General features: G+C 47.6%; 1 protein-coding gene across 3 annotated transcripts; it reads right to left on the bottom strand.

Moving 5' to 3' along the window:
* Positions 1-50,848: 50,848 nt before the first annotated feature.
* ZBTB40 (zinc finger and BTB domain containing 40) lies at positions 50,849-129,714 on the bottom strand. Of its 3 annotated transcripts, XM_084651953.1 has the most exons (18): positions 129,605-129,714; positions 118,353-119,159; positions 117,556-117,689; positions 96,700-96,895; positions 95,960-96,102; positions 84,340-84,532; positions 79,643-79,779; positions 78,948-79,146; positions 77,343-77,476; positions 73,570-73,738; positions 69,357-69,773; positions 68,489-68,695; positions 66,201-66,365; positions 65,358-65,572; positions 64,413-64,575; positions 63,685-63,771; positions 60,280-60,506; positions 50,849-52,850 (listed from the first exon to the last, which is right to left on the bottom strand). In XM_084651953.1, exons 2-18 carry the CDS (start codon positions 119,095-119,097, stop codon positions 52,656-52,658), a joined length of 3,726 nt encoding a protein of 1,241 aa, XP_084508079.1. In that variant the 5' UTR covers positions 119,098-119,159; positions 129,605-129,714; the 3' UTR covers positions 50,849-52,655. The 3 variants fall into 3 exon arrangements, with proteins under 3 accessions (XP_084508079.1, XP_084508080.1, XP_084508081.1); XM_084651954.1 differs by lacking the exon at positions 63,685-63,771; XM_084651955.1 differs by lacking the exons at positions 60,280-60,506; positions 63,685-63,771 and having other exon boundaries at positions 52,676-52,850.
* Between the last annotated feature and the right edge of the window lie 14,465 nt (positions 129,715-144,179).

Genomic DNA, 144,179 nt, shown 5'->3' with positions numbered 1-144,179 from the left:
ACTTTTCACAAAGTGATCACTTCATATCTGACCTCTCAGTCCTTGTCCTCAAAGGAAACCTGCACAACACCTTCAAAAGACGAATCTGAGAGCTTAAATACATAACTTTGCTAGATACTAAAAATCACGGCCTGAATAGAGACACTGGATTTATGGCTTATTACAACAATCTATAATCCACTAAACTCCACCCCCAAGCTTTTTTCCCCCCCACCTATGGCTGGAGAGGTGTCAACGGGCCACTTCACCTTAAATGGTCCCTTGAAATATGTATTATCTATTCCACCTTGTATTTAGCTATGACACTGAATACATTTCCCAGACCTGAAGAAGAGCTCTGTGTAAGCTCGAAAGCTTGTCTCTCTTACCAATAGAAGTTGGTCCAATAATATATATTGCCTCATCCACCTTGTCTCTCTAAAGCCCAGAGATACTCAGCTACAGGGAAGAGTCTGGAATAAACATAATTAAAAACCACAAAAAGAAGCTGACAATGTCTCTAAGGTGATCTATCCCTACACATAGCCTTCTATATATCTATCAGAGATGGTCAAAGAACATAAGAATGGCCATACTGCATCAGACCAATGGTCCACCTAGCCCATTATCCTGTCTTCTGACAGTGGCCAATGCCAGGTGCTTCACAGGGAATGAACAGAACAGGTAATCATCAAGTGATCCAGACAGAGGCTAGGGACACTCAGAGCATGGGGTTGCATCCCTACTCATCCTGGCTAATAGCCATTGATGGACCTATCCTCCATGAACTTATCTAGTTCTTTTTTCGAACACTGTTATAGTTTTGGCCTTCACAACATCCCCTGCCAAAGAGTTCCACAGGTTGACTCTTGGAACTCCATGGAACTCTTGGACTCCATGGGAAAATGTGTTTTTGTTAAAATCAAAACGTTTTGTGGGAATGTGTTGATTTTGAAATTTTTTTGACCAGTCTAAACAAAGTGTTTCAACTTTCCCATTTGGATTCTTTCTGTTTAAACTTTTGTATTACATTAAATGTTAATTTTAATATTACATATATAGGTAAGGTCTTATACTAGCAGTGGAAAAGTTAATAAGCTCATGGCAGAAGGAGGACATGCTCATTTGGGGCAGCACTTGGGCCTAAAGTTGCCAGCTCAGCTGTTAGATTTGCATTACATACTTGTTGTGTCCCAGGGTTAGGGTGAGACATCATTACAGTGCCTCACCATGAGACCATGTCATCAAGAAACATCATCATGCTGCGACATAGGTGATAACTTCACAACACAATGCTCAGATCAAAGTAACCTTCAGGAAACCTCCAGCAGTGGCTAATAAGGGAAGCTAAAATCAGGATCATCTCACTGAATTCAGGCTGAGGTGATCTGAGAGGCCTTGCTGGTGACTAACTCTGGTGCCCTCTTCCGAGAACGTCAAAAGGGCTTTCTCTAGATCTGTGCCAATGCTCAGCTACAAGTGAAAGATACTGTGCCAGTGGATTCTGAGGGCACCATGCAAGGTAGGCTGGGAGATGTAGAAGGAGACATCAGTCAACACTGAATTCACTGAAAGAATAGAAACAAGGGATTGCAGAGAATTTTCAAAGCTTAGCTACGTCTGGGCCTGCTCCCCAAGGCATGACTGTTGTGCCCCTTGGAGCCAGGGGTCTCACCCTGACTATGCAGAACCCTGTTGCTACCACATAATTGGCACTTTTTCACAGTGTTGTTGCCGGCACCCAGTGCCGAGAGGCTAGACAACAGCTGGAGTTGGTTCGCTACCCGGTGTGCTACACCCAATAATCACAACGGGGTGGAGAAGCAGAAAAGTTTATTTGCAGCTGCAAAAAGGTACAGGGAGAACAGAATCTCAAATCCTGCACCCAGAGCAGGAAGTTACACAGGCTTTTATACATCTTTTTCCCAGCATACTTGTCCAATAGCAAGCTGCCCCAAGTATCCATATAGCCAGCCAATCCAGTTCCCAGCTAGTTCCCTTGTTCTCTGTATCATTTGTTAAACCATACATAAAGCTGCTTTATTCAGCATTGTTCTTCCATATCTCCCCTGTTTGGCCTTGCTTAGTTTCAGGCAGTCTGACTCTGCAACATATTGTTGCAGATCCTCAGCATAACTGCTGCGAGTGCCTCCAGGCGGGGGGGGCCAAGGACACTTGGGCCTAGTACGCAGAGCTTCTGCGAATGCCTCCAGGCCGGAGGGGGGGGGGCAAGGACACCTGGGCCTAGTGCGAGGGGGCTTCATTGACACTCATGGTCTTCCATCCCCTCGAGTTACCTAGTGGCCATGCCCCAGTGTCCCCAACAGTGTTAACAGCTGGCATCTGAGAGTCCCAGCTGCCCCCACATCAGGGAAGCAAGATAAGAGAGGAGACTGTCTCTTCCCTCTGGAAGATAAATGCCTCCAGATTGTAGCCACTTGAGAGGTCCAGTGAAATTCATCAGTTTTGACTTGAAATGAAAGCTGTAATAAATCTTCACATTGAATAGAAGATCAAAGGCAGATCATTAGAGCTCCTGGATTCCCCTCTGAGATTGCATCCCAACACTGCCTTACTGCCAGCCTTTCTGGTGTCCAGAACCACCCTCCTCGAAAGCAGCGCTGATACGCAAGACAAAAGGACAATTTCCTCTGAACAGGCCCAGCCTAAGTCAACCCCCTGGCCACTCCCCCTTCTCCCTCTCCCCTTCCACAGGCAGCCTGCTTGCTGTAAACCACTTACTTTAAATGGCTCCCCCAGGAAGTCCTCACTACAAACTGCAGCTTCACCTGGTCTTGAGATTGGAGAGCTAATAAGGGCTGGAATGGCATAGTCCTTCTGCAGACTGGGTTCACATTGCAACAGACCTTTCCTTCCCTGTCCTGCAAGGACGCACACTGCTGCACTCTGGCCATTTCCCCCCACATGAGAAACGTCCCTTTCCTGAGGATTCAAGTCCCACAGCCTCATGGAATGGGTAATGTGCAACACAGTGGCGAGCCCCTGCCCCTCTAGCACACTCTGGGGAGTGACGTAACTTAGCATTGCCTTCCCAGCTCAGGGCTTTGGTCCTTCGTGACCGAGTCTTGCCACCAGCAGGCACCACCAGCTAGTGATTCAGCAGAAGGAGAAAATTACTCATAATGCAACTGCAGTTCTTCACATGGAAGAAATTCCTCCCCTGACTCTATTGGGAACAGCCGATGCCCAGTTGATTATCCTTCTTCCATTACTGGGGAGTGAGGCTGCGAGTGACTGGTGCTCGCCACTATATTATTACAGTGATGCCAGCCCCGGAGGCCAAAAAATCATGAGACTGGCCCCAAAACAATGGGATTTTTTAAAGAAATATCTTGGGTATTCATCTGTCTTCTGATGTTTGAATCCCCCTGCCCGGCGTAGCGCAAGAGGCTAGTGGCACTTCCCAAGCTCCCAAATATACTAAGGTGATCTTGGGCCCTGCTGCAAAAGCTGTCACCCTACATCTGCCCAGTCCTTCAATTAATTCTGCACCCAGCCCCCCTGCAAGCTCTGCCCCCTGTCTCCCATCAGTTCTGCCCCAGCCCCCGCAGTGAGACCATCCTGTTCACATTGCTCACAGAAGGGAAGGGAGAAGGGGGGGGAAGAGCCGTCCTAACATGCTGGATTCCTTAGCTCCCTCCTCCCATCCTGGGAGGACAGCCCATCCTAGGATGGAGCCCTGCCTGCTCTCCGCCACTGCTCTGATTGGCTGCTCTTCCCGAGGAGGTCGGGGGGGCAGGCAGCCAATCAGAGGGGTTTTCCTCAAGCCAGGTTAAATTGAGAAGGTGATAGAGTGTCCCCATCTGGCCAGAGAGCCCAGAGGGCATGACGAGCTGGCAGCTGTGCTGTCATCAGCCTAGAGGGTGGCACTGTGGGGCTGATCCTAATCAGAGATGGCCCTCAGCCATGGTGCTCGGAGGTGAGTTTCTCCAGGTCGCGTCGGTGTTTGAGCCAATCTCGGCTGGGCCTGTGTTATCACGAAACGCGCGGGGAGCTTCTCTCACTGGGGATGAGTCCCCTGTGAGATCAAGTTCCCTCAAGGCAGCTACACGGTACAAGTGCTGTTGAGCTGGCAGCTGCAGGGTGACTCTGGTATAGGAGCAGCTCTTCTTGTGCAGCTGGTCCAGAAATGTGGGACTCAGACTGATCAGCATGTTCATGGCATTCAGTGCATCAAGAGAGGGACGTGAAGGGCAGCTCTTCCTCCCTCCACACCAGGAATAGCCCTCTGCCACTGGCAACGCAGAGACACAGAGACCTGGGAGTGCATCTGCACCGTGCTCAGCCCACATCGGGATCTCAATACCTGGAGAGAAAGATACCGAAAATAAAGCACAGCAGCAGACTTAGCAAAAACAAAAAGTAGCACGTGTGTGTGTCTGTGTGAGTGTGTGCATGTGTACACGCTCGTGTGTGCACACGTGTAGGTGTGGTGTGCATGTTAATATATATGTGTAGAATTGAGTTACAAATCAAGTGAAAGGAAGAAAAAAACTATTTCAATTGCTGTGGGTGAAAAGTCAAAGCTACATTGTTAAAAACGCAGGAAATGTTCGATTCCTCCTCCCCTCCCCCCACCCCCCGCCCCAGTTTAAGGCATGCTGATCTTTTCCAATGCCCAGAGTTAGCTCCCATTGTTTGTTACTGGAACAAGCTGACAGGCATCATCAAATTCTCCCTCAGTCAGCGCCTGTCTGTCCAGCTGCTTCCCTCTGGGCTCCGACATGACAGAGCCGGGGCAGGTTCATTCCACCTCTGGCCAGAGGGGCTAGAACAGGCAGCCACATATAGGGGAAGGGCTTCTGTGTGCTGATCAGGATTCAGAATGAGGATGGAAAGGTGGTTTAACTCTGTAGCAAATGAGCTCCTTTGAGGGACACTGGAGTAATTAGCATTATTGGTGAGAGGTTTCCTTTGCAGGAGGAACCGACGTCAGCTGTTACTGAGCTTAACCTTAGAAACACAGGGTGAAATTTAACCCTTGTGTAATAGGTCCATTAACCTCAGTGGAGTTACCCCAAGCATAGGACTTGACCCACTGATCCCATTTTTATTGAGGACCAAATTCAGAGGGGATTCAAAGGGTGTAAAGCAGTAAGTGGGCATAACTGTCGCAGAAAAGGACAGATGAGCAGGTTGTAACAGGAAAAACAAGCACTAGGAGGGTGTGAGACGGTGTAAATCAAAGTGTCCGTGGGACTGTGGGATCAGTTGCCCTATCTGACATCCTGCTGCTGGTGACTGTTCCTGCTACAAAGCTACCGTTCCCTACGTGAAGTATGTGATGCTTCTCTTAAAGCCCCAGCTCCTAGAGTCAGGGGACTACAGGAGAATCTCAGTTTGCATACTTTTAAAAGTGAGTTTCTAGCCCTCCTGGTTCCAGAGACAAGCTTGACAAATGTTACACCTAAAGGCTCAAGAGCCAGAAGGCAGAGAAAAAAAGTCATAGGACTTGGAAGGGAACTCGAGAGGTCATAGTCCAGTCCCCTGCAGGACTAAGTATTATCTAGACCATCCCTGACAGGTGTTTGTTTAACCTGCTCTTAAAAATCCCCAATGATGGAGATCCCACAACCTCCCTAGGCAATTTCTTCCATTGCTTAACCACCCCGACAGTTAGAAAGTTTTTCCTAATGTCCAACCTAAACCCCCCTTGTTGCAATTTAAGCCCATTGCTTCTTGTCCTATCCTCAGAGGTTAACAAGAACAATTTTTCTCCCTCCTCCTTATAACAACTTTTTATGTACTTGAAAACTGTTATCCTGTCCCCCTTAGTCTTCTCTTCTCCAGACTAAACAAACCCAATTTTTACAATCTTCTCTCATAGGTCTAGAAAACATGACCTATAATCATTTCTGTTGCTCTTCTCTGGACTTTCTCCAATTTGTCCCCATCTTTCCTGAAATGTGGCACCCAGAGCTGGACACAATACTCCAGTTGAGGCCTAATCAGTGTGGAGTAGAGCGGAAGAATCACTTCTCGTGTTTTGCTTACAACACTCCTGCTAATACATCCCAGAATGATGTTCCATTTTTTTGTAACAGTGTTACACTGTTGACTTGTATTTAGCTTGTGATCTACTCTAAGCTCCAGGTACCTTTCTGCAGTACTCCTTCCTAGGCAGTCATTTCCCATTGTGCATGTATGCAGTGATTGTTCCTTCCTGTCCTCATTGAATTTCACCTTATTTACTTCAGCCCATTTCTCCCAACATTGGTTTTAAAACCATGAGATTTAAAAAAAAAAATATATCAATCTCTTGAATTTGGGGGCCTGTCTCGTGGTTTTTGAATGCCTGGGTTGACCATGCAGTGTGTGGGACACACTGCAGAGAAAGGGCTGTGTAAGTTTCCGTCACCTCTGATGTTCGCCCAGAAGGTCTCCTAGTAGCATCAGCGGATCTTTAAGCAAAGCCGATGCCTGGTGTGTGCATGCCCTTGAAACTGCTCAGTCAGATCAAACCTGAGCCATTCGCGGGTCCCCTCCCTTCTTTCCCCAGCTGCCTGGCAAATCCTTCAGAGTGAAAGGGGAGCTGAATCCCTGAGTGGTTTTATGAAACAGGAAACTGAGATGAGCCCCCTTGGCATGTGGATAATCACAACATCCCAGCCGCCTGGCCCAAGGCCCTGGCACATGCACGCCGGGGAGATGAGCTCAGGAACTGTCACCACTTCAGTGCTTGGATCCAGCAAAAACCAAACTTTTTGTTTCAGGTGGTGGTAGTTAAAACATGTGGCTTTGATCTCAAGTAAAGCTTTTATCACAGAGACTTCAGCCCTGGTGAGCGGAGAGGATAATCTTCCTTGCACACAAAAGGTCACATCTCTGCATGGGTCACGGGAGGGAGGATTTCACTCGAGTGAAAATGGTTTTCTCAGGGGCTCTCACCCAGAGTCCAGCTGGCAGCAGCTCCCAGCAAAAGCCTTTTATGAGCTCACTTACTGCCTCAGACTCTCCACGCCACTTCCTTTCATGTGCAAAGGGGGGGAAAATCTACAAAAAGTTCAAGTAGTGCAGGCTCAGAGGCTTTGCACGTTGGTATCACCGGGAGCCACCCTTAATAACAGGCAGGGCGAGAGCCCCTGGCCAGTCGCTCCCATTCCTCCTCTCTGCTCAGAAGACAGGCTGCTCTGCTTAGCTCTTGTAATGCTCGGTGGACTCCAGGGACAGTCAGCACCAGAGGCCTTGGACCATTGCTCTGGGATACGCCGGCCTGACCGGGCAGAGTAACCCTGACGAAGCCAGCGCAGTTGCTGTGGCTTTAGCCCTGTGTGGCTGTGATCTGGAGCCGGCCGTGATAACAGAGGCTCCTGGCCCAGCCGATGAGAATAGCGACGCTTCACCAGCAAAACAGCTCAGCCCTTCCCTCTCGGTGCTGACCGCAGCACAGGGGCAAGGGAGTGCGAGGGAGACAGGGTTTGAGCACCCCACAGTTCATCACCTTGGTGAGCTGGTAGCCAGCAGTGTCTAGAACAAAGCCTCCCCCACTGCGGTGTCTGCATTAGCCATGGCTCCCGGGACCTGCAGGCAGAATCCAGCTAAGAGGGGAAATGAGGGAAGCTAGGGGGCCTCACGGCATCACAGCATAGGAGGGAGGTCCAGGAAGGGACATACTCAGCACGAGGATCCACAGGTAGGGCCAGCCAGGTGAAGCTAAGGTATCTCTGTGGCTAGAGAAGGGGTTCAGATTTCTCACTCCTTTGGGGCAGGAGGCCCCATCCTGAGAGGGCAGGTTTATGGAGAAGTCACTATTATCACAACAGGCTCCAATTTCCTCACCCAGGAGCCGGGCTGCTGGCAGCTAGACATGGGGTTGAGGGGGGAGGTGGGGGTGTCAGCCCTCAGAGCTGGAAGGAGCCACAAGGGTCACTCAGGTTGGACACAAACATTGCACATACCTGCGGGGGGCAGGAGAAGAGACCGGCCGGTGTCCAAGAGGAGAGCAGCTAATGAGACAGGGCTGGCGGATAATGAGGTTTGACCCCTAGGGAGGAGCTTGTGGGCGTGTGGGACAAGGTACCATGCGGGGATTCTTCGTGATGGGAGTCCTGGGCAGGAGAGGTCATGGGGTGGGAAAGGGAGCCTGCCTGTTTTATAAAAGAGCCTCCAAAAGCGGGGCATGGAAGAGACAGCTGGGTGGGGCAGGGGGGATCTATTGAGTTAGAAATACTAACAGAACTGTAGCTCCCAGCTCCGAGCCAGGCTAAAGGTCAGGGTATGTTAACAGAGATTCAAGAGGCTGAGTTTTGCACTTAAAGCAGAGAGTCCATCTCTGTTATGTGTGAAAAACAGAGTCTCCCCCTCAAACATACAGCACTTACGCCATGGGCCCCAAACATACTGGCACATCAGTCATTTAAAAAGCAGTATTTAAGAGTTTGGGAGGGGGAGTCGGGGTGAATCGAACCTGTTTCCATATCCCTTTCACCAAATCGTTACTGAATTGTGAGATTTAACAATTGCCTCCCTTCCAGATTTCAGCCAATGCTAAAGCACAGGGCTATTTTTAAAGTTTATTACTGTGTTGAATCTAAAATTACTACTAGACGTTATTCATGTATTTCATTGCCGCAATGATGGGCGAATGTTTTAACCCTTGAATAGATCTCAGATGAAATGGAGGTTCCAGCATCTCAGCTTTTGTTAAAACAATCTGTGTTTTTGTGCCCTATGACTGAGAAGATAATCATAGAATATTAGGGTTGGACGGGACCTCAGGAGGTCATCTAGTCCAACCTCCTGCTCAAAGCAGGACCAATCCCCAACTAAATCATCCCAGCCAGGGCTTTGTCAAGCCTGACCTTTAAAATTTCTAAGGAAGGAGATTCCACCACCTCCCTAGGTAAAGCATTCCAGTGTTTCACCACCCTCCTAGTGAAAGTTTTTCCTAATGTCCAACCTAAACCTCCCCCACTGCAACTTGAGACCATTACTCCTTGTTCTGTCATCTGCTACCACTGAGAACAGTCTAGAGCCATCCTCTTTGGAACCCCCTTTCAGGTAGTTGAAAGCAGCTATCAAATCCCCCCTCATTCTTCTCTTCCGTAGACTAAACATCCCCAGTTTCCTCAGCCTCTCCTCATAACTCATGTGTTCCAGTCCCCTAATCATTTTTGTTGCCCTCTGCTGGACATTTTCCAATTTTTCCACATCCTTCTTGTCGTGTGGGGCCCAAAACTGGACACAGTACTCCAGATGAGGCTTCACCAATGTCAAATAGAGGGAAACGATCACATCCCTCAATCTGCTTATACAGCCCAAAATGCCATTGGCCTTCTTGGTAACAAGGGCACACTGCTGGCTCATATCCAGCTTCTCATCCACTGTAACCCCTAGGTCCTTTTCCGCAGAACTGCTGCCTAGCCATTCGGTCCCTAGTCTGTAGCGGTGCATGGGATTCTTCCGTCCTAAGTGCAGCACTCTGCACTTGTCCTTGTTGAACCTCATCAGATTTCTTTTGGCCCAATCCTCTAATTTGTCTAGGTCCCTCTGTATCCTATCCCTGCCCTCCAGCGTATCTACCACTCCTCCCAATTTAGTGTCATCTGCAAATTTGCTGAGGGTGCAATCCACACCATCCTCCAGATCATTTAGGAAGATATTGAACAAAACCGGCCCCAGGACCAACCTTTGGGGCACTCCACTTGATACCGGCTGCCAACTAGACATGGAGCCATTGATCACTACCCATTGAGCCCGACAATCTAGCCAGCTTTCTATCCACCTTATAGTCCATTCATCCAGCCCATACTTCTTTAACTTGCTGGCAAGAATACTGTGGGAGACCGTGTCAAAAGCTTTGCTAAAGTCAAGGAACAACATGTCCACTGCTTTCCCCTCATCCACAGAGCCAGTTATCTCGTTATAGAAGGCAATTAGATTAGTCAGGCATGACTTGCCCTTGGTGAATCCATGTGGACTGTTCCTGATCACTTTCCTCTCCTCTAAGTGCTTCAGAATTGATTCCTTGAGGACCTGCTCCATGATTTTTCCAGGGACTGAGGTGAGGCTGACTGGCCTGTAGTTTCCAGGATCCTCCTTCTCCCCTTTTTTAAAGATGGGCACTACATTAGCCTTTTTCCAGTCGTCCGGGACCTCCCCGATCGCCATGAGTTCTCAAAGATAATGGTCAGTGGCTCTGCAATCACATCCGCCAACTCCTTTAGCACGCTCGGATGCAGCGCATCTGGCCCATGGACTTGTGCTCATCCAGCTTTTCTAAATAGTCCCAAACCACTTCTTTCTTCACAGAGGGCTGGTCACCTGCTCCCCATGCTGTGCTGCCCAGTGCAGTAGTCTGGGAGCTGACCTTGTTCGTGAAGACAGAGGCAAAAAAAGCATTGAGTACATTAGCATTTTCCACATCCTCGGTCACTAGGTTGCCTCCCTCATTCAGTAAGGGGACCACACTTTACTTGACTTTCTTCTTGTTGCTAACATACCCGAAGAAACCCTGCATGTTACTCTTAACATCTCTTGCTAGCTGCAACTCCAGGTGTGATTTGGTCTTCCTGATTTCACTCCTGCATGCCCGAGCAATATTTTTATATTCTTCCCTGGTCCTTTGTCCAATCTTCCACTTCTTGTAAGGTTCTTTTTTGTGTTTAAGATCAGCAAGGATTTCACTGTTAAGCCAAGCTGGTCACCTGCCATATTTACTGTTCTTTCTACACATCGGGATGGTTTGTCCCTGTAACCTCAATAAGGATTCTTTAAAATACAGCCAGCTCTCCTGGACTCCTTTCTCCATCATGTTATTCTCCCAGGGGATCCTGAGATAATCCTGAGTCCATAACACATTTGTGCACAAACATCTTTCTGGCACCGTAGGGAGAATGCTGGGAGGGCATTAGTGTGGTGGAAGGTGGGGATAGCAGTAAGCAAATGCTTGGAGAGTGGTTTCGAATTGAGTCTGAATGCTGTCTTCAGAGATGATTGCTGGGCTTTGCAGTGTTTGTGGCTTTATAAGGAAATACATTCCAGCCACGCGACGCCCAATGAATTCAAGACTTATTTTGTGCAGGAATAACCACAGCGGGGTGATGACCCATCACCATCATCTGGACGAGCAACATATTGTCAAGCTGGACCTGCTTTTCAGAGCAGCTTCGCTTGGTGCCGCCAAGAGAGAAGGCGAGTGGGACTCTGGCTAGGCAACTCCAGTGTGGGGCTGATAGCAGCCCCAAGCTCCGCTGGCCGTGTGGTTGTCTCTGCACCGTTAGGCCAGATACCAACAAGTGCACGGAGATGCCCTGAGAGAACACGAGGAGGAGGAGCTCTGAGTGGGCAGATTTGGAAGCTGGTGAACAGATGGCAGAAGGGCTAAGTTAAAACAACTTGTCAAAGCGTGGAATGAGCCTGCAGGCAAAGAGAGACTCCATGTTCCAGGCACAGATGGAGCATGTGCCTACAAGCAGCAGCTATTGCACTATGGGGAGGGAAGTCAGAGAAGGGCACTCATTTGGGGGAAAGTGCATCCCACTTGGGAGGGAAGAACTGGACGGGAGCCTAAACAGTCCTGGCTAGGGTGCAAGCCTGGCATACAGGAGAGAGACACAGACCCATGAATGACCCCAGCACCATTCCCTCGCCAAGGAGAAGTAGGGAGGCTGCACAGGTCCGTGTGGGGCCCCAGCCCAGACAGGGTCATCACAGAGGATGGGAAACAGCAGGGCATTTTTTGGCTTCAGCCTGCCCTGTAGAAAAGAGAGGGACAGGCCTGGTCCCAAATGCACAGTCCCCAGGAAATAGGCGTGCCTGGAGCAGAGCTGGCTCTGAAGAGGAAGCCAAGGAACTAGGCCCCTCGAGAGGCCTGAGGCCAGCTTGTCCCCAGGGGTGAAATAGCAGAGATGTGGATGAGGAAAGCAACAGCCTCAGCAACAGCAGCTCCTCTGGGGCCACTAACATGGAGCCAAAGGAGAGTCTCAGCATCCCTGAGCTGGCAGCCTCCCTCCAGGGCTGGGGACACACCTGCTGAGAGAAGAGGGTGAAATTGCATCCTCCACCCCACAGTGGTGAGAGCTGCATATGCCCCTCCCTCTGGGGGGGTGGGAGATGGCTCCTTCCCACAGTGTTACCCCATCAGACCCTGCAGGGATTTCCCACATACATCACCACGGACCCTACTTGAGTGACCCCCTCTGCACGCTGCCCCTGCCCCAGACCGGGGCTTGTATCAGCACTGCTGCTGCGGGAGCTGGGCTCTCCAAGTGGCTGGGCAGTTCTGGGGAGCAGCCCTCCTCCCCTGCCCCTCCCCACAGCTGTGCACATTTGTGTTCACCACCCCAAGTTCACTGCACTCCTGTGATGCTATTGGAAGCCTCAGAAAGCCACCCCCCTAGCAAGGAGCCCCACCTCCCCAAGAAGATCAGCACTCAGAAAGTCCCTCTGCAGGCCGTCCCCCATAGGAGGATGGGTTAGGGCAGCAGTTCGCAAACTTTTGTACTGGTGACCCCTTTCACATAGGAAGCCTCTGAGTGCGACCCCCCTTATAAATTAAAAACATGTTTTTATATATTTCACACCCTTATAAATGCTGAAGGCAAAGTGGGTTTGGGGTAGAGGCTGACAGTTCGCGATCCCCCATGTAATAGCCTTGTGACCCCCTGAGGAGTCCCGACTCCCAGTCTGAGATCCCGTGCGTTAGGGATAGGCCAGTGAGGGGCCCACCTGGCCTCCCATTGACAAAGGTGCAGGCCAGCTCCTCCGTCGTGATGGGATGATGCACTGCAATGGCCTCCCTGGAAAAGCATTTGGTGTCTTTACAGTGTCTACAGTGGGGGATTGTCAGGGGACCAGGTCGTAAGCGGTCTGGCATAGTGGTCAGAGCAGGAGTCAGGCCTACTGGTTGGAGCAGGAGGTGTAGCCATGTAGTAATCATAGCAGTTGTCAGAAGATAAAGGGGGTAAGGAATTGATAGCAGGAATGCAAGAGACCCATAGATGTAGACCTGTCAGAACAGCTTAAGCAGTTAGTATGAGTATATGGCCTTCTAGCCTGAGTAGGAGTAGATGCTCAATAACTCAGCATAAGTAAGTAAACTAACAGTGACCTAAAGCCTCAAGATGGCATAAGACTTTGTTTATGGTTTTGTAATAATCACAAGTGTTGCAAACTGCTGGTCGGTAAATGCAAGAAGGCAGGTTGTAGTACAGTAGAGTACTTTTGGTGAGGAATATCAGCAGATTCTCCACCGCAGATAACCACAGTAATCCAGTTGATGTATATATTAATACACTTAATTTCATTAATATACTAAGCTATAGAGTAAGGACACCCCAATGTAATGAGGTTGAGAAAGTTAAGATATGGTCAAGGAAGGAAGAGCTATGCATACATATGCATGAGGACCATCAAGGTCTATAAAATGCCTGGTCTTAGGTACAGCTGTTGGAGTTCTTCATCACCATGCCAGAGCATCTGTCTCAACCTCTAGAGCTCTCCCCAAGGACAGAGCAAGTATATACCTGTAAAGGTGCTGGTCACTGACAGTGTTATATTACATCATCATAGTTGTGTAACCCTTCTGCCAGGTGGAGTCGGCAGCAACAAGGGCTGGGTTCAATAGTCAGGGATCCATCTTAACAATACAACACAGAACCGGCTCAAGCCCCCTCAAGCCCCCTCAGGTTTCTCAGTAACCTGAGAAAATGAAACACCACCCCTTGGCACCTCCACAAGGCAATACTTCCCTCTCACAAGCACAGAGCATGTGTATAGCAAAGAAAAGTTTAATAAAAAGGAGGGAAGTTACCCGGAATTAATTTGGGAAAATACCGCAAGCAGGATTCATAAACATAAAACCATGAGCCAACCTCCCTCCCCTCCAGAATATGTTGGCCAGTGTCTTTTGCCTCCAACAACCAAAAGTTCCTTTAACGTGTCCCTCCCTCATCCCTCCACCACACCCCACTCACAGTTGTTGTCCTTAGTCAGTGAAGACCCAGAGTTCAGAGGTGCTGCTGTGTGAATTCACCTCCCATCCCGGCTGAAGCGGGAGGCACCTTGCTCGCTCCATTGTCTGGGTGCTTGCTCTGGTGTCAGCTGCCCTGCTGGGTGACTGGCGACTTGCCGCTCTGCTCACCACCCGCCACTCCACCATCGACCGCTCTGCTCCGCCAACTGCCCTGTGGTCATCAGCGATGCACACTGTCACCTTCTGCTGCCACCTGCCTCTCTACTATAACCTCTGCAGGTTGGTTTCTTGAGGTTCCACCCGACTCTCAGTCATTGTCAGCTCTTAGTGGGGGAACCTCATTGCTGAAGCAGGCTGGACACAAATGCTGTCCCACAACTGATGATTTCAGCTCTAGTAATCACTTAATAAAACAAAAAAACTCCGAATAGAACCTTAATTATCTGTATCTTTGACCAGTGGGGAGGGGCACGTTAAACCATGCCTAGGACTCAGGCAGAGCCCACACCTCCCAGCAGGAACACCTGTCCCCACCCCCTCGAACCCTTCCCAGGCCTCTGGCATCTGAGCCCCCTGCTTAGCGAATTCAGTTCAGTTGAGGGTGACCCCCTCAATCAGGACAGGCCAAGCACAATTCTGCTGCCCTTTACTCCTACAACATTTCATTACCCCTGCACTCAGTACTACAGTGATTTGTAACCCAGCACCAGCCAAAGTTGATCACTTTGCCAACACAGATCTGTCTGGCTCACACCTAAGCGGAGTGGGTGTGTCATGTAAATAAAGTCTGGCCCTGAAGCCTTTCCCCCCCCGCAGCTCATCACTAGCTGTCAGGGGAGAGCTCGTTCAAATCTTGCTTAGACTTATTTGGATTGTTTTATTTATTGGACTAATGATTGTAATAATAAAACTGTTACAGTTACAGAAGATCTTCCCTGAGTGTCAGTGTGTTTGTCACTGCTGTGCCCTGCATGGCTCCCAAAGCAGCAATTCTGACAATACTGGGTCTGCTCTTGGGACAAGAACCTACCAAATTACAGTGTCCTAACTGGGAAAACTAAAATCAATCATGACAGGTTTCAGAGTAACAGCCGTGTTAGTCTGTATTCGCAAAAAGAAAAGGCGTACTTGTGGCACCTTAGAGACTAACCAATTTATTTGAGCATAAGCTTTCGTGAGCTACAGCTCACTTCATCAGATGCATACTGTGGAAAGTTTAGAAGATCTTATTATATACACACAAAGCATCCGATGCATCCGATGAAGTGAGCTGTAGCTCACAAAAGCTTATGCTCAAATAAATTGGTTAGTCTCTAAGGTGCCACAAGTACTCCTTTTCTTTTTTAAAATCAATCATCTAATCAACAAACAATCCATAGATCCTGCAACAGAGATCAGAGTCCAAATGCCAGAGCCAAAAGAGACAGAATCAGAACCATACATCTCCCTCTTGCATGCGCACCAGGTTATAGGCTCCGCACAGGTCTACTTTTGAGCAGAACGCAGTCAATCTAAAAGTTTGTGGATGAAAGGGAGCAGAGAGTTGTTCCAAACGGTCCTACTGGTTAGGAGTAGGAGTAGGAGAGATGTTCCAAACGGTCATCTTGTTGGTTAACCAGGAGATCTTGTGATTTTGTGGGGCCACAGATGGGGAGTGTATAGATAAAAAGGTGAGGGGAGAAATGAAGCCAAAAGCGCAATAGAATATTTGTGAGGAGCCGGAAAAGGGGCTGCAATCTGGCACACTCTAGATATACGTGCGCCAGGGTTTCCCTCACATTACAAAAAGGGCAAGTATCCGGGATGGGGGTAAACCGTGTCAGAAAGACGCCCGTGCTCACAGCTCCGTGAAGGAGCCACCAACTGATGTCCCCGATGGGCCTCGGGACCAAGGTGGAATACAGGCTGGCCCACTGAGGTTGCTCACCCCCCAAAGATGGCAGGAGGTCCCGGGTATCCCTTTGTATCAGGGCGGGACACCAGGGTGTGGGCGTGAAGGGTGTGAAGCGTGAGTGTGTATAAATATTGAGTGAGTGAGTGTGTATAAATATTTCCGTGGTGCGATTTGAAAACTGACCGGCTGCAGTTCATGCAGCCGGCTTGCAGTGAAAGGGTGAGGGGTTTGTTGGGATCGGCAGGGTAGGTGCCCAATGGAAAGGTCCGGCGGGCCTGGGGTAGAGGATGGCCAGGGTGCGCTCTCGCGCAAGGCTCGGTTGACATAAGCCCGAGCAGCGGGGGTCAAGGCGGCCTTCACCTCCTGAAGTACACGCCGGGGGGGTACAAGGGCTGGAGAGCCCCATGTGCCGAGTAAGCATCAGGGGATCCAGCCAGTCTCTCCGGTCGTAATCCAGGAGGTCTCCGACCCTCGTGACTTCCGCCAGGACCAACCTCTGGCGCACCGAGCGGGACTCCACCACCTGCACACGGAGTTGGGGATTGTGTAGCAGGGGCTCCGTGAGGAGATCTGCTCCCACGGTGGCCGCCACGGACCTGGTCGTTAGAAACAGTTTCCAGGTCCGGAGGAGGTCCTGGTAGAAGACCGGCAGCCCAGAGAGGTCTCGCGGAAAACCTCTTGGACAAAGATAAAAGAGCTGCCGGTCGTATCGGAGCCCTTGGAAGCGTCGCAGGAAGGTGTGCGCCAATATGCTCCACGTTGAACTACCTGCACTATAAAGGAGCCTCTGCAGGGCCTGGAGGCGGAAAACGCGGACCTGAGTGTACAGACACTTCAGGCCCTGCCCTCCTTCCTTCAGGGATAAATGAAGAACCCCAACAGGGGCCCAGTGCATTCCTGACCAAAAGAACTCTAGAATCAATCTCCGGAGGTGGGTCAGGAAACCCGGGGCCGGGGCCAGGGTGTTGAGCCGGTACCAGAGAGTGGACAGGACTAGTTGGTTAAGCACCAGTGCTCTCCCACGGAGGGAGAGACATCGAAGTAGCCTCATCCATTTCCGAATCCGCTCTATCACCCCGCCCTCTAAATTTTGCCAGTTCTCTGGCGGGGAAGGGTGCATGGCGGAAAGGTAAATGCCAAGATAGAGCAGTGGACCCGCACTCCACCGGATGGTCTGAAGCGCGGGTGGGAGGGAGCTTACCTGACGCCAGTCCCCCACCGCCAAGCCAGAACTCTTGACCCAGTTGACTCGGGCGGAGGAGGCTGCCGAATAGATGGCCTGGCATGCCTCCACTCGCGCCAAGTCGCCCAGGTCCTGGATCACGAGGAGCACGTCAGCGGCGTACGCCGACAGGACCAGCCGCAGCTCCGGCTCCCGCAGCACCAACCCTGTCATCCTCCTGCGGAGGAGACAGAGGAAAGGCTCAATCACCAGAGCATACAGCTGGCCCGAGAGGGGGCACCCCTGCCGCACCTCTCACCCAAAGCTGATCGGTTTGGTCAGGGTCCAGTTGAGCCTAACCAAACACTCTGCAGAGGCATACAGCACCCGGAGAAAACTCACAAACTGAGGTCTGAATCCAAACGCCTGCAGAGTGCTCAGGAGGTACCCATGGTCTACTCTATTGAACGCCTTCTCCTGATCAAGAAGGGAGGAACGACAGACCATCTCTCCGCCCGAGTTCCAAAAGGTCTCGGACTAGAAATAGGTTGTCAAAAATGCTGCGACCCGGGACAGTATAGGTCTGGTCTGGGTGGATCACGTCCACCATCACAGACCCTAGCCGCAGTGAGATTGCTTTTGCTACGATTTTGTAATCCATGCTAAGGAGTGAGACGGGACGCCAGTTTTGTAAATCGCGGCGGTCCCCCTTCTTCGGCAACAAGGCGAGCACCGCTCGCTTGCATGACAGAGGGAGGACCCCGCTCTGCAAGGACTCAGCCCAGACAGTGACTAAGTCTGGGCCGAGGATGTCCCAGAACGCGAGGTAAAACTCCATGGTCAGCCCGTCCATGCCTGGAGATTTATTGGTGGGCATGTAATGGAGGGCTTCCAAGAACTCGGCCAGGGTGAGAGGCAGCTCTAGCCGGTCTCAGTCGCCCACGCTGACTGTGGGGAGTTCCTCCCAGAGCACCCTGCAAGCGCCAGGATTGGTCGGATCCGGGGAGAAAAGGCTTGTGTAGAAGTCACGGGCCCTCCCACACATCTCCTCCGGATCCGTGAGGAGGGTGCCGTCTTCCGCTAGAAGGCAGGTGACGTATTTCTTGGCCCCCGTCATTTTCTCCAGGGCATAGAAGAAGCGGGAGCCGCGGTCCATCTCCCGAAGGAGGCGGATGCGGGACCGAACGAAGGCACCTCGGGCCCAGTGAGCTCCTCCCGCTTCTCCCGGCACGCTCCGCAGAGGGACGGGTCCTCGGGGCTGGCGGCCAGGCACCTCTCCATCTCTGAGACCTCCCGTTCCAACTGCTCTATCGCCGCATTTCACCGTCGGCTGGTGCCCCGGGTGTAGTCACGGCAGAAGAGCCGGGCGCGCACCTTCCCTAGATCCCACATCGCCGCACCGAGGGAAAGGCACGCCGCTGCTCTCGCCAGGCCAGCCAAAACTCCCGGAAGGACGTCACGAAGCTCTCATCCTCCAACAGGCTGTTGTTAAAGTGCCAATAGGCCGGCCCCAGTCTCTCTGCATGGAGGGAGACCGTTATGGTGGCTAAATGATGGTTGGAGAATGGGGCCGGCCGAATGGCGGAGGAGTGGGCCTGTGAAAAATGGAAACGGGATAAGTAAATACGGTCCAACCGAGAGTGGTGTGACCGATGGGCCTCCACCCGGACAAAAGTGAACGTGGAAGTGTCATCTGGGTGATGGTCACGCCAGACGTCCACTAGGGAGTGATGTTCGACTATTCCTCGGAGAATTTTCGCGGCGGCTGGGCTCGGCTCGGCCCCTGAGCGGTCCTGTTCCTCGAGGATGGTGTTAAAGTCCCCTCCCAGGACCAGGCACTCGTGCGAATCTAGGGTGCCGAGAAAGTCGGACACCCGCTGATAGAATTGTGGCCGCTTTGGGCTCGTTTGTGGGGCATAGATTTTAACAAGGTTGACCACGAGCCCCTCCATACGGACTCGAAGGTGCAGCAGGTGGCCTGGCACGGCCTCAGTGACTCCTAGCACCTCGGGCCGTAGGGTGGGGGAGAACATGGTCGCCACTCCAGCTTGCCAAGTCGTGAAGTGGCTAAAGTATACCCCGTCCCCCCACTCCAGCCGCCACCTGTCCTCGACGGTCGGGTCCGTATGGGTCTCCTGCAGGAAAGCTACAGAGTACCCCCCTTCCCGAAGGTAAGAGAGCACCTGGGACCTGCGGAGAGCCGTCCTACAGCCCCTGGTGTTCAAGGTTGCAATAATGAGAGGCGTCATGCGGAGGGCTGCGGGGGTGGGGGTTCCTTATTGGTGGGGGTGTTCGTGGCCCCCGGCGGGTTGCGCAGCAACTCGTGACCCATCCCGTGGACGAGTAAATCTTTTCGGAAGCTGCGGGCCCGCTTGTAGGCCGCAGCACCGCACTTTCTTTGCCCCCTGCCCTCCTTTATAAGGGCCCTTGTGGCCTGAAGAATTTGATCAAAGTCCCCCCATAGCTGAAGAGCCAGCTGTACCCTGTTGCGGGCGCCATGGGTGTGTTCTAGGAACTTCCGTAGTGCATGCCGCAGCTCATGGGGGGGTGGGGTTACGACTTCCGGGGTGTTCCCTGGTGGGGCTCTTAATGCAGCCTCGTGGTCCGCTAAGGCGGGTAGGCAGGGTGCAGACCACCGGCGGGGCGTCTGACAGGCTGGAGTTATTAAATCCATTTCACGCCTTGGGGTGGAAGGGGATGGCGGGGGAAAAATTGCAACTCCTAATGGGTCGCAGCTAGAAAGTGCAAAGGCTGCTCCCTGTGGGGGATCTGCGGAAGGCGGGAAAGAAATAACCTCAGGGGCAGCAATAGCATTGCAGGAGGAGGGGAATTGGGCAGGGACGGGGTGGGGGCAGGGGCAGAGGTAAGGCTCTGGGCTTCAGGAGGCGAGCAGCTAAAAGAAGGTGCCTCCTGAGCAGAGTCGAGGGTTAAAGGGTAAGGGAGGGGGCTCTCAGTGACGCTAGGCACTTAGTGATGCTAGTAACTTAGAAACCAATTTCTGGACCAGGCAACAGAGCTGAAACGTGGCTCAGCAAACTTGTTGGTTGGCCAGGGCCGAGAAGAGCGGAGATGGAGGGAGTGCCAGGGACAGGTGCAGATCACCCAGTCTGCCAAGGGCACTGGTAACTACAGGGCTGGGGTGCGGGGAGGCCAGGGGACACTGCGGTTTGTCAGTGGTGTGGCGGAGTGAAGTCAAGGTCTATGTTTAACTTGGTGGCATTTCTCTGACTGTAACCCACCCACCTGAGCAATTCCAGACAGTCAGGAATGGTCTCGGCAGCACGGGCCAGAATGGGCCACAGGCCCAAATCCACGGGCCAGTGGATTTGGGTGAAAATTGGAAAAACCAAAAGGGGGAAGTGGGAGACACACATGGAGTCCCTGGCAGCTGGCCAGCAACTTTAACCAGCTCTGTAATGGCCCATCTGTCATTGACCCCGTCCAGCATCCTTCCCAGCTCCACCCTGTCATCCCAAAGGAGTCTGCCTGGGGACACCCGGAAATACGTCTCTCCCAGACGGAAAGAAAATACATGAGAATGGAGCGGGGGAAAGAATGTGGAGAAGGAGTTGCACACTGCAGCCCTGTGGGAGGAGGAATAAGGGACCCTGATGGGGGAGGAATGGGGAAGAAATGGGGGGACACAGAGTCCCTGGCACTGTGGAGAAGGGGGACACAGGGGAAAAGGAGGAATGAGGAACCACACTGGCAATTCCTGTCTCCTGCCACCAGCTGTATGCACACAGAACCCCTGGTGGATGAGGGAGGGGGATGGGTAGCACACAGAGCCCCTGGAACGAGGGAGGGTGCAGGGAGTCCCTCAATAGAGGGGGATTGGAGGGAGGCGTGGGGGAATAGAAGGAGGGATACAAGGGGCCCCTGCAGGGTGCAATACACTCAGCCTACACAAGCTAGGAAGCGTCCATGCTTTTCTGTCAGGACCTTTTCATGTTGCTGTCACACTTTATTTTATTCCCATCCAAATCTCCTGGGAGTTTTCCTCTCCCTGCCCAATTTCATTGTTACAACTCTTCTGGCTTCAGCTCTCCCAGCTAGGATCCTTCCCCCAGACACCTTCTCCAGTGGTCCCTAAACCTGGAAAAGCATTTGCACTTAAAAAGCTGAGGAACACATAGCATGGGCCCACATGAGCAACAAAGCACGTGCCCCTCTAGTCTCTAATAGGAGCTGTTAGCCTGCAGAACTGCTCAGTTCTGTGAGTGTAACTCATCTGAAACCAGTGGAGTGACATGGGATTTGCACAGGAGAAAATGGGAACAGGATTGGGCCCGAGACAAGGGTAACTTAAGCTCGTACTTAAAAGCAGGAGCTGGTCACATGCAGAGCCCAGAAAGGATTTTATCCATCTAGATTATAGCGTAAGTGCCTGGGTAAACGGGGGGTGTTTCCCTTTCCTGAGACATGTATACTATTGGTCCTGGCCAGAGGCAGGACACTGGAGGAGCAGGCCCAGTGGTCTGATCAGGTTTGGCAAATCCCATTTCCTCATTGATTTTCTCGAAGGGATGCTCGCTGGAGGACGCCGGATATATGTATTTGTGTGAGTGGGGCATATTAGAGCATCAGGGAGTGAGATTATAGCCTGTACTGAAGGTCATTCTCTTCTAAACCCCTCTTTGCAGTCACTAACAACTTTGAGAACGAATTCTTTGTGCTGAAATGTCTTATGCTTCGTCCTGGAGCAAAAGGTTGGGGGGAACTGGGAAGGAGATCTCTGGACATGCTCTGTTTTACCAGAGTTTAAAACCAGGGGGCATAAATACATACGTCACTCCCTGGTAATTCCATTCGTTGTAACCCTCCTCCTCCTCCTCCAGCGACAGCCGTGCGGCCCCACTAGCGGATGCAGGGACGCAGAGGAGCCAGTACATGAGCATCCGTTGGCCCACTTCCTTTCCCGTTAGCAATGTCCAGAGCAACGTCATAGCTGGAAAGATCAAGGAAGAAGGGAAGAGACGCTCCAACCAAACACCCTCCCACACATGCCCAATGGAGAAGAGGGGACTCTGTTTACCAGAATAGCCAGTGTGTCGGGTGTTCCTCTCCTCCCAGCTGACCCAGCAGCTGCAATTGCAGAGTGCCCCAGGCTGTGAGCCAACGCAAGTGGGATTGCATTTCAAGGATGCTTGGAACCCCCACCAGCCACTCCGTGCCAAGAGACCCCCATGGGTAATGCCAGGCCCAGGCATGAGATGACATAGAATCATAGACTATCAGGGTTGGAAGGGACCTCAGAAGGTCGTCTAGTCCAACCCTCTGCTCAAAGCAAGACTAATCCCCAATTTTGCCCCAGATCCCTAAATGGCCCCCTCAGGGATTGAACTCACAACCCACAGTTTAGCAGGTTAATGCAGAAACAACTGAGCTATCCCTCCCCCCATGACGAGGTGCCTGCCTCTTATTGGAGAGGCAACTGCTGCTTCCCTCTGAGCCCAGGGGGCTGCCCTACCTCTTACCAAGAGCCACTCAATAATACCAACCTGGTCCTATACCAGTGGGGCACAGTCCACAGAGCCACTGTGGAGGGAGGCTTCTCATTCTTGTTTCACTCTTTAAAATGAATAAGCTGCTACGTTCCCTGCAGCTGCTGTGGAAAGGCAGAACAAGGAGCCAATGGCTGGAGGTTAAAGCCGGACAAATTAAAATGAGGAATTAGGCACACACTTTTCCCAGTGAAGGTGATTGTGCCAGTGGTTAAACTGCCAGGGGAAGTGGTGGATTCTCCATCTCTTGATGTCTTCATAACCAGACTGGTTGCTTTTCTGGCAGAGGCGTTAGCCAGACCCAAGTTACTAGGCTCAATGCGCTCGTTGCAGGGTGAAATTCCCTGGCCTGTGTTACACACGAGGTCTAATGGTCCCCGCTGGCCTCAAACTCTATGAATCTCTGAATACAGGAAAGGTAAACCTGCAAGTAGAACTCATCTGACTCAGGGAGAGGGACAACAAGGAGAGATCAGCAGCGAGGTAAAGCAATTGGTTCATTAACACACAACTCCTCATTCAGAACAAACTCAGTGGGTGTAATGCTTTCGCTCTGCAGGCTAATGCCACTGGCACAGAACATGCTGCTTTCAGAGAAAGTGGTTTCCACCTACCTGAGGGGATACAGTCTCAGGCTACATCCCCTAAAGGTTTGAAGAGGATTCCAGGAGCACCTGGGACACCAGAGATAAGGTTTCCCCAGAGGCCCATTGGTCAATGCTTAGATCTCTGCATGTCGGGATAAGAGCCAAGTTCTCCACCTTTGTTGGGAGTGCAAGTCACTGAGATGGCTGGGGAGGGCCTGGGGCCAGGTTTCTCTGTCAGCCATCTTGAAACCAGCCAGAAGAAAAGCAAGGGACATACTAGAGGCAGCAGGAATGCACGTCACAGCGAGCAGCTTTCCTAACTGGTGGCATCCTGCTATGAGGAGCAGCCCCCTCCCCACCATCTAGCTATGTGGAGCAGCCCCCTCCCCGCCACCTAGCTATGTACCTGTACCTTCAGTTTCCACCTTGTCATTGCAAGGGTTGCGGCAGGAGGGCAGCTTGGACCTAAGAGTGGCCCCGCAACTCTAGGGGCGAATCCAGGGATGCGGCACAGTTAGGCTCATGTTCAATGTGGGTCTCATAAAGACAGGGAAAGGTTGTGCTACAAGAGCACTTAGCTAAAGGCCCCGTTTGAATTGGTAGGGAAGGGGGGGATCTTGGACATGTGCAAATAGGGTTCGGTGGAGGCAGAGAAGGCAGCTGCGCCATCTGCATCCATTTCTATTGATCCACATCCTGAGGCTAATCTGGAAAAGCAATTCACTGGGGAATAAAGAGATCTTGTCAGCCTCCCTTGGGGACAAGGGACCTGAAGGCTGACTGGCCATTAAGCTATCCCCTAATTCCCAGGTGCTTCCCTGCGCGTCGCTGGAGACTCACTAATGAGGGAAACCTCCCCTACTGGCCAGTGTAGGTTCAGAATAAAGTCCTCAGGCAGCCTGGATCCAATAGCACTGCTGCCCTAACAAAGAGGCTAGAGCATGTACCTGTGACGAGGCTGGATGGGCCAAATCCCCAGAGCTGGGATGGACACTCTAGGATCTTCATGGGAATTCCAGGTAGGCACCAGGGAGCAGAAGGTACCAATCCGCCCTGAGATGGGGGGGGCCCTGCAGAGTTCACACGCTTGGGGTAGGTGGAGGCCCCAGGTAGAAGCAGTCTCTGCTATGGAGAGGGGTAGGGGCCAGGCTCTCCCCCTGCAGTGCTCAATGACCCATTGGTGAAGCGCCTATGGGGTAAAGTTGTGATAGAAAGCTGTTGTTTTCCTGTGTATGACAAGCCCACCCCACTGCAGCCCTGCCAACCTGCTCCCTCTACCCACTCCTCCCCTCCCCTCCCTAGAAACAAGCCCAGAAACATCCCGCCATCAGCCCTAGCCCATGTGACAAGCCTGCTATTTCCTCCCTGCCAGCTGGCAAATCCAGCAGCAGAACTTTGCATTGGCCCTGGTGTGACCAATGCTGGAATACTGTGCCATGTTCTGGTGCCCGCAGTTCAAGGATGTTGATGAATTGTAGCGGGTTCAAAGAGCCATGAGAACAATTAAAGGATTAGAAAACTTGCCTTATAGTGATAGACTCAAGGAGATCCATCTATTTTGCTTAACAAAGAGAAGGTGAAGGGGTGACTTGACCATAGTCTGTAAATACCAATATGGAGAATAAATATCTAATAACAGGCTCTTCAGTCTAGCAGAGACAGGTCTAACATGATCCACTGGCTGGAAGTGGAGGCTAGACAAATTCAGACTGGAAATAACAGGTACGTTTTTGACAGTAAGGGTAATTAATCACTGGAACAATGTACCCAGGGTCATGGTGGAATCTCCATCGTTGACAATTTTAAAATCAAGACTGGATGTTTTTGTAAAAGTGCTGCTCTAGGCATTATGGGGAATTTCCCAGGCCTGGCTTACACAGGAGGCCGGACTAGGTGATCACAATGGCCCCTTCTGGCCTGCAATTCTATGAATTAGTTGGGGATTGGTCCTGCTTTGAGCAGGGGGTTGGACTAGATGACCTCCTGAGGTCCCTTCCAACCCTGATATTCTATGAATCCCTGAACCCACCATCCTCTCCATCTTCCCCAGGCCAAGCGCAGCCATTCACATGTGGGATCTGTTGCTAAAGCACCCAGGCATGATGCTCATTCCCCTGAGAACTCACCAGCACACTGGGGTGACCTCTGTGACTCGACAGCGGGATCTGGTCTCTGGGCAGGGGGCTTTGCTGCTGGTAGAACCTTTGTGCTCTCCAGAGCGCAAACAAGTCAGGCTGCTTTTACGGACACTGGTTAGCCCAGGGGTGGGCAACCCATGACCCGCGTGCCAAAGGCGGCATGCGAGCTGATTTTCAGTGGCACTCACACTGCCTGGATCCTGGCCACCGCTCCGGGGGGCTCTGCAATTTAATTTAATTTAATTTTAAATGAAGCTTCTTAAACATTTTAAAAACCTTATTTACTTTACATACAACAATAGTTTAGTTATATATTATAGACTTATAGAAAGAGACCTTCTAAAAACGTTAAAATGTATGACTGGCACGCAAAACCTTAAATTAGAGTGATTAAATGAAGACTCGGCACACCACTTCTGAAAGGCTGACGACCCCTAGGTTAGCCCCTCATTACGTATCTGTGTACACCTCCCCTGAAGGGAAATGACTGCTCCTTGGTATACAATTGTCCCGATGCGTCTAATCAAACTCTCAGCCAGCACCTGCCAGCCCTGGTTCTGTTCTCTCCAGCTGCTAACAGGCTTGTTACATGGGAAAGGAAATTGGGTTCGATCGGTGCAGTGAGGTGAGTGCCCAGCACCGTGTGGGTCACGGAGGAAGCACGGCAGCTCTGCCCAGAGCCTTCTGGCTAAACCCTTCACGCTCACAGCCAAGGTGTAATAGGGGAAGAGACAAGCAGCTGACACACCAGGTAAAGAAAGCAATTTGTCGTGCCAGGTTGTCTGACAGATGAGTCTGAAGTTGCCAAGGGAAGCGGCAGGGCTCCAGCCTGTATTCGTTGTGGCACATGGCAGTCTGGAGGAAAGGTGCTGACAGCACTGACACTGTCAAGGGACCCTTCTCTGCTGCTTCTGCACCGAGTTGCTCCGACAAGTTCAGAATGATCACTCAGCAACGCCTGATTCCCTGTCAAATGCAAGGCCATCTTTCTGCAATGTCTAGCATTAGGTATGCGAGAGCAGTAGAGCCTTTTGCAGCCAGAAGAACCGGAGTAGAGGAAAACAACAGGTAACAATATGAGGGGAACAAGACAGATACTAGCAATGAGGCTCCAGCTGCATTCTCTATTATGCCATCATTTCTGCTAATTCCAGTGTGTACGAGGGGCTGGGAGCTTGCTGCCAGCCCGGGCTAAGTTCCCAAGTCAAATCCCATAAGCAACACAAAGCTGGGACTGGCTAATACTTGGATGAGAGGTCTCTATTCCAGGGTTTCTCAACCCATGGGTTGGGACCCAAAATTGGGTCGTCAGAATGTTTCAAAGGGTTGCATGGTGGCTTCTGCTCCATGGGGCTGGCTGGGCTCGCCTCCCTGCTCCAGACACGGCAACTTCTGGGGTCTCTGCGCCACTCAGATTTGGGCCAGCCGTCATGACAATGGGAGTCCGAGTAGGCCAAATTTGAGTGAGTGGCACTGCAACCCCACAAGCCAGGTCACAATTCCACTCACACAAATTTGGTCCACTTAGGAGGATGGGGCCAAATCTGAGCGGCACTGCTACCTTGAAGCCTGCAGCACCGGGAGCAGAGAGCCTCACCCAGCCAGCCCCACAGCACAGAGCTGAAGGAGCCATCACTGTGGGGTGACTTCTGGGCAGGACCCAACCCTCCGGGGAGCGGGATGCAACCGAAACCACCCCAGGGCCTCCGTCCCCAGGTTATTTACTGGGTCACGACAGGCCATTCATTTTTACAAATAGGTCCTGAGCCCAAAAAGGTTGAGAACCACTGCTCCAGAGAAAGCCTAGGTGCCAGTGAAAGTGGTTTTGACAATTCAGTAGGTGGTACAATCCCCTGAGTCAGCACTGAGCCAGTGCTCCACTAGGGTGCTAGGGGGTGCTGTGCTGCTGGAGATGTCGTGTCTGAGGTGATGTATAACCACAGTCCTGGTGATGGATGCCATGGCACTTTCTGCAAGAGTAGGAAACATTAGCCCCACTGTTTTGTCACATTCCACTCAGAGGGTATGGCTACACTACGGAATTAGGTCGAATTTATAGAAGTCGGTTTTTTAGAAATCGGTTTTATATATTTGAGTGTGTGTGTCCCCACAGAAAATGCTCTAAGCGCATTAAGTGCATTAACTCGGCAGAGTGCTTCCACAGTACCGAGGCTAGAGTCGACTTCCGGAGCGTTGCACTGTGGGTAGCTATCCCACAGTTCCTGCAGTCTCCGCTGCCCATTGGAATTCTGGGTTGAGATCCCAATGCCTGATGGGGCTAAAACATTGTCCCGGGTGGTTCTGGGTACATATTGTCAGGCCCCCGTTCCCTCCCTCCCTCCGTGAAAGCAGCAGCAGACGATCGTTTCGCGCCTTTTTTCTTGAGTTACCTGTGCAGACGCCATACCACGGCAAGCATGGAGCCCGCTCAGGTAACCGTCACCATATGTCTCCTGGGTGCTGGCAGACGTGGTACTGCACTACTACACAGCAGCATCAACCCATTGCCTTGTGGCAGCAGACGGTGCAGTAGGACTGGTAGCCATCATCGTTATGTCTGAGGTGCTCCTGGCCAGACATGGGCGCAGGGACTAAATTTGGAGTGACTTGACCAGGTCATTCTCTTTAGTCCTGCAGTCAGTCCTATTGAACTATCTTATGGTGAGCAGGCAGGCGATACAGATTGCTAGCAGTCCTACTGTACCATCTTCTGCCAGGCAGGTAAGAGATGAGGACGGCTAGCAGTCCTACTGCACCGTCTGCTGCCAGCCAAAGATGTAAAAGATAGATGGAGTGGATCAAAACAAGAAATAGACCAGATTTGTTTTGTACTCATTTTTTCTGTGCGGACGCCATACCAAGGCAAGCATGGAGGCCGCTCAGCTCACTTTGGAAATTAGGAGCACATTAAACACCACACGCATTATCCAGCAGTATATGCAGCACCAGAACCTGGCAGAGCGATACCGGGCGAGGAGGCGACGTCAGCGCGGTCACGTGAGTGATCAGGACATGGACACAGATTTCTCTGAAAGCATGGGCCCTGCCAATGCATGCATCATGGTGCTAATGGGGCACGTTCATGCTGTGGAACGCTGATTCTGTGCTCGGGAAACAAGCACAGACTGGTGGGACTGCATAGTGTTGCAGGTCTGGGACAATTCCCAGTGGCTGCGAAGGGCACTTTCATGGAACTTTGTGACTTGCTTTCCCCTGCCCTGAAGCGCATGAATACCAAGATGAGAGCAGCCCTCACAGTTGAGAAGCGAGTGGCGATAGCCCTGTGGAAGCTTGCAATGCCAGACAGCTACTGGTCAGCTGGGAATCACTTTGGAGTGAGCAAATCTACTGTTGGGGCTGCTGTGATGCAAGTAGCCCACGCAATCAAAGATCTGCTGATATCAAGGGTACTGACCCTGGGAAATGTGTAGGTCATAGTGGATGGCTTTGCTGCAATGGGATTCCCTAAATGTGTTGGGGCCATAGACGGAACCCATATCCGTATCTTGGCACCAGAGCACCAAGCCGGCGAGTACGTAAACCACAAGGGGTACTTTTCAATAGTGCTGCAAGCTCTGGTGGATCACAAGGAACGTTTCACCAACATCAACGTGGGATGGCCGGGAAAGGTACATGACGCTCACATCTTCAGGAACTCTGGTCTGTATCAAAAGCTGCAGGAAGGGACTTTATTCCCAGACCAGAAAATAACCGTTGGGGATGTTGAAATGCCTATAGTTATCCTTGGGGATGCAGCCTACACCTTAATGCCATAGCTCATGAAGCCGTACACAGGCAGCCTGGACAGTAGTCAGGAGCTGTTCAACTACAGGCTGAGCAAGTGCAGAATGGTGGTAGAATGTGCATTTGGATGTTTAAAGGCGCGCTGGCGCAGTTTACTGACTCGCTTAGACCTCAGCGAAACCAGTGTAACCCTTCTGCCCATCAGAGTTGGCAGCAACAAGGGCCGGGTTCAATATCTAGAAGATCCATTCCAATAACACAATGCAAACCGGTTCGAGCCCCCACCCAGTGACCTGGGACAAATATATAAACCACCCCCGCTGGGCGCCTCCCAGAGGCAATACTTCCTCTCTTGCAAGCACCTAGTCTGAGTGTAGCAAAAAGCCTTTTAATAACAGAGAGAAACAATGTGGCATTATGTTGGGGAAACACCACCAACAGGATTCATAACACAACCCATGAGCAAAAAAACTCACCCCAAGCAAATTGGGGCATGCCCTTTCCCTTTGGTTCTTGAGTCCAGCAACCCCAAATCACCCAAAGTCCCAAAAGTCCAATGACCCAAAAGTCTCTGTCCCTGGTCAGGGCAGCCCCAGATTTCAAAAGTTTATCTGCAGAGCTTTACCTCCCAACCTGGTGGAGATGGGGGTGGGGGTAAAAGGCACCTTTTTTGATCTGATCTGATGATCTGAAGCTGACTGCCCCACAGCTCCATAAGCCTTCGCTCCGCTCCACCAGCCGCCCCACAAACTGCTTTGCTCAGCTCCGCTCCGCTCCGCATCCCACCAGCAGCTCCCGCCGTCCCATGAACTGCTCCACCAGCCTGCCCACAAGGCACTTCAGCCATCCCGCAAACTTCTCCACAATATATCTTCAGGCTCCCCCACTACTTAACACAATGCTCAGGGATTTCAGCTCTTAGGTGAATTCAGCTTGTAGTAGGGGAGCCTCAGTGCTGGTGCACCATTAGCCCAAAGTGGACTTAGCAGCCTGTAACTAGACTCCTAATGGAATCAAAATTAGCTCTGATATTCCACAGTGAAGAAAGGAGGAAGTGCAATTAGCATGTAAGGCCCCCACCAAGGGGCCCATGCCACCTAGTATTAATACTTGTCCCCAACCTCTCTCAATTTACAGAGTTTTGGAACCCATGACCCTTGCCTAGCGAGTGCTACTTAGTTGATGGTGAGTCCCTCCATCATAACAAAAGGCCACGTACAGTTCCAAGCACAGTTCCCATAATCAGGGTAATAACAATTTATTCTTCCTGCCCCAATAACAGAGACACTGGGGATCCCACAGCAGCCAAAGTGACCATTTGGGCAGCTATGGCCTCATTCTAGGCGGGGTGGGTGTGCCTATGCAAATGAGATCAGCCCCTGAAGTTCTTTTCCACAACTTGCCACACCTCACCACCAGATGGCAGGGTGGAGCTCATCCTGACACTGCTTACACCAGTATTCCCACTGTTATTACTGCTTGCTGTGTGCTCCACAATATCTGAGAGAGTAAGGGGGAGACGTTTATGGCGGGGTGGGAGGTTGAGGCAAATCGCCTGGCTGCTGGTTACACGCAGCCAGACACCAGGGCGGTTAGAAGAGCACAGGAGGGCGTGGTACACATCAGAGAAGCTTTGAAAACCAGTTTCATGACTGGCCAGGCTACAGTGTGAAAGTTCAGTTTGTTTCTCCTTGATGAAACCCCCCACCCCTTGGTTCACTCTACTTCCCTGTAAGCTAACCACCCTCCCCTCCTCCCTTCGATCACCGCTTGCAGAAGCAATAAAGTCATTGTTGCTTCACATTCACGCATTCTTTATTCATTCATCACACAAATAGGGGGATGACTACCAAGGTAGCCCAGGAGGGGTGGTGGAGGAGGGAAGGAAAATGCCACACAGCACTTTAAAAGTTTAAAACTTTAAAATTTATTGAATGCCAGCCTTCTGTTTTTTGGGCAGTCCTCTGTGGTGGAGTGGCTGGTTGGCCAGAGGCCCCCCCCCACCGCGTTCTTGGGTGTCTGGGTGTGGAGGCTATGGAACTTGGGGAGGAGGGCGGTTGGTTACAAAGGGGCTGCAGTGGCAGTCTGTGCTCCAGCTGCCTTTGCTGCAGCTCACCCATACACTGGAGCATACTGGTTTGATCCTCCAGCAGCCTCAGCATTGAATCCTGACTCCTCTCATCACGCTGCCGCCACATTTGAGCTTCAGCCCTGTCTTCAGCCCGCCACTTACTCTCTTCAGCCCGCCACCTCTCCTCCCGGTCATTTTGTGCTTTCCTGCACTCTGACATTATTTGCCTCCACGCATTCGTCTGTGCTCTGTCAGTGTGGGAGGACAGCATGAGCTCGGAGAACATTTCATTACGAGTGCGTTTTTTTTTCTTTCTAATCTTCACTAGCCTCTGGGAAGGAGAAGATCCTGTGATCATTGAAACACATGCAGCTGGTGGAGAAAAAATAAAGGGACAGCGGTATTTAAAAAGACACATTTTATAAAACAGTGGCTACACTCTTTCAGGGTAAACCTTGCTGTTAACATTACATACATAGCACATGTGCTTTCGTTACAAGGTCGCATTTTGCCTCCCCCCACCGCGTGGCTACCCCCTCAACCCTCCCCCCTCCCTGTGGCTAACAGCAAACATACGCTGCAATGCTTTGTTGTATAATGATTCCTGAGTACGTGTTATTGGCCTGGAGTGGTAAAGTGTCCTACCACGGAGGACGCAATAAGGCTGCCCTCCCCAGAAACCTTTTGCAAAGGCATTGGGAGTACATCCAGGAGAGCCGCGAATGCCAGGGCAAATTAATCCTTTCACATGCTTGCTTTTAAATCATGTATAGTATTTTAAAAGGTACACTCACCGGAGGTCCCTTCTCTGCCTGCCAGGTCCAGGAGGCAGCCTTGGGTGGGTTCGGGGGGTAATGGCTCCAGGTCCAGGGTGAGAAACAGTTCCTGGCTGTTGGGAAAACCGGTTTCTCCGCTTGCTTGCTGTGAGCTATCTACAACCTCATCATCATCTTCTTCGTCCCCAAAAACTGCTTCCGTGTTGCCTCCATCTCCATTGAAGGAGTCAAACAACACAGCTGGGGTAGTGGTGGCTGAACCCCCTAAAATGGCATGCAGCTCATCATAGAAGCAGCATGTTTGGGGCTCTGACCTGGAGCGGCCGTTCGCCTCTCTGGTTTTCTGGTAGGCTTGCCTCAGCTCCTTAAGTTTCATGCAGCACTGCTTCGGGTCCCTGTTATGGCCTCTGTCCTTCATGCCCTGGGAGATTTTGACAAAGGTTTTGGCATTTCGAAAACTGGAACGGAGTTCTGATAGCACGGATTCCTCTCCCCATACAGCGATCAGATCCTGTAACTCCTGTTCAGTCCATGCTGGAGCTCTTTTGCGATTCTGGGACTCCATCATGGTCACCTCTGCTGATGAGCTCTGCATGGTCACCTGCAGCTTGCCACACTGGCCAAACAGGAAATGAGATTCAAAAGTTCGCGGTTCTTTTCCTGTCTACCTGGACAGTGCATCTGAGTTGAGAGTGCTGTCCAGAGCGGTCACAATGGAGCACTCTGGGATAGCTCCCGGAGGCCAATACCATCGAATTGTGTCCACAGTACCCCAAATTTGACCCGGCAAGGCCGATTTAAGCGCTAATCCACTTGTCAGGGGTGGAGTAAGGAAATCGATTTTAAGAGCCCTTTAAGTCGAAATAAAGGGCTTCATCGTGTGGACAGGTGCAGGTTTACATCGATTTAACGCTGCTAAATTCGACCCAAAGTCCTCGTGTAGACCAGGGCAGAGACAAGATAGGTGAGGGAATATCTTTTACTGGACCAAGTTCTGATGGTGACACAGACAAGTTTTTGAGCTTACACATCCCGCTTTGGGTGATTACATTCTCCCTATATGGGCCAAAAGAAATCTGATGAGGTTCAATAAGGATAAGTGCAGGGTCCTGCACTTAGGACGGAAGAACCCAATGCACAGCTACAGACGAGGGACCGAATGGCTAGGCAGCAGTTCTGCGGAAAAGGACCTAGGGGTGACAGTGGACGAGAAGCTGGATATGAGTCAGCAGTGTGCCCTTGTTGGCAAGAAGGCCAATGGCATTTTGGGATGTATAAGTAGGGGCATAGCGAGCAGATCGAGGGACGTGATCGTTCCCCTCTATTCGACATTGGTGAGGCCTCATCTGGAGTACTGTGTCCAGTTTTGGGCCCCACACTTCAAGAAGGATGTGGATAAATTGGAGAGAGTCCAGCGAAGAGCAACAAAAATGATTAGGGGTCTGGAACACATGAGTTATGAGGAGAGGCTGAGGGAGCTGGGATTGTTTAGCCTGCAGAAGAGAAGAATGAGGGGGGATTTGATAGCTGCTTTCAACTACCTGAAAGGGGGTTCCAAAGAGGATGGCTCTAGACTGTTCTCAATGGTAGCAGATGACAGAACAAGGAGTAATGGTCTCAAGTTGCAGTGGGGGAGGTTTAGATTGGATATTAGGAAAAACTTTTTCACTAAGAGGGTGGTGAAACACTGGAATGCGTTACCTAGGGAGGTGGTAGAATCTCCTTCCTTAGAAGTTTTTAAGGTCAGGCTTGACAAAGCCCTGGCTGGGATGATTTAACTGGGAATTGGTCCTGCTTCGAGCAGGGGGTTGGACTAGATGACCTTCAGGGGTCCCTTCCAACCCTGATATTCTATGATTCTATGATTCTATATTGCTCCTGTATTTTCAGCTGTCCTCAGCATTCTTCTGCTACGCTGTCATTCAGCATTGCCCTGTGCAGTTAAACAACTGTTTGCGTCATAAATCAGAGAAATATGGGTTAAGAGATTTTGGATATATAGCAGGTAAGACAGTCTGGGTTTCTTCAGAATTAAAGGCATTATAAAAACGTAAATCACTATGCACACACCATCCAAGTACTGCACGCCCCATGCCTCTTCAATAACAAAAAGTGCAATTCCAAATAAGCAAAGAAGATTCTATGACTCAGCAGACTCAGCTGTACCAGGGTTGAAACAATAATTTAAAAAGAGAATTGTAAAACACAGAGGAACCAAGTAGTATAGTTTCCATAAAGGAAAATCATGCATCTGCTACTAGAATTATTTGTGTCAATAAAGCAATGGATGAAGAAGAACTAGTTTATTTAATTGATTTGGACTTTCCAAAAGCCTCAGTAGAGATTGTTAAAAAAACCAAGAAATCACAGGGTGGGAGGTGAAGTTTGTCATGGATCACAAACTGGCTCTTCATGGCAAAAGATGAACAGTGAGGTTCCCCCAGGAACTGCACTAGACTTGTGTGTATTTAACAGAATGACTAATTATCTGGCAAGAGAAGGGAACAGTGAGGTGGCTAAATTTGCAGATGACACAAAATTATTTAGGTTAATTGAGACTAGAAAGATCTGTGAGGAACCTCAGAGGGAGCTAACAAAGCTAGGAAAGGGGGCAACACAACAGCAGATTAAATGTAATGTTGACAAATGCTAGGTAATGCACATTGGAAGGAACAATTTGAATTGATCTTGCATACTGCTAAATTTGAAATGTACTGTAATCATTCAGGAAAAAGACCTAGATGTTATTGTGGGCCGTTCAATGAAATTAACTTCTCAGTGCACAGAGACAATAAAAAAAGCAGTATGTAGAATGGGACAGTAGAAAATAACAATGAGAATATGGCCATGCTGTTAAATATAAATTGATGCCATGATCTGACTTTCGATATTGTTTTCAGTTGTGGCCACTTACAACGGGGCACTCACCTCCGGAGTTCCTGGAAGCAGCTAACTGGAGTACCGCAGTCCTTTTCTCACCTCTGGTGCTCCCTGCAGGCTACCGGCCAACATTGATGGGTCTTCAGTGACTTGGCCTTCCTGCCTGAATGAACCCTCTCTGGGGTAGAAGGAGTCCAATAAGTAGACAGTCTATTTGCCTTCACTAAGATCTTCAGCCCTAGATCTGGGCCCTTCAAACTCAGCCCTTTGTCCTGGCTTCCAACTAAGCCTGCTCCTCTTCTTGGGGTTTATACCACTTTAAACGTGGCCAGTGTGGGAACTCCAGGTTCCAACCCAGAGATTCTATAAACAGCAGCCACGAACAGCTCGATCCAATTCATTGCTGCTGCTTCTTCCCTGAGCCTCTTCCTACCTGGCCCCTTTAGCTTCACCCTTATACTGTGGTATGGTTCTTATATCCTCTCTCTTCTTGCAAATCCAGTTTTGCAAAATGCAGCCAGAAAACAGACTCTGGCTAGCCCTCGAGTTTTCATAGCTAGAGAGGAGCACCATTCGTTCCCCCTCAGGTCCCAGCCATGAACTGACCTGCTAAGGCCTGGCAGTGCCTTTGATCTGAGCCTGCTGGGCTCTGATTGGCTGCTTCTGTGAGGCTTCTCTAGGCAGACTTAGAGGAATCCTTCCCCTTCACTTTGCTGCTTCCTGGGGCAGGGTGTAGTAGGACTGCCTCGCCACCTGTGGGGAGCAGCAAAGGCCAGATGTTACCCCGTCACACCACTCTATGTCAGAAAAAAGCAGAACTAGATAAGGATCAGTGATGGGGAACAATTCATAGGTTCGTAAAAAGAAAAGGAGTACTTGTGGCACCTTAGAGACTAACCAATTTATTTGAGCATAAGCTTTTGTGAGCTACAGCTCACTTCATCGGATCTGATGAAGTGAGCTGTAGCTCACAAAATAAATTGGTTAGTCTCTAAGGTGCCACAAGTACTCCTTTTCTTTTTGCGAATACAGACTAACACGACTGCTCCTCTGAAACAATTCACAGGTTGTAGATTTTAAGACAGCCCATCTCCATTAAAAGACTTCAAACAATAGAGAATCTGCCACCCCTCTAAATAGTTCCTCTGCTTAATTACCCTATTTAAAAATTGCACCTTATTTCCAGTTTGAATTTTTCTAGTTTCAATTTTCAGCCATTGGATCTTGTTCTGCCTTTGGCTATTAGATGAAAATACTTTCTAGTATCAGAAATATTCTCCCTGTGTAGGCGAGAAGCTGGATATGAGTCAGCAGTGTGCCCTTGTTGCCAAGAAGGCCAATGGCATTTTGGGAGGTATAAGTAGGGGCATAGCGAGCAGATCGAGGGACGTGATCGTCCCCCTCTATTCGACATTGGTGAGGCCTCATCTGGAGTACTGTGCCCAGTTTTGGGCCCCATGCTACAAGAAGGATGTGGATAAATTGGAAAGAGTCCAGCGAAGGGCAACAAAAATGATTAGGGGTCTGGAACACATGAGTTATGAGGAGAGGCTGAGGGAACTGGGATTGTTTAGTCTGCAGAAGAGAAGAATGAGGGGGGATTTGATTGCTGCTTTCAACTACCTGAGAGGTGGTTCCAGAGAGGATGGTTCTAGACTATGCTCAGTGGTAGAAGAGGACAGGACAAGGAGTAATGGTCTCAAGTTGCAGTGGGGGAGGTTTAGGTTGGATATTAGGAAAAACTTTTTCACTCGGAGGGTGGTGAAACACTGGAATGCGTTACCTAGGGAGGTGGTAGAATCTCCTTCCTTAGAAGTTTTTAAGGTCAGGCTTGACAAAGCCCAGGCTGGGATGATTTAATTGGGGATTGGTCCTGCTTTGAGCAGGGGGTTGGACTAGATGACCTCTTGAGGTCCCTTCCAACCCTGATATTCTATGATTCTATGAATTGCAGATTGTGATCAAATCACCCCTTAATCTTCTTTTTGATGCGCTAAATGGATTGAGTTCCCTAAGTCTCTCACTGTAAGGCAGATTTCCAGATCTTGAACCATACTGGTAGCTGTTCTCTATACCCTCTCCAACATCCCTTTAAAATGTGGACACCAGCATTGTGCATAATATTCCAGTTTCACAAATGATCAAATCTACGATGCGTGCAGAGGTAATACAATTTTCCTACTCCAACTTGATATTTCCCTGTTAAAGTATCCAAGTATGGTCTTAGCCATAGCATCACTCGGAGTTCACATTCATTTGGCCAAGTCCTTTCCAACATAACTGCTTTGTAGGATATCTGTGTAAATGTAAGTGGCTGATGTACTTTGTTTCTAGTCATATAACCTCTATAACCTTACATCTGGCCATACTAACATATACATTGTTTAATGGCACCAGGCTTACCCAGAAATCTAGATCACTTTGTTATAACTCAGCTGATCTCTGCATCATGAGCAAATATTATCTGCAATGACTTTATATTTTCTTTCAGATCACTGACAAAACACTGGGCTGAGAACCAGCTCCTGGCAGGGCTCCACCAAAAGACCCCCGTTTGATGATGAGTCCCCGTTAACAATTATATTTTAAAATCTATCAGTGAACGCTACACAAAATCAACATGGCACATCATAAATGGATTAAAAACTGGCACATTTTAAATCAGATTTCTATGTGTGGGGAGATGGATAACATTAGGACAATTTAGAGAGGACACAGAAAAGAGGGGACAGGGCAAAGCTTTAGACCAAAAAAATCATCTAGAGAAGGTAAAGCGAGGGCTCCCGTTTGCACTTTTTGACATAATACATAATTAACTTGTGGAACTCATTGCCATAAGGTATCACTGCAGTCAGGGGCATATTAGGATTAGCCATTTATTTGGATAATGGAAACATTAGTTAGGGTAAAAAAAATATTCTAGGGACAGCAGGTAGTGACCCCTGTATTTATTCTAACACTCAACTGTTTCTTTGAGAAGCTCTCACACCTTCATTGTTAGAAGCAGACATTTGATATTCAGGAAGGTGAATGCCCTTGGACTACAGAAGTGCCTTTTCTTTGTCCCATGAAATTCTGTTAAGACAATCTGCTAAAAATCTCCATTTCCTTTCTCTGGCTTGCATTCTTTATACTTTTGGCAGTCTGGCAGAATAATAAGTAAATATGCCAAAGCAGCAGCAGCCACTATACAAGGAACATCGGGGAGCTCCTAGAGCAGCTTTGGGTGGTATAAAGGAAGTTGGTATAAAGGAAGAGAACCAGGATGAGGTTCTCCCGAGCTGGCACAGAGTCCTAGCGGCCCTTTCTTCCTCCCCTCACTCTTGGGGCCACCACATAGAATCATAGAATATCAGGGTTGGAAGGGGCCTCAGGAGATCATCTAGTCCAACCCCCTGCTCAAAGCAGGACCGATCCCCGACTAAATCATCCCAGCCAGGGCTTTGTCAAGCCTGACCTTAAAAACTTCTAGGGAAGGAGATTCCACCATCTCCCTAGGTAACGTATTCCAGTGTTTCACCACCCTCCTAGTGAAAAAGATTTTCCTAATATCCAACCGAAATCTCCCACACTGCAACTTGACACCATTACTCCTTGTTCTGTCATCTGCTACCACTGAGAACAGTCTAGAGCCATCCTCTTTGGAACCCCCTTTCAGGTAGTTGAAAGCAGCTATCAAATCCCCCCTCATTCTTCTCTTCTGAAGACTAAACATTCCCAGTTCCCTCAGCCTCTCCTCAGAAGTCATGTGTTCCAGTCCCCTAATCATTTTTGTTGCCCTCCGCTGGACTCTTTCCAATTTTTCCACATCCTTCTTGTAATGTGGGGTCCAAAACTGGACACAGTACTCCAGATGAGGCCTCACCAATGTCGAATAGAGGGGAATGATCACATCCCTCGATCTGCTGGCAATGCCCCTACTCATACCTCCCAAAATGCCATTGGCCTTCTTGGCAACAAGGGCACACTGTTGACTCATATCCAGCTTCTCGTCCACGGTAACCCCTAGGTCCTTTTCTGCAGAACTGCTGCCGAGCCATTCGGTCCCTAGTCTGTAGTGGTGCATTGGATTCTTCCATCCTAAGTGCAGGACTCTGCACTTGTCCTTGTTGAACCTCATCAGATTTCTTTTGGCCTGATCCTCCAATTTGTCTAGTTCCCTCTGTATCCTATCCCTACCCTCCAGCGTATCTACCACCCCTCCCAGTTTAGTGTCATCTGCAAACTTGCTGAGGGTGCAATCCACACCATCCTCCAAATCGTTTATGAAGATATTGAACATGTGACTAAAGCTCCCCCTACTCCCAAGGAGGGTGGAGAGAGAGCCCTCACAGCAGGCCAGGTTCCCTCCTACCACCATTGGTACCACCATACGGACCCAGCATCACATCCCCCCCTCTTGAGGCAACAGAAGGGACAAGAACTCCTCCAACTTCAGGGAGGAGGTGAAAAGAGAGAGTAAGGCTGGACTGAGCTCTCCCCCAAGCCCATCCTGAGGACTGAGTCCACCCCCAACCCTCCAGGCTCACAGAGTTCTCTTGCTGCCCACTAACGTAGTTAGTCCTGAAGCTCACGTGGTCTAAGTTGGTGCTGTAATGTTGAATGTTCAGGTTCTAACTCTGCTGAGATGCCTGATGGGTATTCTGTACGTACTAGAATTCAGTTTTTAAACTTCCTGAAAAGAAAAGGAAAACAAAAACGCAACCCAAAACAGGAAATTTCCTAGAAAAGACTAAAGAATGTTCTTTAGAATGTAAAGTCAAGCACTCAAAAGTTAAGAAATGCCACTTTACCATTACTGTGCAACCTTATTATGGGCCCCTTGGGTATCTACTTTATGAGATAATCTTTAATTAGATGATTACAGACTGTTTTTTCAACAGGATCCTGCCTCACACAGTGCACACAATGGACACATGAACGGGATGGGCAACAGTTGTTTCCTAACTTTCAGATACTCAACTTTAAAATGTAAACATCATCATTTTAACAGATTAAAAAAAACAACCCCACAATAAGGGCTATAAACTTTCCTGCTTCAGGGCATAAGCCAACAACCATTAATTGATCCTGGTCAGGAAGAAATTTCCCCAATGGCCACGTTATTCCCCGACTGTCCATTACAAGGTTCTTTTGCAGGTTCTTTCTTGGAAGCATCTGATACTGGGCACTGTTGGAGACCGTGTAAAGGGCTAGATGGGCCTAGTTCTGCTCAGGTCTGGCAGTTCCTATGCAACACAGCCTATGCTGCACGTGACTTAGGCCCAGCGCCTGGCTGCCTTCAGGATGGCGCAATGTTTTAGAGACACAACAGAACTCCACAAGTCCAGGTGCCCACTTTCTACCCCACAGCTGGGAGAGCAGTTGAAAATCACAGATACAGGCAATTTCTAAAACCGCATTTTCCTCCCAATCAATCAATTCATTTACATTTTGCAGTGCAGTTACATATTTCATCTTTCACATTTTATTTTTATAGAAGAAAAACAAATGCAGCATAAAGTAAGAAATTAGCAATCAATACCTTACACTGTACATACTCCATGCTAGTATATGCTCTGAAAAATACACTTTCTTTCTAGATAGAATGCAGGTGCCATTAATGTTGCCATTTGCTCTGACATATTCACTGCAGAAAGAGCTGGAAGTGGGGGGTTGAAGTATTATTCTCGCAATGATGCAGGAGATGCTTGATGGACTTTGTACAATGGCAATACTCTGGCTAACAGTTCACAGTGCTGGTGCCATCCTCTATCTCCTTTCTGGGGTAGGCCTTGCTGCAGCACACAGTGGCACAATGCAGGAGTCTGGAAGGGAGATGTGGCTGTGCCCAGGAAGACATGCATAGGGCCCCGTTCAGGTCTTCCACGGGGTTTATGCTGTTGCAACCCCACTGCTTCAGTGGAATGGCTCCTGGCTGAGGGTGATGGAGGAGCTCAGAACCAGAACCGTGCAAAGAGCTACTCCCCTTCCCAAAATGATTTGCTCACATTCGATAAGGACATCCTTACCCAGCCACACCCTCCCTCCATTGTTGGTATCTTCTCTACCTCTAGCCATGAATAGTCTAAAGAAGCAACTTATTACAAATGGACCCAAACTCTATGTGTAGGGCCCTTAGTTCCCAGCTTTTCACCATGATAAATCTGCTTATTTCTACCCATTACTAGGACCACTTTCACTCTGATCCACTGCAAGCATAGTAGGACACCTCTGGTAGAATCGTCAGCAGTGGGGATTGAACCCAGGATCTTCAAATCTAAAAGCAGGAGGCTTTATTGTCAGCTGAAAGACCCAGCTCCATTAGCTGAGGCTTGCTCACTAGTGAATTCCCATCTAACACCCGCCCTGGCTTCTCCAGAGACTTTCAGAAGTGAAGACATCCTGCTGCATTGACCCAAAGGCTAGCTCTTCACCCCTTGCACTGTCTGGGCCTGATCTGGGATGTCAGCTCTAGGGTCAGGCTCTGGGCCACTTAGTGCAGAGGACACCTACAGAATTGAGATAACATTGTCCCTTGGGCACAAACCTGTTTTCCCGTCTCCGGGGAACGCCTGCAGGCACATCACTACTCTGGGGACTGCAGCAGCACAACTGGCTCTGCTATCACACTGCCCATTCTGAACACCAGCAAGGATTCCTATGAAAACCAGGTTCGGCCTGCTGCTGTAGGGAGCAGGAGTCTGCCATGCAGCACAAGGATCCAAGGACAGGACCTGGACCTTGGCGGGAGGAAAGCACAATGGAAGGGATTTCCATAGGGGAAGAACATGTTGGGAGTGGGAACCTTTGGATCTTGAGGGGGAGTGGGAGAGCGGGGGAGTGGGGAGCTTAAACACCTCAGGCCACAGTTTGCAGAGAGCAGCAGAGCTTATTGGTACAAACCTCCTCCTGAATAACTGCCCAATGTACAGGGAATTTGAGTAGATTAAACAGATGCCATGGGAGTCCTTCAAGATACCCACAGCATCGCAGATCCTGCAGGATGGACACTCCTGGGGGTTTGGATCCCCAGAGGGGAGGGTATTTTGTTTCCAACAGCCCATGTACAAATGCAAGAAGCCGACACCCTAAATGGGTGGGCTAGTCTGTTGGTTAAATCAGACCTTGTGTTAGATTGGGTGAGAACACCAAGAGCGGAAACAGCGCTGCCTGGGGCTGTCCTGCTGGTGAGTGACTGCACCGAGCACAGGGCTGGAAAGGCCAGGCCTATCATAAGTTTCCACCTCTCAGGAGCAGTCACTGCAGTAACAAATTTCTCAGGCATGGCTCCAGCCCCAGCCCCTAATTTCACACACTGTAGAGGGAAGCTTGAGGCATTAAACAAGAGTGCTCAACTAGCAGCTGAGATGCTGATGACAGCACAATAGTACTGGGGGCCTGAGGCCTAATCCATGGCAGTCAGAAAGAGTTATTCACTAACTGCGGTCCTTCAAGATGTGACTTGGATGTCCGTGCATGTCCCGAGCACCAGAGCCAGAGAAATTTGCCTAGCAGTACTCACAGAGGGGCAGTACTCTGATGCAGATGGGATGGAGAGTAAGTCAAGGAATACACGTCTGCTTCACATCTTGAAGAACCAGTGACCATTTCTTCTTCTTCTTCGAGTAGATGCAGCTATGTATTCCACCTAGGCAACTCACAAGCAGTACCCTCACCCCAGGAAGCAGGGCTTGGAATCCAACTAAACAAGGACTGCAGGACTGCTCTACCAAAGCTTGCATCTGCCGTGGAAGACACGGTTATGGCATAATGGTCCATGAACGTAGGTACTGACAACCATGTAGCAGTCCTGCAAATGTCCAATATGGAAACGTCACTGAGGGATGCTACAGGCATTGCTTCTGCCCTTGGAGAATGAGCTCGCATCTGCTGAGAAGGGGTAGCCAAGGCTATTTCATAAGCAGTCTTGATGCAGGATGTTATCCATTTTGAGATCATCTGCGAAGAGACCACTCGGCCCTTCATGCGATCTGCACATGACCCAAACAAACGAGGCGAAGCATGAAATGGTTTAGTCCTGTCCAGGACATCGCCTGACATCTAGGGTGTGGACACACTGCCCCTCCTGAGATGGATGCAGCTTAGGAAAACACAAAGGCAAATCTATCACCTGGTTCAATTGAAACCGAGAAACCACTTCAGACAAACATTTTGGATGCTGTTGTAAAGCCACTTTGTCTTTCGAGAGTTGTGCATAAAGAGGCCCAGCCATCAGAACCTGCAATGCATACACTCTCCTGGTGGATGCTATTGCTACCAGGAATGCAGTTTTCTGACACAAAAACAGAAAGGGACAAGATGACAGGGGCTCAAATGGAGGTCCCGTTAAGACCGCTAGGACTGAGTTAATGGTCCACAGAGGAACTGGCTTTCGGATTCAAGGATGTAGACAGAGACCTTTTAAGAATCTTGCTGCCATGGCATTGGAGAAGACTGATCTTCCTTGAATGGGGGGATGAAATGCTAATATCGCTGCCAGATACCATTCTAACGAACTAAACACAAGCCCCAATGACTGACGGTGCAGTAGCTACTCCAAAATGTCCTGGATAGAGGCCAGTGTTAGTTGGATTCCGTGAGCTAATGACCACACTGAAAATCGCTTCCATTTAGCTGAACAGGCCATCTGGTGGAAGGTTTTCTACTGTTGAGGAGCACCTGCTGGATAGCCACCGAAGATTTAGCCAAGCAGCAGCCATGCCATGAGATGCAGGGAGCTAAGCGCAGGATGAAAGGTGCAGCTTTGGTTCAGAGTGAGTAAGTCAGGATGGAGAGGAAGCGGTATGGGAAGTTGAATAGACAGTGTGAGAAGGTTGGAGAACCAGAACTTACTGGGCCATGCTGGGGCAACGAGAATAAGCTAGGCCCAATCCACCTTAAGCTTGAGGATGACCTGAGGGATGATCAGGAGAAAGGTATATAGGAGAGCCGACTGCCAGCTGAGGTGAAAAGCATCAGACAGGGAGTTTGGACTGAGGCCCCCCCAACAGCAGAAACGACATTTCCTGTTGTCCCTTCCAGCAAACTGGTTGATTGTTGGGATGCCCCAAGCTTTGAAGATGACCTGGAGAACACTTGTCTTTAGGGACCATCCGTGACTCAGGGAAAAATACCTGCTGAGATGGTCCGCAAGATGATTCCAAACCCCAGGCAAGTGAACACTTATTGGAGTAATGTTCTCCTCAGGGCAAAACTTCCACAGCCAAAGGAAGAACTTCCACAGCCTGTTGCTTCCACAGGCAGAGCAACCTGGAGCATGCTCCCCCTTGTTTGTTCACATAATATATCACAGTGGTATTGTTGATAAGCATATGAACTACGAGTCTCTGATACGATCCCAAAAAGTGTGACATGCACTGTAGACGCTCTAAATCTCCACCATGTTGTGAGGCCTCCTGCTCTGACCACAATCCCCCTACTTTCAGCACCCAGGTGCGCCCCCCAAGCCATCAGGGAGGGATTGGTAACAACCAACCTGGTTGGCAAGGGATGGACAAAGGGAACACCTTGGCAAATGTTCTCTGGACACATCCACTACTACAAGGAGTCCAGGAACCCTGTAGGAAGATGAACTGGTCTGTCTAGAGCAGGGGTTCGCACAACAAAATTTGTCGTGCTCAGAGTTCCTGCTGGTGGCTGCTCTGACACTTTTTCATAAAATAAATTAATTAATTTTAGACAAAACAAATAACTATGCACATATACACACCCAAATCATTGCAATGTATTTATGTAGGTTTATTTTTTTGCAGACTCAGTAATAAAAATAATGCACAGTTGTCTCTGTTCTTTAGTGGACCTAAACACCATGGTTTGATGTCTGTATTGGGGAATAGGTGGGGGCAGGCATGGCAGATTTAACCAGGGCTGGTCTTTCAGGAGGGAGATGTGGGTGACCTCCCAGGGTGCCACTGCCAGATGGGGGGCCGTGGTCAAGAGGTGAGGAGCAGGGGCGGGTGGGGACTGGGTTGTGAGGCAGCAGAAGAGAGTCCATGGCAATGGGGGAGAGAGGGAGGCAGCCAGGCCTGTGAGCGATTGGCTGGGGGGAGTCCGGGGAGGCAGTGGGGGCCAGGGGCAATGGGAGGGGTGGGGACACTGGAGAGGCAGCGGGGGACATGAATGATGGGATGGGAGAGAAGCCCAGGGAGGAAGTTGGGGGTCAGGGACGATGTGGGGGTGGGTAAGTGGTGAGTCCTGCCACCCTGGGGCTGGAGCCTGAGCCCAAAGCCAGAGGTGGATTAAGATTTACTGGGGCCCTGGGCACAAACATTTGGGCCCCCCACATTCCCTTTCCCCCACGATGGGCCCTGCCCCCTGCTCCTCCCCAAGAGCAGCCCCTGGCACATGTCCCTGACCCACAAGGCATGCTGCCCAGGGCAGGTGGTGGGTCCAGGGCTCCCCACAGCAGCCCAGGCTCCCTGGGCAGCTCTGACCACAGCCTAGGGCAGTGGGTCCCTAAAACTGTAGGGCACGCCTCCTAGGCGGGCACAGAGAAATGTTCGGGGGGGCACGGTGGGGCCCTGACCTGCCCCTGCTGTGACTCTGCTCCTGGCTGCAGCCCCAGCTGCGGCCCCACTCCTGGCCCCCAAATCCAGCCCTGCTCCTGGCCCAGCTCCCAGGGTGGCACGGACTGGGTAAGGGGGGAGGGGCATAACCAAAAAAAGTTTGGGGACCCCAGCCTAGGGTGACCATATGTCCCATTTTGGCCCCAGATGTCCCAACTTTTTTGGTAAAACTGGGCATTTGTCCAGTTTGCTCTTGGCAACTGATCACCAGGGCAGCAGGGCTTGGGCTCAGGCTCTGGCCCCGGGATGGCAGGTCTTTGGACTCCCTGCGTGGGAGAGGAGGGAGACTTGGACAAGTGGCTCAGGCCAGCCCTGCACAGAGGTATGGAGGGGCCAGGGCCAGCTCAGCTCAGCATGGAGGAGGGATGACCCTCGGGCCAGCTCTGCTCTGCATGGGGGACAAAGGGAGAGGGGCTCTGGTGTGCAGCTCAGCCAGCTCTGTGTGGGGGCAGGGGGAATAGGCTCACCTTACCACAGGTTCCATCTTCCAGCCAGGCCAGGGGGCAGGGCCTCAGGGGGAAGAGGAGGAGCAGTGAGGAGGAGCCCGGGGCAGGGAAAGGAGCAAATTGTCCGGGGCCCCTAGGCACGGGCCCTGTCGGCCCATGCAGTAATCTGCCACTGCCCAAAGCACCGCTGCCGGAGCCCTGGGGCCCAAGCCTGAAGCCCTGCCATGCCGGAGCCCAAGCCCTGCTGCCCCTAGGAAGGTGGGTTGGGAACTCACCAGCTGCCTGCAGAGTCCAAGGCTCCCCTGGCACTGTGCCCCGAGTGGCTCCAGAGGTGCTGCAAGGCACCGCTCCATGCTGGCGGCGCCAGCAAACACAAAGTTGGCGCATCCAGGAGCAACAGGGAGGGGAGGGGCTGCTGCTTTGTCCCCCAATCACAGCTCAGGAAGTGGTCGTGGCCGCAAAAACAGCCGCTGGTGGCTGTTGGAGGCCACATTTGAGAAACGCTGGTCTAGAGAATGAAGAGTAGGATGGTAGATCATCCTGAGACACATTTGAAGGGGGTGAAGGCACATCTTTGCAAAATGGACTACCAATGCACATGCAGACATGTGGTCCAAGAGCCTCAGACATGTCTGAACTATCATGGAGGACTGAGATTGCAGACTGAGGCAAAGATGGCTAGTTATCTGAAAACGGTTGGTTGGCAGAAACACTCTCAATGTCAGGGAATATAACAGGGTTCCAGTGACCTCGATTTTTTGAGTGAGAGCCAAGGTTGACTTTCCAGTGTTTAGAACGAGACCCAGACTGTTAAACAAATGCAGTGTTGTGCTGACACCAGCAAGAACTTCTCTGAATCTTCTCCTCAGTAACCAGTATTCCAGATAAGGGAAGATGTGAATTCCCTTCTTCCTGAGATACAACGACCACACATTTGGGAAAAACCCAGGGGGCAGAGGAGAGGCTGGATGGAAGCACTGTGTACTCAAGGTGGTGTTCTGTCACAATAAATTGAAGGAACTTTCTGTGGCTCAGCAAAATTGCCACATGAAAGTGGACATCTTGAAGGTCCAGAGCATCAAACCAATCATTCTGAGACAACATAGGGAAAATAGTTGATAGAGTGACCATTCAGAACCTCATGTACCTGATATAATTGTTGAGGCTGCGAAGGTCAAGGATGTGTCTTACCCCTTCTTTGGATTTGGGTATCGGGAAGTACTGGGAGTAGAAGCCATGACCCTGGTGTTCCAGTGGAATCTCCTCCACCGCTCCAAAAGCCAGCAAAAGACAGACATGCTTGAAGAGTGGTATTTCATGAGAGGGATCCCTGAAGAGGGGTGGGGAGTGAGAGTGGGGAGATGCTGTGGAGTGCAGTCAACAGGGAATAGCTCCTCTGTTTTTTCAGAGAGGCACCTGCTCCAGAATGTGAGGCGGCAGCGCTCTTGGTACCCAAGGGTGATCTAAACAATCTGCAGATTGTACTGTTACACTGCATCCCATATTCCTCATAGTGGTATAATTATGTTATGATCATGACAATTATGATGCACCTTGTACAAAGTGTATCAAGTGAGGTGTCTATTGAAAAGTTATGATTTGCTGACTATGATTATCCTATGTGTGCATGTATCATTTTTGTATCTGAAATTATGAATATTGACTATGCATCTGTATTTCAAATGTGCTTCCTCTGGGTAACACCCACAACTAGCCTTTCAGGTACAAGAAGAAGAAGCTAGAGACAGTGCTAATGGCCCATCAACAAAGACAATGGACTATGGAAAAGGCTTGTCCTCATCTGGGAATGCTTCAGCCAGCCTATGATTAATGGCTGCTATGAGTCAGCAAAGCATGCAACCAGACCACATGATACTGAATTCCATTTTGGTACATGTATTTTTCCACAAACTGGGCTGGGAACTTGGCTTAGGACAAAGGGGTTCCAGCCCTATGGAGAGACTGTAAAAGATAGGGAGTGACATCTTTTCGGGGCATAGGCGCCAACTTCCTCTCTGCCCAGTGAATGCTCGACACCCCCCCATACCTGGCCCCACCCCTGCCCTGCTTCTTCCCACCCCTGCACCACCCTCACCCCACCCCCATTCCACCTTTTCCCAAAGTCCCTGCCCCACCCCGCCTTTTCCCACTCCAGCCATGCCCCCCTTCCCACCCCTTTCCCCCAAATCCCCACCCCTGCCCTGCCTCTTCTCCACCTCCTCCCCTGAGTGCGCCACGTCCCTGCTCCTTCCCCTCCCTCCCGGAAAGTCCTAAGCTCTGCCAAACAGCTGTTAAGTGGCAGGAGGTTGGGAAGTGCTGCGAGGGAGAGAGTGGGGATGTGGCATGCTCGCGGGGGGCGGGGGAAAGGAGGTGAGGAAGAGGGAGCTTGGCTGCCGGTGTGTTTGGAGCACCCGCTAATTTTTCCCCATAGGTGCTCCAGCCCTGGAGCACCCATGCAGTCAGCGTTTATGTTTTGGGGCCTCATTCCCCACACAAGAGAACACCTGGAAATGCCTGAGGAACAAAGACTAAACTGGGGGAAGTGCTGGTCTTGGGTTAAAGGGATTTCTAGCCTGTATATGGAAACTTGGTGGACTGCTTGTATCATCAGTCAGGGTGAGATATTGCTGATTCAAATCCTATTAGAATATTAGGCTTAGTTTGCATTTTTGTTTAATTTCCTAGGTAACCAGCTTTGATCTGTTTGTTATCACTTATAATCACTTAAAATCTGTCTTTCTGTAGTTAGTAAACTTGTTTTATCTTAACCAGTGTGGTTTTGAGTGAAGTATCTGGGAAAATCTCAGCTCAGTTAACAAGGGCTGGTATGCATTGACCTCTCCACATCAAGGGACAAGTGAACTGGGTAATAAATTCATACCGATCGGGTTTTTGACCAGAGCAGGACAGTACAGTTCTGGGGTCCTAGGCTGGGAAGTGGGGGGTATTTTGGCTGTAGCCTCTCTATTGTTGGTTCATGCAGTGGCTGGCTAGAGCCTACATGTAACTGCAGCTGGGTGTAGTCCTGCCTGTGTGAATGCTGGTGGAAGTGTAGGACCAGGAGCAGTCTACAGCTTGTCACAGCAACACAGTGTGAGAGGAAATCCAGGCTGGTGAATCAGAGGTCTCAGTGGTATCACTGTTCCAGGTTGCACCCCGGGGGGGGAAGACGACGCGGGGGACTCATCACACGTACAATGCTCTTTGATGTGGGCCTTGCTGAGATTGAGCAAGCATCGTGTGTTGGGATTGCTCTCCCACATGACAGACCTATGTTTAAACCCTAGTGAGGACACCACCGAGGGAAACAAACTACTACAACGAACACTTCTCTAACATGAAGGGTACTACTAACTAGATCAGGGGTAGGCAAACTATGGCCCGCGAGCCACATCCGGCCAGTCAAACCATTTAATCCGGACTCAGCTCCCGCCGGGGAGTGGGGTGGTGGGTTTGCCCTGTTCCGGCGCTCCAGCCAGGGAGTGGGGTCGGGGGCTTGCCCTGCTCTCAGTAAGCAGCTGGCATGACCCAGCCTCCAGCTCCTACATAGTACACAGAGGGGTGGCCAGGCGGCTCTGTGCGGCGCCCCGTCTGTAGGCGCCGCCCCCACAGCGCCTATTGGCCAGGAATTGCGGCCAATGGGAGCTGCAGGGGTGGTACCTGCAGTCGGGGCAGCGTGCAGAGCTGCCTGGCCACGCCTTGGAGCCGGAGGGGGACATACTTCCGGGAGCTGCTTACAGTAAGTGCCGCCCAGAGCCTGCACTCAAGCCCCCACCGTGCCTCAATCCCCTGCCACAGCCCTGATCCCAATCCTGCCTTCCAAACCCCTCAATCCCAGCCCAGAGCCCCGCTTGTATCCCAAGCCCCTCATCCTCAGCCCCACCCCAGAACCTGCACCCCTAGCCAGAGCCCTCCCCCATCAGCCTGCCCCATCCCTGATCCCACTCCTGCCCTCTGAACCCCTTGGTCCCAGCCTGAAGCCCCCTCCTGGCACCTCAAACCCCTCATCCCCAGTCCCACCCGAGCCCTCATCCGCCCCCACACTCCAACCTGGAGCCCCCTCCCACACCCTGCACTCATTTCTGACCCCACCCCAGAGCCCGCACCCCCTCCCACCTCCCTACTCCCAATTTCATGTGCATCCTGCAAAGGAAAGACGATTATATTTAGATATGATAAGTATCAATGCTATTTTCTTCACTGTTCTTGTTCGAAGGAGGAATTGTTCCTGGACCATTTCATTGCTGCTAGCAGTAAGCAGAAGCATTTTTACCCTCCCTAGGGAGAGGGGGTTGGCCCTAAGCCTCATCAAACCAGTTTCATGCTGTGTTAACAGAGTGGTGCTTTAACTCTTGGGGTGCTAGGTCAAATTCTCAAGAGGCCCAAGAGCCCAGCAGCGAGAGAAGGTTTGGAAATGTCCAAGGAGAGCTTCAGCAAAAGTTAGCAGAGGCCTTTCCACTGCAATGACCTCCCAAGACCTTGAGCACCATCTCCTGGCCATTCTTGGATTCAGGGTTAATTTAAGTGTCTTCGATTTGCTTGGATTCAGGGTTAATTTAAGGGTCTTCGATTTGCTTCTGACTTAAAATCCGCAGGGACAGACAGCCTGAGCATGTGCGTGCCTGAGGGAGAGATTCAGAGGTAGGAGCACATCACTACACACTGTGCAGCATTTCAGCGACATCATCATCCGTCACCCACAAACTCATGCTGCAGAATGTCTGCTTCTCTGGGCCTTTGCTCTCAGCAAGGAAAATGGCACCTTGGCCATTTGCTCACATCCTTCAAGTTGAAATAGGGGCATCAAGCAAGGTGATTGGCAAGGAAAGCTTGGACTATTTAACAACAGTCTCAGGCTAGTGGTTGCAAGGAACCAGCTCAGGATGCTGTTGAAAAGCCAGGATCTGTTCATCTTCTGCTCTTGTGTGGCTCTGGGCAGTATGATTACATGGGTATAGCTCACCGTGGGGGCTCTGCCCATGAGGATCACTGTTCAGCATGTAAATGGTGCAGTGGCAGAGTTCAACCTTCTGGCATGAGGAAAAGGAAGATAAATGCTACTACTTCCCTCTGAGCTGCAGGAACCCCGCATCCATCTACTCGCACTTCGTAATGGGTTCAGCAAACCATTAATTATCAGATTATATTTTAGGAAACTGCAGATAAGAATGCTTTGTGAAATTTATTCTTAAAGGGGCCATTACACAGCAATGAAGGTTTTGCATTGTGCTGGCACAGACAGCGAGCTTTATGCAAGGTATCTGAAAGCGTTTCACAAAGCCATGTATTGTGTGCTGCAGGGGAATGGCTGTGTACAATTCTGGCAACCATTATGTGCTCAAAGAGAAATATTTGCATGAGCGCCAATTCATCAGTAATAGTATTAAACGCCTGAGAAATGATGGACCACAGCACTCAGATTAGCTGCTTCTCTCTTCAAACACTGCAGCTTCAGCTGCACTAGAGGAGGCAGGGAGATCTTGCGGCTTTGTCATCTTACAAAGAGGCTACAAGCTGTAGCTGTCCAGCTGTGGGTCTGACCCTACTACTTAGTGTAGGGCATGAACTGTTCTGATAGCCTTGGAAGTGATTTGGCCAGGATTAGGCTCTGCCTACACAAGGCATTGCTAACCCTTGCTGGAGACAGGTTAACGGAGCCAGCTGCAGATATTAGGGGCTATCGGAGGCTAGTGTTTTTTGACTTTGGGTTAGAGCTTCCTGTATACCATTTTAAAAGTTGTGCAATGCTGAGGGGGATGCAAGATGTGGGATGGATGGACAGCCAGCTTTCCCAGGAGGACTCGGCCTGAGAAAGGCAAGGGCCACTTGCTGAAATCCTACAAGGCTCCAAGTAGTCCCCAAGTTAGCAAGATTGGTGCTTAACGGTCCTGACTAAAGGAGAGAATGAGGCTGGGCCATTCCCACCTGCTTAGCAGCCACTTTCTGAATAACAGACAGCTAATTAGATATGCTACATCTGCTGAGAGAGGTAACCCAACATCCTGTAACTATGCACAATGGTTTGTCCCACACGTGCTTGATCCTGAGACCCTACAGCTGCCAGCCCCAGACACCTTATTTTCATTCCCATGACTAAGCTTTAGATTTCCCTTTGTCAGGTTAAGACAGACACTTAGGGCAATGCCCCTGAAACTTCAGCTTGAGCAGAGATCCAAGGGGAGGGCCCAGCTGCAGCCAAATTTTCTATGGGTATGTCTGGGCGTCAGAGCTCAAGCCCAATCATGTACATGGTTGTTCTTAGTGCTGTAGAGTGAACCCTGTGACCTTGAGCCTGTAGACCCAGGCTCTAAGACTTGCTGCCAGGGGTTTAAAATGCAGTATAGACACATCAGAGGCCTCAAGAGCAGTGTAGCATGTGAGAGGGGGCAAGAGAAGAAATGAAGCAGTGTACCAGAAGCTGCCTTATCCACACAGATCTATGCTCTCGCAAATATCGTGTGTGTCCATGTACAGCCTTTATACTCTCTGATTTCTCCATAAGCATCTGTCACCAGCACCCCAACATAGCTGAGAGCAGCGCTTAGTCTGGTTCTTGATTATTGAACGGGCAGCCCCTAACTCTTTCTATGACTGAATGAAATTCCCTCCATCTCCCTCTTCTGCTCCCCACACATGCTTGTGCAGAGCCTTTGCTTAGCTGTGCTCCATCTCTCTTTTCCTATTACTCAAACCTGGGCTGGAAGGGACATGTGGCCCGCTCCCTCAGAACCAAAAGCTGCTGCCCACCGCCCCTGCTAGGGAAGGACGCCATCCTGGATCCATGACTTCCAAGCAGGGTGAGTACTGCCAATCTCTCACATTCTCACATGTGCTGGGCCTGCAGTGTGTGTCACTTCTTTTGCCAGTCTCATATATCCCAGTTTTTTTCACTGCCAGAGCAGCACACCTCGGTACGTACAGCCGATAAGCCAGCTTGGTGGTTTCCCCTCCAAGTGCTCTCAGCCATGCCTCACTTAGCCTCTTCACAAATCAGAGTTACTTTGTCATCAAACAAGTCCTCCATAGTCACTGCCACTAGCTCCGAGCCAGCTTGGTTAGTTTGGGGATCTGGCAATGTCACAAAGAGTTGGGAGTCAGCAAGCTGGGCTTCGTCCAAGGTGATCATCTGCTCAGCTGCTTCTCCTTGCTCCGATGTCTGAATCACCTGAATGAGAGAGTCAAGGAGATACTTAGAGCATGCTTTCCTCTAAATTGCTCCAACGTCTGCATCATTCATTCTCGGCCCAAGCTCTAATGATAACATTTACTTTCACGCCAGAGGACTGCAATTACAATACGCATGAGCCTAATGGGAAACTCCAAGCTGCACGCACCAGTGATGAAAAAGAGAAGTCAGGCAAGCAATTTTAATATTTCTCTTCACAAAGCTGCTATAATTTAGCACCATATGCAGTCTTGGATCATAAAGATTCTATGATAACACACGAGTGGAACACCATCCCAGGGAATCTCACACACCGGGCTCCCACATCCAAAGAGTTATTCTCTACTGATAGCGTCAATATTAAAAAAAAAAGGAGTACTTGTGGTACCTTAGAGACTAACCAATTTATTTGAGCATGAGCTTTCGTGAGCTACAGCTCACTTCATCGGATGCATGCCGTGGAAACTGCAGCAGGCTTTATTTATACACAGAGAATATGAAACAATACCTCCTCCCACCCCACTGTCCTGCTGGTAATAGCTTATCTAAAGTGATCATCAGGTGGGCCATTTCCAGCACAAATCCAGGTTTTCTCACCCTCCACCCCCCCCCACAAATTCACTCTCCTGCTGGTGATAGCCCATCCAAAGTGACAACTCTTTACACAATGTGCATGATAATAAAGTTGGGCCATTTCCTGCACAAATCCAGGTTCTCTCACCCCCTCACCCCCCTCCCAAAAACCACACACACAAACTCACTCTCCTGCTGGTAATAGCTCATCCAAAGTGACCATTCTCCCTACAATGTGCATAATTAAGGTGGGCCATTTCCAGCACAAATCCAGGTTTTCTCACATCCTCCCCACCCCCATACACACACAAACTCACTCTCCTGCTGGTAATACCTCATCCAAACTGACCACTCTCCAAGTTTAAATCCAAGTTAAACCAGAACATCTGGGGGGGGGGGGGGGAGGAGGGTAGGAAAAAACAAGAGGAAATAGGCTACCTTGCATAATGACTTAGCCACTCCCAGTCTCTATTTAAGCCTAAATTAATAGTATCCAATTTGCAAATGAATTCCAATTCAGCAGTTTCTCGCTGGAGTCTGGATTTGAAGTTTTTTTGTTTTAAGATAGCGACCTTCATGTCTGTGATTGCGTGACCAGAGAGATTGAAGTGTTCTCCGACTGGTTTATGAATGTTATAATTCTTGACATCTGATTTGTGTCCATTTATTCTTTTACGTAGAGACTGTCCAGTTTGACCAATGTACATGGCAGAGGGGCATTGCTGGCACATGATGGCATATATCACATTGGTGGATGTGCAGGTATACGAGCCTCTGATAGTGTGGCTGATGTTGTTAGGCCCTGTGATGGTGTCCCCTGAATAGATATGTGGGCACAATTGGCAACGGGCTTTGTTGCAAGGATAAGTTCCTGGGTTAGTGGTTCTGTTGTGTGGTATGTGGTTGTTGGTGAGTATTTGCTTCAGGTTGTGGGGCTGTCTGTAGGCAAGGACTGGCCTGTCTCCCAAGATTTGTGAGAGTGTTGGGTCATCCTTTAGGATAGGTTGTAGATCCTTAATAATGCGTTGGAGGGGTTTTAGTTGGGGGCTGAAGGTGACGGCTAGTGGCGTTCTGTTATTTTCTTTGTTAGGCCTGTCCTGTAGTAGGTAACTTCTGGGAACTCTTCTGGCTCTATCAATCTGTTTCTTTACTTCCGCAGATGGGTATTGTAGTTGTAAGAAAGCTTGACAGAGATCTTGTAGGTGTTTGTCTCTGTCTGAGGGGTTGGAGCAAATGCGGTTGTATCGCAGAGCTTGGCTGTAGACGATGGATCATGTGGTGTGGTCAGGGTGAAAGCTGGAGGCATGCAGGTAGGAATAGCGGTCAGTAGGTTTCCGGTATAGGGTGGTGTTTATGTGACCATTGTTTATTAGCACTGTAGTGTCCAGGAAGTGGATCTCTTGTGTGGACTGGACCAGGCTGAGGTTGGTGGTGGGATGGAAATTGTTGAAATCATGGTGGAATTCCTCAAGGGCTTCTTTTCCATGGGTCCAGATGATGAAGATGTCATCAATATAGCGCAAGTAGAGTAGGGGCTTTAGGGGACGAGAGCTGAGGAAGTGTTGTTCTAAATCAGCCATAAAAATGTTGGCATACTGTGGGGCCATGCGGGTACCCATAGCAGTGCCGCTGATCTGAAGGTATACATTGTCCCCAAATGTGAAATAGTTATGGGTAAGCACAAAGTCACAAAGTTCAGCCACCAGGTTAGCCGTGACATTATCGGGGATAGTGTTCTTGACGGCTTGTAGTCCATCTTTGTGTGGAATGTTGGTGTAGAGGGCTTCTACATCCATAGTGGCCAGGATGGTGTTATCAGGAAGATCACCGATGGATTGAAGTTTCCTTAGGAAGTCAGTGGTGTCTCGAAGGTAGCTGGGAGTGCTGGTAGCGTAGGGCCTGAGGAGGGAGTCTACATAGCCAGACAATCCTGCTGTCAGGGTGCCAATGCCTGAGATGATGGGGCGCCCAGGATTTCCAGGTTTATGGATCTTGGGTAGTAGATAGAATATCCCAGGTCGGGGTTCCAGGGGTGTGTCTGTGCGGATTTGATCTTGTGCTTTTTCAGGGAGTTTCTTGAGCAAATGCTGTAGTTGCTTTTGGTAACTCTCAGTGGGATCATAGGGTAATGGCTTGTAGAAACTCGTGTTGGAGAGCTGCCGAGCAGCCTCTTGTTCATATTCCGACCTATTCATGATGACAACAGCACCTCCTTTGTCAGCCTTTTTGATTATGATGTCAGAGTTGTTTCTGAGGCTGTGGATGGCATTGTGTTCTGCATGGCTGAGGTTATGGGGCAAGTGATGCTGCTTTTCCACAATTTCAGCCCGTGCACGTCGGCGGAAGCACTCTATGTAGAAGTCCAGTCTGCTGTTTCGACCTTCAGGAGGAGTCCACCTAGCATCCCTCTTTCTGTAGTGTTGGTAGGGAGGTCTCTGCGGATTAGTATGTTGTTCAGAGGTATTTTGGAAATATTCCTTGAGTCGGAGACGTCGAAAATAGGATTCTACGTCACCACAGAACTGTATCATGTTCGTGGGGATGGAGGGGCAGAAGGAAAGGCCCCGAGATAGAACAGCTGGTTCTGCTGGGCTGAGATTATAGTTGGATAGGTTAACAATATTGCTAGGTGGGTTGAGGGAACCATTGCTGTGGCCCCTTGTAGCATATAGTAGTTTAGAAAGTTTAGTGTCCTTTTTCTTTTGTAGAGAAGCAAAGTGTGCGTTGTAAATGGCTTGTCTAGTTTTAGTAAAATCCAGCCACGAGGAAGTTTGTGTGGAAGGTTGGTTTTTTATGAGAGTATCCATTTTTGAGAGCTCATTCTTAATCTTTCCTTGCAACAAAGCCCGTTGCCAATTGTGCCCACATATCTATTCAGGGGACACCATCACAGGGCCTAACAACATCAGCCACACTATCAGAGGCTCATATACCTGCACATCCACCAATGTGATATATGCCATCATGTGCCAGCAATGCCCCTCTGCCATGTACATTGGTCAAACTGGACAGTCTCTACGTAAAAGAATAAATGGACACAAATCAGATGTCAAGAATTATAACATTCATAAACCAGTCGGAGAACACTTCAATCTCTCTGGTCACGCAATCACAGACATGAAGGTCGCTATCTTAAAACAAAAAAACTTCAAATCCAGACTCCAGCGAGAAACTGCTGAATTGGAATTCATTTGCAAATTGGATACTATTAATTTAGGCTTAAATAGAGACTGGGAGTGGCTAAGTCATTATGCAAGGTAGCCTATTTCCTCTTGTTTTTTCCTACCCCCCCCCCCCCAGATGTTCTGGTTTAACTTGGATTTAAACTTGGAGAGTGGTCAGTTTGGATGAGGTATTACCAGCAGGAGAGTGAGTTTGTGTGTGTATGGGGGTGGGGAGGATGTGAGAAAACCTGGATTTGTGCTGGAAATGGCCCACCTTAATTATGCACATTGTAGGGAGAATGGTCACTTTGGATGAGCTATTACCAGCAGGAGAGTGAGTTTGTGTGTGTGGTTTTTGGGAGGGGGGTGAGGGGGTGAGAGAACCTGGATTTGTGCAGGAAATGGCCCAACTTTATTATCATGCACATTGTGTAAAGAGTTGTCACTTTGGATGGGCTATCACCAGCAGGAGAGTGAATTTGTGGGGGGGGGTGGAGGGTGAGAAAACCTGGATTTGTGCTGGAAATGGCCCACCTGATGATCACTTTAGATAAGCTATTACCAGCAGGACAGTGGGGTGGGAGGAGGTATTGTTTCATATTCTCTGTGTATAAATAAAGCCTGCTGCAGTTTCCACGGCATGCATCCGATGAAGTGAGCTGTAGCTCACGAAAGCTCATGCTCAAATAAATTGGTTAGTCTCTAAGGTGCCACAAGTACTCCTTTTCTTTTTGCGAATACAGACTGACACGGCTGTTACTCTCAAACCTGTCAATATTAAAGGGACAGTATGGGGTTCCAGGCCTAATTTGGCCTTCTACAAAATAGTTATAATCTAATGGGGAATGTCATCTGGATTCCAACAGACTCTTCCTTTGAGTAATCAGTCTGCTCCACACATCTCGCCAACACCTCTGTCTGAGTTCCCCGAGAGCATGGGTGAGAATGGGAGTCTGGGTCTGTGGAATGGAAAGCGTGGAGGTAAAGGGCTGTTCATGATGGGGAACCAATTCAGTTTGAACAAAGCCTCAGCACTTCCTGCTTACCCAAACCCTGACTGATGTTAAAGTATTAACATACTGACAGGGCTCCCTCCTTCCTCCCCACCAAACCAGTCACACCCCTGTGTTTTGCATACCAGAGCCCAGGGAGCTCCAAGCAGCCTAAGGACCTATCAGACATGGGGCTCACTGGAGTCACGCTTTTTTGCAGGGGAGCTGTGGAGCAGGAGTGGAAGTAGGGGAGCTGGGGATGCCCACCAATGCAGAGAATAATGGGGGTGGGAGGAGGCAGGGGAGGAAGGAGAGGGATGGACCCCTCAACCCTTAGTAGGGGAAGCTGAAGTGGATGGGAACCTGGGAGGCAGTGACCAGGAGATGGTCGAGTTCAGGATCCTGACACAGGGAAGAAAGGAGAGCAGCAGAATACGGACCCTGGACTTCAGAAAAGCAGACTTTGACTCCCTCAGGGAACTGATGGGCAGGATCCCCTGGGAGAATAACAGGAGGGGGAAAGGAGTCCAGGAGAGCTGGCTGTATTTTAAAGAAGCCATATTGAGGTTACAGGGACAAACCATCCCGATGTGTCAAAAGAATAGTAAATATGGCAGGCGACCAGCTTGGCTTAACAGTGAAATCCTTGCTGATCTTGAACACAGAAAAAGATTACAAGAAGTGGAAGATTGGACAAATGACCAGGGAAGAGTATAAAGATATTGCTCGGGGATGCAGGAGTGAAATTAGGAAGGCCAAATCACACCTGAAGTTGCAGCTAGTAAGAGATGTTAAGAGTAACAAGAAGGGTTTCTTCAGGTATGTTAGCAACAAGAAGAAAGTCAAGGAAAGTGTGGGCCCTTGATGAATGAGGGAGGCAACCTAGTGACATAGGATGTGGAAAAAGCTAATGTATTCAATGCTTTTTTTGCCTCTGTCTTCATGAACAAGGTCAGCTCCCAGACTGCTGCGCTGGGCAACACAGCATGGGGAGTAGGTGACCAGCCCTCTGTGGAGAAAGAAGTGGTTCGGGACTATTTAGAAAAGCTGGATGAGCACAAGTCCATGGGGCTGGATGCGCTGCATCCGAGGGTGCTGAGGGAGTTGGCGGATGTGATTGCAGAGCCATTGGCCATTACCTTTGAAAACTCATGGCGATCGGGGGAAGTCCCGGACGACTGGAAAAAGGCTAATGTAGTGCCCATCTTTAAAAAAGGGAAGGAGGAGGATCCTGGGAACTACAAGCCAGTCAGCCTCACCTCAATCCCTGGAAAAATCATGGAGCAGGTCCTCAAGGAATCAATCCTGAAGCACTTAGAGGAGAGGAAAGTCATCAGGAACAGTCAGCATGGATTCACCAAGGGCAAGTCATGCCTGACTAATCTAATTGCCTTCTATGACGAGATAATTGGCTCTGTGGATGAGGGGAAAGCGGTGGACATGTTGTTCCTTGACTTTAGCAAAGCTTTTGACACGGTCTCCCACAGTATTCTTACCAGCAAGTTAAAGAAGTATGGGCTGGATGAATGGATTATAAGGTGGATAGAAAGCTGGCTAGATTGTCAGGCTCAACGGGTAGTGATCAATGGCTCCATGTTTAGTTGGCAGCCAGTATCAAGTGGAGTGCCCCAGGGGTCGGTCCTGGGGCTGGTTTTGTTCAATATCTTCATAAATGATCTGGAGGATGGTGTGGATTGCACTCTCAGCAAGTTTTCAGATGACCCTAAACTGGGAGGAGAGGTAGATACGCTGGCGGGTAGGGATAGGATACAGAGGGACCTAGACAAACTGGGGGATTGGGCCAAAGGAAATCTGATGAGGTTCAACAAGGACAAGCGCAGAGTCCTGCACTTAGGATGGAAGAATCCCATGCACCGCTACAAACTAAGGACCGAATGGCTCGGCAGCTGTTCTGCAGAAAAGGACCTAGGGGTGACAGTGGATGAGAAGCTGGATATGAGTCAACAGTGCGCCCTTGTTGCCAAGAAGGCCAATGGCATTTTGGGATGTATATGTAGGGGCATTGCCAGCAGATTGAGGGACGTGATCGTTCCCCTGTATTCGACATTGGTGAGGCTACATCTGGAGTACTGTGTCCAGTTTTGGGTCCCACACTACAAGAAGGATGTGGAAAAATTGGAAAGAGTCCAGCGGAGGACAACAAAAATGATTAGGGGACTGGAACACATGACTTCTGAGGAGAGGCTGAGGGAACTGGGATTGTTTAGTCTGCGGAAGAGAAGAATGAGGTGGGATTTGATAGCTGCTTTCAACTACCTGAAAGGGGGTTCCAAAGAGGATGGATCTAGACTGTTCTCAGTGGTAGCAGATGACAGAACAAGGAGTAATGGTCTCAAATTGCAGTGGGGGAGGTTTAGGTTGGATATTGGGAAAAACTTTTTCACTAGAAGGATGGTGAAACACTGGAATGCGTTATCTAGGGAGGTGGTGGAATCTCCTTCCTTAGATATTTTTAAGGTCAGGCTTGACAAAGCCCTGGCTGGGATGATTTAATTGGGGATTGATCCTGCTTTGAGCAGGGGGTTGGACTAGATGACCTCCCGAGGTCCCTTCGAACCCTGATATTCTATGATTCTATCAACAGAGGCATTTCAACTTTGGGAGCTTATTCCAGCCTCCCCTACATGAGGTTTGCCTGGCACTCATGGTGCCTGCCAGTGACTGGAGGAATCAAGTTACCTGCACAAGCTGGGCAGTGGTGGCCTGGCATTCCGTGAACGTCACCTTTGGGTGCTCAGCGCTGTAATGACTCTGCAGCTGCTCCCGAGTAGTGAAAAGCTCCCCACACAGCCCACAAGTGAAGGTGCTCTCTATCTGCTTAAAGTGCTCTGTGGTGATATGGTGCTGCAGGGCCCCCGGGAAGCGGAAGGAGGCCATGCAGTACAAGCAGCGAAATGGCTGGGTCCCTGTGTAAGAGACATGGAGAAAGCATCACTCTGAGTGGAACATACTGGAAGAGCAGAGAGCCAGGGCTGGGGTAGGCATGGGAGGAAGGAGTGTGATGCTGGAGACAATGAGGAGCAGTGTGTGAGAGGCTCTGCAATGAGCCGCACAGTGGTGTGTGCAGGGGTGGGACACTGAATACGATGGTGAGGGATCCTGCCTGCACTTTGTGATGCACTATGGCGTGGATTGTTGTGGGGGTTTGGTTTTATCTTGCCCATCTGCCTCTCACCCATAGCTCTCTCCACCCCCCTTCTGCATCACAGCCTCCATCCCTCTCTTCCCTGCATTGATTCAATTGCCTCTTCCTGTTACCCTCACCCCTCTACAGCTCCCACCAGCTCCCGCCTTCTCTTCCCATCTCCTTCCACCAGTTCAAATCCAGATCCTATATCCACACTCCCCTTCTCACCTCGGGAGATATTTGCCCCAAACTTGGACCTCCCTCCATCCCCCAACCTCTCTACCTGCCAACCCCATCCCTGCCACCACCTCCACCCCTCATACCCATCTCTCGCCTTCCCCCTTCTCTTGCTGTCTCTGGAACACCCACTCCATCTCCACCAAGATCTCAGCCATCCACGACCTCTTTTTACCTCGCTCTCTCCAGCTCCTGGCTCTCACACAGACCTGGATCCCTTCAACTTGATACTGCCTCTACAGCTGCCCTCTTTCTCTCATACTCCTTGCCCTGTATCAGACTGTGGTGGGGCTGTTGGGCTTCTTCTCTCCCATTACTACTGCTGCCAACCTCTCCCTCCTCACTCCTTCTCCTCATTTGAGCAGTCCTGCATCTGACCCTTCTCTCCTCTCCCCTGCCACGCTGCTGTCATCCATGATCCACCAGCCTTCCTCTCCAATCTCAACTCATACATTCATAGAACATAGGGCCAGAAGGGACCACTGTGATCAGGTAGTCTGACCTGCACAACACGGGCCATAGGACTGCCCTGAATTAATTCCTGTTTGAACTAGAGCAGATCACTTAGAAAAAACTTCCAATTTTGATTTAAAAAGACCATTGCAAGATCTGCCCTCACAACGCTCAGCCCCAGCTCACCCCCAACATCTGCTTCCTCCACTTCTGCTCCAGCGTGTCTTGGGCCAAATTTCTGGAACCAAAGTGACTTCCTCCACTACATATTTGTTCTCTCCTCCGTCAATTCCGCCATCTTCCTAGCTAAACACATTCCTTCTCCAACCTAACTGAACACCATGTCCTCTATCCCAGCCGCGTTTTCTGTCACCTTTGACTCATTCCTCCCTCCTTGTCCTGCTTCCACTTCTGTTTCTACATGGGAACTTGCTGATTTCTTCCATGAGAAAATTGACAAAATATGACAGTGACCTTCCCCCTCCCCTCAGCTTGCCTTCCCTTCCCGCCTCCCCACCTACAACATTCTCCTCCTCTGCTCACAGACACAGAAGTTTCTCATCTGCTCTCCTCCTCCAACCCCTTGACTTGCCCCACTGACTCCATCCCATTTCCTGATCTCCCTCACACCCTCCCTTATTCTTCTCCTTAAACTCTCATTCTCCTCTCTCATTCCCCTCACAAGACAAACATGCTTTAGTTTCTCCCATCTTAAAAACACACCCTTGACCCCACCTACCTCACAAACTAGTGCCCCATCTCCCTCCTTGCTCTCTACAATCACTGTATGGAACTGGAAAAGTGGAACTCCATTCCAGAACCTCTCCACAGTAGCTTCCTCCCCTTCAGCTCTACTGAAACTGCTCTCATCAAAGTCTCCAGTGTCCCCCTTTTAGCCAAATCTCAGAACCAGTCCTCTATCCTCATCCTCCCTGACCTGCCAGTCACCTCTGTGACCACTGACCATGCTATTCTTCTTGAAATCATCTTCTCCCTTGGCTTCCCTGACTGTCCTCTCCTGGTTCTCCTTGTACTTCTCTAATTCCTCCTTCAGCATGTCCTAGGAGGATCCTCCTCATACCCCACCCCAGCTGTCTTGTGGTGCTATCACAAGGCTCTGTCTTTATCCCCTTCTCCTCTCCCTTTACAACTCATCTGTGATAATCTCATCTGCAAACACAAATTCAACTACCATCTCTATGTTGAGGGCTCACAGATCTACTTCGCTACTCCAGACCGGTCTCCTTCTGTCCTAACTAAAATCTTGGCCTGCCTCTCTTACATCCCCTTATGGATGTCTAGCCATTAACTGAGGCTCAAACAGAGCTCTTAATCTCCCCAGCCCTCCAAACCTTTCCCCTACCTCCTTTCTTGATTACTGTGGACAACTATCCAACCAAGCTTGTCACACAGGCCCATAACTTGGGCATCATCTGTGACTTGGAATGTACTCTAGGGCCTCACATCCAAGCTATGTCTAAATCTTGCAGATTCTTCTTCCATCACATCCTTAAGATACGGCCTTTCCTATCCATCCACACAGCTACATCTCTCCTCCGGGCTCTCATCTCATGTCTTGATTACTGCAAGATGCTTCTCTCTTGGGCCTTGACAAAGGCAACCTTGCCTCACTCCTATCCATTCAGAACGCTGCTGCAAGGATCATTCTCTTAGCTCGCTGCACAGACCATGACATCCCCCCTGCCTTTTGCGTCCCTCCACGGGCTCCCTCTTCTCTAGCGTACCATACATAAGCTATTTGTATTCACTTTCGAGACTCTTCACAGCCTATCCCCACTCTACCTATCATCTCTCATTCACTATTGAGATGTTGACTCCCACCTCTAATTGGCTCGTGATGCCAGCCTCCATCACCCACTTGTTAAATTTTCAAACAAGAACCTTTGTGCTTTCTCCTACACTGCCCCTCATGTCTGGGAGGCGCTCCCCATAAACACCAACAAAGCCACTTCATTAGCCTTCTTCACATCCCTCCTTCAAACTCTCCTTTGCCATGATGCCTACAAAAGACAACAGTTAGGCTGCTGGTGAGCTGAGTCCGCTGGTGCTGACCAGTAGTGTCTGACTGTTTCCTTGTACTCCCCCTTCTGTTCAGTAGCCATCTGTTGTCTTATATTTAGATTGCAAGCGCTCTGGGGCAAGGGCTATTTGTTCTGGGTTTGTACAGTACCTAGCACAATGGGGGCCTGGTCCATGACACAGGTTCCCTAGGTGCTATGGGAATACAAATAACAATAAAAAAAGACCTGAGTGCCTGCACTTGACATGGACCTGCAGCAGACCCAGCGTGGGGAAAAGCTCATTACACTTCTCACACTCATGGAACTTCACATCTGAAAAGAAGAGCATGGGGAGAGGTGTGGGCTCAAAGTTCCTTCCAAATCAGACAGTCACTGTGGACCAGGGCTCCCGACCTAGACAGTCGCCATTTCTCAAGGGGCCATGGCAGCAAGAGCCCATCTCACTACAGTAACAAGAAGCATCTTAGGAGAGATGACTTAGCAAAGGGAAGTTGTTACAGAATGAGTTAATCACACAGAGGGCATGTCTACACTGCAATTAAACATCCACGGCTTGCCTGTGTCAGCTGACTTGGGCTCGGGCTGTGGAGCTGTTTAACTGTGGTGTAGATGTCCAGACCTGATCTGGAACCCAGGCTCTGGGACCCTCCCTGCTCATGAGGCCCTAGCTCCAGCCCAAGCCCGAATGTCTACCCTGCAATTAAACAGTCCCATAACCCGAGCCCTGCAAGGCTGAATTACCTAACACGGGCCAGCTGCGGGTGTTTAATTATAGTGTAGACATTCCTAGAGAGGGGACTCACTGGAGGAGACTGGTTTGATGGGATATAGTGAATTTTAGTGCTGTCTCAGGAGACTGCTGTGCACAATCCTGCCAGGTTAGGGCTGTTCATGCAGCTCACTTCGAACTCCACAGCACTGGCTCCCCAGAGCACACAGTGCTGGATTCTTACCTGCATGTTCTGCCTTGACGTGCTTCTTGTGAGCAGTAGTACTGGAGAAGGTTTTGTCACAGGAGCTGCACTGCAGTGAGGAGAACTTGGAAGAGCGGTGATTCTGAGCTGCAAAGACATCAGGGTGATGGGTCCGGTTGTGATACCATAACCCTGACAATTGCTGTAAAGACATAAAGCAAACCATGTTACAATGGCAAAGCTGTTCCACAGGGTAATGTGACAGCAACAGGCTGTGGTCATAAGGCCACATGGATACAGCAGCTGTGCGCCGTGGGAAGAGACACAGCAAATTGTACTGCTCATCTGATCTGATCCCAACCCACCCTGTGCCACTCAGTACAGTTGATACTTTGCTTGTGTTACTGTAACTCATTTACATCAGCAGTACAGCATCCTGAGTGGGGCTTAGAAAGCATGTGAGCTCTACTAACAAAATTCATCCCACAGCCTCTGAAAAGCCCAGCACTACTTGTTCTCTCCCATCCTCCTCACTACAGGCCCATTTGGCGCTAAATTTTCATACCTGCTGCTTCACTAGGGAGCCATTTGCAAAATGGGGAATTCTATTCTAACGGATCTTAGCAGCCAAGAAGGCTAGAAACTTTATATTGAAGCCAAAGCTCAGATTCTGGGGAGTCCAGGGCAGGAATTTATCTAGATCTTTGCAACTGGCACATTTTCAGAGCCTACAGATTTCTATTGTCCTTGTTTGTACGCCTCCCTTCTTTCTACTGGTCACAAGACTACTCCTGCTCTGAACAACGAGTCATCTTGTTCCTTTTGCAATGGAGGCATTGCCCTGTGTGAGTGTCTAATTGCACACTGTCAGTGAGTGGTTTCTCTGAAAAGCAACATGCAATGGGGTATGCTGGAGGGGTGGGATAACACGTGCATTAGGGTACTTGGGATGTTGGGGTAACATGTGCACTGAGCCCAGCCCACCTGATAGGCTTTGTCACAAATCTCACAGCTGAATGGCTTCCCTCCAACATGGGTCACCATGTGGCGCTCCAGGAGGGATGGAGCACTGAAGACTTTCCCACAGGTAGTGCAGGGATGGTACTCTCTGGAGTGGGCCTCATGAATGTGCTTGCGATGCTCCTGAAGGGTGGGGAAGCTCATCCGACATTTCTTACAATCATACGGATCCTCAATATCTGCTCCCACAAAGAGGTGGTGAAAAGCGGGGGGGGGGGGGAGAGGAGAGAGGAAGACAGACAGATCAAGAAGAAAAGAAATGAGAAGAGGCAGAAGAAAGAGGGGAGCAAGAGAGGAAAAGAAATGCTAGTTATTTCCAGGCAATAGCAAACATTTGAGTTTTAGGATCTTTGCAGGTAAGTACTATTCCCCTCTTTCTTCCCCCGTCACTTACAGTGATGAAGATTCCCAGTTGGTTCTTTGGAGCCCCACTTTCCCTTGGCCTGTGTTGTTAGACGGTGCTGTTGTTTCCTTGAGAAGATCCCACCCCTACCTCCACCATGTAAAGCTTAACAGCCTTTTCCTTTCCAGGAGGGAAAGTACCATCATGGAAGCACCAGTGAAAGACCAGACTGCAGTCCTTCATAGTGCCCATGAAGCTCCAGGACACCAGGACTGCCCCTTGCATTGCCTGGCAGAGCAAGGACTGCTGTGGTCTGGAACATCAAGCACTTGAACATGGCATCGCCCCTTCATCTCTGCCTCTCAGTCACATTCTGATGGCCATTTGTTTAAGGAGCTCCGACAGCTCTGTTCTGCCTTATGGGAAGGACTCTATTTGAGGCATGGCAGGGCTCAGATACTCACTGTGGAAGGTGCGCAGATGGATGGAGAGCCCATTAGCCTGCCTGAATCCTTTCCCACACTCCCTGCAGACATATGGCTTATCTCCGGTGTGAGTCCTCACATGACGAGACAGCTCAATGGACTGGGCGAATACTGCATCACAGTACTGGCAGGCATACATCTTCCCTGCAGTGAGAGCCAAGATCAGAGGCTGGAACTTCTCCAGCTGGCCCTGACAAGGGGGACAGGATTTCTGGACATCATAAGCTCACTTCTCAGGAAAGGAGGCCGGAGGTTACGGAACACAAAAGCTCTCATGTGAGCAAGGTGTCGGTTCCAAGACAAACTTCCAGACAAAAGCAGTCCTTCCCAAAGACGCTGGCATCAGAACCACAAAACCTTGTGTGCAAAAGGTGAGCTCTCTCTGACTATAAACACAGACAATATCATACATGCAGCTACAATGCAGACCATTTAACTACTAGCTGTTCTATAGACACAGTTTTATTATTGTAAAACATCTATGCTATGCCACAAGTTTGCCATGTGCTTTACAAACATAGCAACACGTTCTCTGCTCAGAGGAGCTTACAAGCTTCCACGACACAAGGAAACACACCCAAGGCAGCAGTCTGTCAGGGATGGTCTAGAAAATACTTAGTCCTGCCATGAATGCAGGGGACTGGATTAGATGACTGCTCGAGGTCCCTTCCAGTCCTATGATTCTATGATTCTGTGAGGGAGGATGTAGGAAGCATTGATGAGTAGAGTGAGGTGGAATATTTCTACTGAAACATTTTCCAGTCTAACGTGCAATTTCCTTGAAATTTAAATGTTTTGGAAAAACAGTTTGATTTTTATATTTTTCAGTGACAAAAATTAAAATGAAGCAAAATTTTTTCATTTAATTTAATTTTTCAAAACCTTCCAAAAATGGGTTTTGATTTTGGGGGTTCCCCTCACCTTCTCCCCATTTCCTACTTTTTGTACCTTTTTTCCAGAAGGGAAAAAGAGGAAGGAAGCTTTTTGTTTGTTTTTTTTAAAAAGAGAGACAGAGAAAAAAGGAATATATATATATATTTTTTTTAAAAAGCAGGAACTTTTTCAGTTTTCGAAAACCAAAATGGAAACGTGTTGTGTTTGGATTTGTTATCAAAATGTACCATGGGAAAATCTATTGCAGAGAAGAGGGGAAGGCAGGCTGCTTTCATAGATGAGGCCAGAAGAGATAACTATACTAGTCTGACCTCCTGCAAAGCATGGGCCATAGAACTTCCATGAATTCAATCGTGTTTGAAACAGTGAGATTGGAGGCAGAGAGGGCATCAGGCAGGCAAGGACAGCAGGGCTGTTCCAGGCAGAGATGGAAGTGCTTAGAAGGTATAAAGCTCAGAAAAGGAGGAAGAGACAAAAGGGGAAGAGAGGGGCAGAGGCCTGGGACAAGAATGGGGGCGGGGGGGGGGGGTGCAGTGGAGGAGGAGAAAGAGACAGGGACTAGGTGGGGACAACAGTATGTGCTGCCTTCCAGGCAAGGTCTTGGAGCTTGTATGGGAGACTGTAGAAGTCAGAATGCCAACCCAGGGATTCCAGGAGTGGGTACTGAGGTCAGAGGAGTTTCACAGCTGTGGCTGGGACAAACTAGAGAAGCAGGACAGCCAGCAATAATCAAGGCAAGAGATGACCCAGGTGGGGATTGGGGTTTCAGCAGTGGGGATGGAGAGGAAAGGGCAGGTTTACCAGACAGGGAGAAGCATTGATTCAGCGAAGGACTCAATGTAGGGCTGAGGGGAGGAGTCAATAGACACTGGAGCTGTGGGCCCAGAAGACAGGAAGGGCAGTGGACACAGAGAACAAAGGCAGAGAGAGGGAACACAGGAAGGTCTGTTTCAGAGACAGAGTGAGATGGCAGCTGGGCAGTGACAGGGTGATGTTAGAGGCAGCTGGAGCTGGGGAATGATCTGCATCAACTGCTAATGTGAGTAACTGAAACCATTGTCAGCAGATAAGGTTAGAGAAAGGCAGGCAGTCAGGGAGACAGGCACCAGCCAAGGACAAAAGCAGAGGAGCCATTACCAGGGAGGCTGAGGGAACAACCCACCAGCAAGGCAGGAGCAGTAGAGGTAGCCAGGCGTGGATGGATGAAGCCATGACCCCTCACATATGTAAATACTAATATCCCATTCTGCAGCCAGGGCACCTATAGTGCGGCCCTGTGCTTTAACTGCCAGGCCATGCTCCTCCTCTAAGCATACACAAAGGCACACAGGCCCTGGGGCACAACAGGGACACAATGGCTCCAGCAGGCTCACCCTCAGAGTGCTTCTTCTTCGTGTGATAGGCCAGGGCGGAGGCCTGCGTAAAGGTCATGAGGCAGTGCTTGCACATGAAGGGGCGGTCTCCGGTGTGCAGCCGCAGATGGTTCTTCAGGGTGGAGTTGGCCGCAAACTTGGCACCACACTCTTCACAGGAGAAGGGCTTCTCGTCAAAGTGCTCCGTTAGCTTATGGTACTGCATTCCTGGGGGTAGGAGACCAAGGGCAGCAGTTAATGCCCGGCACAAAGGTATTTTGTACAAAAGCAATACCCCATCCCAGCCGTGACACCAGGTGACTGCCTAACTTCACATCCAAGGAGCTGATTTTCTTAGCAGCCAGCAGTCCCAAACTGCTTCCCTAGCTGCCACTTGCTGATAAGAGGAAAGAATGACATGGCAGTGAACTTCTTCTGCCCATAGAGCAGTGTTACCCCATCCACCACGCTGAGAGCAGGGAGGCTTGGGGTAAGGGGAAAAAGAACCCAGAGCACTGAGAAGCTTTGGCCCTTTTCTTACCACCAGCTGAAGAACTGAACAGGCCATCTTGCAGTGCAATTATTTCTGGAGGCCTTTTAAATTGCCAGCAGCCCCACTTTTCCGACATAAGCTTCATGCAATGGTGGAAAAAACAATCACGCAAGAAGCTGGGGCAATCAGCAGGGCAGGTGAAATGAATTGAACTGCATTTCCCTCTCCACAGTGCAGTTCAGAGCTTCTCAATCTCCCCTAGAGTCCCCAGTGCATAAGTGAGGGAAGGGGCTCTGATTTCAGGCTATCTAATGTGTTGTCGTTATGGCCATTACCCTGGTATCTAAGCACCTCTTCCCCGGCTGCTTGTGGAATCTCTCCCAGGTCTAATCCTACCTGAGGCATGAGCAAATTCTCTTCCACAGATGTCACATGTCACTGGGAGCCGCTTCTTCTTCTTTTTGGCTGTCCCTGCAGCTCCAGGCCCTCCGTGGGCTTCCAGCTGATGCTTTTCCAGCTCCTTCTTGGAGGTCTTGATCTCACTGCACTCTTTACACTGCACTTGTTTCCCCTTGGCCACACGACACCGCTTTATGTGCACCTTCAGACGGCAGTAGAAATGGAAGCTCTTATCACAGGCCTTGCAGACAAAGTTCTTCTTGGAGGGAGCTTTCTCTTGGGGCTCCTTCTGCTCCTTGGCGCTTGCACCCCCAGCCTTCTCCTCCTCCTTGTCCATAGCTTCAATCTGGGATTCACTGTTCACCTTCCATTTCCTGATTCCAGCCTTCTCCCCACTTCCCTCGGTCAGGAACCCTGTGTGCACAACTCCCATTTCAGTGCTTACTGACAATTCCAGGTTCTGGCCTTCCTCACCCCATGCCTACTAAGAGGTGTGAATGGATGCCTGAATGTGTACAGAACATGGTCACATCCGAATGGCAGCACTTCACATTCACTTTGTGAAGGTCGCAATGACAATATCAGGTGCAAGGAAGTGGAGCATCAGGCCTGAATTTCTCTGTCAAAAATGCCAATATCTACAGAGGGTTGGATAAAGCGACAGAGCACCTGGGCAGAATTTCAAAAGAACTCAGCTCTCATTTCAGCACCAATGAGAATAACCAGAGCTGCAGGGAACTCAGCACTTCTGAAACTGCCTCCTACTCACATGAGTGAAATTACTGTGTGGGTAAAGATTTGCAGGTTTGAGGCCTTTGTTATGATGGCACCCTAGAGGCACCAGAGATAAGGCAGCATTGAATTTTCCATTTAAAGTGAATACAGATCCCTTAATTGAACAGGGTAAGTCCCAGGAATCCCTCTCCATCATAGCCTGTTTCTAAGAGGACACACTAACACTCTGGGGTGCTTCATGCTCTTCTGGGAAGACCGCTACTGGATTTAAAATCACTCATTAGTGCCCCCTTTTCAGAGGTTCTAACAATTTTTCAAGCCCCAGTAACAGCACAATCCCAAAAGACACAAACTGGAAAATGTACACCAGACTCCAGCCTACAGGAACCCCCCCCCCCCCCCGTGGTAATCAGTGTGGGGGAGGCAATACAAATATAAACAGTTATTTGGCTTCTTCATTATAGGTAGAATTCTGCAAATCTGTGGCCATGGAAACTAGTGCAGAATTCAGCCCTTGCCACAGCACGGTTCTCAGGAACTCCAGGCTGCATTTTTGAAAGTATGTTTCTAACTTTTGTGGTTATGGAGTGAGCCTTGCAAATGTAAACTGAGTGTAACCAATGCAGTGTTGTCACCCTGAGTTTGTAGGCAGCCTGAAAAACAGCTGAGGGATGTTAAATACCCATGTATTTTAATGCATCATTAACTCTGAAACCTAAAGATGTCACTCTGTGGCATACTGAAAATGTAGAGAGTGTAAAATAAACTCTAAGATGAGCCTCCAGTTCACCCTCCCTTGCCAAGACAGCACCATCAATATCTCACCTCTTCCATTTCAGCCCCACTAAAGTTCCACTCTACTCCCCTCCCACAGACCAAATCTACTCCCCTGACACCAGCACAGGAAGCTTTTCCCACTCACAGCATTGAGGCTCCCTGTAGCCTTCAGCACCTTAAATCATCTTAAATAGGTTTTTGTGATTAGACAATACACACTCTTTTGGATATGCTACAGAGAACATTCTCTAAGATATGAGCAGCAAGGAACTTGGGACTTAAGATGTTCCCAGGCCCTGGCTGACTGATACGGCATCCTGGGTGAAAATCCTGACCCTACTGAAGTCAGTGGGAGTTTTGCCATTGACTTCACTGTGACCAGGATTTCACCCCCTGAATTGAACTTGCCATTGAGCTGCAATACTTATTATAGTACATAAACTACCCAAAGAATGCACAGGATGTGTATATGAGGCAGGTGCGTAAGGAAGACTCTTAGAACCCACCTCCTGTAATCTAGGTCACTGCTTGTAAGACACCAGCAGTTGAATGTATATAGACAAGCACTCAATGAAGAAGAAATGATTACTCAAATTAGAGGAACTGTAGTTCCTCAAGACTGGTTGTTCAAATATATTCCTTAACCTGCCCTTCTTCCTGCTACTGCGAGGTCTGATTAAGCCTGGACTCTGTATTGGTGAAGGAACTGAGGGGCAGGTGGGGTCACCCTGCCCTTTTGCCCTTGGTTGGGAGCACCTGGACACTTAGTCCCCCAACAGCCACCTTTGGCCAACAGGTGCTGAATTTGATTGCACCAAACACTGGAATAGATGTGAACAACACATCTCAAAGAACCACCATTGCTGTAAGCTAAGCAGGAAACCCCCCTGTTTTCTGAGGTGCTCTGAGCAACCCCACACCCAGATACCTCAACAATGATTACAGGATAGACCAACCAGAACGAGCATCAGATCTTGGTGCTTCCACCATTGAGTAAAGCTGGTTGCTGCCAGACATATTTCTAGTATCAGAACACTGCTCAAAGAAGCAACAGAAGCTGCGTGTGCTCTAGCAGAACACACTGTCACTCTCACTGGTGGGTCTATGTGGGCTAAGAATAAGTAGAAATCCAGTTAGGAAGTCTCTGTGTTGAAATGGCCTGACCTTTCATCTGCATAAGCTATGAACAGACTGGGGAATACCCTCAATGCCTTAGTTTTATCAGTGTAAAAGGAGCACTCTGCGAACAGCTAGGGTGTGATACTTAGGTTTGCCTTTGTTTGAATGTGGTTTTGGGGAAAACACAGGTCATGTATAACCTGGTTTAGGCGGAAGTCAGAAACTATGTTCGGTATAAATTTTGGATGATGTCTTGAGGACACCCTGTCATTATTAAAAATCATATGTGGGGGCCCTGTCATTAGTACTTTTATCATCCTTACCTTCTGATGTTATTGCTACTAGAACATCTGTTCTGGTAGAAAGATGAAACAGGAAACATATAGCTGGTGGCTCAGAAGGTGGGCCCATAACCCTGCCAGTATAATAATTAGATCCCTAGCATGGGAAAGTTTTCTGTATGGAGGCTATACCCTCATACGGCCTTTTAGGAACACCTAGTCACCGTAGGGTCTGAAAAGGTGGAATACCCCTGAACTGTAGGGTGGAAAGGTGAGATGGTTGCTAGGTGGACTCTCAGAGAGCTTATCAATGACAGTAGGACTGCAGGATGCCTGGTATCAGAAGCAGAGATGGCAATAACTGGCATTATTGTGTCGAGATAGTGAATCTTTCACACTTGGCAGAGTAAGTCTCAGAGTCCTTTCTACTGTGGAGGAGAACATTTTGTATCTCAGCTGAAGAGATTCTCTGTGCTGAAGTATGCCAACCAGTATCCATGCTATGACAGACAGGGAATGTGAATCTGGATGGAGGATCTGTCCATCTGTTTGAGATATCATATCTGTATTGGAGTTTGGACGGGTCTGAGAATCAGAACAGCCTCAGCCATGCTGGCACTACCATGATCATTCTGGCTGTATGCAGCCTGCTCACTTTGAATCAATGGAACTAGAGGGTAAGCATACGTACAATAGGGCCAAATTAAGAATACACTGGGAAAAACAGCCTGAATGTTCAAACAACCACTAAACTGCATAGTCCTTGTGCTATAGGGTTGTAATATCACTACAGACTTGTGCTGGACAATACCGTTTTCTTAGGTCAACCTATGAGATGGCTAATATATTTACAATATGAACACAGAAACGTACATGGATCCAGTATCATGTGAACAGCCAGGGCTGAGATAGCTCCACATGAAAGTAAACCAGTGAACATGCAATGCAGCTAACAAACAGCCTGAGTGTTTCCTGAGCAAAAGCCTAGCCTATGAAATCACATATAAAGGCAGTGGGTGAATCACTGAAGTTAGAGATGGTCGACACCTATTAAGCCAACCAATCCATGTCCCTGCTAATGTAGGAATGACCTTGCAGTACATTTCCTAGTACTAGGGGACATGCATGAATCCACTAGGATCCCAAGCACACCTTTAGTGAATGCCCCATTCTAATAGTACAATACAGGGGTTGGGCAGGCAACAATTCCATGCTGTGATCTCACATTAAACCACACACAGCTCCAATTACCAGAGACTGGTGTAAGCGAACTGGAGTGGTACCTGCAGGTTTCTTACCCACATGCCCCAGCTCCTGCATCACTGGTTGTAGGCCTGGGAAAGACTCATGAACAGTGCATAACAGCTGACAGATCTTGATGGCAGGTACAGACTTCTCCTGTGCAGCGCTCAGAGCTGCTTTCAAGGAGGCCTCTGAACTCTCCTTCTGAGAAGAAATACTCAGTAGCTAAAGAAACACAAGAGAGAAGAAGTAGTCACATGGCAGACTATGTTTTTTTCATTCCTGTAATTGCTTTAGCTTGGTTTAGACCCCTGTATGAGAAACAGAAGAACATGCCTTTCGCCACAGAGCTCAGAACATAAGAACAGTCATACTGGGTCAGACCAATGGTCCATCTAGCCCAGTAACTCATTTCTGACAGCAGCAAGCGCCAGATACTTCAGAGGGAATGAACAAGCCAGGCCAATTTTGAGTGATCCATCCAGTCATCCAGTCCCAGCTTCGGGAAACTGAAAATTTGGGGATGCACAGAGCATGGGGTTGCATCCCTGACCATCTTGGCTAATAGCCATCAATAGACCTATCATGCATGAACTTCTGTAATTCTTTTTTGAACCCAGTTATACTTTTGGCCTTCATAACATCATCTCCAGGCAACAAGTTCTACAGCATGACAGTGAGTTGTGTGAAGAAGTACCTTCTCTTGTTTGTTTTAAACCTGCTGCCTATTCATTTCATTCAGTGACCCTAAGTTGTGTTATGTGAAGGGGTAAAGAATACGTGAAATAACAACCCTTTCTCCAGACCATTCATGATTTTATAGACTTCTATCAGATCCCTCAGTCGTCTCTTTTCTAAAATGAGCAGTCCCAGTCTTTTTAATCTTTCCTCCTATGGAAGCTGTTCCGCACCCCTCATCGTTTTCATAGCCCTTCTCTGCTTTTCCAATTCTAATTTATCTTTTTTGAGGCGAGACAACAAGAACTGCACACAATATTCAAGATGCGTGTGTACCATGAATTTATACAGTGGCATTATTATGTTTTCTTTCTTATTATCTGTCTCTTTCCTAATGGTTCCGAACAGCGTTCGCTTTTTTGACTGTCACTGCATATTGAGCAGACGTTTTCAGAGAACTATCCACGATGACTCCAAGATTGCTTTCTTGAGTGGTAACAGCTAAGTTAGACCCCATCATTTCGTATGTATAGTTTGGATTATTTTTTTCCAATTACTTTGCACTTTCCAACACTGAATTTCATCTGCCATTTTGTCACCCAGTCAAGTGAGATCCCTTTGTAACTCTTTGCAGTCAGCTTTGGACTTAACTATCTTCAGTAGTTTAGTATTGTCTGCAAATTTTGTTCAGCCCTTTTCCCACATCATTTATGAATATGCTGAATAGCATGTGTCAGTACAGATCCTTGTTGCCAAGAAGGCCAATGGCATTTTGGGATGTATAAGTAGGGGCATTGTCAGCAGATCGAGGGACATGATCGTTCCCCTCTATTTGACATTGGTGAGGCCCCATCTGGAGTACTGTATCCAGTTTTGGGCCCCACGCCACAAGAAGGATGTGAAGAATTTGGAAAGCGTCCAGCGGAGGGCAACAAAAATGATTAGGGGACTGGAACACGTGACTTCTGAGGAGAGGCTGAGGGAACTGGGATTGTTTAGTCTGCAGAAGAGAAGAATGAGGGGGGATCTGATAGCTGCTTTCAACTACCTGAAAGGGGGTTCCAAAGAGGATGGAGCTAGACTGTTCTCAGTGGTAGTAGATGACAGAATGAGGAGTAATGGTCTCAAGTTGCAGTGGGGGAGGTTTAGGCTGGATATTACGAAAAACTTTTTCACTAGGAGGGTGGTGAAGCACTGGAATGCGTTACATAGGGAGGTGGTGGAATCTCCTTCCTTGGAGGTTTTTAAGGTCAGGCTTGACAAAGCCCTGGCTGGGATGATTTAGTTGGGGATTGGTCCTGCTTTGAGCAGGGGGTGGGACTAGATGACCTCCTGAGATCCCTTCCAACCCTGATATTCTATGATTCTATGATCCTTGGAGTACCCTGCTATTTACCTCTCTTCATTGTGAAAACTGCCCATTTATTTCTACTCTTGGCTTCCTATTTTTTAACCAGTTACTGATCCAAACCTTCCCTCTTATCGCATGACGGCTTACTTTGCTTAAGAGCCTTTGGTGAGGGTCCTTGTCAAAGGCTTTCTGAAAATCAAACTACACTACATCCACTGTATCAGCCTTATGTACATGCTTGTTGACTCCCTCAAATAATTCTAATAGATTGATGAAGCATGATTTCCCTTTACAAAAGCCACGTTCCCGCTTTCCCACATATTGTGTTCATTGGCGCGTCCAATAATTCTGTTCTTTACTATCGTTTTAATCAATTTGTCTGGTACAGAAGTCAGGCTCCCTGGCCTGTAATTGCCAGGATTGCCCCTGAAGCCTTTTTTAAAAATAGGTGTTACATTAGCTATCCTCCAGTCATCTGGAACAGAGGCTGATTTCAATGATAGGTTATATACCACAGTTAGTAGTTTTGCAATTTCGTATTTGAGTTCCTTCAAAACTTTTGGGTGAATACCATCTGGTCCTGGTGACTTATTACTGTTAAATTTATTAATTTGTTCCAAAACCTCCTCTATTGCTGACTTTCCTTTGGCACATATTGTGTTTTACTTAGTTTATAACTTTGCACCAGCTGAAAGGGCTTCTGGGGATTTAAAAAAAAGAAAAGGTTACATGATTTCAATTTGCTGCTTTTGGACTGAGCCAACCTAGCACTGCTGCTCCAAGGAAGTGGGGACCATTTCAATCCCCAATAGCTCACTTTCCTTGAGGGTAATGACATTGTTAGCTAACTGGTAACTCCAGCCTTTCATTGGGAGATAGCATTGATGTGCTGTGATTTATAGGACATTAAAGTCATCATTCCGATGGCCTTTGGGTGTTTCCCTCCCCTTCAACTCTGACCCCATGCCACTATACCCACTGTAGCTCTTCTTGGCCATAGAAGCATTAACTGTGTATGAGATAAGCAACAGCATGGGAAGAGTTGAGGATGTTACTAGGGAGTTTGCAACAGGTCAAGGCTTGAGAGAACTTTCCATTTTAACAAATATTTACAGTCAGTCTAAATAACACCAAATCCTCAGAGAGGCTGCAACACCAATTAGAAGAGCAGAGCTGATCAGCTGAAGGCTGCTCTGTGAATAAATTTCACCCACCAGCCAGCCACTGAGGAGTCCAGCAGATGCTTTTGCCTCTTTTAGTTCTACAGGCTCGATGTGGCCTAGTCTCCCTTTCCTAGAGGTGAATGCCAAGGTGGGCTCGCCAACATTACAAGACAGCTAAAATCCACCAAGTCATAGCAACAGCCATATCATTCTCAGCATGTCCCCTATGAATACTTCACTTGTTTGACAGGCAGTCTGGAGGCTGCTGACCTACAGGACAGTCCACACCATGCTAGTTGACAGCTGTGCTTTCCCTAAGGCATCTATGCCACTTTGCAGAGATGAGCTGGTACTGTACGGCAGGGCACCCACATTTTGCTCAAATGAGGGCCTATTGGTAACTTCCAGGAGCCAGAGCTGCATGCATACCTTGCATAAAATGTCTGTCAACCCCTCATTCTCAGAGAAGGGTAGCTCCGAGCACACAGATGCCAGTATGCCATGTTCTACTCTGATCTAAGTGGTTTCAACTTGAATCAGGATGGAACATTTCAAGCTAGGAGCCGTCAATATCATGGAATGTACATTGCATTAAAGCAGAGGACAGCTGTGGGCCACCTTACCACCCCATCAGTACCTCTTTCACTGCCTCTGTGAGGCCCACTTCTCCTGGAGCCAAGCCCTCCAGTCCAGCTCTCTGCTTGATGGCCTCCGTGATCAGCTTGCTGTGTCTCAGTATTATCTCGATGGCTGTACTTTCACTGGTGGCCACTGAAGGAAAAGAATATATTAAGAATGGAGGGGGTTCCTGCAGGCTCTTATCTCTATTCACCCCATTTCAGATAGGGGCACCTCCCCTCAGTGGGAACGCTTCCCTTTGAGAGCTGGGGGAGGGTCAAGGACTAAGGTGAAGACTTTGGTGGCATTAGTTATGGCTGTGAAAACACCATTCAACAACTAATCCAATTAGAAATAAAGCAGGAGTAACAGTGTTCAATGCTTGTCCACTTTGGAGCGTGGGGTGAGAAGAACAGGTTTCGTGATTCTTTTGAAGGAATTTCTTTAAAGAAACACAGTCAACTTAAACAATCATCACACTTCTCTTTGAGTGCATCCTGCCTGCTTTTGTAACCAGCAGTGCCTAAGATTGCTGTAGTGGAACAAATTAGAGGATAAATATATTTTCTCTAGTTTTTCCAGTGTGTTTACCTGGTACATTTAACAGCAGTTTGTGTACAGTCAGCTTCACTCTTTCCCAACATTGCGAGTCAGCCAGCTGAGCGCCACTCTTGTTTGTGTGAGATTATTATTCAGTAAGTGGGGAAAGAAAAGCATTTTAAAGTAGAAAAATGTAATTATAGTTGGCAGGGAAACTGAGGCAGAAATAAGTTCTAGAGGGTCAGGCAGTGGACCTGTACCAGCTGTGGCCTTGGAGTTACCATTAGCTTATGTTTTCAAACTGATAGGGTTTCAGTTTGATGGTACCTCTTGAATTCTTTCAAATCAGTTTTTTACTGAAGGTGCTAACCAGGTGCAGAGAGGTGACAGACTTGCATTTTCGTTACCTGGCAGGACACCAGGGAGGGGGAACTGAGTCAGGGAAAGACAAACACCCTCCCCAGGCCCCAAAAGCTTTGCTGATTTCTAGAGACAAATGCTGCGCTGTTTGAAAGAGTTTAGTAAATATCAGTTCTCCAGTCCTGCTGTGTCCCCTTATTTCTCATTTCAATGAGCAATATGCTACACGATTCTAGCAATGCATAACACCACATGAAAAGCTGTTCTGGTGTTTCCGGCTCCAACTATAAAGAGTGGGTGCTGGAAGTCATACAAGAAAGATGGCTTTCACCATTTTTCCAGCCACGTTGGGGGGTGACCCAAGGGATTCAGACACACAGCCAAACCTCTAGATGCTTATCTGAACTCTGAAGCATTTAGTCACCACTTCACAGGATTGTGGTGAGAACTGTTGTACATCTCTACATCTGCAGCAGGGGGGAGTGCAGGAAGTGAGAAGATCTGGTGGGATCTGAGAGGAAAGCACCTCTAAAGCACAGGAGGAAAGTAGACTGAGTGAGATTTGTTGTTGACTGCGGGAGGGAGGCTCTGTAGATAATCCATTTCTGATGTCTGCGGGGATGAGGGGGAGACGGATGGGTGGGAACAATGAGAAAGGCACCTCAGGGAGGATCTGGTGGGATCTAGAAGGAAAGCATCTTTGTCCAGAATACAACATCACTACCTGTTTGGAAGAAAAACTCTGCATCGGGTTCCTTCCGGATTTCCTCAATGAGCAGGTTCAGAGGAAGCTCTGCCTCTCGCACTGCCAGTAGCAGCTGCCAAACAGCAGTCACCGACACAGTTTGTTCTTCCAGTGCTGCAGATACGAGTGAGCTGAAACCACTCGAGTCAGTCTCCCTCTTCACAATCTGTTCCATTACCTTCAAGAAACAGGCACCAAGACACTAAGAGGAACTTCTATGCATCTGCCACAGACTAGCCAACTAGCCGTCTGCCTGCTGGAGATCTGGACGCGCATTTTGATAGTGCCCTGCTGCGATCTATACCAGGAATATGTGTCATGTGACCAAAATGCTTGAGCCATGCAGCAGCTAATGTGCAGCCAGACTGGGTACTTACAGGAGTACCAGTGTGCGATAAGACATGCCAGCACCAAGAGAAACTGAAGCCATTCCCTTGGCTGTGGAGTGAGTAGTTGCTATTTGGCAACTTTTAGCTCCATGAATCCATCTTTTGCTGTGTTTTGCTGCACCTGGTGAAAGCTAACAAGACATTAACCCAACTTCTGCAATAAAAAAACCCACATTGTGTTGCACTGATGAATGAAATAATCAGGTCCTCTTTAGCCTTCCACACACAAATCAGGGTTTAGGACACCATACTCTAGTCAAATATGAAGACAGACAATCCTCTCACCTCTCTTTCTCCAGGAGCTAAGTTTTGTGCAGCTGAGATCCCTCGCAGCAGCATCTGTGTGTCCATGAAGAGCTCTGCAAAGTTTTCTTGGTATCGTTTCAGTAACTGGGTCCCATAATCCTCTGGGGTCCTTCTGGCTGAATGCAAATGAAAACAACAGTTCAATATGTTGTGCCTTTCTGATGCTCAGAGCTAAGGGGATAAAGCAGACAGGGGACCACACTGGAACACTAGGTTACTGCAGTAGCCTTTCATTTGGAAGACCTGGGTCCAAATCCAAGCACAGGATGCAAGGTAAAAATAGGCTTCAGTTCTAATCACTAAGGATCTGTAAACTGAAAATTGAAGGAAGCACAGATTCTCCTCACAAGAGCCTTGGAGGCCAAGGGGTTGCAGGACAGGTCTGAGGTGTCTTGGTAGTACTGTGCTATGAATATCAGAGTTAGATACTCCAGTCAGGATGGAGTGTTACTGGCAGAGCCCCGGGGATCAGAAGGAATGGATGGCAGCAGGTGTGAGGTGCACTGCACTGGCTGAGCTGTGTAACAGAAGTTTGCAGTGTCCACCTGCCCTTTAGTGAGGTCTAGCCAAAGGCTATTAGCCATTCAGTTGTCTGAGCTCTAAACTTATCCATATAAAAGGAGACATTATAAACTGTACAGTGTGTGTATACACATAAAAGTCTCCTGGCTGCAGATAGATATTCCTAGTCTATTCAAAGCATCAGTCACAGTCCTCCTAGTTCAGAAGATCAAAGGCTCAGCTTCTTAAACAGACCTTATAGTCCAGCATATGAAGACAATATTGTGAGACGATCCTTCACAGTTTCTCCTTTCGATTCCCCTGTAGTTAGAAGGTTCCATTGCTGACTTTTAGTTGTCGTTACATTGAGGGCGCCTATGGTCTATAAGTCACAGACTGTGAGTAACTCTTCAGGTGTGTACAAGTAATATATTAAATACACTACACCATTTCCCAAACAACCACATGGCCAAGATAATCTGGGTCAGGGTAGGCGGGGTTATCTTTGATGAGAATATTTAGGGGAAAGTAAAGCAAATTGTGGATTGCAAAACAGCAGCCAAAAAACAAACAAACAAAAAAACCCCAATGCCTCTTCTGAAGACCTGAGAAATGAGGAACCTAGAATGCCACATTCCACTGTAGGCGCAGCAACACCAGAATGTAGTTGAAAACTTGAGTGAATCAGGAAAGAGCACCAATGAGATTCAGATGCTGAAGGAAGGAATGAGTTACAATTACAGAGCTATTGGGCTTTTGGGGAATAGATAGAGAGTCTCAAAGAATTGGAAATGTACACACTGTAAAGAGAGAGCACAACTCTTTAGGGTGGTGAAAGGGGGCAATGGGAATTAATGGATGAAATTAAGAAAAGGAAGATTCAGAGTGAACATCAGAAAAAACTTCCTGCCAGTGAATTAAATGAGACAGTGGCCTGGTCTCCCAAGCGAAGCGGTGAAAGCCTCATTGCCCAATCTAGCGTTAAATGTAGCATCCTGGAGCTGTAAGGAACAATCCTGCACTGAGCAGGGAGCTGGGCTAAGAACTAGTAGGTTTTTTCCTCATATTTAATGTTTAAGATTTCATTAAACAAACATTAATTCTTAGAATTGATTCCAAATCTTGTAATCATGTCTAGCCCTGAAAATGCATGCACACTGAGTATGAGTCACTTAAACTCTGTTCATAGCAATAAGGTACATTTCACATCACAGTAATACTCTACCAAATCCAGAGCTGTTCAATTTGACACACAGTGCAGTACGGTATCAGTGGACTCTCCCACACTCTTTATTTCCATGGTAAAGAACTGTGCTTCTATTTATTCCAATTTCAATTCCAGAATATGCAACTCATGTAATGAAGGAATGCTCCTCGCTGGAATGGGTATTACCATTAGATAATTAACCATATTCGTAGTCTGATGTTTCAAGGGAAGCAATGGTGCTCAACAAATGATGAGGCAAACTGTCTGCCTGGAATGTTTGTCACAGAGGGATTTCTCGGTATTATGAGCACAAATTTGCTTTCTATTAAACTTTCATTTACATTTCACTGCATTTCAATTTAGTTTTTAATTTTTAAGTGGCTTCAGCACTGATGAAAGATGCTGGCCTATTTGAAGTCCAGGAGGGAGGACCTAGGCCCACACAGGATAGAAGGTCCAACCCCACTCAAATGAGGGATGGTCCTCAGAGCTCAAAAAACAGAGCTGCTGTGGCCAGGGAGAGGCACCCTTCCCCCAGCCCTGAGCTGCTGCAGCGAGAGCGGACTGGGGGAAGTCCTCTCTCCCCGCTGCAACCTGCATCCCAAACCCCTCATCCCTGCCCCCCCCGAGCCTTCAATGCCAGCCACACCCCTTGCCCCCCCTACACCCCAACCCTCTGCCCTAGCCTTGAGCCCCCTCCCACACTCTGAACCCCTCGACCCCACCCCGCCACACATCTCCTCCATATTGGTGCACATAACAAAAAATTCATTTCACACATGGATCTAAGAAATTAGATGGAACATTGCTGAGGAGGAGGTGCGGTGACTCAGTGCAGCCATGGACAGGGAGTGCCTAAATAGAGAAGGTGCAACCAGAACCTCAGCTGGAGGTTATAGAGGAGCCAGAATAGGGGCTGCACTGGGCACACTGGAGGTAGGCATCTGCCAGGGTCTCCTGTGTGGGATTGAATGCCTTGGAGCCTGAAATCTTTCACAGAAATGACTATAAATGCATTAATAGTGGTTATTTGGGAGTTACACTCTTTTCTCCCCAATGCTGTGGTGATCCATACTTTCGTGGTCTCGAGCTGCAATTACACTTTGACACTGCCCAGCAACCTACTCCAAACTGCAGCTGTGGCAAAACACAGCAGCACAATTACTCAAGGACTTTGAATTCAACAGATATTAATGCAGACTCAAGGACTCCAGCAGCAGCCATCACATAGGGACTGCTTCAAAGGTCTCATTACTACCACACACTATGCTTAAACACAGTAACAGTGCCAGTCTATGTGACAGCCCTAGGTCCTGTCCCTGGGAAAGAACTACTGACTCTCCCATGTTACTATATCGACATTTACCTGTGACACAGGAAAGCCCCTCCCTTTTAACTTGCTCTGTGACACATCTGTGGGACCCTTCTGGGTAAGGCCAAACACCAATTCTAGATTAGATTATTAGAGCTGGATTTTCATAGGGCTACATTATAAATTTACAAAACAAACTGTATAAATGCCAACTAAACACTGCAGGATTGCAGCCATTAACGGAAAGAGCTCCAAGGGAGGGCCTGGATTCAGTGTGGGAACCTATATTTCATATGGTCATTCATGATGTGGAAGGTGTAACTGTTTTAAGTGTCCCATCTGCTGCAGAGGTTATAGCTTTGCCCACTCTCCAGCTCTGGTTCTCTCCTTAGTCCTGTAAATTATATCTAGCTCTCTGATAAAACCTTGTAAGATCCTGAGAGAGATCTCAGGGACACCCATCAGCTCTGGGAGACTGTAGGGCTTATATGTTCTGCAGAACCAAAGAGACTCCTGTGGAATTTAGTGGGTCAGATTCTCAGCTGGCATCTGATTTCAATGGATATACACAAACTGAAAATCTAGCCCACAATCTCCACATGAGTCCCAAGCCATGGGGAAAGGCACTCAAAACCAGCCTTCTGAAAGAAAGCTAGTCACATCCTGCGCTCTGGAGAGAGACTCATTTTCCTCAGCAGTGAGATTGGCTAACATGAAATACTGGGCATGAAAGGCGATGTTTGTGCTTGAATGCTTTGGTATCTGCGAGATTTTGGTATCTGCTTTTCTCACATAAGGGGGCACCTGTACGAGCAGCCAAATATGCCACTAATACATCAGTGCATCGAACAGTGGAGTTTGGCAATTTTGCCTATAAAAGGAACACTGTATGCAACCTTAGGTTTGTCGCAGATACCAGTGCTGTTATGTTCATGTGATTAACTAAAAAGCTTATTTGTAATTAGATACTGGACAGAAACACTCTTGTATTTAACAGATTAGCTTTAAATCATTATATTTAAATTTCACCAAGAAGCAGTTATGGGCTTGCATATGGTAACACTTGCTCTGTATCATAACATGGGCCTGGGGAGGGACAGACCATTGTCACTGGCAAGGTCCTCTTATCCCATTGTTCTTTCACTCATTTGGTGTTTTGTGAAAATAGTCTCCATTTCTGCTTTTATAAAAGTAAGCTTTCAGAAGTGCACTGAAGTCCAGACAAACATCCAAACTTTCTGGCCATTATCTGAACACTTTGAAGATTTCATAGACTCATGGATTCTAAGGGAAGAAGGGGTCACTGTGATCATCCAGTCTGATCTCCTGTGTAACACAAGCCACAGAACTGCCCCACAATAATTCCTAGAGCAGATCTTCTAGGATAACATCCAATCTTGAGTTAAAAATTGCCAGTGATGAGAATTTGCCTTGGTAAATTGTTCCAGTGGCTAATTCCCTCACTGTTAAAAATTTACATCTCTTATTTCCAGTCTCATTTTGTCTAACTTCAACTTCCAGGCACTGGATTGTGTTATACCCTTCTCTGACAGATTGCAGAAGCCATTATCAAATATTTGCTCCCCATGTAGGTGCTTATAGACTGTGATCAAGTCACCCCTTAGCTTTTCTTTGTTGAGCTAAATCCATTAATACCTGTGCCATCAGACACAACTGCTGCTGCCACCAAATTGTCTAGAAGAAGGTGCAGATCAGGGAATGATGCTTTTACAGCCCCAAGGAGTTTTACCAAGCTCTCAGCTTTCAGGGTCTTCTCTTCCACCACCTTCCTGAGCAGACTCTCCATTGCCTCCCTGTGGGAGCTGCCTTCACAGCAATCCAGAATCACCTGAAGGAACAAGCAAACAACCAGTTATGAGAAATTCTTAATGACTTATGTCTGAATGACTCAAGATGGCCTAAAATGGCATAAGATTACACAATGCTCTATTAGTTTTGTATAATCTTTTTACACTTTTTCTAGTATTGCACCTACTGTATCCATTGCTTCAGTATTTCACATCATACTCTGAAGTATTTATAAGGTGCCTGTAACTTTGGTTTATAAGCACACTATATGTGACTGACATTTGTCAACCAGAAAAATAGGTTGTGAAGAAACACGTCTGGAGGATAATGACTGAACTGGGGAAGGTGGTCTCTGGCTGAAAGAGACTTCCAACCTGTGTATGGAAGATCTGTAACCTGTTTGTATTATCTATCAGGATGAGACACTGCTTGATTCAAATCCTGTCTAGTTTATAGAACTCAGATTGCAATTTTACTTTTATTTCTTATGTAACCAACTTTGATCTGTATGCTTTATTATTTATAATCACTTACAATCTGTCTTTCTATAGTTAATAAACCTGTTTTATATATTACCTAAAACAGCACTTTTTGGTTGAAGAGCTTAGGAAATCCGCTCAGATTGTAAGGGCTGGTGGACGTCCACTTTCCTTTGTGGAAGTGGCAGATTGAGTAATAAACTTACATTGTTCAGGCTTCTGACCAGGGCAAGATGGTACAGCCCTGGGGCGTCAGTCTGGGAAGCTGCGGGGAATTGGCTGGAGTCTCTCTACTGCTGTTGTGTAAGTGCAGTACCTGGAAAGGTTTGCAGCTTGTCACAGCATCACAGTATGAGAGGGAGCCCCGGTTGGTGGCACAGACTGCTCAGTGGCACCCAGTTCCAGATGGCACCTCGGGGAACCCGTCACATAGGTATATGTAGTTTATTGACCTCCCTCTATGCACAAGGTCAGATCACAGAATCATAAAATATCAGGGTTGGAAGGGACCTCAGGAGGTCATCTAGTCCAACCCCCTGCTCAAAGCAGGACCAATCACCAAATTTTGCCCCAGATCCCTAAGTGGCCCCCCTCAAGGATTGAACTCACAACCCTAGGTTTAGCAGGCCAATGCTCAAACCACTGAGCTATCCCTCCCCCCAGTGGGATTATGTTTTCCCACTGAACCTGGCACTTAGAGTTGGTCAAAAAATGGAAAAAACATTTTTGACAAAGAATTTCAATGTTATTTTCATTCTGCAGGTTCCAAAAAGATTGTTGATTTATTCAAAATAAATTTCCTTTTAAAAATTTTTTTGGTTTTTAGGTTTTTTTGTTTGTTTTTTCAGTTTTTTTTCTTTTTTTTGCTCCTGGAAAATGGGTGGAAGGGAGAGAAAAAACTTATTATTTTAATAAATATCTTATTTGTTAACAGTGATTTATTTATATGACCCAGCCATGGACCATCCCTTATGCATGGTATAACAAATACTTAGCACAAGATTAAAAACACACTCTGAATACAAGATTGCACTTCTCGAATACAGGCAGTAGCAGAAGAGATGGTCTTTTCACAAGGAATAACAGATACCACATTCCAAACACAGGCTAGCATGGACACTATGCAAGAAAACCCTTTACAAACAGCAGACTCTACATTGCTCTGCTGTCAGCAAATAGTTGTGAAACCCACTGGAAAAGTGTGTTTCATCTCATAGATTCATAGATATTTAGGTCAGAAGGGACCATTATGATCATCTAGTCTGACCTCCTGCACAATGCAGGCCACAGAATTTCACCCACCACTCCTAAAAAAGACCTCACACCTATATCTGTGCTATTGAAGTCCTCAAATTGTAGTTTGAAGACCTCAAGGAGCAGAGAATCCTCCAGCAAGTGACCCGTGCCCCATGCTACAGAGGAAGGCGAAAAACCTCCAGGGCCTTCCAATCTGCCCTGGAGGAAAATTCCTTCCCGACCCCAAATATGGCGATCAGCTAAACCCTGAGCATATGGGCAAGATTCATCAGCCAGATACTACAGAAAATTCTTTCCCGGGTAACTTGGATCTTACCCCATCTAAAAACCCATCACAGGCCATCTCCTTCTGCTACTGCTACCAATTACTCTGTTAGCTCAAGTTGTAGATCTGTGCTGTGACTGTAAAGGGTCCAGACCCTGCTAATGACACAGCCTGGGGGTCAGCATGGTTCTACATGATGGAATTTGCATTTTTTCAATCTGTTTTTTAAATTAGGAAACTGCATCAAAAAGTTACGTTAAAAGAATATAAGGATTGAAAAGTCAAGCTCTCACAAGCTAGGAAATGCCACAGTTAAGGTTGCACATGCAACCTTAATCCAGCCCCCTTGTCTGTATGCATTATGATAGCTTTTAATTACAAGATCACATACTATTGTTTCCATGGGACCCCTGCCTCATTCAATGCACAGGATGGAACTGCTCTTGGGGTGAATCAGCATTGTGGGGGGGAAAAAAAAAAAAAAAAGAAGAGAGAGTTACTCACCTTTTGCATAAACATAGGTTCTTTGAGATCTGTGTCCGTGTGGGTGCTCCACTTTAGGTGTTTGTCTGCCCCTGACCTCATAATTGGAGATTTATGGTAGCAGTGCCCGGTTGAGTCACACATGCGTGGTCCCCATCTCGCACCACTTCAGAAGGCTAATTGGCGCCATGCGACCAACCCCCTCTCTGTTCCTTCTCTACTACAGAGCATTAGTGTGAAACTCCGAAGTACAGGGGAAGAGGGAGGGTAGTGGAGCACCCACAGGGGGACACATCTCGAAGAACTTATGTTACTGCACAAGGTGAGTAACTTTCTCTTTTTCTTCTTCTGCCCTCCGGTAGGTGGAAGGGGCTTCAGAGTTGAAGTCATAGCAGATGAGAGTACAGAGAGTCCAAACAGGGTAGCGGAGGTTGCATGTTGTTCTAAAGCATAATGTTGAGTAAATGCATGGACTGAGGCCCAGGTTGTAGTCTTACAGATTTCTGTAATGGGAACATTGTTAAGGAATGCTCTGGGGGTTGATAAGGCCATGGTGGAACGAATGAGAATCCCCAAATGGGGTTGTTGGACATGCTGATGGTAACAGTTTTATGCAATTCGAAATCCATTTGGATAGCCTCTGTGTGGATATGGCATTCCCTTTCGATCGTTCAGTGATTGAAATAAACAGTTTTGGAGACTTACAAAAGGCTTTTGTTTTGTCTACATAGAAGGCTATTGCCCTGCGTACATCCAAGGTATGTAGTCTGGACTGCCATCTAGCCTCGTGGGGCTTGGGGTAGAATATCGGTAGGTGGATAGGTTGATTGAGGTGAAAAGATGAGGCAATTTTAGGCAAAATCTCACGAGGGAAACTATCTTTGAAAAAGACTGTGTATGGTGGGTCTGCCATGAGAGTGCCCAATTCTCCCATCCATTTGGCAGATGTAATCGCCATAAGAAAAGATGCAACAAAAAGCATGTCATCCTGCGTTCAAATGGAGGGCAGGTGAGTATTTGAAGGACTAGATTAGATTAAGGTCCCATTGTGGGGTAACTTTTCTCACTTCAGGGTAGAAGTTGTTGAGGCCTTTGAGGAACCTTTTGGTGAGTGGGTGAGCAAATATAGATAATTCGTCTACCTTGTCGTGAAACGCTGTGATAGCGGAGAGATGCACTGCAATCAAGCTCATGGAAAGAACCAACTTTTTAAGTTGTAATAAGTAGTCCAGTATTAGTGGCAAAGGGGCTGAAATTGCTGCAGTTCATTTTTGTTGGCGCCATGCATCAAATTGTTTCCATTTGTATAGGTAGGTGGTGCGGGTGTTTGTTCTGCAGCTATGTAGCGAAGTGTTTTGTACTTCATTCAAATACCTTATTTCAGATCCCTTCAGCCACTGAGTAGCCACGCTTTGAGATGGAGTCTTTGGGGATCCGGATGAAGAATGTGACCTGTGTTCTGAGACAGAAGACGAGGCAGAAGCGGGAGTGTCTGTGGTGGGCATACCAAGAGTTTGAGAAGGTAAGGGTACAAAGTTCAAGTTGCAGTGGGGGAGGTTTAGATTGGATATTAGGAAAAACTTTTTCACTAAGAGGGTGGTGAAACACTGGAATGCGTTACCTAGGGAGGTGGTAGAATCTCCTTCCTTAGAGGTTTTTAAGGTCAGGCTTGACAAAGCCCTGGCTGGGATGATTTAACTGGGAATTGGTCCTGCTTTGAGCAGGGGGTTGGACTAGATGACCTTCAGGGGTCCCTTCCAACCCTGATATTCTATGAAAGTTTGGCAAGGCCATATGCGGGCTAATCAGAATTACCCTGGTGTTTTCATGTCTGATCTTGTGGCTCACCGGGGTTAGGAGGAGGGCTGGGGGAAACGCGTGTCGATTCATAGATATTAAGGTCAGAAGGGACAATTATGATAATCTAGTCTGACCTCCTCCACAATGCAGGCCACCAAATCCCACCCACCCACTCCTGCAATAAACCGCTCACTTATGTCTGAGCTATTGAAGTCCTCAAATCATGGTTTAAGGACTTCAAGGTGCAGAGAATCCTCCAGCAAGTGACCTGTGCCCCATACTGCAGAGGAAGGCGAAAAACCCCCAGGGCCTCTTCCAATCTGCCCTGGAGGAAAATTCCTTCCCAACCCCAAATATGGCGATCAGCTGAACCCTGAGCATGTGGGCAAGATTCACCAGCCAGATACCCAGGAAAGAATTCTCTGTAGTAACTCAGATCCCACCCCTTCTAACATCCCATCACAGGCCATTGGTCCTATTTATCATGAATAGTTAAAGATCAATTAATTGCCAAAATCATGTTATCAAATTATGTAAAGGAGAGGAGCTTTCCACTTCACAAGGAAGCGTTACCCAGAAAGCGGTGACCGAGTCCTGCCCTGGAGCAGAACAGTGGGCATTTGGTGTTTTGTGCCATTGTAATCAGGTCTATCATAGGGAATCCCCAATTCTTGAAGATGTTCTGGAGAACGTGTGTGTCCAGTTCCCACTTGTGGTCCTGGAAGAAATTCCTGCTTCATGTATCTGCCATAGTGTTCTGGCAGCCAGGTAGATATTGTGCTGTAATGTGGATATTGTGTCTGATGCACCACTGCCAGAGTCTTATGGCTTCTACACAGAGGGAGTGTGATTGTGCTCCCCCTTGTCTGTTTATATAAAACATGCAAGCCACATTGTCCGTGAGGATCTGTATGGTCTTGCCTTTGATGATCAATAAGAACTGGGAGCAAGCATTGCGAACACTTCTCCATTCTAGAAGATTTATGTGCAGAAGAATTTGCATTGGGGACCAGTGGCCCTGGATAGAATGCGGGTGTAAATGTGCTCCCCAGCCCAGAAGTGAAGAATCTATCGTGATGGTCATCATTGGGGGAGTTTGTGTGAATGGCATACCTAGGCAGACATTGTCTGGTTGAGTCCACCAGAGTAGAGACTTTTACCTTGTTTGATATTGTGAGGCACTTGTTTATATTGTATCTGTGGAGGACATAAGCCAATTGGAACCAGGCTTGTGGGCACCTCATGTGGAGTCTTGCATGCCTGACGACATACGTTGTGGAGGCCATGTGGCCTAGTAGTTGCAGGCATGTCTTGGCAGTGACTTGAGGACTGATTTGTACCATGGAAATCAGGTGGGTTAAGGTGAGGAATTGTTGTTGTGGTAGAGAGGCCATTGCCTCGGGAGAATTGAGGTACGCTCCAATGAACTTAATTTCTTGCACTGGTTTCAGTGTAGACTTTTGTGCATTTATCTGGAGGCCTAACCTCGTAAAGAGCGTGAGTGTCTGTTCTCAGAGTAACAGCCGTGTTAGTCTGTATTCGCAAAAAGAAAAGGAGTACTTGTGGCACCTTAGAGACTAACCAATTTATTTGAGCATGAGCTTTCGTGAGCTACAGCTGTGGCATCTAGTGCCGCTTGTTGTGTCGGTGCTTTGAGCAGACAATCGTCCAAGTATGGGAATATCATAATTCCTTTTCTGCATAGGCAGGCAGCCACAACAGCAAGGACCTTTGAAGAAACTCGAGGGGCAGTGGATAGGCCAAAAGGAAGGAACTTGTATTGGAAGTGATCCTGTCCTATTGCCAACCAAAGAAACTGCCGACATGAGGTATGGATGATTATATGAAAATACACATCCTAGAGGACCAGTCCCCCTTTTCTAACGCCGGGATTATGGAGGCTAGCGTGACCATCTTGAAGTGTTGGGTTTTTACGAAATTGTTGAGAAGTCTGAGATCGAGAATGAGTCTCCATCCTCTTTTTTTTCTGAGAGAAAACAACATGAATAGAAACCCTTCCCTTGCTATTTTGATGGTACCAGTTCTACTGCTCCTAGATGCAAGAGATGGGCAGCCTCTTGTTACAGTAGATGTTTGTGAGAGGAGTCCCTTAAGGAGGATAGAGAGGGAGGGTGGATGGAAGTAAATGGGATGGAGTATCTGATCTTGATTATCTCCAATACACATCCGTCTGTTGTGATGGACTGCAAGTCTGGGTAGTATGGGATAAGACGGTCTGAGAAGGTCTGAGATGGGAAAGGGTTCCAGCGTTGAAAGATGTAGCGTTCTCGGGCCCTCGACCAACACATCGAACTTGCTGTCTAGAGGATGGTTGGTGGACGTGGCAGCTTGTGGTGGAGACTGTTGTCTCCTTAAAGACCTTTGTTTACAACCCTGAGGTTCGTACTGCCTGTTTGATTGTGTATATGGTGTAGATTGGAACTTTTGTGGATTGTAATATTTGCTCTGTCTTCTCGTGTTCCTAGGGGTATAAATACCCAGGGATTTGAGAGTTGCCCTTGAGAGTATGTAAAGACTCATCAGTTTTGGCTGCAAAGAATTTAGGTCTATTAATGGAAAATCTTCAGTGTCAATTGCACCTCTCTGGCTTCTCCAGAGAGATGCAACCAAGAAGCTCTCCTCCTGACTATCACCTTAGCTGTAGACCGGGCTGCCATATCTGCAGAGTCCAAAGCAGCCTGCAAAGCCATTCTGGCAATCAGCTGTCCTTCAGAGGTGAGTGATCTAAATTGTTCTTTTTTCTCCTTGGGGAGAAATTCAATACAGTCTGCTAATTTTACATAATTTGTGTGGTCATATTTTCTAAGTAGTGCTTCATAGTTGGCAATTTGAAGACGGAGAGTCACCAAAGAATAAGCCTTGCGGCCGAAGAGGTCAAGCCTCTTCCAGTCCTTGTCATATGATGTATTTTTGGGGAATGGTTGTCTGCCCTGTTTGTTGACTGCATCAACAACCAAAGAATTTGATGTGGGGTGGGAAAAATGGAATTCTGTGCCCTTCAATGGCACATAATATTTTCTGTCAGAGCTCTTACAAGTTGGTGGAATGGTTGCTGGAGGAGTCTGCCAAATCAGTCTAACTGGTTCCATGATAGATTCATTCATGGGTAGGGAGATTTTAGATGAGGTCAATAGAATGTCAAGAAGTTTGTGTTGTGTTTCTTGGATTTCTTCCAGTGAGATGTCCAAGGAGCTTGCAACCCTCCTATAGAGGTCTTCAAAATTGTTTAAAGTCGTCCCCAGTGTTTTATTTGGGGGGGAAGAGGCAGGCGGAGGGGATGATGGTGTCATCAGGAGAAGATGAAGAAAAGTGGAGGGTAGGTTCAACATCCTAGTCACAGGGTTCATCCTGTTCTGCAGGCACCTCCTCAGGGGGCTGAGATGGTCCCGGTACCATGGACTGGGAGGTTTGCAGTGGTAAGAGGGATGTGTCATTCGTGGTGTCCAATATGACCATTGTGGTGGAGGTGGCATGGGTGTCATCCATGGGTACTTGTACCACTGAGGTTCTTTGGCCTCGGCATGATATCCTCTGTGTGATGGGGCATGCCCTGCCGGATTGTGAATGGGAAAAGAGTGTTGGGAGAAATAAATCTCTCCATTATCATCATCATCGTCGTCGCTTGAAAGGGGGAGGAGCTGACTGAGGCGTAGTGGAAAGGTGACTTGGTACTGAGCGGGCTGGGGGACCGCTGGTGCCGAAGATGGGTAATTCAGGCATTGAAGAGACCGTCAAATCCTTTTGTAGCTAGAACTGATTCAGTACCGACTGTGGCGGTGCCACGGGGGCCGTAGCGGTTGGTGCTGCTGATTGTGTCGGGACGGGCACGCACGCCAGCTGCAGTATATCACCAGTAGGTAGCAGCATGGCTTGCATTAGCGGGGAACTGCTGGGTGCCAGGTTGGCTTCGGTGGTGCAGAAGCATGGGGTTTCATTTTCTCTTTACTACTGTGTCAGAGCTGACTCATTTAGAGTCCTTAGCTCTCGCTGTATCCATGGAACCGGAGGGTGCTGCTACCTCAGCTGTAGAGGCTTATGGTGTGGTAGGTACAGTCTGAGCATGCTGGTGCGGGGAACGCCTTTTCTTGGCCGTTTCCCGAGTTGGCGAAGCCGCAGGATGCTTATTAGTCGCCTTTACAGTTGAGTGGTCTGTTGTCTGAGCCTTAGTAGAAGAGCCTCTGTCAGAGGTTGCCATAGGTGATTTGTGTCTGGGGTGTGTGTGTGGGGGGAAGGCAGGGGGTGGGTGTCCTTGCTTCCAGCTCAGATGCTGGCCTGAGGGACTTCTCCATTAGGAGTAATTTTAGTTACAAGTTCCTGGCTTTCCTGGTCCTGGTTGTTAACTTATGGCAGTGCGAACACTTTTGAGGGATGTGTTCTGTCCAACACTGGTATCGATAGCCTTACAGGTGAGGCAGCGTTTAAAGCCAGGGGAACAGGGCATGCCCCTGAGAGGAGAGCTTCGTCCACCCCATGAAGGGAGAACTGGGAGTAAAGGTTCAACGAAAACCTACTTCTAGTCAGGAAATAGGATTTTGGGGAGGGAGGGGGAATAAACAGGGACAAAACAAATGAAAACAGGTTGACTATTTCTAATAGTATTAGAACTAACTGGGGTTATTCTACACTAAATAAGCTCTGAGGCACTGCTAAGTGAACTGACTCACAGCCAATGGCGGTAAAGAAGGAACTAAGGACAGTTGGTCGCACAACGCCAGTTAACTGCCTAAAGCAGCACAAGACGGGGACCGCATATGTGCAACCCAACTAGGCACTGCTAACATAAATCTCCGATTATAGCTCGGGGCACCCATAGGGACATCACTCAACGAAGAAGTCTGCATTACATTTCACAATTTCATAAATAAAACACCACTACAAAGAAAAAAAAACAACAGAATTTTTGGGGGAGTACTTAAGATTTCAAAAAAAGATGGTTTTTCAAAAAAAAAAATTGAAAAATTTCAGCTAGCTCCACTTGCTCTTAATGCATACAGATCTACACTCCTGATGCAGCATCAAGGACCAAGAGCTCAGATCCATGCAACCTCTTGGAGCATCTGTGCCTCAGGCTTTGTAATACCTGTGGTGGATGCTCACTGCTTTGTGTGACCCTTCCTTCTCATGTACCCACTCCCATTTAATCATGTCTCCTTCAATGGAGGAAGTTTACCAAACATTGGGCTAATCTCTAAAGCCAGGAGGGGTAAACTTGGGATTCTGATAATAGCACCTTCTCTGGCCTTCTAGAATGGCTGGCAGCACAGTTCATGCTCAGAGACATTTTGCTGGGAGCAGTTAATAAAAGGAGCCTGTAACAAACAGTAATTTAAGAGACTATCATAGGTAAGAACAGAGATTCTCAGCTCAGGTGCTGTGGCCTCAAGTCAAACCCACTCACACAGAAAGCAGGCTTCATTCCCACCAATGGCCTCACGGATACTCTCTATTCATTGCAATACTGTGTCATAGGGCAACAAACAGGCCCAACTAACTGCAACAGAAATGAGGTTGCAGGCACCTTTACCAAATATATCACAGGTCACACACAAGAGAATTCAGAGTTTTGGTGTACGTAGATGGATTGTAAACAGCCTTCCCCAAACAATGCAGAAAGTGCTAAACTGTATAAAACAGAAGGTCCTTTAGGCTAGGCCAGTCTGTGTGCACAATGCAGTCACTCACAGGTGAGCACTGCTAATCCACCAGGAAATACTAAGAGTTGCAATTAGTAAATTTCAACTATGCTGAATGTTAGAGAGCTTATTCCTTCACTCTCCCACTTCCCTGGTCCTTCTCGCATGAACAGAGAGCAACAATACCCGAAGTCCGAAGGTGCAAACAATTCGATGTTTATTGGGGTGAACTTCCAGCAAGCTAAAATACAAGTTCCTTTTTCCTTATTTTCGAATCCCAACTTACTTCCTGTTTGCCCCTAATTTATATAGTAATATTCTTAGCTATACCTTAACCAATCATTCTACTGAAATTTAACTAACCAATCCTAACATATTGTAACATGATTAGCTAACCAATTATACCCACCACCTTAATTAGTTTACACCCAGCAAAATTAATTATACAGCAGACAGAAACAATCACAGAACCAGACAGAGACCATGCCAATAAACAATAGCAAAGTGGGAACTATAATGACACAACAATACAGAAGTGAGGATTTCACATCCTAGCTATTGATAAGTGAGTTCTTGCCAGACAGGATGCTATCAAACTAAGTTTCCTTTTACATTTTCTAGGTACTTCCCTTTCTCTGGAGGTGATAGGAATACAATCCTGTCCTGATAGTGCCTGACAGCCCAATAGCACCTTATTTCAATGTGACTAGTTTGGAATGTAAGGATGTGACTGTTCGCTTCCTAGCTTATGGCTGCCTCTGCTGCTTAGCCAAAGGCCTTAGCCTAAGAACAGGGCCTCAAACTGTCACAGTAAGAGAAGGCCCTTACACCAGCAGACAGTGATTTTGATTCTCTCTTTTATACCTCTAGAACTAGCCAAGTGATAAGAATACCCCTAAATTCTTAAAGTACAGGCCTTTGCAGACAGGCCTGAATATCTATATCCTAACACTGAATATCAAAAATTGAGAAGAGGATGTTCTGCATATGGCGATGTTTTACACGTATGAACAACTGTTTTTCCAGTTTAAGTAAACCAAAAGCTCTGGAGAGTTACCTGAAAGATAACTTAACAACTGAGACAAACATATACAGAATGACATGCCTACTAATTAGGCTGGGGTGTGGGTATTCAACACTGGTGTTTTAATTTCCTGACCTGACCTTCACAGCCCTGTGGTAGTGCATTGCTCTCTGGGTTCACTACAGTGGACTTTCACAGAACTTATAAAGAACACTAGTTGCCTCCCCTCCCCCAGCTTGGCCAGTGGGGCATTCGGTACATAGACCTGGGACTGGGAGTGCTCATCTCAGTGATGAGCCTTTGCAATTCAGCTCTCATATTCACATGGTTCAATTAGAAAGTTAATGGGAGGACCTGAACTATTTCTATTCCATGCTATGCAGGGTAAATAAGGTAGTTACCAGCCCAGGGAAGCAACTGTGACCTGGCAAATCATGTGATAAGTGCTGTGGAACCACATGTACACCTCACACATACAGAGCTTTCCTTATTTCAGATTTGTTACCCGCTTCTCCAAGCCAGTCAGGAATCCCTCCTCTCCTGTTTCTAGGAACTCTGTGATGGGGCTCAGCTGTGTTACGCTCTGAATCAGCTCTTCCCTGTATTCCAGTAATAGAGCAGACAGGGTCTTTCCCTCTTCTGTGCTCCCTGAGGAAGAAAGATTTGGAAATGCAAGAGAAAAAATAAGTCACGTTTGAAAAAAGTGACAGCAAGAGATTTTCCAGTGAGAGAAAGATCTAAGTGAATAGTAAAGCTTATCCTGAGCGTAAGTAGCAGAGAAAAACACTTCACTATTCTCTTTAAACTCTATGAAAGAAAAATGTCTCACTTATCTAACAGAGCACAAAGCCGCAAAGCAAACTGGAGGTTAATGACAGGTTTGCGAGGCCACTGCTTTGTGTCAAACTCAAATAAGAAAGGAACAGTCAATCCTGAGGCACAGTCAGACAACTGGCCCACGCTGGCCACCTAGCCATTGATTTAGACCTAAAGTGAGTGAAGGGCAAAGAAATTTCTGAGATTGCTCCACTGCAGGCAGTCAGAGTGGAAATGCAAAATCCTGCTCCGAAAAGCGTGGAGATCTCGGTTAGCATTTGTGGCTATATCACACACAACAGAGAGCTAGGGCCTGAGTGAAATGAAATCCGCATGCCTGAATAAAGAGTGCTGGGAGAGCGGCAGAAGGGTTTTGGAGGACCCGGAGAAGAGCTGTTCTCATGCCCATGGGTGTGCCTGCCCTCCTACCTGTTTGCTGCAGGGTCTCTCCACTGTCCTGCTCTCTCTCTAGCAGTGCTGCTTTTATCTTGGGATGTGTGTTTCGGAACAGCTTCAGTACAGACACAACAGTCTCAGCATCCAGACTCTGCTCATCCCTCACTTTGCTGAGCAAGCTCTTGAACGCTGACTGTTCTTTGGTGTCTTCCAAGCATGCTACTAGCATCTGTAAGACAACAGGAAAACGCTAGCCGGGGTTAGTAACACAGTTAACTGCCCTGTGCGGACGTACACAAAAGGTCAGCCACCCACAGCCCCTAGCTCAGCAGAGTCCTTCAGCCCACCGACTGGTGAGGTGCCCAGTGGAGGGGCACATTCATCTCTCCAACCACATCAAATTCTGTATCAGCTACAAGAACACTTTTAAATTCACCCATAAGCCTTCAGGAAAGAGAACGACAAGCCTACTTGACCAGCTTTTATATTTATTGTCAGTCTGACAAATTGCAGCTGGCAAGTGGCCCTATTTCAGGCCTGAATACATCTCTTCAGGAGCCTGTGCATGAGCCAGATTCCAACAGTGCTGAGGTACCTAATAAAACACATTCAAAGCAGTTTTGACAACTCAAGGCCGGAGTGGGGAATACTAGGTTTCACTGCAAAACAAGGAGGTCACTTGTGTGCATGGAGAGAGGGAAGTTTTTTTTAAGCAAGACTATCTGGGAACCTTTGACCTCAAGTCAGAAAACCAGGCACACCACACCGAAAAAGGTTTGGTGCCTGATGTTCAGCAATGCCAAGCACACAGAGCTTCAGCTGGTAGTGGTAAGATCAGAATGTGGGGTTCTAAAGTCTATCACTATGTCCCACACCAGCACAATAGGGTGGATGTGCTTGTGCTGCTAGGGAACCTATTAATCAGGGATAGAACAGGGGAAAAAAATAAGCTGGAGCTCTCATGGCCATTCCTTAGAGCCCATTAATGTTGTAAATACCGCCCCTTAAGACACAAGCTGTCTCACTCTCAAGGAGAGAAGGCATCCCTTCAGAGCAGGCATCCTTTGGTTAGTCTCTAAGGTGCCACAAGTACTCCTTTTCTTTTTGCATCCTTTATTAAAGGCTCCAGGGATGTTACAAAAGTACCTTTGAAGTTGAGTGCATAGCCCAGCTCCAGGGAGAATGGCCATTTTCTGCTATCATAGTCACTTTCATTTCTATGGTAAAAAGACTGAAGATAACTGCTTTAGGCCCCATCGGGGATGGTGTACTTGCTTTTTGTAACAGGTATAAATGCTCGTGTATTAGTACTGTGTGACAATGCAATGAGCTACTGCAAAGAGGGAGAGCTGCATGAGCCACAGAGGGAGAGCTGCATGAGCCCCAGCTCTTACCCTTCTAATGGCATTTTTACTGCCAAAGAGAGGAACATGGACATCAAGGGTTCCGTTATAAAGGACCTGTGGGAAGAATGGTGATGCAGACATGTTTGGAGTATTGACTTAAAGATCTTTAATGTGAAGAGCATTTTGGAATAAAAAGTTGATAACCAGACCTAGTAAATTCTCTGGTGTTGCACACCCGGCCCCTTTCTTTAAGGGCCTGATGCTGTGAGATGCAGAGCACATTCAACTTCCACTTAAGTGAATGGGAGTTGAGAGTGCTCAACACTTTCCCAGGATCAGACTTTCACTGCTTATATGAGAAAGTAAGTAGCATTGTTCGTAATTTTTTTTTTAAAAGGTAAAGAGAATAGCTAACCCAAGCTCCCAATTGCAGGTCTTTCTCAATGGACTACTTTGGAGAATGCAGTGCACTTGTAGCTGTGTAGGTCCCAGGATATCAGACAGACAAGGTGGGCCAGGTAATATCTTTTATTGGACCAGTTTCTGTTGGTGAGAGAGACAAGATTTTGAGTCACAGATCTGGGAAAGGTACTCCAAGCATCACAGAAAAATGCAAGATACAACATATTGTTTAGCATAAGTAGTTAGCACATATGCTAAGGAACTGGTCAAGGTGTGGCTCGAAAGCTTCTATCTCTCACCAACAGAAATTGGTTCAATAAAAGATATTATCTCACCCACCTTGTCTCTATATTGATGGATGTTTTTCCAATTTGTTTGGGACTTGTTAGGATGGGTGTTCTGAAGATGAAGAATCCCACTGTTCTCAGTGTTTCTAGAACAGCCTCTCTCAGACACAGCCCTCCATGAGAACTAGAACCTTCCAGCATTTTGGGGGAAGACTCAATAGTGCATCTTACAATTATTGGCTATGAAACTTTAAAAATGCCTCAGGTCCTGGAAAAGCTTAAGAAATATCACATTTAGATGGAATCTAAGCTTTCACTTATTATAAATTAATGTTTTAAACCCTTTTCATTGTAAAGAGCCTTGAACACATCAAACCAATTTTTCTGAATAAAACACTAAGTTCCCAAACACCCCATCTGCATCAGAGAGTTGGTGCTTTTCCAGCATTGTTTAGAATGCTCATAAAACCCTTCTCCTGGGACCAATATGACAAACAACACTGCACACAACAGTTGGTCCAGTGAGTTTTAACAGAAACTCATGCAAGAGAAACTGCAGAACTTATAAATTCCCTAGGAATTCCTTACAAGTGCTGCTGGAATTCCTATTTAAATCTGAATTTGGTCAGCTAGTAACTATACTACAGCAACAACATGCATCAACATTAATAACTTCCTTGGTTTTAAACCGAGTCTTGTTATTAGTCAGGTTGCGTGTACTTCTCCTGAAAGACAAATCCTGACACATTTATGAGAGTTAGCTGGGGCAGTAAGCAGTACTCTCTAAAATCAGCTGCACTATCTGCAAAATGGCTTGATTACTTAACCTAATGAAAGTCAAAAGGGCATTTTCTCAAAAGTTATGATGAGATGTGATAAAAACAAAAAACCCCAAAAAACCACACACCAGAGTTTAGAACAGGATACCGAGCACACCTTAGCTACAGAGCAACTCACGTGACTCCATTACTGCGTGATTTGCTCCTGCACAGCACTTTCACAGAGAAAGTGATTATCTGAGGGACAGCAGAATGGATCCTTGGAACTCAGGAAAACTACAAGATATAAGGGTCATGCTCAATGTAGAACTTCCCTCATCACACTCTACCACACCCCCTCCAAGGTATATTTGGTTAACAAAGTCATCCCTAAACAAGGTAGTTGCTGATTCCATAATTCAATCCCATTTATATTCTCTCAGAGACAGGCTGTACACAGAGTTCTAGCTGAGCATTGCTGTAAAGTCTCCTGCAACACAAGGCTTACCATCTATAAAAGGAAGGTTTCTGCTGGGAAAATTCAGAGACATAATGATCAATCCTCTGTGAAAGGAAGTTGTTTTTTTAGTGAGCAATTTTTGAAGTGCACACACTGAAGCAAAAGTAAAAGACTCACAGAACCTTCCCCTCTCAATACAGACAGAATTGTTATCAGCATGGATGGCACAGGAACTAGTTTTACATATCTGAACCATAGAAAAAACAAGCAGGTTATAACCAAATTATAAAGTTAATTAAAATGTCATGATGCACACAGAAGTCATAGAGAAAATGTGCACTCCGATTCCAACGCTGCCAATTCAGATACCAGAGGTCTTTTTGTTTTTCTAACATGCATTCTCATGGACAACTGACAAGTGGATCCTTAAACAACGGTGATGTCGCTAGAGAAGTCCCATCTCAACCTCAGCCCACAAAATGTCAATTAACTGACAAACTAAAACCAGGGACAAAGGCCTTGTCATAGACCAGAACTTCAGGATCCTTTTTCCAGCAACAGAGAGCATTTCTCTAGCACTGCCTTTAGTAAAGAAAGTAAAGTTTCAGCCAATTGCCCAATATTCAGGATGCAGAGGATAAAGGAGTTTACTCCCTCATAACTTTGTTCAAAAATTCCTGCTTTTGCAAAAGGAGAGCAATAATTGGGCAGGCTCATATATAATGGAAATGATCCACAAGCACAGTGACATTTACTCTACATGGAAAAATCAACACTCCTTTCGCTTCATCTGAACCTAGCAGTAAATGGAACAAATGAGCTGTGCAATAATTTGAATTGAGTTTCTCTAAGACAGCACAGGAAGATAAGATTTGACACCAGCAAAGCTCTTCCATGCTTCCCCAAATTACTGCAATTTTAGTCTCCTTCTCATTTCCAAGCAGTTTTCAGCGAGCCCAGAACCAAATTATATAGGAATAGTTTATACGAGAGGTACACAGAGAGATTCTAACCAAAAAACCTCAGATCTCACTAAATCAAGGGTGGACAAACTACGGCCCACAGACCGCATCCAGCCTGTCAGGTCTTTTAAGCTGGCCCTTGAGCTCCCACTGGGGAGCAGGGTCAAGGGCTTGCCCCACTCCGGCACGCCAGCCGGGGAGCAGGATTGGAAGCTTGCTGCACAGCTCCCAGAAGCAGCGGCATGATGTCCCCCCTCCAGCTCCGACATATAGGGCCAGCCAGGGGGCTCTCTGCATGCTGCCCCTCCCTCAAGCACCGCACCCCGCATTTCCCATTGGCTGGGAACCATTGGCATAGGAGCCAGAGGAGGGACATGCTGCTGCTTCTGGGAGCTGCTTGAGGTAAGCGCTGCCAGGAGCCTGCACTCTTGAGCCCCCACCCCCCTGCCCCAGCCCTAATCCCCCTCCTGCCCTCTGAACCCCTCAGTCCCAGCCCAAAGCACCCTCCTGCACCCCAAACCCCAGCCCTACCCTAGAGCCTGCACCCCCAGGCAGAGCCCGTGCCCTCCCCGCCGCAGCCCAGAGCCCACTCCTGCCCTCCAAACCCCTCAGTCCCAGCCCGGAGCACCCTCCTGCACCCCAAAACCCCCATCCCCAGCCCTACCCCAGAGCCCACACCCCCAGCCAGAGCCCTCACACCCCACCCCCCCACACCTCAGAGCGCCCTCACACATCCTGAACTCATCCTTTCTGGTGCCACCCCAGATCCCGCACCCCCTCCCACACCCCGACACCCAATTTCGTTAGCATTCATTGCCCGCCATACAATTTTTATACCCAGATGTGGCCCTGAGGCCAAAAACTTGGCCCACCTCTGCCCTAAAGAGAAAAGTAACTCATCAAGGGCATGTCTATATTTTCCATCCCCAGAAGCAGAGACTGTAGAGTCAAAACTGGAGAAACTAAGGGCTAGTCTACACTAGAAGTGCTACATCAGCGCAGACACTGTAGTGTGTCTAGTGAAGACACTCTATGCTGACTCTCAGGTCAGTGTAACTTATGTAGCTTGGGGGTGGCTTATTCACACCCCTGAGCAATGTAAGTTATACCAAAATAAGTATTAATGTAGACCTGGCCTAAGATTTCTCATGGATTTAAGAGAATGGGTCCACTGAGCCATGAGCCAAAAGATTACTTAAGGAAGAAACCCTGTGACTTTATACACCTTAACTGGATGTGCCAGGAAATAATGAAGTGGTACCATAGAGGGAAAATGTGAGCATAGTGTAGCCACCTTCCTAGAAGTGCCATGTGTCCACTGTAAAGAACCAGGTACCCCTTCATGGATGAGGAAAAGGTCCAAAAAGCTAAAGAATACGAAATGCTTAAGGAACAGAGAAATTGCCGGCCATGTCCAAGGCAAACCACTGCTGAAACCTGAGGAGCTGAAAAGCCAGTGTTGCCTACGATTTAATGGGCATCCTTGCAAAATCGCCATAAAATTACCAGCTATGGTACAGAGTCTGCTTGCCCTCTCTTGACACGTTATTAAAAATACACATATTTCACTTGCCAGCAGAGAAGAGTTACTCACAAAAGAGGCTCTGAAAAGTTGGAAAGCTCCCCTAGACCGGAGGACTTAACAGCAGTAGCCAGCATGAAGCAGTGTGAAGCAGAAAGAGGCGCTCCCTGCACACCTGGTTACTGCTCTTCTCCGAGTATGCTCCAGTGGCTCCAAAATGGCTATTACCTGCTATCACTGCCCTGATCATGCTCCCTTGCTGGACACTCATCCAGCTGGTGTTTTAGGACCCACATGCTGGGCCCAGGTGCTTTTTAAAGATCCCCTTTGGTCTGAGTAGGCTCCAGGCCCTCTTCTTCTTTAGCCTCCGGACTTACTCCCTGGGCACAGACTCTTCATGGAAGCTGCTGTAGGACCCAAGACCAGTTTTGAACCCGTCACACCTCTCTCACCCTTCCCAGAACTCCACCCTTGTGAGCGCTCTGGTTTAAAGTTTACCCTTTCAAAGACACATGATAATTGAAGTAAAGAGACAGTCTTTGTGAAGGATATCTAAAACAATCACTCTTCACTTTCGACAGTACAAGAGATATACAGAGCCATTCAAAATATGTATGCCGTTCCCTGCCTCAGTTTCCTCAACATTCTTGAGTGGTCTTTGTTATGTGGGACAGAGTCCTTCCAGGATTCCAAGTCTCCTCTCTTGGACCTCCAGCTCATGGTTTCTCCTCTGAATCAGTCTCCCCTCAGACCTCTGCAGCCACTTAAGCCTGGTCTACACTATGGGGGGGGGGGATCGATCTAAGATACGTAACTTCAGCTACGAGAATAGCGTAGCTGAAGTCGACATATCTTAGATCGACTTAGAATCACTTACTTCACATCCTCACAGCACGGGATTGACGGCCACCACTCCCCCATCGACTCCGCTTCCACCTCTCGCCCTGGTGGAGTTCCAGAGTCGACAGCAGAGCGATCAGGGATTGATTTATCGCGTCTACACTAGATGCGATAAATCGATCCCCGATAGATCGATCACTACCCACGGATTCGGCGGGTAGTGTAGAAGTGGCCTTAGAGTCATAGAGTTCAAGGCCAGAAGATCATGTAGTCTGACCTCCTGCATGGCACATGTCATCAAATCCCACCTAGCCATCCCCACACCAAGCCCAACAATGCAGACTGGACCAAATTATTACAGCCCTCTGGAGACTAAACTATTGTATGCCACAGGCAGAGAACAGGTGGGACCAGAGTGCACCAATGACTGAGGCCCCAGGACTGGCAGGGAATTAATTTGGTGAGATATACCCAGGTAAACCTAGCAAATGACCTGCACTACATGCTGCAGAGAAAGGAGAAACACCCCCACTTCTTGTGCTCAAAGATCCCTGCTAATCTGACCTGGGAGAAAATTCCTTCCCAGCTCCCAGAATGGAAATCAGTTTTACCCTGAACATGTGAGCAAGACCCACCACCATGCAGCTGAGAAAGAATACTCTGTACCAATTCAGAGCACTGGCCCACACCATACAGCATCCCATCTCCAGCCACAGCCATCTCTAAATCTTCAGATGAAAAAGAGAAAAATAAAATAAGACTATCTCAGGGAGGGAAAAGTTTCCTTCCTGACCATTAGGGGAAACTAGCTGAAGGCCTGAAGCATGAGATTCAGGACATAAGAGACTGGGCCAGAAAGGATCCCTTGGGCCATCAAGCCTTGCCCCCAACCTTCGCCCCGCATCATAGAAGGCAACCATGTCAAACAATCCCACTCATAAATTTATCAAACACTATCTTAAAACTAACTAGGTTGTTTGTCACCACTACTTGGCATAGAGAGTACATTTATAAAGTTTGTGAATGATACCAAGCTGGGAGGGGTTGCACGTACTTTGGAGGATAAGATTAAAATTCAAAATGATCTGGACAAACTGGAGAAATGGTCTGAAGTAAATAGGATGAAGTTCAATAAGGACAAATACAAAGTACTCCACTTAGGAAAGAACAATCAGTTGCACACATACCAAATGGGAAACGACTGCTTAGAAAGAGAGAAAACTTCGACATTGGTGAGGCCTCATCTGGAGTACTGTGTCCAGTTTTGGGCCCCACACTTCAAGAAGGATGTGGATAAATTGGAGAGAGTCCAGCGAAGGGCAACAAAAATGATTAGGGGACTGGAACACATGAGTTATGAGGAGAGGCTGAGGGAGCTGGGATTGTTTAGCCTGCAGAAGAGAAGAATGAGGGGGGATTTGATAGCTGCTTTCAACTACCTGAAAGGGGGTTCCAAAGAGGATGGCTCTAGACTGTTCTCAATGGTAGCAGATGACAGAACGAGGAGTAATGGTCTCAAGTTGCAGTGGGGGAGGTTTAGATTGGATATTAGGAAAAACTTTTTCACTAAGAGGGTGGTGAAACACTGGAATGCGTTACCTAGGGAGGTGGTAGAATCTCCTTCCTTAGAGGTTTTTAAGGTCAGGCTTGACAAAGCCCTGGCTGGGATGATTTAACTGGGAATTGGTCCTGCTTTGAGCAGGGGGTTGGACTAGATGACCTTCTGGGGTCCCTTCCAACCCTGATATTCTATGATTCTATGAAGGAGTACTGCAGAAAGGGATCTGGGGCCATAATGGATCACAAGCTAAATATGAATCAACAGTGTAACGCTGTTGCAAAAAAAAAAAAGCAAACATCATTCTGGGATGTATTAGCAGGAGTGTTATAAGCAAGACACAAGAACAGGTTTCAGAGTAGCAGCCATGTTAGTTTGTATTCGCAAAAAGAAAAGGAGTACTAGTCTCTAAGGTGCCACAAGTACTCCTTTTCTTTTTGCGAAGACACAAGAAGTAATTCTTTCACTCTACTCTGAGCTGATTAGGCCTCAACTGGAGTACCGTGTCCAGTTCTGGGTGCCACATTTCAGCAAAGATGTGGAGAGAGTCCAGAGAAGAGCAACAAAAATGATTAAAGGTCTAGAAAACATGACCTATGAGAGAAAACTGAAAAAAATGGCTTTGTTTAGTCTGAAGAGAAAACTGAGGGAGGACATAAGTTTTCAAGTACAAAAAAAATGGTATTACAAGGAGAGGTAAATTGCTCTCGTTAACCTCTGAAGATAGGACAAGAAACAATAGGCTTAAATTGCAGAAAGGGAGATTTAGGTTGGACATTAGGAAAAACTTCCTGCCTGTCAGGATAGTTAAGCGCTGGAATAAGCTGCCTAAGGAGGTTGAGGAATCTCTATCACTGGAGATTTTTAAGAGCAGGTTAGACAAACACCTGTCAGGGATGGTCTAGAAAATACTTAGTAAGAAAATACTTACAAGTGTAGAGGATTGGACTGGATGACCTCTCGAGGTCCCTTCCAGTCCTACAATGCTATGATTCTATTGGGAGGCTGTTTCAGAGCCCCACACCTCTGACGGTTGGAAATCTTCTTATGATGTCCAGCCTAAATTTATTCATGGCCAGTTTATCCCCAGTTGTTTTCGTGTGAACAACTTCCTTTAGCTTAAATAGGTCTCTACCTTACTGGTGTCTTCCCCCAATGTATTTATAAAAAACGATCAGATCCCCTCTCAGTCTTCTTTCTGGTAGGCAGAGCTGTCCCTTGGGTAGGGTGATTTGGGGCAACCGCCCTAGGCTCTGCACTTTGAGGGACCCTGCAGTTTGATAAAATCGGGACTGTCCCAATATTTAGCCCTTTGTCCTGCATCCCAACTGATGTATAATAGGGACGCCATTTGTCCCGATAGTCAGGTGAGGAGGCAGGTGGGAAGGTGAGGCGGGAGGGCGGGGTGAGGAGATGAACAAGGAAGCGAGCAGCAGGTGGGGAGGTGAGAAGGCAGGCGGTTGGGCGGCAGTGAGGAGAAGAGCGGCGGTCAGGCAGATGCTGCCGGATGGAAAGGAGACTAGCAGGGAGGCTGATTTATCCTAGGCCCCGCACCTCCTAGAACCGGCCCTGCTGCTAGGCTAAACAAGCCAAGCTCTTTCAGACTTCTCTCTTAAGACAGGCTCTCCATTCTCTGTTCTGTTGCAGTTTGAATTCATTCTTTCTTGAACACAGGTGAGCAAAACCATACACAGTATTCCAGATGAGGTCGTACCAATGCCTTGTACAATGGCTTTAATACTTCCCTTATCTCTACTGGACTACACTGACACTGCAGCGGCCTAACTACATCATGCTTTACTTTACGCTGCTCGTGGAGGTGGAGTTATTAAGTTGGCATAGCCAGGTAGTTACATTTGTGGGAGTGAAATTTAAATGTAGACACTTCCACAGTTAGGTTGACATAAGCTGCCTTGCATTGACCTATCTCTATCATGTAGACCAGACCAAAAAAGATTTCCTCTTCACTCAGGAAACATGTCCCTTTCTTCCTTTCTCTTCAACATCTCAGTCTCTGTGGTTTTAAGACCTTTAGGAACACTGCTGTCTCTGTTTTCCACTCTTCCTCCTCTAGAGATTTGGAGAGCTGATTTCACCTAGGTTGCAGTTACCCCTTTGTTCTGCCAGGACCAGTTTAGTCACTTGGCTATAGTTCTTAAGGACTGTCTGATTCAGAAGTACAGACTCAGGCACCCCTCCCTGTCTCTTTAGCACAAGGAGTGTCTCTGGAAAGATGTTAATTCCTTGGGTATGACTACGGCAATAAAATAAGGAGTGCAAGTGAGTCTCAGAGCCCAGGACTCGGGCTCGCAGGGCTCGTGCTACAGTACTAAAAATAGCCCACGGGTTTCAGAGCCCAACCTTCAGCCTGAGCTACAGATTGTAGACTAGGGCTCTATACACTCAGGCTTTCAGACTTGCTGCAAGGTGGGGTGTTTGTTTTTTGCAGTGTAGATGTACCCCTTGAAACCAAAGCCTGGGTTACACTTAAAAATTAGACCGACTTAGCTTCATCGTACAGGACTGTGAAAAAATTTGAGCCCTCAGTGCCATAATTAGGTTAACCTAATCCCAGTGTAGACATGGCTAGGTCGACAGAATTCTTCCACAACCTAGCCATCACCTCTCAGGGATGGATTAACACATTGATGGAAAAACCCCTTCTGTCAATGTAGGGAGCATTTATACCACAGTACTGTAATGGCACAGCCATAGGTGTGCCACTGTAGCTGCTGTAGTGTAGACATGCCCCAAGTAGATAGCAATACAAGTGGGCAAACTGAGGCACACAATATTCATAGAAATCCAGAAGTTTCCCAGGTTTTCCACTGCTGCCAGAAGGCATATATGAAAGATTCCAACAAGCGACTGGCAAAATAACACCAAGGAAAGAAAACTCTTTCAATCCTACCACTGACACAATTACAGCCTTAATTATATGTCCTGAGCTGGATTTCTCTGAGGTGAACTTGCACTTTAAGCATCACTTCAAAACACAGCACTATGTTTCCCTGAAGACGACACCAGGACTCCCTCCCTGGAAATAAAGTGTGGATTTGGAGTAGGTGCCTACAGAGCCTGTTTATCCCAGCAGGAAGCTCAGGAAATGGATAGTTCTGGCTGAGTGGGGAGTTTTAGTCTAAGCCCTCAGTTACAATGGGTTGAGGTTCCTCCTCCTCCACAATTACCTTTGGGACAGAAATTTTTCATGCTTGTTCACAGCCCAGAAATTATTTTCTGGAAGGTTTGAAGAAAATCCATTTCTCATTTATTTGGCATTTATATATAGCTGCTGAAAAATTGTCCAAGTGCCGTTGTGCAGTCAGACAGCTAAAAAATAATGCGGATTTCAAACTGATCCGGTGCAGGCAGAATTCGGTGCCTGCAGGAGCCCCAGTGAAGTCAAAAGGGCCCTACATGGGCTCAGGGGTCCACGCGCACCAACTCACAGTAGGATCAAAGGAATGCAAACTTCACCTTGTTTGAAAAATAAAAGGAGCAGAGTTACAAAGTCAGAGAAAATGAAGGCAGGACACAGTCCACAGGGATGTTGTAATGTCCTGGGACAGTTGGAGGAGAGGGCATGCTGGAGGTGGGCTAGGTGTGCTGGGGGATGTGGTAGAGCCAAGATCCACCATGCTTGATCCTCCACTGGCATACGCTCTATTACAGACCTTACACCAGTGTGAAGTTCGAGTAGGTCCCCTGCTGCTCCAACATCCTTCAGGGCCAAGCAGCCAAGGAACAGGGAGCTGCAACTGGCTCTCTGCAGCTGCAGCTCTCCACTATGTCCATGCAGCAGAGAATTGAGGCAAACACCATCAGTGTGTTACCTAGGGAGGTGGTGGAATCTCCTTCCTTTGAAGTTTTTAAGATCAGGCTTGACAAAGCCCTGGCTGGGATGATTTAGTTGGGGATTGGTCCTGCTTTGAGCAGGGGGTTGGACTAGATGACCTCCTGAGGTCCCTTCCAACCCTGATATTCTAGGATAGACTAAAAATCAACACTCTGCCCTGACCCTGCCTCTTCCCCACAGAACATCGGCTTCCTGTGATGGCTCCATGCATGTAAGCATCCTTGAGCTCAAGAGCCATGTTCCAGTCTCCTCAGGACAGGTGAGGATGAAGGAATTAATGAACCTGCTTTGACTTCTCAGATCCACTTCTTTCTTTGTGATCCAGTTCCTTGCTTGTAATCCTTTCCCCGGATATTTTTGGGCAATTCTGCACTAAGCGGAGGCCCAGTTTGAAGGTTTTGGCACTAATGTACCAGACATTCATGTAAGAACTGAAGTCCTGGGCTGAGGCACCAAGATGAATGCTTTTGGCTTCTTCATTGATTCAGCACTAGTAAGGGCCCAAGATTTAGAAAACCTAGTAATTAGGCCTGTCATAAATATAAAGGGAAGGGTAACCACCTTTCTGTATACAGTGCTATAAAATCCCTCCTGGCCAGAGGCAAAACCCTTTCACCTGTAAAGGGTTAAGAAGCTAAAATAACCTCGCTGGCACCTGACCCAAAATGACCAACGAGGGGACAAGATACTTTCAAATCTGGAGGGGGGGACGGGGGGACAAAGGGTTTGTCTGTCTGTGTGATGCATTTGGCGGGAACAGATCAGGAATGCAGCCTTACAACTCCTGTTAAGCTAGTAAATAATCTAGCCAGAAATGCGTTAGATTTCCTTTTGTTTAATGGCTGGTAAAATAAGCTGTGCTGGATGGAATGTAGATTCCAGTTTTTGTCTTTTTGTAACTTAAGGTTTTGCCTAGAGGGATTCTCTATGTTTTGAATCTGATTACCCTGTAAAATATTTATCATCCTGATTTTACAGAGGTGATTCTTTTACCTTTTCTTTAATTAAAATTCTTCTTTTAAGAACCTGATTGATTTTTCATTATTCCAAAAATGCAACGGTTTGGGTCTGTGCTCACCTGTACAAATTGGTGAGGATGCTTATCAAGCCTTCCCCAGGAAAGGGGTATAGGGCTTGGGTGGGATATTTTGGGGGAAGACGTCTCCAAGTGGGCTCTTTCCCTGTTCTTTGTTTAAAACGCTTGGTGGTGGCAACATACAGTTCAAGGACAAGGCAAAGTTTATACCTTGGAGAAGTTTTTAACCTAAGCTGGTAAGAATAAGCTTAGGGGGTCTTTCATGCAGGTCCCCACATCTGTACCCTAGAGTTCAGAGTGGGGAAGGAAACTTGACAAGGCCTCTCTTCAACGACAGTGCAGAAGCTGAAGGTGGAGCCAGTGATTTAGTCCACAGGGAAGTGACAGGTCTAATGCCAAGGATGTCTGTTCACGGTCCGTCACAGAATGGTGGCCCAAGTGCTCTTCAAAGGCTGTGCTTTGGCCTTAAATACCTCCACTATAAGGCAGGCTTCAAGCCTAAGCTGATCTGAGGAATGAAAGCCCAGCATTTAGAACACTGAACTGATGAATGAGCCTCCTTCACACAGATGAGGCATCAAACAAGCACATCAGGCACAAGGGAGGACAGGAGGAACATGCATTAAAGCCTTTATTAGACTTTGCTCCAGTCACGGTGCAGGCCCTGAGCCGAGCTGCAAGGCATCAGAGTGTGTAAAACAATCTAAAACTGACCAAAATCAGAAAGAATCTAGAAAACCAAACTAATCTATAGAAACTAACTGTACAAGAAACTTCATGAGAGAAGGTGCTCAGACATGGCCTAAGGGGGTGCAACAGGCAGGTTCCTGGGCTCTCTCCTGCAGAGAAGAAATGGGAGCTTCACTTCCTTCCTCTAACTTGGGATGCTGAATGTTCAGTGCCACCAGATAGCACTTGTGCAGCTGCAACAAGCACTGCTTTTCACAGAGCTCCAGAATTCGAGGCATTGAGGGCAACAGTCCTGTGATTGAGAACGCTCCGAGATCTTTGGAGAAGAACTTTGAATATCCTGACTTTTGAGCTGTTAAGGTCTTCTCCCTAGTATCTCAGCAATGTAGATTTTTCCAATGAGTAAACACGTTGGTTTGGGTTTTAAAAAGGGGGAAACCTGCCCTAATAACAGGATGCTATGTCACACTGTCACAGGACAGCATGTCATACTGTCATAGTGATACCTTATTCCATCATATGTGGGGGGAAGTAGGGAGGTTTACATAGAGCAACCCTGCAGGATGTGAAAGAGAACAATATTGCAGTCTGGAGCATCTCAGGAAATTTGGGATGGGTGGGTGGGTCTGTAGCCACATATTGAAAGGCAGAATGCCACTGAGGCCAGTGGAATGCATAGCAGAAAAAGTAATCCTTGTTAAAAAATAGTTAAGACTCCTACTCTCATACATAGGAAAATGTAAAGAGGACACTTTATGCAACAGGACAGACTGTCTTAGCAACTGCTCCATCGGAAACACATCTGGGCCCACAGTAAGGAAATGAATTTGAAAGAAAAGCTAAACAGAAAGATACATAGAATCATAGAATATCAGGGTTGGAAGGGACCCCAGAAGGTCATCTAGTCCAACCCCCTGCTCAAAGCAGGACCAATTCCCAGTTAAATCATCCCAGCCAGGGCTTTGTCAAGCCTGACCTTAAAAACCTCTAAGGAAGGAGATTCTACCACCTCCCTAGGTAACGCATTCCAGTGTTTCACCACCCTCTTAGTGAAAAAGTTTTTCCTAATATCCAATCTAAACCTCCCCCACTGCAACTTGAGACCATTACTCCTCGTTCTGTCATCTGCTACCATTGAGAACAGTCTAGAGCCATCCTCTTTGGAACCCCCTTTCAGGTAGTTGAAAGCAGCTATCAAATCCCCCCTCATTCTTCTCTTCTGCAGGCTAAACAATCCCAGCTCCCTCAGCCTCTCCTCATAACTCATGTGTTCCAGACCCCTAATCATTTTTGTTGCCCTTCGCTGGACGCTCTCCAATTTATCCACATCCTTCTTGAAGTGTGGGACCCAAAACTGGACACAGTACTCCAGATGAGGCCTCACCAATGTCGAATAGAGGGGAACGATCACGTCCCTCGATCTGCTCGCTATGCCCCTACTTATACATCCCAAAATGCCATTGGCCTTCTTGGCAACAAGAGCACACTGCTGACTCATATCCAGCTTCTCGTCCACTGTCACCCCTAGGTCCTTTTCCGCAGAACTGCTGCCTAGCCATTCGGTCCCTAGTCTGTAGCTGTGCATTGGGTTCTTCCGTCCTAAGTGCAGGACCCTGCACTTATCCTTATTGAACCTCATCAGATTCCTTTTGGCCCAATCTTCCAATTGGTCTAGGTCCTTCTGTATCCTATCCCTCCCCTCCAGCGTATCTACCACTCCTCCCAGTTTAGTATCATCCGCAAATTTGCTGAGAGTGCAATCCACACCATCCTCCAGATCATTTATGAAGATATTGAATAAAACCGGCCCCAGGACAGACCCTTGGGGCACTCCACTTGATACCGGCTGCCAACTAGACATGGAGCCATTGATCACTACCCGTTGAGCCCGACAATCTAGCCAGCTTTCTACCCACCTTATAGTGCATTCATCCAGCCCATACTTCCTTAACTTGCTGACAAGAATACTATGGGAGACCGTGTCAAAAGCTTTGCTAAAGTCAAGAAACAATACATCCACTGCTTTCCCTTCATCCACAGAACCAGTAATCTCATCATAAAAGGCGATTAGATTAGTCAGGCATGACCTTCCCTTGGTGAATCCATGCTGGCTGTTCCTGATCACTTTCCTCTCATGCAAGTGCTTCAGGATTGATTCTTTGAGGACCTGCTCCATGATTTTTCCAGGGACTGAGGTGAGGCTGACTGGCCTGTAGTTCCCAGGATCTTCCTTCTTCCCTTTTTTAAAGATTGGCACTACATTAGCCTTTTTCCAGTCATCCGGGACTTCCCCGGTTCGCCACGAGTTTTCAAAGATAATGGCCAGTGGCTCTGCAATCACAGCCGCCAATTCCTTCAGCACTCTCGGATGCAACTCGTCCGGCCCCATGGACTTGTGCACGTCCAGCTTTTCTAAATAGTCCCTAACCGCCTCTATCTCCACAGAGGGCTGGCCATCTCTTCCGCATTTTGTGATGCCCAGCGCAGCAGTCTGGGAGCTGACCTTGTTAGTGAAAACAGAGGCAAAAAAAGCATTGAGTACATTAGCTTTTTCCACATCCTCTGTCACTAGGTTGCCTCCCTCATTCAGTAAGGGGCCCACACATTCCTTGGCTTTCTTCTTGTTGCCAACATACCTGAAGAAACCCTTCTTGTTACTCTTGACATCTCTGGCTAGCTGCAGCTCCAGGTGCGATTTGGCCCTCCTGATAACATTCCTACATGCCCGAGCAATATTTTTATACTCTTCCCTGGTCATATGTCCAACCTTCCACTTCTTGTAAGCTTCTTTTTTATGTTTAAGATCCGCTAGGATTTGAAAATAATAGTACTGTTGTTTTAGAACTGACCTCACACTTTGTTCAGTGGCTTTTTGAGTTCACATGGCGGCTGGTGCTCGGCTGCCGCTGTTCAGGACATGAAACGTCCTTTCACAGAAAAGGAGCATCGAGCAAAGTCACCAATAGCCACTGTTTTTAGAATGGAACTTTCTTCGTTAGAAGTACTCAGGAACGACCAGCCAGAGTAATGCACATCTATAACAGTCTAACATGACTCAGGACAAATCCGTGATGCAGAGAACTGAGCAGCTGTTCCACTGTGAGGCTTTACTGAGCACAGCGAAATATGAAAATCTGCTCCACACAGGCGCACCCCCTCTCAGCTGGGCAATGCATAGGGGGCATAACGGGGTTGGCACCCACCTCTCATGAGTGCCCCCTTCTGGTTGGGCATGTCTCTCTAGCCCTCCCTGGGCTGTGGTGTTTAAGTAGTCCAGCCCTTGTATGGGGCTGTATCCCCAGGGCTTCCTCCCTGGAGACACTATCTTGCCGCAGCCCTCGCCAGGCTTGGTCCCTAGTCAGTCCTAGCAACCAGCCAGGAGGTCCTTCAATGCTTTCCTGGTCCCTGATAGCAAACCACACATAGCCCTGGATATGGCCCTGGCCCTGGCTTTTTTTTTTAATATTCTTGGCAATAACAATGCAGTAATATCAATACTTTCATCCTCAGAGTCTGATTCTAACTCCCATACGTTTAGCCAAAGTCAGTAGTTCTGGTGTCTTTGTTCTTTCCACTACATTTTGCAAAATGTTTCCTCATACAGTCTGCCTTTACACTCACTTTTTCTTTGCAATTTCTGCACCTAAGACTCTCTTTGCTATCTTTGTGAACTTTCTCAGAATAGCCCTGAATTGGGTCAAGCACTGGACAGCACAGCATGGGGAGGAGGTGACCAGCCCTCTGTGGAGAAAGAAGTGGTCAGGACTATTTAGAAAAACTGGATGAGCACAAGTCCATGGGGCCGGATGCGCTGCATCCGAGTGTGCTAAAGGAGTTGGCGGATGTGATTGCAGAGCCATTGGCCATTATCTTTGAAAACTCATGGCGATCGGGGAGGTCCCGGACGACTGGAAAAAGGCTAATGTAGTGCCCATCTTTAAAAAAGGGAAGGAGGAGGATTCTGGGAACTACAGGCCAGTCAGCCTCACCTCAGTCCCTGGAAAAATCATGGAGCAGATCCTCAAGGAATCAATTCTGAAGCACTTAGAGGAGAGGAAAGTGATCAGGAACAGTCCGCATGGATTCACCAAGGGCAAGTCATGCCTGACTAATCTAATTGCCTTCTATGACGAGATAACTGGCTTTGTGGATGAGGGGAAAGCAGTGGACGTGTTGTTCCTTGACTTTAGCAAAGCTTTTGACACAGTATTCTTGCCAGCAAGTTAAAGAAGTATGGGCTGGATGAATGGACTATAAGGTGGACAGAAAACTGGCTAGATCATCGGGCTCAACGGGTAGTGATCAATGGCTCCATGTCTAGTTGGCAGCCTGTATCAAGTGGAGTGCTCCATGGATCGGTCCTCGGGCCGGTTTTGTTCAATATCTTCATTAATGATCTGGAGGATGGCGTGGATTGCACCCTCAGCAAGTTTGCATTTGACACTAAATTGGGAGGAGAGGTAGATATGCTGGAGGGTAGGGATAGGATACAGAGCGCCCTAGACAAATTAGAGGATTGGAACAAAAGAAATCTGATGAGGTTCAACAAGGACAAGTGCAGAGTCCTGCACTTAGGATGGAAGAATCCCATGCACCGCTACAGACTAGGGACCGAATGGCTTGGCAGCAGTTCTGCAGAAAAGGACCTAGGGGTGACAGTGGACGAGAAGTTGGATATGGGTCAACAGTGTGCCCTTGTTGCCAAGAAGGCCAATGTCATTTTGGGATGTATACGTAGGGGCATTGCCAGCAGATCGAGGGACGTGATCATTCCCCTCTATTCGACATTGGTGAGGCCTCATCTGGAGTACTGTGTCCAGTTTTGGACCCCACGCTACAGGAAGGATGTGGAAAAATTGGAAAGCGTCCAGCGGAGGGCAACAAAAATGATTAGGGGACTGGAACACATGACTTCTGAGGAGAGGCTGAGGGAACTGGGATTGTTTAGTCTGCGGAAGAGAAGAATGAGGGGGGATTTGATAGCTGCTTTCAACTACCTGAAAGGGGGTTCCAAAGAGGATGGAGCTAGAGTGTTCTCAGTGGTAGCAGATGACAGAACGAGGAGTAATGGTCTCAAGTTGCGGTGGGGGAGGTTTAGGTTGGATATTAGGAAAATCTTTTTTACGAGGAGGGTGATGAAGCACTGGAATGCGTTACCTAGGGAGGTGGTGGAATCTCCTTCCTTTGAGGTTTTTAAGGTCAGGCTTGACAAAGCCCTGGCTGGGATGATTTAATTGGGGATTGATCCTGCTTTGAGCAGGGGGTTGGACTAGATGATCTCCTGAGATCCCTTCCAACGCTAATATTCTATGATTCTATAAAGTGGTTTCCATCTTTGCTCATGCTGAAATATTTTGACTTGAGTCACCGTACTCACTGAGTCCAATGGGAGCAGTTGAACTCCAGCCAGCCAGATTAAGACATGGAGTCCTTGACTAGACAGTTAGTTTGGCAGTTTACTTCAAACAGAAACTGAAACTTCTAAATCTGGGAATTCCTCTTCTTTGTTTGCTAAACAAACATGTAATATTCATTGCTAAACAAAGAAGAGGAATTCTTAGATTAAAAAGTTTTTGTTTCTGTTTGAAGTAGCCAAGGCAATAGCATACAGCTTTAGGTTAAGGCTCTTTTTTATTTTATTTATAAAATTAAACACCCCACATTATTGCAAAACTATTATCAAAATCCTAAACATTTTTCAGTAATTTTCATTAGTATACTGAAACAACAATTTTATTTTCCCCAGTTTAAAGTAGTATTTACCAATGTCCTGTCCTAAACTAGTTTTTCTGCAGGGACTTGCCAGTCCTGTCCAGTGGTCTACTCCCTCTCCCAATCACCCACCACTGAGTTGGACTTTTCCTCTTTTATCTCCTCCCTCCAGGCTTGACACCTTGCACATGTATAAAGGGGTGAGGATGACTGGGCCCACAGGCTCTCATGAACTCTTTCTTGGCAAGTGAGGAGTCTGTATACCCCATCATACCAAGTTTAATTTTCCCATTTCATATATCAGTCCTTTACAATAATAAACTGATACTGTTCCTGAAGAGAACACCACAAACAGGAGGCAAGCAGCCAGTACTAGTGAGGACTAGAGTCAGAGGTGAAAGTAAGCCGGTTCGCCCCGGTATGGTGTACCGGTAAGAGCCGGTGCACCGTACTAGGGCAGCCCAGCTTCCCCAGGGGGCAATTTAAAAGGCCTGGGGCTCCCAGTAGTGGCTGGAGCCCCAGGCCCTTTAAATTGCCTCCAGGGCCCCGCTGCTGGAGCCCTGGGGTAGCGGCTGCAGGGCTCCGGCACCTATTTAAAGGGCCTGGGGTTCCCCTGCTTCTACCGCCCGGGCCCTTTAAATAGCTGCTAGAGCCCCGCTGCCGCTACTCCAGGGCTCCAGTGGCTATTTAAAGGACCGGGGCGGCAGAGGCAGCTGGAGCCCCGACCCTTTAAATAGCCCCTGGAGCCCCCCCTACCCCAGGGCTCCATGGGCTATTTAAAGGGCCCGCGGCTCCCCTGCTTCTACCGTCCCGGTCCTTTAAATAGCCGCTGAAGCCCCGCCGCTTCCCCAGGGCTCCGGCGGCTATTTAAGGGACCAGGGCGGTAGAAGAGGGGAGCCCCGGGCCCTTTAAATAGCCCCCAGAGCCCCGGGCTGCTGCTGCTACCCGGGTGGGGGGGGGGGGACGGGACCTACCTCACAGGGTGGGCTGGGGCTGGCTCTGACCCCCTTAACCCCGCCCCTTCCGGGGGCCAGAGCTGGTACAAACGAAAGTGCCTTCAGGCATAAATTTAAATCTCTGGATTACATGCCCCAGCAAGCTTGCTTTCACACATGCTTCTCTCACAGGCATCGTTCTCTCAAGGGCGTTGTCCTTCAAGCAACATGACACAAGAATCTGTTTCCAAAAGGCCCACTCCAATCTCCCTGCTGTTTGGTTTTGTAGATCTGTTGCTTTGTGTTGTCCATCTGAAGAACAAGCATACTTTACTGAGAGAGGATCTTGGAATCAAAAGCTTATGGCTGATGCCTACCAGCGGTCAAAAATTTTCAGGAACACAGACACATACACCTGACTTACTAGAATTTCTGGCAAACTTCAGGAAGGGATTTCCTACACAGAGACCATTAAAAGGGTGAGGGAAGGGGAAAAGCCTCTTGCTTGTCCGGCAAACCACCTACCTCTCTCTGAGACCCTTCAATTCCCCTGCACTCATCCAGTCTCTTCAGCACGGTCTTGGTATCAGAAAAGGCCTCTGAGAAAACACCTTCATACTGAAGCAGGAAATCCAGTTTACAGGTTTTGCTCTCTGCTTCTGCATGTAAGAAGTGAGCCGAGTTACTCATTTATTGAAAGGATTCATGGAAAGTATAAGACGATGGACAGTCATCAGTTTATAACTAGCACTTTACACAGGGTTTATATCACCTCTGATATAATAGGGAAAAACTGACTCACAGATTCCTTTTACAGGTCATCCAGCCTGCAGGGGAGAAAGTGTTTAACACTAGTTAGAACCATTTACTTAAAATGCAACCTTTATTTCCTCCCTTGGTGAACAGAAGTTTAAAGGCTAAAAGTACTATTAGCAGACTTATGTGGTCACCTATTGCTCTGCAGATTGCCTTACCCACCTCCCTTCCTCTGCACCAAAAATGGATTCTACTGTATGTCAGATGCAGAAGTCCACATATAGGCAGAACAGGCTTTGCTCACAGCAGCTCAGGTGAAATAACAACAGTACATCAGGAAGCAGACTTTGTAACGCCCAAGGCAAGAAGGGATCTGTTTGGGTTCAAAGGAGAAGAGGGCATCCACTGAATTCTTAGAAGGGGACCCTTGTTTCAGAGTTAGGCATTAGCAGGGGAACACATGCCAAACTAACCCCACCCACCCACCCAGACACAAGGAACCAATTAAGGAGCTCAGTTGCAAATTGCTGAAAGACAGGGTTGTGACTGGAGTCCCAACTGCTCACCTGGATCACCAATTTTTCCTTTCTTCTTCACGGGCTCAGTAACCTCCCCTTCCTCACAGCTGTCCTGCCTGGAAGGGGAATGGTGGTCAGCATGGGCATTTGAATCCTCGTTGCGGGATTTTGAATCCATTGGGGTTTCCTCCTCCAGAATCTCCTCATGGCCCAAGGCGTGAGTCACAGTAATTTCTTGTGCTGTGGTGGAGGTGACTGTCTCCATTTCAGGTTCTTCAGAGCCAACAGAAGTTGAAGCCTTTTCAGGAAGCTGAGCATCTGTAGCATCTTCAGCAGGAGGGTTTTCAGTCTGGGGTAGCTCATTAGCGTCAATATTATTTCTGGATGAATCTACTGTCTGAATGGAGCTGTCCCTCACTACCTGATTCTGAGTGGAGCAGTTGATGAGGTCACTGAGAAGGTTTTTGCAACTAACAGCCACATCAAACATCTGCAGACTGTCAGCCACAGAGATAACTTTGGTAAAGTTATGTTTGCCAAGTGGTAGCTTGCCGGTATACACCATTTCTAGCAGAAGAGCAAACTCATCAGGAGCCACCACAGAAGCATCAATGGAGATGTTGTCTGTGCTATCCAGCAAGGACTTAAAGAGCAGACTGGCAGCAGCCAGCACAAGCTTGTGTGCTCTGAAGTGCACAGTCCCAATGAAGATGGTGCAGTCACAGAACTGCTGCTCTTTGCAGAGCGTGTAAAGCTGCTGTAGAAACTGCCTGCTGTAATTGGGAAGCTCCATTGCTCCAGTGGTCTACTGGCCTCTTCCTCCTTCAGATGCAACACTGCTTTAATGCGAACCAGCTACAGATAAAACAAAATACCTTGTTAGCACTTTACTCAGCCAATAGCAAGGTGTAAAGAAACAGCTAAAAAACCTTCCTGTTTTTGTTTAAAATTTTCATTAATTTTCTAAGGAATGGCCACCATAATTAAGGTATATTTAAGAATGGGGAGAATGAACAGACAATACAAACAAAATCACATTTTTCCCCAACATAAAAACAGTCTTGTGACTTCTTTTTTAAATCTGCTTTTAACTCATAACTGCTCAGAGTTTAAATTTGGCAGAGAAATAGCACAAGTGCAGAGAAGAGAGTTCTAGTGAAAATTGGTTATGCCCACCATCTGAACATTACACACGACATCTTGCAGGGATCTTCTCATAGGGTGAAGTTAGCCACATGCAGAGGGCCCACACAAAACCTATGCACCACCCGAGTCCCATTAAATCTTGTCTTGGGAGCTCAAGCAAGCCTGAAGGCATACATGACTTTTGCTGGGCCACTCCACACAGGTGAATTTCACTCCTGAAAAGCACACCTATGAAATACTTACCAACAGTGTAAAGGGGCTCAGAAGTCACAGAATTATTAAGGTGTGAGGAGTCTTGTGTTAGCTACTGCCTCCTTGATAAGAAATGCAAGTGGGAGGCCTGTTGTGCAGCATCTTTGACACTGTAAAGATATAAACTATGGCCCAGATTCACAAAGGTACTTTAGCACCCAAATCTCAATTTTAGGCTTCACTGTGGTCCACAAAACTCCCACTGAACAACTGCAGGCACCTAAACTGTCTCAGCACCTAAATTTCCACTGTAAAAGCTCCCTAGATGCCTATGTTTCTGCCTGTGAGCATGTGCACTACTGCCTCATTGTAGGCATCCAGATGCCTATTTCCTGCCTAAACCCCAGAGCGATCCACATACTGGGGAAGAGAAGCATTCCATTTTGGAGAAATAATTAAAACATTATTGAAGCAGAGGGACTAGACCCTGGATCTCCCACCTCCAAGGTGAGTGCTCTACCATTTGACTATAAAGTCAATATCTCTCTTACTTTTTGGCCCAATGATTCTTTAATTATTGATACACAGTGGAGCAGCTTCAACAGGAGGCACCAAGGGAGCCCCATATCAGAATATCCTATATCTCAGTGGTTAACACACACTCCTGAGAGGTGGAAGTCCCCTATTCAAATCCTTTCTTCTCCTCTGGCAGAGGAGAAATTGAGCATGGATCTCCCATATCTCAGGTAAGTGTTCTAATCACTAGGCTAAAAGTTATATGGTGGGCAGCAGCTACACTCCCACCCTGTTTTCTGTGGAGCAAGTCAGGCACCTAACTCATTCCCACAAGAAACCCATTAGGTGCCTAAGCCACCTGACTCCAGCAGAGGAGCTCCCATTTGTATATTGCTCTCAGAAATAGGCACATCTCTGTAGCCCAGACTTGGGGAAGGGCTTAGGACACACTCCTCTGCTCATCATCTTCCACTGGCTAGCTTACGTGGCTCCCTGCCTAGTGTGCTGGCTTTTGTGGATCACATTATTAAGCGCCCAGCTCTCCCCATTCTTTGTAGTGAGAACTCAGGCTTTGTGGATTGCAGTGTTGTTCCTGTGATTTTCTAGGCACCTAACTCCCATTGTGGACCCCACACCGATGTCTTCAGTTGCCTGGTGATGAACGCCCATTCTGTCAAACGGGTGCAATTCATAATGTCATGTGCCTCAGAATACCAGTACATATGAGAACAGACGCCGAATCGTAGTGATGATTGGAGAGCTCTCAACCATGCTTGTAGTGGTTTCCATCGCTTCACATTGACTCAGACATTTTAGGGTTCAGCATGACTCACTGACAGAGTTGTCTGCAGTTCTGTTGTAGCTGTGTTGCTCCCAGGATAGTAGAGAGACAGGGTAGGGGAGGTAATATCTTTTGTTGGACCAACTTCGGTTGGTGAGAGAGACAAGCTTTTGAGCTACTCAAGATGCAGGAGGGCCGGGGAAATAAATGCATTTTCAAAATGCGTCAAGGAATGCCCAGAGTACAGCATAGAGGCTCCTTTCCCTGAATATGTATAAATCTGAACACTGAACAGCTCAACCTTCTGGTTCCCTGGATCAAAGGTAGACATGGCTTAGGTGTGTCACTATTACCACTGGTTGTCTGTAACTCTTCTCCATTGCGTGGGAAGTGCCAGATCGGCTACCTAGGCTCAGGTTTACTAAACATATGTGCTCAATTATCCTCCCACAATACTGTAAATCAGGAGTAACAACTCACACCAGTGGAATTACACTGGCATATGTGAGAGGAGAAGGAGGCGCATTTTTCTTCCCAGATTCAATGTATCAGCAGCATTTCCCCAGCTGCTGCTTGCCTAGAGCTGAAGAATCTCTAGTATCTGAAATGGGATTTGATCATGATTGGTGTGGAATAAAAGAAGGGATATTCCCTGTGAAAGGAGAATAGGGAGCATCTATGTCCTGGAAGAAGAGTTCTCTACTCAGCCCCATCCTCAAAATCTTTTCCAAAGTGTCAGTCTCCTCCACCTGTTTGCTTCAACGTCACAGTGCCAAGGCTGAAGCCAGAGTCTTCTTCCCACCATGCTAATGGTCAGGAGTAGTGAAGATAAGGTTGCAGGGTCAAGACATTATACAAGAAATCCAAGACCAGCCTCAGAGGCCCCTGCCCCTTTTCCAAGACAGACAACATTGAAGCAGAGGGTCATAGACCATGGCTGCCAGTGCTTCTGAGCCACTAAGTCATAGCCCCTTTTGCAGTCATCCACTTGCAGAGTCCTAAAGAGCCACTGAGATCCCAAAGAGAATGGACATTTTCTTTACACTAAAGGTGACTGCTATGTTCAACCTCAGGACTGTTGTCCAAGATGCATAAGCTCCCTGGGCAGATTACATATCTTTTATTCATAACGTTTAAGGCCAAAGGGGACCATTATATCATCTAGTCTGACCTGTATATCACAGGCCATTAAATTTCACTCAGCTACCTCTGGATTGAGCCCAATAACTTATGTTTGGATAAAGCATATCTTCAAGAAAGGTGTCTAGTTTTGACTTAAGGACATCAAGAGATGGAGAATCTACCTCTTCCTTAGGTAGTTTTTTCCAATGGTTAATTACACTCACTGTTAAAATGTGTGTCTTCATCCTAATTTGAATTTGTCTGGCTTCAGCTTCTAGACACTTTATGGATGACTTTTGGGAAAGCTGGCTTACTGCCTGGGCTGTACAGGGAATATTTTCAGGTCATCATTATTACTTGTTATTTATCTACTAAGCACTGACAGCATGTTCTCTTTGTGCCTCTTGCCATCCCTGCTTGAAAGGAAAAGGCAATTTTATTGTTTTTTCAGCCTGAATCACTGAGGCCACTTCTGAGCCAAGCTCAAGGATTTGAGAGCTCACTTCTTTAGGGATTTCAAACCCTCTGTACAGCACAGCTTAGCTGTGCAGTTGTTGGTTCCTCTGGGGCATGGGAGCCATCTGAACATTGTTCCTCTTCTGATCAGAAAGCTGCCTCTGTTCATTTTCAATGCTACTCCATGGCAATCTAAACAAAAGAAGGGGCTGTGCGAGGGAGTCTCCTGGAGAGAAGGCCAAGACACTTGCTGAACTGAGTTAGCCCCCCAATTATAATCTTTCTTCATGGATCAAGAGAGGAAGAACCATATGAGGAAAAGCAGGCCATTTCATGCCTTCTCATCCAGGGAGCTTGCTGCCTTGGAGGGGAACTGAGGACCATTTTCACAGATTCCAAGGCCAAAAGGGACAAATGCAATCATCCAGTCTGACATTCTGTATAACACAAGCATATAGAACTTCCCCACCCCACCAAGCCCCACTCCCCCAGTACCTGGACCCCCTCCCTACACTGAACCCCTACACCTAGAGCCCCCCAAACCCTGACCCCCTCCTGCTGAGCCCCAACCACCTTCACCTAGACCCCCTGGCAGAGTCCCATTGCCCCTGCATCTGGAACCTCTCACCAAGCCCCTGTGCATCCAGATCCCCCCGGACCTGTCGCCAAGCCTTCCACACCCAGATTTCTCCACACAGAACCCTCTCACCCTACACCTGGATCCCCCCCACTACGTCCCTCTACATTTGGATCCTGCTGGGCTAAGCCTGCCTGCCCATACCTGGTACACCTGGCGTGAATGGGCAGGACCTTGTGCTGTGTCAGGGTCAGGTACGGCCTCATTGCCAAGTCCCCATCCTTCTGGAGTGGAGAGGGGGAACTACAGGGTTATCTCCCACCTCCATGCAGCCAATGGCCTGTGCTCCCCACTGCTGGAGCCTCCATGTTCATTTACTGACCAATAAAATCTGCAGAATTTTGCATAATTTTAAAATATTGTGCACAGAATTTTTAATTTTTTGGCACAGAATTCCCTCAGGAGTACCTAGTGCTCTCATGCCATTAGAAAGCTGTTAACATCAGGGATTGTCAGAGGGCCAGTGCCATTGCACTCATGAAGATCTCATATCCTTGGCACTGCCATAACTAACATATATAAAGTTCTGACCAACACCTCTGCTGATACCGATAAAAATACCAAAACCTGCTTTAAACATTGTGTTTAAAGATTATTAGAACCAAAGTGACTAACAATCTACAGATTCACAGTTGTGGGCTCCCCCCGCTGACAGAACTTTGCTAACAAATGCTATTGCCAGACCTGGACAATGCAGACACTGGTGATAAAAGCAATGTGCAAAAGAAGATAATATTGCCTAATAAGGGGCTAAACAAGGGAATGCTGTTAAACACTCTGAGTGTAAGAACATTACGGGAAAATATTTTATATTCAAGCTTATAGGAAATTACAAAGCATGCAAAGTATATAAAATGAAGGTTTACTGATCAGCAAAGAGAATAATCCAGCCTGCCAGCTATAAATAAAAGTCACTTCGGTCTGACAGCTGATGAGTCTAAAGCCCGCATCATGAAATATCCTATCACGGTCGTCACTAGTTGGGCCCCTTGTTTGCACTCTGCTTACAGTAGCTAAGCCCTGAATTGGTCATTGGGGCAAACATCCTTCTCTCTCCTAAGATGACTGCTCTACGTGAGAGGTGAGCTTGCCTTGTCAATGCCCATGTTGCACCTGCTCAAATCATGTTTTTAAAGGTTCTCATCTAAACCAATAAACACAAGTGAACATAAAGCCGACGTTCGTTCCGTCACATTCTTTCACTGTGCTGTCCCTTGGCCATTGCAGCAGTCTCTGAAAAGTGAGCGAGGCTCCATATCAAATGCTGTGTAAATGTGAGAGTTAAGGACAGAGTGACTGTCTTAACTCAGAATTTAAATACTTTTTTGTGTGCATGTTACCAGTTTCCTGTCTTCTTGTTATCAAGATGATGACCTTAGAAAAAGGGTTATTGGAAAGCCAGAACATCACATACATGAATGGATTATCTTTCCTCTCCCACCAAAAGTGACAGTCTTTTGAAGAGTTGAAAGAAACTGAGGGGTCATTACCTTCCTCTTGGGTGATCCAAAGTGCAGGAGCAGGCAATGCTCCCAGAGGATAATGCAAAACTCAGTATGATGAGCCAGAGCATACCAATTTGTTTTTCAATCTATTTTTATTTCAGTTCAAAGCATCAGTGCAGACAGATAGAGGAAAACAAGCAACACTTTGACTATATTCAGTCTTCCTCAATCTCTAAACGTGGCAGAATACAGCCAAAGCATTGCTTGTTTTCCTAGGCTATCTGTCTGCACTGATGCTTTGAATGGAAATAAAATAGATTGAAAAACAAATTGGTATGTCCCAGCTCTTCACAGTGAGTTTTCCATTATCCTTTGAAGCAAGGGTTGCCATCTATCCTACTTGGAACACTGTAGCCCTAATCAAAGTACAAAATTACAATCATGGAAGTCCGGTCGAAATCTAAAAAACAAAAAACAAAGTCAAAGTCTGCTTTAAGAAAAGGAGTACTTGTGGCACCTTAGAGACTAACAAATTTATTTGAGCATAAGCTTTCGTGAGCTACAGCTCAGTTCATCGGAGCTGTCGCTCACGAAAGCTTATGTTCAAATAAATTTGTTAGTCTTTAAGGTGCCACAAGTACTCCTTTTCTTTTTGCGGATACAGACTAACACGACTGCTACTCTGAAAGAAAGTCTGCTTTGAAACTCTGTTCCTAGCATGCCTCATTGTGCCCAAAAATGCTGAGAGAAATACTGAGATTATACAGGTTTTCAGTAACACCTGCAATACATACATGATGCCAGTTGCAGATTTCAATTTCTGTTCATGTTTACGTCACACATATAGATTCCACACTGTAATTCACTGTGGTGTTTACACTGTTTTGACCAGCTCCTTTGTGCCAGTCTGCTTTCAATAAAGCACAGAACATACTCTTCCAGTGAGACTGTGATAAATGAAAGGGGGTGGGAGTAGCTCTCTTTTATGGGCACCCAGCCAGCTAGTAGCTATAAAATCGCTCTTAGTAGCTGTTTTCTAATTGCTCTACCTGTAAAGGGTTAAAAAGTCTCACTGCTATGGATAGGTAAAAGGAAGTGAGTGGGCACCTGGCCAAAAGAGCCAATGGGAAGACTAGAACTTTTTAAAATTGAAAAAAAACTCCCCTTTTGTCTGTCTGTTGTTGTTCCCCCGGGGAGAGAAAGACAGGGCAACAGCTATGCTATAAGAAGCTTGGGCCAGGTATGAAAAAATCATCAGTATCATACCTAGAAACTACTCATTTAAAACCCCAGATATGTAAGTAGGTCAGGAAATGTCTAGGAAGACGCAATTTGGTTTATCCTATTTATTTCCTTATGGCTTGTGGACAACTCTGTGCTAACCCCAAGTGTTTTTGTTTTGCCTATAACCTTTAAGCTGGACCTCAAGAAAGCGATTCTTAGTGCTTAATTCTTGCAGTTGCTCTTTTAAAATCTAGCAGTAACTTAAGTTTCCAGCTGTATTTTCTTTCTTATTAATAAAATTTACCTTTTTTAAGAACAGAATTGGATTTTTGTGTCTTAAGAGGTTTGTGTACACATTGTTTAATTAGCTGGTGGCAACAGCTGATTTCCTTTTTTCTTTCTTTCTTAGCTCTTTCCTGGAGGGGGGTGTATGTGTGAAAGGGCTTTAGGGTACCCCACTGGAAGGAATTCTCGAGTGCGCCTTCCTTGGTTCTCAAAGGGGTTCTGCACTTGGGTGGTGGCAGCATCTACCAATCCAAGGTCAGAGAAAAGCTGTAACCTTGGGAGTTTAATACAAGCCTGGAGTGGCCAGTATTAATTTTTAGAATCCTTGCAGGCCCCCCTACCTTCTGTACTCCAAGTGCCAGAGTGGGGAATTAGCCTTGACAGAGACGGATATCAGACAGGGCATGAAGCAGTCCATAATGATCCTCACTGAAAGTCTTCTAAAGGAAAACCTTTTGGAAGGACATGGTATAAGAATGGTCAGCCCAAAATGGTGCCTATTTTCCTCAAATTTGTTTGTAAAGTCCATAGAATTATTCTATTCCAAAACAAATCCCTCAGTACTGCTCTATAAAAGCAATACCAGCTGCTCTGCTCTCATAAGCAACTTCACAACAACCAGCATGTCCAGCTAATAGAAGAGAAGTGGGATGGGACCAGATGGATCAGTACGTGAGACTCCCTTATCTACTCCTGGGGGAATTCTGTGCTACTGTGCGTGTGCATAATTATTGAGACATGCATATTTTTAATTTATTGCGCAGAAAAAAGCTTCTCCCAAAATGTTGCTTCAGTTCTGCCTTTTGCCCACCAGAGGGCGCTGTGGTGATAGAACAAAGCAGCAGCTCCAGACCAGCTAGGGAAGAGAAAGAACCTGCCTTCTTTGCAGCGCCTGTCAGGCCACGTCAGGAGACAGGGGCTATGGGGAGACAGACAGCTTAGGGTGCGGGGGGGGGGGAGAGGGATCAGACAGGGGCTCATAAGGGCTAGTGGGGGAAGAAAGACTGGGGCAGGAGCTGAATGGGAGTGGAGGCACAGGTCCACAGTGGGGAGGAAGGTGCAGAGCTATGTAGGGATGGGGGTGGCTGAGTGGAGGCACAGAGATACATGGGAACAGGAGGAGGGGTACAGGGACACATAGGGACAGGGGAGTGTCTGGGTGGGGGCACAGAGACACATGGTGATGGGGGGAAGGGGTATAGAGCCACACAGGGTCAGGGGGAGGGGTGCAGGACCACATAGGGATGGGGAAGTGGGTGTCTGAGTGAGGGTGCAGGGACACATTTGGACAGGGGGTGGAGGGACACATTTGGACAGGGGGCAGATGTTCTTGACTGAATGAGAGAAGCTAGGGATCACCCAGGGTCCGCATGGCAGAACTCCCTAACAATCCCTCCCCCACATCACAGGTTCTCCGTGAGGGGGTGAGAGAACCTGGATGTGTGCTGGAAATGGCCCACCTTGATTATCATACACATTGTGAAGAGAGTGGTCACTTTGGATGGGCTATTACCAGCAGGAGAGTGAGTTGGGGGGGGGGGGGGGGGCGGAGGGTGAGAGAACCTGGATTTGTGCTGGAAATGGCCCAACTTGATATCACTTTAAATAAGCTATTACCAGCAGGACAGTGGGGTGGGAGGAGGTATTGTTTCATGATCTCTGTGTGTATAGAATGTCTGCTGCAGTTTCCACGGTATGCATCCGATGAAGTGAGCTGTAGCTCACGGAAGCTCATGCTCAAATAAACTGGTTAGTCTCTAAGGTGCCACAAGTACTCCTTTTCTTTTTGTGAATACAGACTAACACGGCTGTTACTCTGAAACCCAAGGGTGGGAATCTATGAAAGAAATGCATAAAGAAAGGAGAAAATATCTATAACATTTTAAAAATAAAATACATCATCCTAATGCAAGTATAAGTTGGGTCCTTGATCATGAATTAAATTATACTTGAAAAATAACTAAAGAAGATATTTAGTTTTTTTCTTCATAAATTTACATTCTAATTTATTTGCTTAAATAAACATTGTATTTAACAACCTAAATAAAGTGACCTCTCTCCCCACCTTGCAAAGAAAGAATCTGAGTAACACTCATTAGTTGGGCACACCTGACTGCGCAGGACAGGCTTTTCAGCTTTCTTAAGTGTGCCTTATATATGTTCAAGAATGAGGAGATCATCATAATAAAGTGTACAGCATAATTCTGAACCCTAACAGCATTCTAAGAATTGGAGCACAATTGTGAAATCCTTGGAAGAACTCCACACATACAGCAACTGGGATTTTAATTCCTACCCCACTAAGTAGTTTTAAAATATTTTTATAAGCCCAGCAACCAGTGCAGCAATTTTTAAGCCAGTTCATGTTGTCAGATGAGACAAATACAACAATCTGGTTTTCAACATTTTAGAAGAGCAGACAGGGCCGTGGGCCCAGAGTAAGAGATCTGGGAATGTCCCTAATTATTAAGGCTATGTTTATGTCACAGAGGTCATGGAAGTCACTGAATCCCTGACTTCCAGAGACCTCCCTGACATTCTCTGCTCCAGCCCCAGGGATTGCAGGACTCTGGGACTGACAGCCAGTGGGGCCCCGGCAGGGAGTGACAAGCAGCAACAGGGGGCCCCTGCAAAGTTCCTGGGACATGTGACAGATTCCTGAGGGGGCCTCCTCAGGGTTCCAGGGACGGTGACAGGCTCGCAGAGGGGGAGCGGTTGGGGTGTCCCATTTTCTCTTGGGGAAAGATGGTCACCCTACGGCTCCAGCTGCCATGGGCAGAGCGGGAACCCCACAGCTCCCAGCCACCACGGTGGTGGGGGAACCAGGGAGCCACAGCAGCAAAAGTCACAGACAGGTCATGGCTTCCGGGATCTGTCCCTGACTTTTACTAGAAACAACCATGACAAAATCTGATCCTTGCTAATTATGTCCACCCCATTTTTCTCAGTTAAAATGTGAAAAATCGCTAGGGACCTTCTCAACAGAGTCCCCCAGAGGCCTGGGCGGTCCAGACCCGGCACCAAGGCCCAGAGCGCACCGGGGCAGCGCAAAAGCGCCTCCGGGCATGGAACGGCGTCTGGGTTGGAAGCCGAGCCTCCGGCGCGCCCCGCCTCACGGCGGAGGGCCACGGCCTGGCCCCGGGGACGCCGCTGCGCGGGCGGGGAGGAGCGAGCGGGGAAAGAGGCCCCCGAGCACTGCGGCCCCTCCAAGGCAAGGCCCGGCTCGCTCTCACTGCAGCAGGACATCGTCTGCCAGAGGGCCCCACACCCGCCGGGGCTCTCCTCAGCCGGCACGCGGGGCGCGGGAGGGTGATAAGGGACAAGCCCGCCCCCACCGCGGCTCGAGGAGCAGGGGCGTGGGGGGGTCCCTCGGCTCGTGGGGTGGAGCCCTCAGGCCGCGGCCGGGCAGAAAGGCGGCGGGAATGCCCCGTTCCCCTGAGGCCCCGCCCGGCTCCCTGTGGCTGTTACTGCCCGGCCCGGCCGTTTCCATGGTTACCTTTATTGGGAGCGGCGCGGCAGCAGCAGGAACAATAAAGCTTCAACAACAGGCTCCCCCCGGCGGTGCCGGGCCCCGGCCTGCGCGCCGCCATCTTGAAGCCACAGCTTACCCCCCCCCCCCGCCCCCGCACGGCCGCCTATGTCACGTGGCGAGAGCGGGTCTGGCGGCTGGTCCGGTCACGTGATGCATGTCCAGTAGGCTCCCATATCACGTGACGAGGGGAGTACACGAGAAACCCCCCGGGGTTGGGCCTGGGCAGGTGGGGTGGAGGGTTGGCCTGTCCCCGGGGCCGGGGCCGGGGCCTGGGCGGGGCGGGGCTGCTAGCCCGGGGCGCGGGGCCTGGGCGGCTGCAGGCTCGAGCCTGGCTCGCAGCTGTGTTGCTTGGTTCGCGTTTTCAGTGAGTTCCTGCAGTCGGGAGGACTGGACCCTTCCTGTCCAGTGAATGAGCGCTGGGACTCTTGTGTGATCGCCTGACTCCGGGAGCTGGGGCGCGGGGCCCAGGCCTATGGCTTAGGCTGGAGCTATGGTCCAGCAACATGTGTGTAACCCACTGGCAAAGTGTGGGTCAGATTTTCCCCAGGGGTTAGTCCACCTGCCCATGGACTGACAGCCTCCTGCTGTTACTAGGTTAGCCCAAGTGGAAGTGGTTTGGGATTGTGTTCACACACTGGTGACAGGCCATCTGGGATAAAGGAGTTTGTCTCTCTAATATCCTGGGAACAACACAGCTACAACATTGCATATAACAGTCAGATTTAAAAACTGTAAATTAAGTCATATGCTCAAGGGCCAAATTAAGCCCATGGAAAGTCAAATAGGTTAATATTTTTCACCAGCACTAAATCTACACTTCCAAAATAAAACTAAAGCTTATGCTTACTGTTGTCTGCGAGGAGTAATAGGCGTGACAAAGACCTTGATGTTTTCATCACTTCCCTTTAACTTTCTAGAAATTAGTTTTTGTTTGCAGTTGAAGATTAGACCTTCATGTTTATAGAATAAAAAAAAAGTAGGTAGGGTTGTGACATTCCCCAGGGTACAAAACAGCTGTGTCCTGTCAGCTCTCCAGCCTGAGACACCTTTTATAGTGCTTTGCTGGTGAACAGCCACCCCTCCAGGTTCCACCCACACCCAGCCTCTCACATGTAATTTGCCCGCAAGTATACAGTATTGAGTGCTATCGCTAGATACTCAAGAATTAAACTGCAGAGCAATGCCAGCAAGTTCTCTAGTTCCAGATTTCTACCCCAGAGATATGTGTCTTGTACTTCCTAGTTTTTTCACTGTGTAGCCCAAGTTCATATGAAGTCTGACATTCAAGCAAAAAATAATGTTTATGCACCCGCCTTCTTGTCTCAAGTGAAATTTCCCAAACACTTCAATCAAACATATTGTCTAGTAGGCAGCATGAAATGGTAGCATTTTACTCACACTTCATACTGGTGTGATTCTCTATAGTGACGTGCACCCAGAGAGAGAATGGAGACCACCTGTAAACCCCATGGCTCAGTAAAAGAACTAATTGCTTCCATAGTGTGGGGATGGATGTGGAAGAGCAGAGATGTAATGAGCTACAGTGAGCTACTTCATCCGATGAAGTGAGCTGTAGCTCACGAAAGCTTATGCTCAAATAAATTTGTTAGTCTCTAAGGTGCCACAAGTACTCCTTTTTATTGAATGTTTGTTTGCCTGCTCTTAGCCTGTAGGTGCCTGTGTCCTGTAAAGCACCATGTGTATTTCTGATGCTGTATACATGATTTATAATTACATCTCTGCTCTTCCACATCCATCCCCACACTATGGAAGCAATTCAAACCCCCTCATTCCTGCAGTTTAGGCTCATGAGGACACCACTTGACAGGCCAAGTACGCTGTCACTACCTGGAACATCCCATATGCCCTCACCAAACTACCTCTGGGGGTTGTACATGTCATCTTTTTACATCTCCTGCCTCACACATGCCCTGCATTACCTGGGCATCTCCATGAACTTCCCCTCATCCCTACCTGTTTTAAACACTCCTGCTTTCTGATGAAGTCCCTCAACCTACACACCCAAACATCCGACTCCCTTCTTCCCAAGGGCTCTGCTGGTTCCTCAGATGCAGCTGAGCAATGCAACCTCTAGTGTCTCTGTACGGCCCTCTGTATGAAGGGCTCTGCCACTTTCATAGAATCATAGACGATTAGGGTTGGAAGAGACCTCAGGAGGTCATCTAGTCCAACCTCCTGCTCAAAGCAGGATCAACCCCAACTAAATCATCCCAGTCAGGGCTTTGTCAAGCTAGACCTTAAAAACCTCTAACGATGGTGTCATAAACATACAGCTAAGGGTAGCATAAAATCCCTCCTTTACCTGTAAAGGATTAATCAGTTCCATTAAGCTACTTGGCACCTGACCAGAAGGACCAATGGGGAAAGAAGATACTTTCAAATCTGGGGGGGGGGAAGGTTTTTGTTTGTGCTCTCTTTGTTGTTCTCTCCAAGACAAAGAGAGAGACCAAGCAACTAATCCAGCTCCTACTGAATGATACATCTAAAATTACAGAAATAGTAAGTAATAGCAAGGAAATGTGTTCGAATATCTTTTATTTTAGTTTGTGAATTTTTCCTATGCTAAGAAGAAGATTTAGCCCTCTTTTTTGTAACTTTAAAGTTTTGCCTAGAAGGGAATCTTCTGTGTTTTAAATCTTATTACCCTGTAAAATTACCTTCCATCCTGATTTTACAGAGGTGCTTCTTTTACTTTTTTTTTCTTTATAATAAAGTTCTGTTTTTAAGAATCTGATTGGGGTTTTAGTGTCCTAAAAACTCAAGGGTCTGGTCTGTGTTCACCTTGTTTACTCTCAAGCCTCCCCAGGAAAGGGGGTGAAGGGGCTTGGGGGGATATTTTGGGGAAACAGGAACTCCAAGTGGTCCTTTTCCTAAATCTTTGTCTAACTCACTTGGTGGTGGCAGCGATATTGTCCAAGGACAAGGAATAATTTGTGCCTTGGGGAAGTTTTTAACCTAAGCTGGTAGAAGTAGGCTTAGGGGGTCTTTCATCCGGGTCCCCACATCTGTACCCTAGAGTTCAGAGTGGGGAGGGAACCCTGACAGATGGAGATTCCACCACCTCACTAGGTAACCCATTCCAGTGCTTAACCTCCCTCCTTTGTACCATTCCAACTTCCCAATGCACCCTCTGGCCTCTTTCACCATCTTATGTGCATCTGAACGGATCACTCAGGACAGGAATGGAGCCTCAGCATCCCTCACGTTCCTCCCAATGGGTCATGCCATCCCCACCTCATGTAGGTCATGATCTGGCCTTGGGTGCAGCCTTATCTCCCTACAATTTCTCCACTCTCTTCCCAATGGATGATGCTGTCTACCCTACTACCACTGCTGGAGCTGAGCTATACCCTGGATCTCACTCCCCCCCCCCATCTCACCAAATGACCTGCTCTCTTGACAGCCTGAGTGGGAAGCAAGACCCTGTGAGGGAGTCTGGCCAGGATGTTGGGAAATCTCTCAGGCTGTTGGCTTTGAATGAGAATTCATAAATTTTAAGGCCAGAAGGGACTATTTTGATTGTCTGGTCGGACCTCCTGCATAGCACAGGCCACGGAACTTCCCTGAATTAATTCCTGCTTCAAGTCGCATAGCTGGGATCAAACCAGAGCAGATCTTTTAGAAAAACATCCAATCTTAAATTGCCAGTGATAGAGAATCCACCACAACCCTTGGTAAATTCTTCCCATGATTAGTTACCCTGGCCATTAAAAGTGCATACCTTATTTCTAGTCTGAATTTGACTAATTCCAACTTCCAGCCATTAGTTCATTGTGTAACTTTCTCTGCTAGATTAAAGAGCCCTTTATCATCAAATTTCTGTTCCCCCTGTAGATACTTATAGACTGTGGTCAAGTCACCCCTTAACCTTCTCTTTGATAAGATAACTAGATTAAGATCCTTGAGTCTTTCCCTATAAGGCATGTTTTTCAGTTTTTTAATCATTCTTGTGGCTCTTCTCTGAATCCTCTCCAATTTGTCAACCAGAACTGGTCACAGAATTCCAGCAGCAGTTGCACCAGTGCCAAATACATCCAAGGATCACATGAGCCCCTTTGGCCTCCATGTCACACTGGGAGCTCCATCGTGACCCTTGAGTCCCTATCCTGTGAGCATGGCCTACATTCTTTGTTTCTAGATGTATGACCTTACATTTGGTTGTATTAAAACACAAATTGTTTTCCTGAGTCCATCTTATCAAATGATACATATTGCTCTGTATCAGTGACCTGTCCTCTTCATTATGTACCACTCCTCCAATCTATGTGTCACCTGCAAACTTTATCAGTGATGATTTTATATTTATTTCCAGGTCATTGATAAAAATACAGTGCAAATACAGTTAAACACTGTAGGGCCAAGAACTGATTGCTGCAGGATCCCACTAGAAACACATCTGCTTAGTGACGATTCCCCATTTACAATTACATTTTGAGACCTGTCATTTAACCAGTTTTTAATCCATTTAATGTATGCAATGTTGACTTTATATCATTCTAGTCTTTTAATCAAAATATTCTATAGTGCCATAAGAACGGCCATAATGGGTCAGACCAAAGGTCCATCCAGCCCAGTATCCTGTCTACTGACAGTGGCCAATGCCAGGTGCCCCAGACAGAGTGAACCTAACAGAGATCAAGAGGTCCCTTCCACCCCTGATATTCTATGATACAGATCTCTTTCCTGCCATCCATCTCCACCCTCTGACAAACAGGCTAGGGACACCATTCCTTACCCATCCTGGCTAATAGTCATTTATGGACTTAACCTCCATGAATTTATCTAGTTCTCTTTTAAACCCTGTTATAGTCCTAGCCTTCACAAACTCCTCAGGCCAGGAGTTCCACAGGTTGACTGTGCACCATGTGAAGAAGACCTTCCTTTTATTTGTTTTAAACCTGCTACCCATTAATTTCATTTGGTGGCCCCTCCTTCTTATATTATGGGAACCAGTAAATAACTTTTCCTTGTTTCAGAGTAACAGCCGTGTTAGTCTGTATTCGCAAAAAGAAAAGGAGTACTTGTGGCACCTTAGAGACTAACCAATTTATTTGAGCATGAGCTTTCGTGAGCTACAGCTCACTTCATCGGATGCATACCGTGGAAACTGCAGCAGACTTTATATATACACAGAGAATATGAAACAATACCTCCTCCCACCCCACTGTCCTGCTGGTAATAGCTTATCTAAAGTGATCATCAGGTGGGCCATTTCCAGCACAAATCCAGGTTTTCTCACCCTCCACCCCCCCACACAAATTCACTCTCCTGATGGTGATATCCCATCCAAAGTGACAACTCTTTACACAATGTGCATGATAATCAAGTTGGGCCATTTCCTGCACAAATCCAGGTTTTCTCACATCCCCCCCACCCCCATACACACACAAACTCACTCTCCTGCTGGTAATAGCTCATCCAAACTGACCACTCTCCAAGTTTAAATCCAAGTTAAACCAGAACATCTGGGGGGGGGGGGTAGGAAAAAACAAGAGGAAACAGGCTACCTTGCATAATGACTTAGCCACTCCCAGTCTCTATTTAAGCCTAAATTAATAGTATCCAATTTGCAAATGAATTCCAATTCAGCAGTTTCTCGCTGGAGTCTGGATTTAAAGTTTTTTTGTTTTAAGATAGCGACCTTCATGTCTGTGATTGCGTGACCAGAGAGATTGAAGTGTTCTCCGACTGGTTTATGAATGTTATAACTCTTGACATCTGATTTGTGTCCATTTATTCTTTTACGTAGAGACTGTCCAGTTTGACCAATGTAAATGGCAGAGGGGCATTGCTGGCTCATGATGGCATATATCACATTGGTGGATGTGCAGGTGAACGAGCCTCTGATAGTGTGGCTGATGTTATTAGGCCCTGTGATGGTGTCCCCTGAATAGATATGTGGGCACAATTGGCAACGGGCTTTGTTGCAAGGATAAATTCCTGGGTTAGTGGTTCTGTTGTGTGGTATGTGGTTGTTGGTGAGTATTTGCTTCAGGTTGCGGGGCTGTCTGTAGGCAAGGACTGGCCTGTCTCCCAAGATTTGTGAGAGTGTTGGGTCATCCTTTAGGATAGGTTGTAGATCCTTAATAATGCGTTGGAGGGGTTTTAGTTGGGGGCTGAAGGTGACGGCTAGTGGCATTCTGTTATTTTCTTTGTTAGGCCTGTCCTGTAGTAGGTAACTTCTGGGAACTCTTCTGGCTCTATCAATCTGTTTCTTTACTTCTGCAGGTGGGTATTGTAGTTGTAAGAAAGCTTGACAGAGATCTTGTAGGTGTTTGTCTCTGTCTGAGGGGTTGGAGCAAATGCGGTTGTATCGCAGAGCTTGGCTGTAGACGATGGATCGTGTGGTGTGGTCAGGGTGAAAGCTGGAGGCATGCAGGTAGGAATAGCGGTCAGTAGGTTTCCGGTATAGGGTGGTGTTTATGTGACCATTGTTTATTAGCACTGTAGTGTCCAGGAAGTGGATCTCTTGTGTGGACTGGACCAGGCTGAGGTTGGTGGTGGGATGGAAATTGTTGAAATCATGGTGGGATTCCTCAAGGGCTTCTTTTCCATGGGTCCAGATGATGAAGATGTCATCAATATAGCGCAAGTAGAGTAGGGGCTTTAGGGGACGAGAGCTGAGGAAGCGTTGTTCTAAATCAGCCATAAAAATGTTGGCATACTGTGGGGCCATGCGGGTACCCATAGCAGTGCCGCTGATCTGAAGGTATACATTGTCCCCAAATGTGAAATAGTTATGGGTAAGGACAAAGTCACAAAGTTCAGCCACCAGGTTAGCCGTGACATTATCGGGGATAGTGTTCTTGACGGCTTGTAGTCCATCTTTGTGTGGAATGTTGGTGTAGAGGGCTTCTACATCCATAGTGGCCAGGATGGTGTTATCAGGAAGATCACCGATGGATTGAAGTTTCCTCAGGAAGTCAGTGGTGTCTCGAAGGTAGCTGGGAGTGCTGGTAGCGTAGGGTCTGAGGAGGGAGTCTACATAGCCAGACAATCCTGCTGTCAGGGTGCCAATGCCTGAGATGATGGGGCGCCCAGGATTTCCAGGTTTATGGATCTTGGGTAGTAGATAGAATATCCCAGGTCGGGGTTCCAGGGGTGTGTCTGTGCGGATTTGATCTTGTGCTTTTTCAGGAAGTTTCTTGAGCAAATGCTGTAGTTGCTTTTGGTAACTCTCAGTGGGATCATAGAGTAATGGCTTGTAGAAACTCGTGTTGGAGAGCTGCCGAGCAGCCTCTTGTTCATATTCCGACCTATTCATGATGACAACAGCACCTCCTTTGTCAGCCTTTTTGATTATGATGTCTGTGTATATATAAAGTCTGCTGCAGTTTCCACGGTATGCATCCGATGAAGTGAGCTGTAGCTCACGAAAGCTCATGGTCAAATAAATTGGTTAGTCTCTAAGGTGCCACAAGTACTCCTTTTCTTTTAACTTTTCCTTATTCACTTTCTCCACACCACTCATGATTTTATAGACCTCTATCATATCCCCCCTTAGTCTCCTCTTTTCCAAGCTGAAAAGTCCTATTCTCTTTAATCTCTCCTCATATGGGACCCATTCCAAACCCCTAATCATTTTAGTTGCCCTTCTCTGAACCTTTTCTAATGCCAATATATCCTTTTTGAGATGAGGAGACCACATCTGTACGCAGTATTCAAGATGTGGGCGTACCATGGATTTATATAAGGGCAAGAAGATATTCTCCATCTTATTCTCTATCCCTTTTTTAATGATTCCTAACATCCTATTCACTTTTTTGACTGCCGCTGAACACTGTGTGGATGTCTTCAGACAACTATCCACGATGATGCCAAGATCTCTTTCCTGATTAGTTGTAGCTAAATTAGCCCCCATCATACTGTATGTATAGTTGGGGTTATTTTTTCCAATGTGCATTACTTTACATTTATCCACATTAAATTTCATTTGCCATTTTGTTGCCCAATCACTTAGTTTTGTGAGATCTTTTTGAAGTTCTTCACAGTCTGCTTTGGTCTTAACTATCTTGAGCAGTTTAGTATCATCTGCAAACTTTGCCACCTCACAGTTTACCCCTTTCTCCAGATCATTTATGAATAAGTTGACTAGGATTGGTCCTAGGACCGACCCTTGGGGAACACCACTAGTTACCCCTCTCCATTCTGAAAATTTACCATTTATTCCTACCCTTTGTTCCCTGTCTTTTAACCAGTTCTCAATCCATGAAAGGATCTTCCCTCTTATCCCATGACAACTTAATTTATGTAAGAGCCTTTGGTAAGGGACCTTATCTAAGGCTTTCTGGAAATCTAAGTACACTATGTCCACTGGATCCCCCTTGTCCACATGTTTGTTGACCCTTTCAAAGAACTCCAATAGATTAGTAAGACATGATTTCCCTTTACAGAAACCATGTTGACTTTTGCGCAACAATTTATGTTCTTCTGTGTGTCTGACAATTTTATTCTTTACTATTGTTTCAATTAATTTGCTCGATACTGACGTTAGACTTACAGGTCTGTAATTGCCAGGATCACCTCTAGAGCCCTTCTTAAATATTGGCGTTACATTAGCTATCTTCCAGTCATTGGGTACAGAAGCTGATTTAAAGGACAGGTTACAAATCATAGTTAATAGTTCCGCAATTTCACATTTGAGTTCTTTCAGAACTCTTGGGTGAATGCCATCTGGTCCCGGTGACTTGCTACTGTTAAGTTTCTCAATTAATTCCAAAACCTCCTCTAATGACACATCAATCTGTGACAATTCCTCAGATTTGTCACCTACAAAGGATGGCTCAGGTTTGGGAATCTCCCTAACATCCTCAGCTGTGAAGACTGAAGCAAAGAATTAATTTAGTTTCTCCTCAATGACTTTGTCGTCTTTAGGTGCTCCTTTTGTATCTCGATCGTCCAGGGACCCCACTGGTTGTTCAGCAGGCTTCCTGCTTCTGATGTACTTAAAACACATTTTGGTATTACCTTTTGAGTTTTTGGGTAGCTGTTCTTCAAACTCCTTTTTGGCTTTTCTTATTACATTTTTACACTTAATTTGACAGTGTTTATGCTCCTTTCTATTTACCTCACTAGGATTTGACTTCCACTTTTTAAAAGATGTCTTTTTATCTCTCACTGCTTCTTTTACATGGTTGTTAAGCCACAGTGGCTCTTTTTTAGTTCTTTTACTATGTTTTTTAATTTGGGGTATACATTTAAGTTGGGCCTCTATTATGGTGTCTTTGAAAAGTGTCCATGCAGCTTGCAGGGATTTCACTCTAGTCACTGTATCTTTTAACTTCTGTTTAACTAACCTCCTCATTTTTGCATAGTTCCCCTTTCTGAAATTAAATGCCACAGTGTTGGGCTGCTGAGGTGTTCTTCCCACCACAGGAATATTAAATGTTATTATATTTTGGTCACTATTTCCAAGCGATCCCATTATAGTTACCTCTTGGACCAGGTCCTGCGCTCCGCTCAGGACTAGATCGAGAGTTGCCTCTCCCCTTGGGGGTTCCTGAACCAGCTGCTCCAAGAAGCAATCATTTAAAGTATCGAAAAATTTTGTCTCTGCATTTCGTCCTGAGGTGACATGTACCCAACCAATATGGGGATAATTGAAATCCCCCACTATTATTGACAGGTTTCAGAGTAGCAGCCGTGTTAGTCTGTATCCGCAAAAAGAAAAGGAGTCCTTGTGGACCTTAGAGACTAACAAAATTATTTGAGCATAAGCTTTCGTGAGCTACAGCTCACTTCATCGGTAGCTCACGAAAGCTTATGCTCAAATAAATTTGTTAGTCTGTAAGGTGCCACAAGTACTCCTTTTCTTTTCACTGTTATTGAGTTTTTTATTTTGATGACCTCTCTAATCTCCCTTAGCATTTCATTGTCACTATCACCGTCCTGGTCAGATGGTCGATAATAGATCCCTACTGTTAGATTCTTATTAGAGCATGGAATTACTATCCATAGAGATTCTATGGAACATGTGGATTCATTTAAGATTTTTACTTCATTCGATTCTACATTTTCTTTCACATATAGTGCCACTAAAACGACTGTTCTGTCCTTCCGATATATTTTATACCCTGGAATGATTGTGCCCTATTGATTGTCCTCACTCCACCAGGTTTCTGTGATGCCTATTATGTCAATATCCTCCTTTAACACAAGGCACTTCAGTTCACCCCTCTTATTATTTAGACTTCTATCATTTGTGTACAAGCACTTCAAAAACTTATCACCGTTTATTTGTCTTCCCTTTTCTGATGTGTCAGATTCTTTTTTATGTGAATATTTCTCATCTGATCTGGCCCATACTTTAGCCTCTTCCATCCTCTCCTCCTGACTAAACTCTAGAGAATCTCTCTCACTAGACTCTCCTCTAAGAGACGTCTCTGTCTGATCCATGTGCGCCTCTGCAGCAATCGGCTTCCCCCATCTCTTAGTTTAAAAACTGCTCTGCAACTTTTTTAATGTTAAGTGCCAGCAGCCTGGATCCACTTCAGTTTAGGTGGAGCCCATCCTTCCTGTACAGGCTCCCCCATCCCCAAAGTTTCCCCAGTTCCTAATAAATCTAAACCCCTCCTCCCTATACCATCATCTCATCCACACGTTGAGACTCTGAAGCTCTGCCTGCCCACATGGCCCTGCACCTGAAACTGGAAGCATTTCTGAGAATGCCACCATAGAGGTCCTGGATTTCAGTCTCTTTCCTAGTAGCCTAAATTTGGCTTCCAGGACGTCTCTCCTACCCTTCCCTACGTCACTGGTACCTACATGTACCAGGACCACTGGCGGCTCCTCCCCAGCACTACGCATAAGTCTATCTAGATTCCTTGAGAGATCCGCAACCTTTGCACCAGGCAGGTAAGTCACCATACGGTTCTCCCAGTCATCACAAACCCAGCTATCTATGTTTCTAATGATCAAATCTCCCATTACTAACACCTGTCTTTTTCTAATGACTGGAGTTCCCTGTCCCGGAGAGGTAACCTCAGTGCAAGAGGATACCCCAGCATCATCTGGAAGGAGGGTGCCAACTTTGGGAAGGTTTCCCTCTATTCCCGTTGACTGCTCTCCTTCTCTGGGCCTTTCATCCTCCTTAGCAGCGCAGGGGCTGTCTGACCAGAGGTGGGACAAATCTACAGTGTCCCATAAAGTCTTATCAACATACCTCTCTGCCTCCTTTAGCTCCTCCAGTTCTGCCACCCTGGCCTCCAAAGCCCATACACAGTCTCTGAGGGCCAGGAGCTCCTTGCACCGAATGCACAGATACACCACCCATCCACAGGGCAGGTAATTATACATGCTACACTGAACGCAATAAACAGGATATCCCCCACTCTGCCGCTGGGCTTCTGCCTGCATTTTCTCCTACCGTTACCTAGGTTAATGATAGGGTTTTTGTTTAAATCAAGAAGTTTTGATTATAGTATAGTTTAAAGGTTTTAAAGAATGGCAAGTGTACCTTTCCCCCTTCCCACCCCCCTTCCAACTCCCTCTCGAAAATCCCTGTTAGTGGCCCCTGTTCGGTACTAAGGCCCTTCTTGGGCTGCAGATTGTCCTCGGGCTCGGAAAGTGCTGTTTCCTCTCATTCTGGGGCAGGTGTCTCTACAACGAGGCGCAGAAGCAGGTCTCATCATCAGCACCAAAGAAAAGGTCTCTTTTTCTGAAATGTGGCAACCAGAACTTGCTTGCAGGCATTTCACTCTTGTGACTGTTCCTTTTAATTTCTGTTTAACTAGCCTCCTCATTTGTGTGTAGTTCCCCTTTTCGAAGATAAATGATAGTGTGGTGAGTGTCTTTGGTATTTTTCCCCCTACAAGTATGTAAAATTTAATTACATTATGGTCACTATTACTGAGCACTTCAGCTATATTCACCTCTTAGACCAGATCCTGTGCAGCACTTAGGACTAAATCAAGAATTGCCTCTCCCCTTGTGGGTTCCAGGACTAGTTGCTCCAAGAAGCAGTCATTAATGGTGTCTAGAAGTTTTATCTCTGTATCAATATGGGGACAGTTGAAATCCCCCATTATTATGGATTTTCTGTTTTTGTAGCCTCTGTAATCTCCCTAAGCCTTTCACAATCACCATCCTGGCCAGGTGGTCAGTAGTATATTCCTACTGCTATACTCTTATTATTCAGACATGGAATTTCCATCCATATTCTATGGTGCAGTTTGATTCATTTAAGATTTTTACTATATTTGACTCTATACTTTCTTTCACATATAGTGCCACGCCCCCGCTAGCACAACCTGCTGTGTCATGCCTATACATTTGGTACCCTGGTCCCTCGCTCTGCCTGATTCAGATCAGAGTTTTTCATCCCAGGTCACTCACAGTCAAGCAGAGCAGGGACGTACCTGGTTCTCCTCCATCCCCACCCTGGGCCCAGACCAGCCAGCTATAGGGCAGGAGACGGTCTTCCCCTCAAACTTAATCAGACCATCTCCATGGAATGATTTGGCTTTGTCGAGCCATCTCTGACGTGCTCTGGTTGTGGTCACACAGGTGTATCTCCTGTCTCATACCCAGAAGCCCCTTTTGGATGTAACAGGTTCAAAATGAGTTTGAGACATAGTGACCCCAACAAGTAACAGCCAGGCATGTGTTCCTGGCTTGTAATTACCATGATCGCATCTGGAGTCTTTTTTAAAAATTGGTGTCACATTAGCTACCGTTAGCCATCTAAACCTATCGCTTAAATCAGCCTCTGTATATGTACCACAGTTAGTATTTCTGTAATTTCATATATGAGTTCCTTCAGAGCTCTTGGGTGAATAAGTCCTGGTGCTTTATTACTGTTTAATTTATCCATTTTTCCAAAACCTCCTCTATTGACACCTCAATCTGGGACAATTCCTCAGATTTGTCACCTAAAAAGAATGGCTTAGATATGGGAATCTTCCTCACATCCTCTGCAGTGAAAACGGATGCAAAGAATTCATTTAGCTTCTCTGTAATGGCCTTGTTTTCCCTGAGTGCTCCTTTAGCACCTCAATCATCCAGTGGCCCCGCTGATTGTTAGGCAGCTTCTTGCTTCTGATGTATTTTTTTTTAAATGCTGTTAGTTTTTGTGTCTTTTGCTAGTTGGTGCTCTTCAACTTCTTTTTTGACCTGACTAATTATCCTTTTACACTTGACTTGCCAGAGTTTATATTCCACAGTAGGATCTGATTTCCAGTTTTTAAAGTTTGCCTTTTTGTTTCTAACAGCCTCTATTACTCTGCGGTTTAGCCATGGTGGCATTTTTTCTTTTTGGTCCTCTTACTGTTTTGTGGGGGGCGGGGTATGCATTTAATTTGAGCCTCTATTATGGATTTTAAATAGTTTCCGTGCAGCTTGCAGGCATTGCACTTCTGTGACTGTTCCTTTCAATTTCCATTGAACTAGCCTCCTCATTTTTGTATAGTTCCTTTTTTTAAGTTAAATGCTTCTTGGGTTGGTTTCTTTGGTATTCCCCCCCAGAAGGATGTAATATTTAACTACATTTTGGTTGCTATTACTGAGCAGTTCAGCTCTATTCCCCTCTTGGACCAGATCCTGTGCGCCACTTAGGACTAAATCAAGAATTGCCTTTCCTGTTGTGGGTTCCAGGACTAGCTGTTCCAAGAAGCAGTTATTAATTGTTTCTAGAAATTTTATCCATGCATCCCGTCCTGAGGTGACATGGTCCCGGTCAATATGGGGATAGTTGAGATCCCCTATTATTATTGGGTTTTCAGTTTTTTGTAGCCTCTCTAATCTCCCTAAGCATTTCACAGTCATTGTCACCATCCTGGTCAGGTGGTTGGTAGCATATTCCTACTGCTAGACTCTTATTAGTCAAGCGTGGAATTTCTATCCATACGGATTCTATAGTACCATGTGATTCATTTAAGATGTTTACTATATTTGACTCTATGCTTTCTTTCACATACAGTTTATCCATCTGCACCATCCACAAATCTATTTTGGCTGGCCTTCTCTCCACTCTCATCAGCTCATGCCAAATCTATTTACAGACACTTATCCTGTGCTGCTGGCACAAATTTCTCTACTGAACTTCCCCTTATTTAATCTTCTTTCTTTTGAGCGTAGTCCCCTCCTTTCCAACACCCTGCCACCATCTTTGCCACAAGAGGTTTGGATTGCAGCACTGCCATCTCAAATATCACTTTTCACATTGCCACCCTTACTTCTGCACTGCTGTTGGCACAGCGCTGCCTTCAGAGCTGGGCGCCCAGCCAGCAGTCGCTGCTCTCCGCTCTGCCTTCAGAGCTGGGCGCCCAGCCAGCAGTCGCTGCTCTCCGCTCTGCCTTCAGAGCTGGGCGCCCAGCCAGCAGTCGCTGCTCTCCGCTCTGCCTTCAGAGCTGGGCGCCCAGCCAGCAGTCGCTGCTCTACGCTCTGCCTTCAGAGCTGGGCGCCCAGCCAGCAGTCGCTGCTCTACGCTCTGCCTTCAGAGCTGGGCGGCAGTGTAGGTACTTGGGGGTGGGGGCATAAATGACTACAGACACAAAAAAGGGGGCCCGATCAAATTATTTTG

The sequence above is a fragment of the Lepidochelys olivacea genome (genome assembly GCF_965140295.1).
Source record: "Lepidochelys olivacea isolate rLepOli2 genome assembly, chromosome: 18".
Taxonomy (NCBI): Eukaryota; Metazoa; Chordata; order Testudines; family Cheloniidae; genus Lepidochelys; species Lepidochelys olivacea.
Note: the sequence above shows the minus strand (reverse complement) of the source record. Positions and strands in the feature narration are given on the sequence as shown.

Bases quoted from the DNA above. Each gene is read 5' to 3' on its own strand.
- ZBTB40 (XM_084651953.1), bottom strand. From the start codon at position 119,097: ATGGAGCTTCCCAATTACAGCAGGCAGTTTCTACAGCAGCTTTACACG. The intron at 84,533-95,959 runs GTAACAAATCTG...TTGTTCCTTCAG, and splicing joins TGACTGGCTTGGAGAAGCGG to GTGATTCTGGATTGCTGTGA. The intron at 65,573-66,200 runs GTGAGTATCTGA...TTGTGGGAGCAG, and splicing joins CCATCTGCGCACCTTCCACA to ATATTGAGGATCCGTATGAT.